This window comes from Eubalaena glacialis, chromosome X, assembly GCF_028564815.1.
Source record: "Eubalaena glacialis isolate mEubGla1 chromosome X, mEubGla1.1.hap2.+ XY, whole genome shotgun sequence".
In the NCBI taxonomy this organism is placed as follows: domain Eukaryota; kingdom Metazoa; phylum Chordata; class Mammalia; order Artiodactyla; family Balaenidae; genus Eubalaena; species Eubalaena glacialis.
In genome coordinates this window covers 2,265,659-2,409,837 of record NC_083736.1, presented here as the reverse complement: position 1 = coordinate 2,409,837, position 144,179 = coordinate 2,265,659, and the positions used below count along the sequence as shown (strand labels likewise).

At 45.5% G+C, this 144,179-nt stretch overlaps 1 protein-coding gene across 1 annotated transcript; it reads left to right on the top strand.

Moving 5' to 3' along the window:
• Positions 1 to 39,223: 39,223 nt before the first annotated feature.
• LOC133082206 (cAMP-dependent protein kinase catalytic subunit PRKX) lies at positions 39,224 to 121,369 on the top strand. The gene is made up of 9 exons (XM_061178698.1): positions 39,224 to 39,470; positions 74,138 to 74,306; positions 91,135 to 91,398; positions 98,218 to 98,337; positions 105,623 to 105,718; positions 111,291 to 111,348; positions 114,788 to 114,865; positions 119,036 to 119,183; positions 121,237 to 121,369. The coding sequence occupies exons 1-8, from the start codon at positions 39,305 to 39,307 to the stop codon at positions 119,159 to 119,161; spliced, it is 1,077 nt and encodes a 358-aa protein (XP_061034681.1). The 5' UTR covers positions 39,224 to 39,304; the 3' UTR covers positions 119,162 to 119,183; positions 121,237 to 121,369.
• Positions 121,370 to 144,179: the final 22,810 nt, after the last annotated feature.

The following is a 144,179-nucleotide window of genomic DNA, read 5'->3' as shown; positions in this document are numbered from 1 at the left end:
AGTGGAAGACCCCAAGTACAGTGACATCTTACTTTCTCAGATCCAGAAGTCAGGCACTCAACTGCCCAGAATCTGTACTGTCCTGTAAGGCTTATACCTTTCTCTCCAAGCAAACATGTTTCCTCTCTAGTTTTGAGCGCAAATATTCGTATTGAAGTACAGATATCCATACGAATACCTCCGTGGTTATTCTTGACACCCTGTGCTGCCGGCATCAGTAAAGGAACGTGAGCCAGAACCTGCCCAGTCATCCCTTCTTGGGACTCAGGCAATGATCTCCCCAATGGTGGGAACCACCAAATCAGCTCCAGGGAAGCACGTGACTTTTATCAGCTGACTCGATCAAAATGATCGATTCTTCCAGTCTATCCCTGGCCCCGTGACTCTCGGGGCTGTGGGTGTACCCCTTAAATTTGTAATTTCAACCAAGTCACCCCAAGGATGGGTGCTTATCTATAGTAAGTGTGTCTACATGCTGATCTCAATCATACTATGCTTGTGCACTAATAAGTTATAGAAAAAACTTGTTTGAAGGAATTCCCTGGCGGTCCAATGGTTAGGACTCGGTGCTTTCACTGCCAGGGGCCCGGGTTCAATCCCTGCTCGGGGAACTAAGATCCCACAAGCCTCGCGGCACGACCAAACAAACAAACAAAAAAACAAACTTGTTTGATTCTATCTGAGCTTGAATATCTTCGTGTGAGCTGAAAACATGACCAAAAGACTGTGAGATTCAAGTGTTGGTAAGATTAGCTAATCCACATCGAGACCCCAGCAAATAACCCCATCTGACAATTTCGCTATCCCTATAAGCCAGTTTCTAATGCAAATATGTATCAGGTATATGATATCCATTTTTGCCATCTATACAGTGAGTACCAGATAGAGAAACGGTCATCATCTTGTAACTCGTCGATGGTTAATGGTTCCAAAAAGAAATTGAATTCTGTTGTTACATCCATCAAGACAGAAAGCAGATCAGTGGTTGCCATGGGCTGCAGGAAGGGGGATGGGGAGTGAGTGGTCCATGGGTGTGATGGATGTCTTCTTTGGGGGGATGAAATTGCTTTCGCACTCCATAGAGGGGACAGTGGTACCGTGTCATGAGCTTACTAAATGCCAGTGAACTGTACCCTTTACAGTGGTTAATTACATATAATGTGAAAGTCTCTTCGATTTAAAAAAAGAAAAAGGAGTGGCACACTACATGCCTGCCTTGTCCGGAACCGTGGTCAAAAGAAGCGGGTATGAAACACAAATCCATCAACCATTTGCTTCAGCATATTTATCCTGACTGCGTTCATGAATCACATATAATTTCCATATATCGTAGGCAGGTGGCAGCCCCACCCACAGACCCTGAAACAGCAGGGCTTGTGCATTAGCCAGTATTTCCATCTGCCACGTTGGCAAAGATGCCCGTAGTGGGCTGAGAGCCCATGGTCTGGCTCAGTGAGACGGACTGTCCCATCCCTACAAATGCAGGGAAATGAATGAAAATGGGCTGTGGTAGGCACTGTGTATTTTATAGTCTCCTTTGTTGGAGAGTTATGGGAAAATAGTCATTGGGGTATAGATACGCCACCGATGTACCACGCTGGAACCAAGTAATTCCAATTGACTTTCCAATTGGTATAGATTAAAAATGTAAAACCATCAAAACACAAAGTCACAGAGCAAGTCAAAGATCAGGGGTGGCCAGGGGTCTTGGGGACGGAGGGATTTTAGGACACTGAAATGATTCGGTATGATGCCGTGATGGTAGATGATGTCATCATCCATTTGTCAGAACCTCCAGCATATGCGCTACAAAGAGTGAGCCTTAATGTAAACTCAGATTTCAGTTAATAATAATGTAGCAGTATTGGTTCATCAGTTATAACAAATGAACCACACGAATGCAAGATGTTAAAGGTATGAAATGTTATAGGGAACACACTTGTGGTTGCCAAGCAGGGGTTGGGGGAGGGATGGATTGGGAGTTTGGGATTATCAGATGCAAATTATTATATGTAAGATGGATAAACAACAAGGTCCTGTGGTACAGGACAGGGAACTATAGTCAATATCCTGTGATAAACCATCACGGAAAAAAATATGGAAAAGAATATGTGTATATATATTTATATATATCTGTATAACCGAATCACTTTGCTGTGCAGCAGACATGAACACAATATTGTAAATCAACTCTATCTCAACAAACGAAATTTTAAAAATATGAGATATTGTGCGTGAGTGGGAAGAAAGAGGGTGTATAGGAACTCTCTCTACTTCCTGCTCCCTTTTTCTGTAAACCTGAAACTCCTCTAAAAAATAAACTCTATTAGTTTTTAAAAATAGAATAAAGCTTAAAAATAAAGATGAAAAGAAATAAAATAAACCTCTTGCTCTGCAAATTTAAGTTACGAGTTGCCCCCTCCATTTGCCCCTCATAACTCCTTCAGTGTTGAAATCAACATATTGGCTTATCCCACTATGGAGAACAGTATGGCGGTTCCCCAAAAAACTAAAAGAAGAGCTACCATATGATCCAGCAATCCCACTCCTGGGCATATATCCAGAGAAAACTCTGATTCGAAAAGATGCATGCACCCCAGTGTTCATAGCAGCACTATTTACAATAGCCAGGATGTGGAAGCAACCTAAGTGTCAATTGACAGATGAATGGATAAAGAAGATGTGGTAGAAATACACAATAGGATACTTCTCAGCCATCAAAAAGAATGAAATAATGCCATTTGCAGCAACATGGATGGACCTAGAGATGATCATACTAAGTGAAGTCAGCCAGACAGAGAAAGACAAATACCATATGATATCACTTATATGTGGAATCTAAAATATGACACAAATGCACTTATATACAAAACAGAAACAGACTCACAGAGAGAACAGACTTGTGGTTGCCAAGGGGGAGGGGGTGGGGGAGGGATGGAGTGGGAGTTTGGGGTTAGCAGATGCAAACTATTATATATAGGATGGATAAACAATAAGGACCTACTGTAGAGCACGGGGAACTACAGTCAATATCCTGTAATAAACCATCATGGGCAAGAATATAAAAAGAATGTATATATATATGTATAACTGAATCACTTTGCTGTACAGCAGAAATTAGTACAACATTGTAAATCAACTATACTTCAATAAAAAAGGACATATTGGATTATGACAAGAAAAGAATTGTAGCTCTGTGTAGTGATGACAGAAGTTACCTACAGTTATTGTGGTGCCATTTCTCAGGATATACATATACCAAGTCATTATGCTGGACACCTGAAACTAACATAATGTTACATGTCAATTATACCTCAGTAAAGGGAAAAAAAATATTGGATGCTCAGAAGTTTGACAGCAATGTCGAAATGAACTGACATCCTAAAAGGAGACATCTCATAGCAAATACATTATTTAGGGTTCTGCAAATGTTGGTGTTTCTCAATATCATCCACTTTTTAAAATATTAAAGTCTCTATGAACTTTAAAAGAAAATGTGCTTAGCACACAATGTCCTTCCATTTCATTAGGGCATATTGCACGCTGTTTTCTATATATGTTTTTAGAGATCTGTTTATAAAATTATTTTTTTCTAAGAATGACAAAATCTTTTGATAAACCAGAGTATTTATCTAAAATTATTGGAAACTCCTTAGCCAGTGTTCTTTATTTCCACAAACAAGCCAAATATGGGTTTTAGTGATATGAAAGGGACATAAATATTGGGAAAACAGATGACAGCTTAATTACAAATAACATCCAGAGTTGCGTAACACAAAGTAGATTTACTTACTTAGATGCTGAAATTTTTTAAAAACAGAAAATCACCAAGCAGCTCACAGGATCTGAGTAATGGTGTACTCAGTCAGCTGGGGCATGATCACGGATGGTAAAATTTAACATTTTCATGACTCTTCATGCAAATGGAGAAATCATTTTTTTTCAATATTCTTTTCCCATACCTACCAAAACTGATGCCATATTCTGCAACACCCAGCAAAACAGGATTGGTTTATGTTAGGCACATAGAACTATTACAAATATATAAAATAGTAATAAATGTTATCATTAAATTTATTTATAAATCTGAATTAAACTACTGTTATTTACTAATGACCAAACATAAGAAGTTTTCCTTATTATTATTAAGCAGTGTACCAAACATTAAATTTATTATTATTATTCAGTATACAAAAGATAAGACGATCTATTATCATTGTTATTGTTAAGCAATGCTTATTATTGGTTCCTCACTAAATGCCAAACATTATAATAAGCTCTTTACATGAAATATCTTGTGCTGGTTTCACAACAATCACATGAGTTTGTTATGTAGGCATAGCCAGAATCCAACTCCAGGGTGGTTGGATTTGAAGGCCAGTTTTCCTAACCTTGACAGTCTGATGAAAACATAAACATTCAATTTTTTAAAATGCTGCTATTTATAACCACAGCCACCTTTGAAGAAGAGGGACGCTCCTTAAATAGAAATCTTGGCGTTCTTCTGGGTCTGAGGAGGGCCTGGACATGTGCCTTGTGGAGAGCAGGATGGATTTTCAGAATCAGTGAAGGAGAAGAACTTCAGGGGGCCAAAGGCTATTTACAAATGGATGCTTCAGCTGAGAGAAAAAGTGTTTGCATTTCTCCATTGTAAACTATCTCCACCTTCCCTGGAAGGCAGAAGAAAAGGAGTATTAAATTCAATTTTGGCCTCAAAATACACAAAGAGAAACAGAGAATAAAAGATGGATGGATGGATGGATGGATGGATTGACGGTAGATGAATGGATGGATGGACGGATGGTTGGGTAGATGGATGGGTGGATGGATGGTGTGTGTGTGTGTGTGTGTGTGTGTAAAACAATGTGAGTTTGTAGGAACAAAATTTATAGGAAATCTAAAAATCCCACTCTATTCCCTTATTTCTATTTCCCTTCTATTCCTCACCATGTGCTGGAGCTATTACAAAACCAGATACATTTGGCTGAATCTCTTTTCACTGAGCCTTGTCTCTAAGTCATAAAAAGTAATCAACGGGAACCAGATCAAAACACAGAACATTAGCAGGAAGGCCCAGAAGATGAAGCGAACACATCAGCCTTCAAATGACAGGCCCCAGGGAATCCAGAGCTGAGGCTACACAGGCTTGATCCAAACTTCACATCAGACTCTCTTCCTGCTTTGCAGCCTTTAACCGACAAGCGGAGATGATTCCATGCCATCTCTTAGCGACACGAGCCCAGACTGGCTTAGCTACGAACTGAGGGAGGTGGCATTCGTGTCCAAAACAGGCGCAGATTGTCTCTCTCGGGAAAAACGTCCAGAGGGAATAGAGGGGGCGGGGGGGGTCCCTGCGGGCTGGATGTACCTGCACGCAGTAGCTGTGCAGAGCCCGGGAGCAGAGGACCGCCTCCTGGGCAGGTCTGGGTGCTCGGCTGGCGGGCATCTGGGCTGTGCCCAGGATGAGCTCGGGGATGGGCCCTCCTGCACGGGGCACCTGCGGGGAAAGTCTGTATCTCCCTGTCTTGCAACCTGCCCTTCCAGGGGGGCGTCCACCACACGGGGACAGATGCAGTCACTGGAACACGATTCTTTGAACGGGAAACTGGCGTTTAAGATCATCCAGTTGGACTTCCACCTACAATCCTTAACTCACCCCAAAGAAGGGAAATGTCTAAGCCTGGATGACTGCTCCATACATCTGGCCACGCTCAGTAAGGCAGGGAATCGTGGCTACCTTCCTGAGGCTTGGGGCTGTCCCATTTTTGTGCTCATTACCTTGAAATATTTCATTCCCCCACCCCTTCTGGGGATATAGGAAAAATGAACAGTATGTAGGCCTTGCTCTGTTTTCTCAGGGTCTCCCTCAGACTCCCAGGCAAAGGCCCCCAGTGACCTTCACTCAAAAGCAAGGAATAAAATCATCTGATTGTTCCATACGTTCCTAGCCTATTTATCCCTGAGAAAAATGAAGTGAGACATTTAGAACCATTGACCACGAGAAGCATGAAAATCACGTGCATCACAAATTCACAAGCCAAGACCAATTCGTTGTGTTTGGCAACAAGAGGAGAAGAAAATAAGTGACTTACTAGTTATCTTTATAGAGTTGTGGTAATTTTCTCCCATAGGGTCCATTATTAGTAATAATGAGTGATGTAATATATATTTGAATTTTTCTTCAGGAAGGAAGGAAGGAGGGAAGGAAGGGAGGGAGGGATGGAGGAAGGAAGGAAGGAAAGAAGGAAGGAAGGAAGGAAAGAAGGAAGGAAGGAAAGAAGGAAGGAACTGTTAGGTCCCATGGAATCAGCATGCAATTCTGAGTAAGGCTGTTATGAACAGAACTGTGTCTTCCTGTAACCCCTCTGAGGACATATTTGGAGACAGGAACTTTAGGGAAGTAATTAAGGTTCAATGAGGGCATCAGGGTGGCACCCTAACCTCACAGGGCTGTGCCTTTGTAAGGAGAGGAAGAGACACCACAGTTCTCTGTCTCTCTCTGTATGTCTCTCTCCCTCTCTGTCTACTGGCATGTGCAGAGAATTGGCAAGCTGAGGACACAGGGAGAAGACGGCTGTCCACACGCCACGGCAAGGGGCCCCAGGAGAAACCAGCCCTGCCCACACCTTGATTTGGGATGTCCAGCCTCCAGGGCTGGGAAACAGTAATTTCTGTTACTGGAGCCCCCAACCCATGGTATTCTGTTATTGCAGCCCTACCTGACAAATACAAAGCACCTCACCTGTTTGCATCTTTAAGACCAACCCAGACCCTTATACCCCCCACACATCATAAGCCCTTAGTAACGTTTTACCGAATTAAGATTAAAAAAAAAAAAAAAAATCCGTTCTCTGAAGTGCCCACAAATCACTTGACGAAAAAAATAATAGGTTTAGAAAAAGTGAGAAAAAGACAAAACTCAGGGACTTCCCTGGGGGTGCAGTGGTTAAGAATCCACCTGCCAATGCAGGCGACACGAGTTCGAGCCGTGGTCCAGGAAGATCCCACATGCCGCAGAGCAGCTAAGCCTGTGCGCCACAACTACTGAGCCTGCTGTCTGGAGCCCGTGAGCCGCAACTACTGAGCCCGCACACCTAGAGCCCGTGCTCCACAAGAGAAGCCACTGCAATGAGAAGCCCACGCACCGCAATGAAGAGTAGCCCCCGCTCGCTGCAACCAGAGAAAGCCCACGTGCAGCAACAAAGACCCAACGCAGCCAAAAAATAAATAAATTAATTAAAAGAAAAAAAAAAAGACAAAACTCCAAGCGGTGGTATTCAAGGGGGAATGAACGATTGGGATCACGTATCGGAGTTCTTTGTGGTGTCTGAAATGCGTGGTGCATTTATTCATTCCAGGGTTGTTGAGTGGCTGAGGTGCCATCCACCACATCCTGTGTCAGATTTCATTCCAGAAGTTCTCTGAATGCAACATTATTACTCTGCTCTGCCCTCACCCTAGTAGGTCTCACAATAGGTTATAAGCATGCGTTCATCTCTCTCCATCCTCACGTGGCGACCCCTCTGAGGACAAGAACGGGGTTTGTCCACACCGAGGGTTGACACACTCCTCCTGTGAAGGGCCAGATGGTAAATATGGGCCGCCACGGCATGGGGGAGCATGTACCTTGGTCTGGAAGGGTCTAGAAATGGATGCCCCGTGGACGGGTTTCCTCCCGCAGAACAAGAAAATTTGTGTGAGTTGTTGCATGAGCATATCATACTATCTAAGAAAAATAATTCCGTCTGCCACAGTCAGGGCGTGTGACGGTCCAAACAGAAACCCAGAGGAAGGCTGTGGTGAGCACACAGGTACAAGCCCCGCGCAGTCCTGGATGGGAGATTGATGAGACAGATAAGGAGAGAAAGGTTCCAGTTTGAAGGACCTGATAAGAGCACAGTCAACAGGATGTGGTGACAGACCGCATTTGGAAAAAAAGAAAAGAAAGGCAGAGATAACGTCCGAATTAGGGCCCAGCAGGATTGAACAGAAATGTGTATATATATATTTTTTAATATTGAGAAAGGGAACCACCAGCTTGGGTGATGGGGGCAAAATGTGGTAGCAATGAATTCACTTGTTACTATTTTTACTCTTGAAAATCAATTTTCGACCCTGAGCCTTTACAAGGAAGTAATAAGAATTAACAAATCTTTCAATTATCACTTTAAAATCATGTTCATATTCATATTCAAAGCATATGTACTTGCTTTAATAGTCAAGATGCTCACATCTCACCAAAACCAGATAAGATGCCTTCTGTTGGTGATTGGTTCAATTGGGGGTTATTTTATAAATACATAAAAAGAATGAGAACATATACTTCTAAAATGAACAAATCATTATTTTCATTTTAAAAAGGGCAAGATACTTCTAGACTAGCTTTGCATACATGAAGTCTAGTTGACGTCTTTCCTAGAGAAAGATTAAGGTCAACATATTGGAAATATGTCCTGTCATATATGGGATATATTGCTTAGTAAAACGAGAGAGAAGGAGAGAAAAAAAGCTGGTTCTTAACCTATTCTACCACTAATTGTGACTTTGAGGTTTTTTTCCTCCATGCATATTTCTCTATTTCTGGTCTCTCCTGGGTCTGAAATTCTGATTGACTTGCTGCAGTTACAAAATCACCGATAAATTCTCACCACAGAGTGTAAATAAACCAGTCGATAGAATTATTTTCTTTTCCTTTCACGCATGCATGAGTATATAATATTTTGCAGAGTTAAAAAATAATAATATGAATATGCATGTACAATGCAGCATAAAGCAAGACACACATCCCATATGTTATAAGCTTCTTGTGTGTCCCTCCAAAGCCCTCACAGTTAAAATACCCTGAATGTATGTTCCTCATTAATTTGTTTTTGTTTGTTTGTTTTTGTTTTTGGCCATACCACGAGGTTTGGGAGATCTTAGTTCCCCAACCAGGGATTGAACCCAGGCCCTCAACAGTGAAAGCACCAAGTCCTAACTGCTGGACAGCCAGGAAATTCCCCGTTATTTTGTTTTATGAGTAGTTTTGTTATGGGTCTCATCTATAAACTGTAAATTATGTTGTTTGCTTGTTTTTGATCTTTATATAAATGGCATTGGGTTACATGTCTTCTCCTCCAACATGCCTATTTCCTTCAACACTGTTTCTGAGAATTATGTTGTTGATGTACTTAGCTGTGTTTTATTCATTTTCTTTGCTGTATATTATTCCACCATCTGAATATCACGTGGTTTACTTACTTTTTTTTTCCCTCCGATAACCATTTGGAGGGCTTCCCGTCTTTTTTTCCTAGTACACATTTGTAAAAGTCTTTCCAGGGTAAGTAATTTGTGGAATTACTGAGTCATATGCATTTCCTCATCTTTACTTAGTCATGCCACATGGTATTTCCAAGTAGCCATAGCACATCTACAGGCAGAGTATGAGTGTTCCCATGTTTCCATGTCTGTGCTCAGCTTTTGCTACTATTGTTACCAAACCACACTTGGGTCCCCTCACCCACGTGAAGTAAAACCAATCTACTGACACTGGATTGTGGTGAAGGAAAGTGCAGTGTTTATTGCAGACACCAAGCAAGGAGTCCAGGCAGTTAGTACTCAAAAGACCCAAACTCCCTGATGGCTTTCAGGGGAGGGTTTTTAAAGACAGAGTGAGGGAGGGGGTCTGTGGGTGTGTGGTCAGCTCGTGGACCTTCTGATTGGTTGGTGGTGAGGTCATTGGCAGTCCACATCTTCAACCTTCTGGTTCCAACCGGTCTGGGGTGTCCATGCTGGTGGGCAGCATGCAGTTAACTTCTCCCACCTGGTGGGGTTTCAGTATCTGCAAAACAGCTCAAAGGACATGGCTCAGAATATGATCTATAGCCCTTGAGGAGGAACTAAAGGTCCTTGACTTTGTTTAATGGCCTAAATATTATTATTTTGTCTTGCTTGACTGTTTCCTTTTCTTTCTGCATTTTCTCACTTCTCTGATTAAATGTAATCTTTGACTAAAATTTTTCTACAGACAAAAGGCAGGTGGAGGACATGGGGCAGGAGGAGGCGGGGGAGACCTGTCTGGGAAGGCCCCATAGGGTCCCGCTTGGTTACACTACGAGATACCAGTTCTGGTTTTAATTTTATATCCCTGATGACCGCTGAGTGAGCTGCTTCCCTTTGTTTAATTTGTAACTTAGACTTCCTTTTCTTTGAAATGCCTGTTGGAGTCTTTCACCCGTTTTTCTATAATCATGTGGTCTTCTCAAGTGGACGTGTAGGAGTTCTTTATGTATTATGAATACTAATCTTCTGCAGATTATTTATAGCAAATATGTTCCCCCAATCTGTGTCTTGCCTGGTCACTCCTTTATAGGAGTCGTGAGGCAAAGAAGTCCTTCGTTTTCATGTCATTGAATGCATCAGTCTTTTCCTTTCAGAGTTTCTGCTGATTGTCTCTTGGTTAAAAAATTCTTTCTTCTGCAAGGTCATAAATATATTTGCTTGTATTTTCTTCTAAAGAGTTTTAAGGTTTCACCTTTTAAACCTAACTGCTTAATCTTGAATCCTTTGATTTTTTTTTTTTTTGAAGCATTGTTGATTTACTTGAAACTTTTGATTTTGAAGTATGGCTTGGTCCTTATGGAGAACGAGTGGTCCCAGCGCCATATTGATTAGGTCATGGTTTACCCATGGATTTGTCACACACCACCATGCCTTCCATTGACTGTTTTCAATCCCAGCACCCAGGCACCACTGCATTCCTACTATTGCATCCTTAAAGATAACTTGTCATCTGCAAGAATAATCTCCCCCCTTGTTTTTCTTCTTCAAATTTATTTTAGCAATATTGGCTATTTGTATATCAGTTTTAAAGTCAGGTAGTCAAGCTTTTGAAAAAAATTTTGCTGTAACTATGAGAGAGAGAGAGAGACTGCTTGCATCTTTATGCTACCAAATTTTTCAGACTTTCAATATGATACGTTTCTTAAATTATATTCTTCAGCTATGTCTGTCAACAGGACATTAAATCTCTGCAATTTTCTTCATTTGTTCTTGTGTTTCTTTTGGTAGACCAATCCAAAAGACTTTATTTTTTCTTGTTATTATAGATGGTTTATTTTTTTCATATTATGAAGTATTCTTGTTCCACTGTATTGAAAGGAAATTGACTTTGCTTCAATATTTTATAAATGGCAATTTGCTAAACTCATTACTTCTATGTTTTATCTAGAAACTTGTTTGTTTGTTTTCTTCTGTATACATGTAGAAAATACCATCTGCAAATGATATGATTCTCCTTCTTTCCAGTTCTTTTACTTTATTTTTTTCTTGTTCTGGTCTGATTGTACTGGCTAGAACCTGCAAGACAGTGTTGAATAGAAATGATGTTATCCCTGAATTGTTCTTGATTTTGAGGAGACCACTTTCAAAGTTTTACTATTTAGTATTGTGTGCAATCAGTTTTGTAGAAAGCCTTTATTCGATTAAGGAAGTTTTTATTTATTCCTGTTTTGTTAAATCAGGAATGGATGCTCAATTTTATCCAAGTTATTTTCTGCATCAGTTGATATAAGAAGGGCTTGTTTTTACTTCATTTTGTTCTTTCCTTTCATCTGTTCACATTTAATGTGCAATATAAAACAAACTCACCTAATGGCTTACCTAACTTGTTTTGCCAACACTTTGCTTTGAGATTTGCAATTTTTACTCACAAAGAGTGAGATTGATCTGTGATTTTCTTTCCCATGCTTTCTTAAGTTTTGGCATAGAAATATTACTGGTTTCATAAAATACATTGAAGATGTTGCTTGTTTTTCTATTGTCTGGAGTAGTTTAGATAATACTGGAATTTTCGACTACTTGATAAAACTACCTGAGCCGAGTATTTTCTCAGTGGGAAGCTTTTTAACTACTGATTCGATTTATTAAATTTCTATAATACTTTTCAGCTCTTACATAGGTACTTGAGTCAGTTTTGGTAAAAAAAAATACCAAATTCATAGAACAGTGTGAATGCCTCTATTGTGTCCAAGTTTTTAAATGTACAGGGAAAAAACGTTATTAAAAATGTTATCTTCTTGGATTTTTTTGTTGTTGTTATTGTTATAAACACTGCTGCATCTTAAGTTACATCTGCTTTTTATTATTCATTGGCACATTCTATTTTCTTTTTATGTTCAGTCTTACCAGAATTTTGCTGATTCTACTATTTCTATTTCAGTGTACTTTTAGCTATATTACAAATTAAAATTTAAATTAAAATAATTGAATGTGTTCAATGTAAATTTTTATTTTGAATTGGGAGATGGGGATTGACATAGATACACTAATATGTATAAGATAGATAACCAATAAGAACCTGTTGTATAAAAAATAAAATAAAATTTAAAAAAAAAATTTTTTTTTTTTAGCCATGTGGCCCAGCTTGCGGGATCTTAGATTCCCGACCACAGATGGAACCTGTGCCTCCTGCAGTGGAAGCACGGGTGCTAATCCCTGGACCGCCAGGGAATTCCAAATGTAAATTTTTAAATAAAACTAATTTTACCAAAATTCAATTTTAACTTAAAATGGATTTTATTAAAAAGTTTTAAATGCTTTTAATTTTGACTATGTGGATCTTCTGTTTCTTTTCTTTCTTTCTTTTTTTTTTTTTTAATGTAATGAGCCCTGCTGTTTTCCTTTTCTTTCCTTCCTCTTTCCTTTGTGGTGTTCTGCTGTACTCTTTCTAACCTCCCAGGTCGGCCACTGTGCTCTTTTAATCTGGTGCAGTCTCTCCTTTCCTGGCACAAACACTGTACCTTTCAATGTAACCTCTGTGCATCCCACAGCATCTAAACTGTTGACGAGAGTACCAAGTAGCCCCAAATGGAACTTGCCAATGTTCTCTCAGGAAATGGAGATTGTCTGTGTAAATATAAGGGCGCAGTCGAGTTTCAAAAATAAACATTTGCCCCATGTGAAGGTCACTCTGTTCTACCTTCTCCGCAGTGAATTTGGAAAGAACGGACACTTTGTTAACGCTTTTAGCAAAGCATCCCTGTCCGGGGGCTGGAAGCAGCGACAAGATTCCCTGAGCCCCTTATGGGAGACTTCTGTCCTTGGAACAAAAGAAGTAGGCAGATGGATTCCCCGTGCCTTTAGCCTGTGCTAAAAGCATCTGTGACCGCATGACTGGGTGACCCAAAATAGCACAAACGAGACCGTGTGGGAAAGCACAAAAGGGAATTAGCCTTCGTGCCTGTGTCTTTGCACGTAGATTACATGATTCATGGAAGATGCTTCATGCACCCCACCTGATCTTCTGGGTGGAGGAGATGGGTACTTGCTTTGTGCTGGTTTTGAAGAGGGAGGGTCACGTAGGTGACCCCTCCCAAGCTCCCTTGCATCTTTTCTTTTCTTTAAAAAAATTTTTTAAAATTGAGGTATATTTGATGTACCATATTATGTTTCAGGTGTACAATATAATGATTCACAATTTTTACAGATTATGCTTCATTTATTGTTATTATAAAATATTGACTGTATTCTCTGTGCTGTACAACATACCCTTTTACCTTATTTATTTTATTTTTGGCTGTGCCGCGCAGCATGTGGGATCTTAGTTCCCTCACCAGGGATAGAACCTGCGCCCCCTGAAGTGGAAGCGCAGAGTCTTAACCACTGGCCCGCCAGGGAAGTCCCAGGGCTTATTTATTTTATACACAGTAGTTTGTATCTCTTACTCCCCTCCCCCTATCTTGCCCCTCCCCCTTCCCTCTCCCCACTGGGAAGTTCTCTAGATCTGTGAGTCTGCTTCTGTTTTTGTTAGAGTCACTACTTTGTTGTATTTTGTAAGTTCGACATGTAAGTGATATCATACAGTATTTGTGTCTCTCTGGCTTATTTCATTAAGCATCATACCCTCCATGTCCATCCCTGGTGCTGTATCCCTTGCATCTTTTCGATGATGCTGGGGGAAGGGGGTCCTCTTACCTGGTGTGCTTCCCCAGGCAGGACACAGGGGGAGGATTAACTGGCCTGGCTGAGTATCATCTTTGTGTGCTGATCACCGTCTTCCTTGAAAATGTTGTTCATCATGCATTTCTTTTCTGCATTCGCCTTGATCTTTTTAAGCATCGCATTAAAATAGCACGGCTCCTGAGGTGGCCATGGGGACTGACTGCTACTGCATCACGTAGAAGCGTGCCAGGAATCGGGTTTTCTTTTCGTTTAGGATGCGCACCATGTGTTGTATTTTTCATGACCCTTGAACCCAGCCCCTTGCATCCCTAATTGCCACTTGGCCAACACTGGTTGAAGTCTTGCTAACGCTAATATCACATTTACAAACGCATTCCCAGGCCTGATTCATGACATAGCATATACACGTCAATCTGTACTTTCTTCTCAGGTATTTTCTTTAAGCTTCTGGTCCCTTTTTTTAAAAATTATAATTATCTTTTTTATCTTTTGACCCCTCCGCACGGCACGTGGGATCTTAATTCCCCCACCAGGGATCGAACCCTCACCCCCTGCCTTGGCAGTGTGGAGTCTTAACCACCGGACCACCAGGGAAGTCCCTTCTTGTCCCTTTTAGTTCGGTTAAAACAAAAGAAACCATCTGTAAATGCCGTGAACTGTAAACCGTAAAATGTTCTGACCTGCTGGAAGAGTTTAATTTCAATAAGTACACAAAATATAAATAAAAGTTTAGTATTATTTCCCTTTTAAAAAATACATGGATTGTCATTACTGAGTTTTGAGCACTCTTGCGGGCTCAATTATACCCCCAACCTCCCCCAAAGATACCCTGAAATCCTAACCCCAGTATCTCAGAACGGGACCTTACTTGGAAATAGGGTCTTGGCAGGTAGAATCAAGTTAACATGAGGTCCTAGTGGAGTGGGAGGGGGCCCTCTCTTAATAGAGCCGGTGTTTTGATGACCAGATGGTCCAGTGGAGACACAGAGACACAGGGAAAAAACCATGGGATGATGGACGCAGAGAGAGAAATGATGCAGCCACAAGCCAAGGATCTCCCAGGAGTGCTGGTAAACCACCAGAAGCCGGGAGCAGACAAGAAAGGAACCCTACCCCCCGCCAAGAGCATTCAGAGAGCACCTGCCAGGCCAGACTTCTGGCCTCCAGAACTGTGAAAGAATTACGTTTTTTTCCCCTTTAAGCCACCCCAGTGGGTGATGCGTTCTCCCTGCAGCCCTAGGAAACTCACTGAAAGAAGCCAGACACCAAAAGTCACAGCGCACGTGATGGCGTTTGTATGGAATGTCCAGAACAAAGGAAGCCGTAGAGACTGAAATCGCGTTGATGGTCCCCGGGAGCTGCAGGAGGGGAACGGAGAGTGACCGCGTGATGGGCACGAGGTCTCCTTTTGGGGTGGTGAGACGGGGGGTGCACAACATTGTGTACTAACTGCCCCTGAACTGTATGCTTTACGATGGTTAAAACAGCAAGTGGGAAAACCTGTGGGTGCTGTCAGAATCTCTCTCCGTGTCTCTCTCTCCGTCTCCCTCTTTCTCCCCCTCCACAAACTGTGACAACCAAATGTGTCTCCGGACACGTTGCCAAGTGTCCCCTGGGGGTGGAGGGAAAAGGTCAGCCCCAGGTGACAATCACTGGTCTAAAGTCTAGTAATCATGACAAGGAATTCTCCCCTCTCAACAGCTGCACTCACCCACCTGTCTGCCTCATCCATCATTTCACTGATTTTTCACATCGATCGCGTTGTAACGGCCGGCTTTTTCTTTTCTGTCTATTCTGTTATTCTTTCCCTGCTGCCCGAGCACTGCATCTTTCAAGCTTCAACTGTTCACGCACTCGTCTAGTTTCTGCAACGTAACGTCTTTTTTCTATTCACCCAAAACACACGTGCAAGAGACCAAAACGCAGCCCCTGCCGTGGCACAAGCTGTCTGGGGGCGCTTGCAGTATTCACTCCACTCTTTTTCCACCACGAAGAGTCTGGAAGCCGGCACAAGGCCTCTCGGATGCAGGACAGCGACCCCAGGCTTCCTTGCAGCTGGAGTGGCGTAGGATGGCACTTGGTTGGGCATAAGGAAAGCAAGAAGCACCCGGGGGCAGCTCCCATGAGCCTCTGCGAAGAGCTGGGTGTCTGTCACATTCTTCTTTGACATCTCCAGCTTCCCTCTGAGAAGCCAGATTCCGTCCTGGGCTGTCAGGATAAAGAACAGCCTCCAAGGGGGCAGAGCACCTCACGGGCATTGGGCTGCCTCCCGGTGGACTTTCTCTTTCCTAGGAAGAGAAAAGATCCATCTCTTCTGCATCACTGTGCCCTGGGGTTTCTGTTCCTTGCAGAGGAAATGAATCCTACCCAAGGTGGAACCCACATCTATTTTACACTTGCTGGCATTGCTGAGACTGCGTGGCCCTGTTCAGGGTCAGGTGGTGAAAAAGCAGGTGACCATGAAGACACCATCATATCTATAAAGGCGAGAATGGTGACGGGTGGATAATAAATGTCCCTGCTCTTTGGTAAGTCACCTGATGCCCCAGGCTGACCCCCCCAGCCCACCCTGCTGCCCTCAGACGTTATCTGGACCACTGTGGGTCTCAGCGTTGGATACACTTAAAACCACTCGGGGAGGTTTAAATTGCTCTAATGCTCAGGGTGCCCTCCAGAGACCTGGGGTTCATTGATCCAGGAGTGTAGACGGGGTTGAGAGCACAAATTTGCTGTGTCCTTCCTTGTTCCTTCCTCCTCATTCACGCCTGCCAGCGCTGTGCCGAAAGAGGGAGAGCCTCTATACATGTGGCACCATCTGTTTTGAAAGATGCTCACATGCATTTGCTTAACGTAAGCGGCAGGGTGAGAAATGAAAACATCTGTACACACGCGTTCAGAGCACTATTCACAACGACCAGAAGGTGGAAAGCACCCAAGTGTCCACGGATGCTTGGATGGATGGATGGAGGGAGGGAGGGAGGGAGGGAGGGAGGGAGGGAGGGAGGGAGGGAGGGATAAACAGAATGGGATCCATCCACGCAGTGGAATATCACACAGCCATGAAAAGGAGTGAAGCTCTGACCCAGGCTACAGCACGCATGAACCTTGAACATATTATGCTCAGTGAAAGAAGCCAGACGCAGAAGGACACACAGTGTGATTCCATTGATAGGAAACGTCCAGAACAGGTAAATCCAGAGAGACAGAAAGTGCGTTAATGTTTACCAGGGAGGAGGTGAGGACTGACTGTTAATGGGGACGGGCTTTCTATTTGGGGTGATGAAGAAGTTCTGGAATTAAGTAGGGGTGTTGGTTGCACAACTCTGTGAATGTACTGAAAGGCATCACATTGTACACTTTGGGTGAATTGAAAGCTATGTGAATAGTATCTCCAAAAGCTGTTAAAAATGCAAAGCGCTAGAAATTTTTTTTCTTCCCATCTGCAGACCATAACTAAAATTAAAATGATACAAAATAATAAAATACAGATAGTGAATTCTGGTGGTTTCACCTATCTCCTTTCTCAGTTTTGTTTGTATTTCAACTGGGACCTTCTGGAAGATGTTGGAATCCCAAGAGTCTCCACAAAGAAGGTCATTTCAGGCACCATGCAAGGGCAATATTTTTTTTTCCTAACACCTCAGCCCAATTCAAGCCTGACACCATCATGAGACATTTGCCCAGCTGGATTAGATCTCCTGGTTTTTACTTATTGCAACACTTCATACCCCAATAATAATTCCATTTGATCATTGGTTGACAAAATGTTTTCACATATATTGTTTAAGCCTCAAAACATTTCTGCGAAAGATGTCTCGTTCCTAATGTTTCCAAGGAATAAACAATTTAAAGCCTTGAACTTGGAAAATGTAATTATGTTCCAATTTAGTATTCTCATCATACAACTTGGCTCACAGCAAATAATATTCATTTAATCATAAAAAAAAAGTTGGGATGACTCTTCACTTCTCTTTGTGACAAACACACCTCAGACTTTATTTAATAAAGGGTAACTAGAGTAAAACAAAGCAAAACAAAAGCCACCTTTTTTTTTTTTTCAAAGTATGGCAACAGCACTATAATTACTAATGCAAATACACACACACACACACACACACACACACACGCTCCTTTCCTTGCAAAGAATGTGCTCCTATTAGCTGGAAAACTTCTGATTATATATAATTATATAGTAATTAGGCTTGTAATGGCACTTTTATCATGCATTGGATTAGATGGTTAGCATAATTATGGCAACCGTTTCGATCTGTATTAAAACCATGTAATTGTTTGGCGGGGCTGGGTGACACGGAACAGAGCTGATGCTCCCTGGAAAACATAGATGCTAAATAAATCCTCCCCCGTGTCCATTGAAAGTTCACTTCAAACATGGTTGTTTCAGAAAAAGCAACTGTTTAAAAAGCATTGAAATGTAGCTCAGAGGCGCCTTTCCTGGTAAAGCATAGAATGAGAAAGAACCAAATCGGCAGATGCAAAAGAGGTTTGCGTGAGTATTTTTAATGTTTGGTTGGTTGGAAAAAGGCAAACTGTCAATATTTCAGAGGTTTGACTTGATTGAAGGCTATTTGAAGAAAGTATTCGTGTATTTTATTCTTTAACAGAAAGGGAATGTTTCAGATACACTTTTGTGTTTCCTTGTTAGGAAATATATTGAAAATCGTGAGTATGGTGGGTAGAATCCTAAGATGGGCCCAGTTGTGGGTTCAGTGGGTCCAAAATGTATGTCTACCCAGAACCTGCAAATAGGAATTCATTTGGAAACAGGGGCTCTCTGCAGATGTGATGAAGTGAAGGGTCTGAGATGAGGTCCTCCTGGATGAGGGTGGCCCTACATCCAATGACAGGGTCCTTCTAAGAGACAGAAGAGGAGAGACACAGACACATAGGAGAAGCCTCGTGAAGATGAAGGCAGAGATGGGAGGGATGCGGCCACAAGCCCAGGGACGCCTGGAGCCCCCAGAAGCTGGAAGAGGCGGGAAGGACCCTTCCCTGGAGCCTCTGGAGGGAACGCGGCCCTGGGACACCTTGACCTCTGACGTCTGGTCCCCAGGACTGACAGAGGATAAATTTCTGTTGTTTTAAGGCATCTGGTTTTGGTCATTTGTGAAAGCAGCCCTAGGACATCTCATACCGTGGCACCCCTGGCCTCTAATTATAACAATCAAAAACACCTGCAGGCATTGCCAATGGTCCCCCCAGGAGGCAGGATCACCCCTGGTTGAGAAGCCCGACTCTAACCCTACAACAGTCCAGGTTTGAGTCCAACAGAAATGAGCTCCACCTTTTCTGCCAAGAAGCAGAAGCCTCACTGAGTCCCACTGGCCTGGACAGCGTCCCCTGCCCTCACGCGAGCTGACCCGAGGAAGGAATGAGGCTCTGCATGACCCCAGGACTTGGTGTCCAGCCCACGGCCATCACCGGGGAGGGGTGGGTGCGCTCCAGCGTCTTCCAGACTGTCAGGTGTTTCGCCCTTCCTATATCCAACCCCAGGATGCTGCTCCAGAAGAAGGGCCCCATCCTCCGCAGGGATTCAGGCGGTGAAGCTTGGGGGTCTCTGTGAAGAAGCAGCCTTCTCCTCTTAGCCTGGTGCGTGCTTGGAAATCTCCCAGAAGGCTCGTTCAACACAGCCGCACCCCCAGAGCTTTCCATTCATCCCATCTGGGATGGACCCCAGATTCTGCAGGTCCAAAAAATCCCCAGGTGATGCAGCGTTGCTGGTCCTGGCTGGCTTTGAGGACCATTGATTATCGGAAGAGGGAAGTTCTGTGTGGGATTCATCACTGAAAGGAATGTGCAGTCTTTCAGCGAGAAACCAAAGCTGAAGGCAGGACATGGAAGCAACCTAAGTGTCCATCGAGAGATGAATGGATAAAGATGTGGCACATATATACCATGGAACACTACTCAGCCATAAAAAAGAAACGAAACTGAGTTATTTGTAGTGAGGTGGATGGACCTAGAGTCTGTCATACAGAGTGAAGTAAGTCAGAAAGAGAAAAACAAATAATGTATGCTAACACATATATATGGAATCTAAATAAAGAAATGGGTCTGAAGAACCTAGGGGCAGGACAGGAATAAAGATGCAGATGTTGAGAATGGACTTGAGGACACGGGGAGGGGGAAGGGTAAGCTGAGATGAAGTCCCAGCCCCCTGATTTCCTGGGAGAGGAGAGGGGCTGGAGGTTGAATCAGTCATCAATGGCCAATGAGTTCATCAGCCGTGCTTAAGTAGTGAAGCCTCCCTAAAGACCCAGAAGGATGGGATTCAGAGAGCTTCCAAGTTGGGAAGCAAGATCACTTCCACGTGACATGATGCCAGACCCCAAACTCCACAGGGACAGAAGCTCCTTTGTTTGGGACCTCTCCATGTGGCTGTGAATGTGTACCTTTTAATATCCTTTGTCACAAACCGGTACTCTAGAGAATAAACGGGTTTCCTGAATTCTGTGAACCACTCTAGCAAATTAATAGAATCCCAGAAGGAGGTGGTGGGGAACTTCCATTTATAGGTGGTCACTCAGAAACACAGGTGACACCCGGGATTTGGCATTGGCATCTGAAGTGGAGGAAGTCTTGCGGGACTTGAGCCCTTCACCTGTGGGGTCCGACCTTTTCTCCAGGTAGATGTGTCAGAATTGAGTTGAATTGTAGGACACCCAACTGGTGTGCAAGCACTGATGTGGAAAACCCTCCCCACACACACACGTACACCTTGGAATTGGTACTAGAATCATTTTTACAGCACAGGAACTATTCCTGCACCATTGTATTGGGTTCAAACGTGTTACTGGCCAATGCATCAGTAGCAGGTGACCAAAGTGTGGACTATAAATGCGGCAGCCTCGTTTGTTTAATCTTCTTAGCTCCCATTCTCTGCCAGAAGAGTAGGACACCCCAAGTATCTGCTGCCCCTTGGCCTGCACCCCAGCATGAAGACACGTGGGGAAGATAGTCACCCAACCAGAAACTTGGGATCCAGCCGAGTAGAACCCAAGTCAGTCCCGCTAAGATCAGTGTTTACGATTTCCAGTTCGTTTGTGTATCGTCCTCATGTCTCTTGAGTCGTGATTCACACCCCGGGGGTTATTTTGCCTCCCCAGGGACACTTGGCAATGTCTGGAGACATTTTGGCTGTGACAGCTATAGGGGAGGGGGAGCTCCTGGCACGTGGTGGGTGGAGACCAGGGAAGCTGCTCCACACCCCACAGGGCACAGGACGCCCCTCATCACAGAGTCACGCAGCCCCAAACGTCAGTGGCACTGAGGCTAGAAGACAGTGATTTCCCACACAGTAAAATGAGTGTCCTTTGTGGGGAAGTGAACCACATGCAATTGCTCTGTGCTCACGTCTCGTCTCTTGAGTAACTGCTGTGTTTTAGATCTTCTTGTCCAGAGATAAAATGTTTGTGCAATTTTGTCGATCACTTGCCAGAGGACAAAGACAACATTTGAATCATAAAACGCCTTTCAAATGGACCGTACAAAAAAATACTTAAAATTTTATTTCTTAAGGATGTACAATTTAGACTTTTTTTTTTTTTTTTTTGGCTTGATTCGTTTGAAGCATTTTATTCCACTCCAATATCCAAACCGTATTTTAGGAAGTGCATTTGGGTTTGCATATGTGTTTTTGTAATACGGATAAGTGCCTCTAGAATAGAGCTCACGATGGTATTTCTCTAGGTAAAAAAACCCAGAAGATCAGACCTCTTATTAGAATCAGAGGGTATTTCAGAAGCGATTGAAGGAACACGGCAGTCCCAGAAATCTCGGGAAAATTGAAAGGATGAAAGCTAAACTCAGCATTAAAACTACAACGTGTTTCAATTCCATCTTAAATCAAGGAAGGAGTATTCATTCTAGCTGCTGATTCTATGCTTAGGAAAACACACCTCACCCGTGTCTTCATAAAAGTCTACTTAAATATTACACACGTAACGATAGATTGTTTTATATTTTTTAAATCCTTTATTACAATAATCAACATAACTTATGTCTGAGTCTTCTTCCTTTTAAAAGCTATGTTTAAACAAAACGTTAAATGAATATAGGCGGTGACATCTCTTTGTTCATAGAAGTTGGGGGTGCTTTTTTCATTTGGGTTTTGTTTTTTGTTTTTTGTTTGGTCCGGGTGTTAAAAGGACCTCCAGGTCAATAAAAGACAGATGAGTGAGATTCCTGACCCCAGATTTTCCCGTCTGAGTCACTGAGATAAGCAATAACGTTTGGAAGAGTGAGGTCTGCTGACGTAAACCCTCTCAACCCCCAGGAACTGGACAGACTCTCCCAGTGAAGTCTGATTAGACAGACAAGATCAAAATTCCGTGGGATGAACACAGTTTTTCCCCTCTAAGCCCAAATTGCTCAATTTAAAACAAACACACACGAGCAAAAGAATATGGATGTGTCCAAAGATGCCTTAGGGGTGATCAGCTCAAACATTTAAAAATACCTAAAATTTCAGCATCAGCATCTAAATATTTTCTTAAGAGTAATCATTACCTGGCTTCAACCTAATTTTAAGCTGTTCTTTTTTTTTTTAATGGTATTTTAGGCTTTATTTATTTATTTATTTTTTGATGTGGACCATTTTTTAAGTCTTTATTGAATTTGTTACACCATTGCTGCTGCTTTATGTTTTGTTTTTTTGGCCCCGAGGCATGTGGGATCTTAGCTCCCTGACCAGGGATTGAACCTGCACCCCCTGCATTGGAAGGCGAAGTCTTAACCACTGGACCGCCAGGGAAGTCCCTAAGCTGTTCTTTTATACAAAGTAATTTCACCACTGAGGCAAGATTTGTTTGGAAGGAGTTGTTACGTCGGAAAGAGGACTTTTTAGATTTTGAAGCTGCAATTTCCAGAGAAAAGCTGCATTTGGTGCTGCTTTCTCAAAGATGCGTTCTAGTTTTTGCACTAGCCCGGTGACATTTTAGGGAATTAAGGAAATGAGCTTGAGAGAGCTTTAGAAGTATCAAGCTAATGTTTCTTCAACTTCTCTGAGAAAGCTTTGCAAATGCGAGTAATTCCCACATATGCGATGTTGGGATTATGCTACCCAGGTAGGTGCAAACAAAAACAGGCCTCAAAAAAAAAAGCTCCTTATGCTCATAGAGCCTTTACAACTTAAAAAAATACAAACGCAACAATTTGTTTGTTGTTTTGGTCACTGTGATTTCCGCATTGGATTTCTTGCTGCACTGTTTTCTTTTTTTTTTTTTTAAACATCTTTATTGAAGTATAATTGCTTTACAATGGTGTGTTAGTTTCTGCTTTATAACAAAGTGAATCAGCTATACATATACATATATCCCCATATCTCCTCCCTCTTGCCTCTCCCTCCCACCCTCCCTATCCCACCCCTCTAGGTGGTCACAAAGCACCGAGCTGATCTCCCTGTGCTATGCGGCTGCTTCCCACTAGCTATCTATTTTACGTTTGGTAGTGTATATATGTCCATGCCACTCTCTCACCCTGTCACATCTCACCCCTCCCCCTCCCCATATTCTCAAGTCCATTCTCTAGTAGGTCTGTGTCTTTATTCCCATCTTGCCACTAGGTTCTTCATGACCTTTTTTTTTCTTTTCCCTTAGATTCCATATATATGTGTTAGCATACTGTATTTGTTTTTCTCTTTCTGACTTACTTCACTCTGTATGACAGACTCTAACTCCATCCACCTCATTACAAATACCTCCATTTCATTTCTTTTTATGGCTGAGTAATATTCCATTGTATATATGTGCCACATCTTCTTCATCCATTCATCCAATGATGGACACTTAGGTTGCTTCCATGTCCTGGCTATTGTAAATAGAGCTGCAATGAACATTTTGGTACATGACTCTTTTTGAACTATGGTTTTCTCAGGGTATATGCCCAGTAGTGGGATTGCTGGGTCATATGGTAGTTCTATTTGTAGTTTTTTAAGGAACCTCCATACTGTTCTCCATAGTGGCTGTATCAATTTACATTGCCACCAACAGTGCAAGAGGGTTCCCTTTTCTCCACACCCTCTCCAGCATTTATTGTTTCTAGATTTTTCGATGATGGCCATTCTGACCGGTGTGAGATGATACCTCATTGTAGTTTTGATTTGCATTTCTCTAATGATTAATGATGTTGAGCATTCTTTCATGTGTCTGTTGGCAATCTGTATATCTTCTTTGGAGAAATGTCTATTTAGGTCTTCTGCCCATTTTTGGATTGGGTTGTTTGTTTTTTTGTTATTGAGCTGCATGAGCTGCTTGTAGATCTTGGAGATGAATCCTCTTTGTCAGTTGCTTCATTTGCAAATACTTTCTCCCATTCTGAGGGTTGTCTTTTGGTCTTGTTTATGGTTTCCTTTGCTGTGCTGCACTGTTTTCTATACAAATATCATTTCAGCTTCCCTGAATGGAGTTTCTTTCAAACTGGAGAGTTTCACAAAGCATGTGAAACTTGCTTCCCCCAACGCTGTCATGATAAATTGCTTGAGTATTATTGTCATGGAACAGATACCAGGAAAGTAGCTAAGTTTGTAGAATTATTATTTAAGATTAAATGGAGACTGGGCTTCCCTGGTGGTGCAGTGGTTAAGAGTCCACCTGCCAATGCAGGGGACACGGGTTCGAGCCCTGGTCCGGGAAGATCCCACATGCCGCGGAGCAGCTAAGCCCGTGCGCCACAGCTACTGAGCCTGCGCTCTAGAGCCCATGTGCCACAACTACTGAAGCCTGCGCGCCTAGAGCCCATGCTCCACAACAAGAGAAGCCACTGCAATGAGAAGCCGCACACCACAACGAAGACCCAACACAACCAAAAATAAGAACAAATAAATTAATTAATTAAAAAAAAAAGATTAAATGGAGACAAATCAATTTTAGGGGTGTTTTCTTTAAGTGAAAATTGTAGCCAAATGAAAAAAGACAAATTTGGGCCTATCTATCTATCTATCTATCTATCTATCTATCTAATTTGTCTATTATATAATAAATGTCTGATACATAATTTCTTTTTTTTTTGAAATGATATATTTATGTTTATTAATTAAGACATTGATTGCAATAGTTAAAATTAGAGACAAAGTATACATAAATGGGTGATAAATTAATATATTTATGGTACATCAATACAATGGAATATTATTCTCTTTAAAAAGCAGGACAGGGCTTCCCTGGTGGCGCAGTGGTTGAGAATCCGCCTGCTAATGCAGGGAACACGGGTTCGAGCCCTGGTCTGGGAAGATCCCACATGCCGCAGAGCAACTAGGCCCGTGAGCCACAACTACTGAGCCTGCGCGTCTGGAGCCTGTGCTCCGCAACAAGAGAGGCCGCGACAGCGAGAGGCCCGCGCACCGCGATGAAGAGTGGCCCCCTCTTGCCACAACTAGAGAAAGCCCTCGCACAGAAACGAAGCAACACGGCCAAAAATAAATAAATAAATAAAGAATAATAATAATAAATAAATAAATCCTTTAAAAAAAAAAAAAAAAAAAGCAGGACAATCAAAAGGAATGAGGAGACTCTTTATGGACTAATACGGAATGATACTAAGTAAAAAGTGGTTGTTCAGCTATGCTGTCATTGATGTAAATAAGGTTCATAATCCTTCAACTGAAATTCTAAAATTTATAAGTTTCTGAAAACAGAACTTTTTTTCATAAATAATTGCGTTGCAAAACTTGAACTGAACTTGCAAGGGGATACTTATAACTTAAATAGTCATATGTTTCAGTAAAAAATATTAATGTCTGATACATAATTTCTATCTATCTGTCCACCTATCCATCTAGCATCTATCTATCTACCTACCTATCTACCTAAACCTATATATACACACCCACATACAAAAATTGTATTTGTCGTCTGTGTTGAATAGCAACTCTACGTTGTGCTAAGACAGTGATTCCCAACCACAGACAATGCCCTCCTTCTCCGGAGAGGCAACGTCTGCAGACATTTTTGGTTGTCACCACTGGGGACGAGGACATGGTCCTGGCATGGGGTGAGTGGAGACCAGGGAAGCTGCTCCACACCCCACAGTGCCCAGGGCAGCTCCACTACAGCAGAGAATTGTCTGGTCCAAATATCCACAGTGCCAGGGAAGAAAAACCCTGGGCTGTAGATGAGGAAATATTCAGCGGGGCCCGTTAAATGTGCACACCAGGGAAGGGTACCCACAGAGTGATGGACAGAACAACACAAACGCTGTAGAAGGATCTGATTAGTGTCTATCTCACCTGGCATCTCTGGTCCTTGTACCCAGTGGCATGCCCTATACATGGAGTTGAACATAATAACTCCAGGTACCACCTATTCTAGAAGAGGGATAAAATAGAAAGTCCCTAAACAGTCTTTAATGAATTTTCCAATAAATTATGTATTTTCTTTTACAGTGTCTTTTTTTTTGGGGGGGGTGGATGAGCCAGGGCTTTTTGGGGTTTGTTTTTAAATTGAAATATAGTTGATATACGTACACAATATTATATGTCTCAGGGGTACAACATGGTGATTCACAATTTTTCCAGATTAAACTCCATTATAGGTTATTACAAGATAATGGCTCTATTCCCTGTGCTGTACAGTATACCCTTGTATCTTATTTATTTTATACGTAATACTTTGTGTCTTTTAATCCCCTCCCCCCTCCCCACTGGTAACTGCTAGTTTCTTCTCTGTATCTGTGAGTCCGCTTCTTTTTTTTGCTATATTCACTAGTTTGCTTTGTTTTTTAGATTCCACATATAAGTGAGATCCTACAGTATCTGTCTTTCTCTGCCTGACTTGTTTCGCTGAGCGTAATATCTTCCAGGTCCATCCACGTTGTTGCAAATGGCAAAAGTTTGTTGTTTTTTTATGGCAGCATAAAAATGTTAAAGAACCTCTCCGGAACCCCTCCAACCTCAGAGCATGCCTTGTTTACACACCAAGGTTTAGTAAAACACTCAGATGGCTTTTGACTGCAAACTGAAGCAGGAAGTGTTAGAGGTGGGGCTGGGGCTTGGTGGCCAGAGTGGTTTGAGAAGTCAAGAAGATGGTATCAAGAAAAGGGTATTAAAAAAAAGAAAAAGGGGGTGTCAGAGGAAGATTCTTGCTTCACTGCTCTGTGGCAGCCGATCCGGTGCGTGTCAGAGTGCAGTCACAGTATTTCAAACGAATGACATCACCTTTTCCCACTGTCCCCGCAAAACAAGCACCTTAAAGATGGCGCAGCCGATTGCATTCTCCAGAGGTGACCTGACATCTCCCATCCACAGGTTCTTATCTTGCCTCTCCCCCAAGAAGTGGAGCCTAAATTCCTTCCCCTTGCATCCGAGATAAACTTACTATGTCTCACATGTCTTAGTTCCCTAGAGCTGCCAAAACAATGCACCACTGATTGGGTGATGCATTGGGGCTTCACCCAATCGTCATGCGATTGGGGCTTAAACATCAGACATGTATCTCTCCCAGTCCTGGAGGCTGGAATCTGAGATCCAGGTGTGGGCAGGGCTGGTTCCTCCTGAGGCCTCTCTCCTGGGAGTGTAGACGCCTGTCTCCTCCCTGTGTCCTCACAGGGTCGTCCCTCTCTGCGCGTCTGTGTCCTGATCTCCACTTCTTATAAGGACACGAGTCCTATGGGATCAGGACCCACCCTAATGACTACATTTTACCTTCATCCCCTCCTTAAAGACCCCATCTCCAAATACAGCCACATTCTGAGGTCCTGGGGGTCAGGGCTTCAACATATGGATTTTGAAGGCACGCACTTCAGTCCCTGTCACCACAGAATGGGGGTGGAAGGGACACTTCGAAGACGAGGTTAGGAAAGCCCTTGTAGCTTCCTCCCATTTCTCCAGGGATGCTCCCTGGTGGAAACCAGCCCCAGGGCTGGGAGGAAACCCAAGCCCCATGGACGTGGTCCTGCGGACAGCCCCAGCAGAACCCAGCTTCAAGTCACCCCTCTTCAGCTCTCGATTTGATGACCTCTGCGTGCTCATTCCAAAATAGCACCCCATCCACCTAAATATGCAACTGACCTCATCCCATTTAACGAAAACCGTGAAGTAAACCTGAAAATTGGGAAGAGAGAGGGCAGAAGTTGTACTATTTCATTCATATTCATTATGGAGGAGGGGGCCAGAAATCCAGTTTGTCTCTGAGATAACTGCATTCAGCTCTTTCCGAGATTGCATTTCCCGGCAGCCTTTATTTTACTTTTGACAAGCTGGTGTCGCACCAGGTGTAGCCTTGAGAGAAATGGCTCCCTCCGGTCCCACAAAGCTCTGATGCGTAGGCTCTACCTGCAAGCATCCCGGCTTACACGGCAGGAACTCAGAAGAACAAACACCCAGCCTGCAACCACAAAAGCCTGCAGCCATCTCACACCCCTGACTCAGGAAATAATAACATGCCCCTCTTAGGAACACTGGCAACTAGTATGAAGGATACTGTTTCTGCCCTCTGTGTCTTGTTCTCACTGCTTCTTGCAAAATTCTGGGAAGATCTTTGAGAGCAAGAAAATCGGTAGCAATAGCTCCAAAAGGAGGTCAGAGTTTTGAAGCTGTCATTCTTTTTTTTTTTAATTTAAATTTTAATTTTTTTATTGAAGTATAGTTGCTGAAGTTACAGGTGTACAATATAGTGATTCACAATTTTTATAGGTTGTACTCCATTTACAGGTATTGTAAGATACTGGCTATGTTCCCTGTGCTGTATAATGTATCCTTGTAGCTTTTTTTTTTTTAAACATCTTCATTGGAGTATAATTGCTTTACAATGGTGTGTTAGTTTCTGCTGTATAACAAAGTGAATCAGCTATACATATACATATATCCCCATATCTCTTCCCTCTTGTGTCTCCCTCCCACCCTCCCTATCCCACCCCGCTAGGTGGTCACAAAGCACCGAGCTGATCTCCCTGTGCTATGCGGCTGCTTCCCACTAGCTATCTATTTTCTTGTAGCTTATTTTATACCTAATACTTTGTACCTCTTACTCCCCTCCCCCTATACTGCCCCTCCTCCCCTCCCCACTGGTAACCACTAATGCATTCTCTATATCTGTGAGTCTGCTTCGTTTTTGTTATATTCACTAGTTTGTTATGTTTTTTAGATTCCACATATAAGTGATAACATACAGTATTTCTCTTTCTCTGTCTAACTTATTTCACTTAGTATGATCATCTCTAGGTCCATCCATGTTGTTACAAATAACATTATTTTATTCTTTTTTATGGCTGAGTCATATTGCATTGTATATATGTACTACATCTTCTTTATCCATTCCTCTGTTTGATGGACATTTAGGTTGCTTGTCCTGGCTATTGTAGATAGTGTACAATAGTGTAATAGCCATGTCCTGGCTATTGTAGATAGTGCTGCTATGAACATTGGGGTGCATGTATCTTTTCCAATTAGTTTTCGTCTTTTCTGGATATATGCCCAGGAGTGGGATTGCTGGATCACATGGTAGCTCTATTTTCAGTTTTTTAAGGAACCTCCATACTGTTCTCCATAGTAGCTGCACCAATTTACAACCCCACCAACAGTGCACGAGGGTTCCCTTTTCTCCACATCCTCACCAATTGAAGCCATCATTCTGTGGCAAGTGCACAGTTTATCTTGGGTGGGCTGGACTGTGGAACATTCCTGCACCATCAGTCTGGGATGTGACACATTGACAGATCCCCCGCCGGTACAACCTTGTCATTTGGCAAAGAGGAAGGCAACCTGCCAACTGGCTAAAGGTAGACAGATATATACATATTTTTAAGAGTTTTTCTGCAAAAGGTTTATCCCATGCCCTTGGGGCGACAAATGGGAGTGTCTACAGAAACAGACCCTCCACAGTACGATCTCCAGTTCATCAAATTCTCACGGGGATCTAAAATAAGACAAGCTGATGTGTTGGTTTTCTGGGGTTGCTGTAACAAATTACCCCAAACTGGGGGGGACTTAGGACAACAGAAATGTATCCTCTCACAGTTCTGGAGACCAGAAGTCTGAGTTGAAGGTGTGGGCAGGGCTGGTTCCTTCTGGAGGCTCTGAGGGAGAAGCTGTCCCATCCCCTCTTCCAGCTTCTGGTGGTCCTGGGCTTGTAGATGCATTACCCCAATCTCTACCTCCTTCTAAGCAATGCTTTCTCCTCTTTGTGTTTCCTTTTCATGTAGGGACATGTGTCCATGCATCACTGGATTTAAGGCTCACCTGGTTCACCCAGGCTGATCTCATTTCAAGATCCTTAGTCACATCCACAAAGACTCTTCTTCCAAATAACGTCCCATTGATGGATTGTAAGAGGACATATCTTTTTTGGGGGGAGGGGGGAGGGGGAAGGGGGCCACCATTGAACCCAGTACCTGGTCCATGAAAGACAACCTCTAAGCTTCTTGGCCATTGGCTTTTTAAAAATATGGTGGAATCTCAACATTTTGGCCAAAGATTGTGGAATCCCCTACCAGGAATTCACATTTATCCAGATACCTTCAGATTCCTTAATGATCACACGGTAGAAATATTAGACTAATTGACATTTTCAAATCCTAAAATTTAGACCCAGACTCCAGCCTAAATGGCTTCACGGTCTGTATTAAAATGCCCCACAGAAGGCTGGGCCCATTGAGGGATCAATTTTCCCCAAAACTATACAGTTTCATCCATTGAACACTCTGTTGTGAATCTTTTGGAAATTTAAAAAAATTTTTTTTTATTGAACTATAGTTGATTTACAATGCTGTGTTAATTTCTGCTATACAGCAAAGCGACTCAGTTATACATATATATACATTATTTTTTATATTCTTTTCCATTATGGTTTATCCCAGGATATTGAATATAGTTTCTTCTGGAAATCTGAAACTCTTTGTACTGTCTCTAGACAAGCCCACACCTACTCCCCCGCTTTTAAAAGCTAAAGCGCTATGTCTGATATTCAGTGAACTCCAGTTCTGTGTGTGTCTACACAGCAGATTAAATTTGTTTCTAAATTGTTCTTAGTTCTGTGTCCCTCAAAGATTTCACACCACAGAACATTCCTATCCCATGAAGGTCTTTTTGTATTTAACCTCAAGCTTATCTGTCACACTTGTATCATCTTTCTTTTTGCCCGAGAGGGCAGCCACGAATTCAGCAAAATTCAAAACAAGTGATACCAAACCCTCGTTTTCTTATAAAGTTCCACTGTTCATTATACAAACACATGGTTGTGCTGTTGTTCTTGGTGGTGGTAACTCCACATATACCCCATGTATGCGTGATGGATACTACCTGTTGTGCCTTTTATCCTGTGGACAGGTGTTTGATGTTAAGTCCAGGCATGAGGTGTTGGTGGCATCCTTGCTTTCTGGAGATGGGTGGAATCTCTCTGCTCTTTCAAGGTTATGGGATGGGATGTTTTAGGGCTCCTTTTGGATTTGTCCAGTATTGCCTGTTTCTATTCAAGTCTATCCACATTTTCTAAGACTGTTCTGAACAGCACTTCTTTTTTTCCCCTTTACTTATGTACTTTTAAATTGAAGTATTGTTGATTTACAATGTTTTAGTTTCAGATGGACAGCAAAGTGGTTCAATTATATATATATGTGTGTGTGTATATATATATATATATATATTCTTTTTCAGATTCTTTTCCATTATAGATTATTACAAGATATTGAGTACAGAGCCCTGTGTTGTACAGTAGGTCCTTGTTGCTTATCTATTTTATATATCTGCTAATCCCAAACTCCTAATTTATCCCTCCCACCCCCTTTTCCCTAATTCGAAAAGATACGTGCAGCCAAGTAAATAAAAATAAATTAATTAATTTTTTAAAAAAAGATCTTAGGGAAAAACCTGAACAAACTTTCTGGCCAACCCAATATAAATTATATATACACTATGTAAAACATACATTATGCAGATTATACAAATGTATTTATTATGACTATCGTATTTTAAAATCCATATTCTCATCTAATGCTCCAGGGCTTTATTGTTGCACATGCCTTTTGACACGTGAAGAATTTATTTCCGCGTCAAGAGTAGACAAAGAGGCCTGATTTATTTACATTTAAGTCACCCTGCGGTTTTCTGAATAACGTTTACTGGGTGACCCACGTTCTTTGCCCTGTTAAAAGGGCATGTGCATTCTGGAGTCCTGTGAAATGCATTTCTCAATCTCTTTCTTTCCTCTGCAATAGGAAACCATTTTTTAAAATCCTGGCTTTATCATGAGAAAAGCTAGTTGCCACCTCATTCCCAGTCTTATTTTTCAGGATTTTAGAGCCCCGTCTGTCACATGCGTCCTTCCAGATAAAGTTCACTTTGCCCAGTTCCCACCACGCCTCGGAGGGGATGATGCTGTGATGCTTTGTGATGCTGGCCTGAATCCTCCATTAAGGAAGAATTCCAGCCACACATGCCTTCCTCCAAGATCAGGGGGTGTGTTTCTACTTATAGTCACATCCTCCTTACGTCCTTCACGAGTTTTCAACTTTCCTCTTCCTACTGATAAGTACTGATGACCAGCTACAGCAATCTGTCTCTCCGATAAGAATTAATAAATGTTTTCTTACGTCCCTCCTGGAAGTTAAGATAAACTACAGAACCACAGTTTCTAGGCGAGCCCTAAGATAACTCTCAATCTGTATCTCCTGTGAAATCTTGTGTGTTCTGAGGTCTCTGTCCTTATGAAAAAAAAATTGCAACACAACATTAGAAAAATCTTGGTAAAGATTCTCCTAATCCAGACACAACCTTTTGGGACATTTTCCTCCCTTTATGGGGCGAGGGAGGCATCATCTTGTTATATAATGAAGATCAGAGTGTGTTACAAAATTTGGATGACTGCCTATGATGCTTAAAATTTGGTCATAATGCTCCCATTCTGAAGAGTTTTAAAATCCCCTTACATAAACAGACCAGTATACATTCCCATATTTCTGGGTGTTGAAAGTATGTCTATTTATTTCTCTATAATAAAAACTGCCTTGAATCATTGGTGTCATTGTCAGATCGTGTCACTAAAACAGAATATCACTGACTGGGCGGCTTAAACAGCAGAAATTTATGGTCTCCAGTCCTGGAGGCTGGAATCTGAGATCCAGGTGTGGGCAGGGCTGGTTCCTCCTGAGGCCTCTCTCCTGGGCGTGGAGACAGCTGTCTTCTCCCTGTGTCCTCACAGGGTCGTACCTGTGTGTGTGTGTGTGTCTGTGTCCTGATCTCTTCTTATAAGGACACCAGTCCTATGGGATCAAGACCCACCCTTGTGACCTTATTGTACCCTCATCCCCTCTTTAAAGACCCCATCTCCAAATCCAGCCACATTTTCTGAGGTCCTGGGGGTTGGGACTTCAACATTTGAATTTGTGTGAGATTGCGGAGCACATTTCATCCCATAATCATGGGTAACTCTGATCATGAGGCTTTTGATATTCTCCAAAATTTAATTCTGAAAAGTACATTTCTAGACATAGAATGACTGCACCAAAACATATGATCATTTCGTAACATTACAACTAAAAATGTATAAGAATTCCCTCATTAGCACGGAACATTTCACCTATACGATGTCAGGTGGATTTAAAAAAAAAAAGAAAGAAAGAAAAAAGCCATCAGATTTGTTCTCAGTCCAGTCTCTTTGATTATTCGTTATTTTAAAGATTTTTTGTTTCCTCTCTGTGTGAATGACCTGTAGCTATGCCCTTTTTTGGGTTAATTGTCTGTTAATGCCCATTGAACATATATCAGTTTCGCTCATGTACTTTTCTTAGGCACGTTGCATTCTTGTTGTAAATGTGTTTTTATTTTGTTTATAATTCCTTAATGTTCTTACATTTTTAGGTTGTCAGATCTGTTTATCTGTTTACCCCTGTGATTCCGTCTCTATCAAGTTGAGGAGGTCCTCCTATGACCATCCCGGGATTGGAAAACTGGCTCCACTATCATCTTCTAATCTTGTTGTTTTATTTTATTTGGCCATGCCACACGGCTTGGGGGATCTTAGTTCCCTGACCAGGGATTGAACCTGCGCCCCCTGCAGTGGAAGCGTGGACTCCTAACCACTGGACCACCAGGGAAGTCCCTAGTCTTGTTGTTTTAAGTTTGTTTTCCCGCTTCTTTATTTTAAAATTTATTTTATTTAATTAAAATTTTTTAATTGTTCATACAATTTTTAAAGGTTACTTTCCATTTGCAGTTATTATAAAATATTAGCTATATTCCCTGTGTTGTACGACACAGCTTTGAGCCTGTCTTATACTTTTCCCCCGTCTTTAAATCTAGTCCTTCTGAAATGGATTTTAGTTTTCCTTCGTGGTAATGTCTTTGTGGTACCTTTTTTTTTTTTTTTAATTTTATTTATTTATTTATGGCTGTGTTGGGTCTTCGTTTCTGTGCGAGGGCTTTCTCTAGTTGTGGCAAGCGGGGGCCACCCTTCATCGCGGTGCGCTGGCCTCTCATTATCACGGCCTCTCTTGTTGCGGAGCACAGGCTCCAGACGCGCAGGCTCAGTAGTTGTGGCGCATGGGCTTAGTTGCTCCGCGGCATGTGGGATCTTCCCAGACCAGGGCTCGAACCCGTGTCCCCTGCATTGCCAGGCAGATTCTCAACCACTGCGCCACCAGGGAAGCCCTTTGTGGTACTTTTTAATAGCATACAAGGTGAGAATCTAAAGAAGCTTTTAATCCCAAGTAGATAACAGTTGGTACTAGAATATTATTTATAATGTCTAGAGACAGGTACGACTTGATTTGATATAATTTTTCTCATGTTACTTTGTGGTACTTGGAGTTCGTGGAAAGCTCCGGACACTAGCACATGAGCTTAAAAGGACAGAGATTACCGCCTGACCCCAGTGATAGGTCTGGTTTGTGGATTCTAGGATGCAGGTCACCGTGGCTGATGGGGTCCACCCCACTCATTCGTTTTCACAACTTGAGATTTTAGGTAGGGAAAGGAAACCGCGTTAACATATGATGGAACAGAATGATGGATGCCCTTGGTGAAATCTCTCTTAAGTCACCATATTTACTTCCTAATCATCCTTACTTTCTAACCATCACTATGATTCCTTGGGTAAAACATGACTTTTGAAGTTCAAGTTCAGAAATCCAGCTAAACAGCAGCCACAGGGGCATAGAATGTTAACTTCTCTTTCGGATGAAGGATGCTTCCTTCCACCATATGTATTCACGTTTCGGGAAGCATGACCCACCTGTGTTCCTCCAGCATCACAGCTTAGATTTTCCATGAATCTCTTCAGCATCTGACAAGTAAAAACTTTCCTGCATATCTTTGGTGATGAGTAAATGCACCATCTTCTAATTACAGGCTGGTCTATCCCAGGCAATGTGTCTATTCTCAACACGTTCCTCTACAGTTCCCTTTGAAATCTCTCAAGAAAAGCCTCCGAGTAAATAGACACGTATAAAAACATTATTCATAGACGTTGGAGCTCCATACCTGAATAAGAGCAGTGTGACAGTCAAATGTCCTTGTACTTTTTCAGATTTTTAAACTTCAGTTTGTAGAGAGGGTGGCTTAGGGTTTTGTTTTATTTTAGTGATGGTGGACTGCTTGATTTTACCCAAATGTGCATATATTTAACCATCCAAGATTCTACCTTGGATGAGTTCAATGCTCTCAGTCCATTTGGGGTTCATGACCTCCCTAACCAGGGCAGTGTGTGTGACATCTCCATGGTGAAAACTTCATTTCCATCAGCAGGAAGGCCACTGCTAGGTCAAAATTTATCCACGTATGTTGGGTCAAACACTTATTCAACAAGTGAAGTTGAAGCTGTTTGAAAAGGGGGGCCGCTTTGCATAAAATATCTCTAGAGAGCCAGGCGCCAAAATACAGCCCTTGGGGTGCGTGGAGACACTTTGTGAGTGGTGGGGATTCAGCTGGGCTCCCACCGGGGCAGGCCTCTGATGACTGTGGGTGTACTGATCATAATGATAAAATAAGTACCATCATCTGTGACCCGTCATGACAGCAGAGGTCCATCCGTGGAGGCAGAAGTGCCCAGGATTCTAATAGAACGTAGCCAACTAACTAGGTTATCATGAATTCCTAGCGCGTTAAACCAACGCAAACCCACCACAGGGCCGTCCGGACAAGGGAAAACGAAGAAGCAGAGGATTGCAAACCTACTAAAAGTGAGCGCTTATAAACACTTGCATCACTCCTTGCCAGGAAAACATTCACTGGTGACGAATGAAAGCACAAAACCCCCCTACGTGGCTATGCAACAGATCACCTGAGAAATAGGAGCAAAATCACTGAGCATGAGAAATGACCTAGGCTATTCCTACTAAACCACGGCCTCGTCTGAGTGACAGTAAAGTCTAACCATGGAAATCGGAAACCGTATTCATGTAACTGAACACTTCTCTGAATCAGAATATATAATAAAATATATTAGAATGTATATTCCAGAATATATTAGAATGTAGTAATATCACATAAATAATACCTAATATTATATATAAATTGTAGCGTCTGAAGGCAGCTGAAAACTTCTTTTGGAATATATATATTAGAACATATAATAAAACATATTAGAATATATATTCAGAATAGATTAGAATATATGTGATATAAATAATATCTAATATTATATATATATAAAGTCTGTGAGGGCAGCTGAACACTTCTTTTGGAATATATATATATTAGAACATAACCAAAGAGATTAGAATATATACTGTAAAACATATGTATCACAGAATAGATTAGAATATAATACGTGATATTTAATATCTATTATACACATAAATTGTAAAGTCTGTGAAGGCTGGTAAACACTTATTTTAGAATATATATCAGAACATATTGGAATGTAATATATATAATAATATAGAGAGATTGTAAACTTTGTGAAGGCAACTGTACACTTTTTATTTTAACTCAGTATACACACGCACACATATATACATATCTACTCATAGACATACATATTTACAAATATATGCAATTCCAAAAAAAGTGTCCAGCTGCCCTCATGGACCACTCTTTTTATCTCTCCCTTATTCAACACCGCCTACACCTGTTTCGGCGTTGACTTTAGAGGTCATTCTGCGTCCGGGGAGCATTTAGTCCGCTGGGTTACAGAGTTCGGTATTTGCCTGCCCCGTCACCACCGAATGCTCATCATAAAGGCGGTACAAATGACCCTGTAATGCCTCGCCTGCAGGGCTTCTTTTCTTTTTTGCCTTTCAAGAAATATGCTGTGGTTTCTGAAGAATTTTTATGAGCCTTCCAGGTGAAACCCGCCGGGATATTTATAGGAACAGGTGGGCATGCGGTCAAGCCCCGTGCGGGCGAGGAAGGGTCAGATCCGCTCCGCCACCCAGAGTTTAACTCTGCCAGCGTCTCTGTTACTTTTTCCTCCCCGGCTGCCATTAGAAGGGCAAGGCGTGCCTTTCACTGGGTGTGAAACCCTAGCCTTGACCGTCGACCTTAATTAGCCAGCCCGACCGCAGTCACAAGGTCGCATCCGCGGGGAGCGAGCGCGCGCTCCGCGTGGAGACGCGCCCTTGCCCGGCGTGGACCGTCCCGGTCGCCCCTCCGCGGGGCACGGCCTGGTGGCCTGAGCGCAGGGGACCAGCCCTTGTCTAAGCAGCCGCTGGGGCGCACGCGGCCCGCTCCTGGAGCGCATTTTTCGCATTCCAGCTCAAGCAAGATCTAGCAACCAGCAGAGAGCAGGCGTCTCGCCCGGGGAAAAAGCCACCCACAATGTGCAGAGGAGGGCTGGGGCGCGGCTGGCAGCCGGGGGCCAGAACACCACACCCAGAGCCGGTTCTGATTTCCTGTCACCCCCTCCCAGCTGGCCAAGCGAGGCAGGCCTGGCCTGGTTCCCCGTAAAACGCCTCCTTTCTTAAGTTCTGGCCTCTGCGACAGACCGTCCCCACGCCGACCCGAGGACTCAGGGGCAGGACCCTCCCTTTCAAGGGCGGAATCGCTGGAATTCCGCCAAACAATAGGGCAGGCACGGTGCCCTCTCGCTGCTCAAACTGTGGTCCGCGGACCTGCGGCCCGGATAGCCCTGGGGGCTGCTCAGAAAGACCGATTCCAGGCGTTCCTTGCCCGGCCCGCTGTGGTCCAAGGAGCACTTTAACCAGATCCCCGGAAAAACAGTGGCCGGATCCGTGTAGGTACATTTGCATTTCAGATACAGCCCCGACATTTTGGGGTATAACTGTAACCAAAGATGGCCTGGGACACACTTCCCATTAGGAAAAGCCAAACGCTATCGTTGTGTGTCTGTGACCGTCCTGCGTTTCTTTTCCGAAATCGTCCCTGGTGTGTTTACACCAGCGGCCCGTCAAGTTGCATGCGCTGCATTTGGTAGTTCTCTGATTGTTACCTGCCTCTTAGTATTTTTAAAAATAGTTCTTTTGAAATAATTAAAAGATTTATCAGAGGCTGTCAAGAAACGCTCCGGGAGCGCAGCTGCGCGCCTCCCCCATGGTGCGTATCTTACATGACTGCAGTCCAACAAGCCAGGGCTGGAAGCGGCCTTGGTCCCGGTGGTTATTCGCCAGACGTGGCGACCGCCCGCCGGGACTCGCGGGCACCGCGCGGTCGGCGGAGCGCGCCCCATCCGCATCCAACTCCAGCTTTATTTTTTAACTTTACTTTTCTTTGAACCACGCCCTCCCGCTCCCCAGCCGGTCCCGCCTCCCCCCAGCCTTCCGGGCTGGAGCGCAGCGGGCGCGGGGACAGGCCCGCGCGTCTCCAGGGGGAGCTCGGCCGAGACCCCATCCCTGGGGCGCCCCGGGGCGCGGAGGCCGCGCGGGAACCTCCCCGACCGCGCCCGCCCCAGAATGGCGGGCGAGGCCCCTGGCGCCCGGGCCCTGAGGTCCCGGGGCGGGGGCGCGGAGGGGGCGGGGCGCGGCCGCGCGGGCCACACCCCCAGCCCGGCGGGCAGAGTCGGGGCCGGCGCCCGGGCGGGCGGAGGGAGCGCGCGGCCCCGCCCAGGCCGCTTCCGCCCGGCCCCCCAGCAGCGCGCACGCAGCGCCCGCGCGGCGGCGGCGGGCGCGGGACGAGAGGGATGAACAGGCAGCCGGGCGCCCGCGGCCAGGACCCCGCCTCGCGCCCGCCCGCCCTGGCCGCGCCCCTCGCCCAGGCCGCGCCGCGCCCGCCCCCAGAGGCCGCTGGCTACTCCCACCGGCTGCCGCCGCCGCTCCTGCCCTGAGCGCCGCCCCGCGCCCCGCCATTGTCCCCGCCGCGCCGCCAGCTGCGCCCGGCCGCCGACCGGGAGGCGGGGGCCGCGCATGGGTGGGCGCCGCTGATGCCGCCACCGCCGCCGCGCCGCCCTCCGAGGCTGCGTCCCGGGAAGCCCGGCCCCCCGCGCCCCCCGGCCCGGCCCGGCGCCCCGGACCTGAGCGCGCCCCCATGGAGGCGCCCGGGCTGGCCAAGGCGGCCGCGGCGGACGCCGACTCCCGAGAGAGCTCGGGGGAGACCCCCGACGGCGCGCCCGCGCACTTCCCCGGCCCCGGGGCGCCCTCGCCGGAGCCGCCCGCCTACCGCTCGCAGGACTTCGACACGCTGGCCACCGTGGGTGAGTGCGACGCGCGGGGACCCGGCCCGCTGGGGGCTCGGCGCCGCCCGGGAAGCCGGCGTCAGACAAAAGGCTTGTGTGCGGTCGCCCGGCCGCCGCCCGGGGAGGGCCCTGCCTGGTCCCGCCTGCTCGGGGTCTCCGCGCGGGGCTCCCCCTGCGCCCTGGGTCCCCCGAACGCCCCGAGACTTGGAGGGCTTCCTTCCGGCCCCCGAGAGCCTCCCCGCCTGCGGGCGCTCTGCCCCGCACCTCCAAAGTCTCCTGATTTGGACCTTCCCGCCCGCCCCCCAACAACCTCCCCGGTGTCTGGGCTCCCCCGACGTCACAGGACTTGCTGGGGTCACGTCACATTGAGGACGTCGCGCGCCCTCCCAGGCAGGGGCCCCCGGGGACGGAGGCGGCGGCGGCCGCGGAGACCCTTGCAGACCTCACCTTGGCCAGGCTCCCCCTCTGCCCCGCGTCGGGATGCTCCCGCCTGGACTTGAGAGCGTATCTGGAACTGGGGGGTCCGGTGTCCCGTGGCGTTTTAGGGGCGCGGGGCGGCATTGGGGGTGAATTACGCATTTCCTTACCCTGCCGTATTTTCCGTCTGTGTATCCGGAACTGGGCATTTCTTTTATGCGGCACTGATTTCCTTTTTGTCGTCCTCCTTTGAGCCTGACCATTCCTGGGCAGCTGGAAACGTGAAGTCTCCAGTTCCCTGAGTGCTTGGATCCCAAAACGTGTTGGTGTATGGAGCCCGCCCTGAGTGGGTCAGAATATCCCAACTCCACAAGGGCGCTGCCTTCAAGCTATGGGCTCAAGCCAGCCTGTGGCTTTTTAGCAACTCTTTGTTGCTAAGGGAGTTGTCCCAACCTGTCAGGAAAGAATCAATGGGGAAGGGGGCACATACCTTAAATGACCCTGGAGCAGGGGTACCCAGGTAGTTTTTCTGGCCCTTATCCACCTTCTCTTGGAAGGGAGGAAGCATTGGCCTCAAGGGCATGGCTTGGGGCTTCATATGACCAAGGGGCACAGCCAGAGTGGCATTAAAACTACTCAGAGTGGCCTTGAAACCTTCCCTTTTCCGTCAGTAGCCTTTTGCCCGTGTGTAGTTGGCTGTGAGGAAGGGGTGCCCAGGAAGCCTGGTTTGGGACTAGGAAACCCGACTTGGGACGGAGGGGACAGAAGGCACCCTCCCTCTCTCCTGCTTCTCTCCTCCTCTCTCTAAGCCTTCTCGCCCATCTCCTCCTTCGTTTTCTCTCTCTCTCTCTCTCTCTCTGTCCATCTCTCTCTCCCTTTCCTGTTTTTCTCTCTCTCTCTGTGTCTCTCTGTCTCATCTTCTCCATCTTCTGTCTCTCTCCCTTTCTTTTTCTTTGTCTCTCCCTCCCTCCCTCCCTCTGGGGCGCTCTGCAGGGCTGCTTTAAAAGCTCGCTGTGTTTTGCAGGGTAGGACACGAGGATAGAAACCTACACCAGTGCAGTCACACCGGTAGGTGGAAACACAATTCAACAATGGAAAGTTGGTGGAGGACCTGCCGGCCCTTGGCACACAGCGCTGGCAACTGGATCTGTTTTGGGCACTTAAGCAAGTCTATTGTGAAAGGTGCCAGGGCACCAGGCGGGGCATGGGCTGGTGGGTGGGCTGCGGACGTGACATAGCCTGGTGTCTGCAGCTGCCTGGGGGCCCTTTGGGTGCTGCCTAGTGGGCATAGGGTGCCCAGTGAGCCATCTTGTCCTTAAAAATAGAATGTCACTGCCTCTGGGGACTGAGCAGGGCCGGGTGGGGGGGAAATGAGCTCTCCAGTTGTCTTTCCCTTTCTTAATGAAGAAGATACTTACTCTTCAAGGATAACTTCCTGTGGGTTCCAAGGGTGTGAAGGGAGAGCCAGGTCACACATGTTCAGGATGTTGGACCGGCAGGGGCCTGGGACCCAGGGTGTGTGTGTGTGTGTGTGTGTGGCTTTGCAGCTTTGGTGGCTTTTTTAAATCACCTTTTGCCAGCACTTTCTTTAATATTCCGTATTTATCTGTGCATGGTTAATCTAAGAAACTAAGAATAAGCTTTTAAAAAATCCCAAACCCATCAGAGGTGTTACAGTTTCCAGTAACTTTAGACCATAAAGTGTCATGGACAAAAGTGAGGGGCTATGTTGGGCTCTTTACCCACAGTTAGAACGCAGTTGGGACCAGCATGGTGCCTCTTCATCCTAAGCTTCGGGCCCAGGAAACTTAAGTTCCCTTTGACTGCTCCTGGACCCATTCCTAACTGTCCCCCATCGCAAACAGGCACCCACAGTGGCTCTGAATCGTCTGAGGCCATCTGTGTGCATTTCTCCAGCTGAGCAAGGCTGTTTTCCACAACTTGAAACGAACCCACACACAAAACAAAACAAAACAACCACCCCGACAAACCTCTCAGCCTTTCTTAACATACCACAATCCCCACCCCCTTGGAGCCTTCCAGAATGAGTCAGGGTGGAAGGACCAGGCTGGCTGGGCTTGTCCTCCACCCTGAAGTTCTGAAGTTCTGGCCTCACACAGTTGTGCATTTTCACCTGGTCTGATCTCCACTCCGGTGTGTGAGCTCTTCTTTTTCTCACCAACAGGCATTTTTTTCATCCTTTTCTTTTGCCTGTGAGCTGGGCCCCGGGGAAGGCGCCCGTGGGACAGAATTGCTGACTCACAATCCCCCAAGAACGGTTGTGATGATGAGCGCAGGTGGAACGCTGCAGGTGGGCACAGATGTGCGTCTGCATGATTTAGCAAAACTGGCAGTGGCTGTTCAGATGGCAGGACCCCCAGGAGGATTGGCACCAGGATACCAAGACCCAGCTGGAAGCAGACGGCCCAGTTCACGGGGCGGCCATGACACCTTGGAGATAAAATAAGGAGGAAAGTCAGTGACCAGTAAGGTCTCAGATGCCCTTATTCTGTGCTCCTGGATAAACTGTCTATGGGAAGTTGTCCGTGTTTTAGGTTGATTAGCTCTCCACAAATTCAGACAGCTTGGAAGAAAGCTCAGCTTGTGTTGGTGAAAAATCTCATGGGCATTTTTTAAAGAGCGTGGAAGGGACCTTGGGTCCTGTCTCGGCCAAACTGAATTCATAGATTGAAAAACAGGCTCAGTTACAGAAGGAATGGTGTGCAGCCCCCTGGTCCACATTCCTGGTCCCGGTAACCAAGCTTGATTTCTTGCTATGAGCACGAACAATGGTGCTATTAAAGATAAATGTTTTGAAGTAATGATAGGCGCACGGGGGATTCCAAAACCTGCACCTAGGCCCATGCACCCTTCATGAAGTTTTCCCCTGTGACGTCTTCTGTAGGTGTCACACAATATCAAAACCAGGACGCGCGCCGGCGTGGGGTCCATCTTGCTGAGAGATCACAGACCTTAATCAGTGCTCCCACTTTTCATGGGAACTCTTTTGAGTTTGTGAGGAGGGGGCATCGTGTAGTTTTGTGCAGTTTTATCCTGTACATCCATCTGGGCAGCCACCAGCACTGAGATCAAGGCACAAAGCTCATTCCCTGACCACAGAAACGCGTTCACGCCTGACTCTTTGTATTTTTTTACTATCACATCACGCTGTCAGAAAGTTGTTTTTTCTTAAGACGGAGGAGACCTTCCGTAGTGAGTAATTAAACCTGCACTGTTGTCTCTTACATTCATTTTCCTCCCTGCTGATAAGATTCTCTCGTGCACTCTTGGTTCCCCAGAACCGGCCCTAATTTTTCTCCCTCCCACCTGGACTCCCAAACCATCACCGGAGCAGCACACCTCCGCACTGGGGAGATTTCCCACTGCATGTGAATGACTTCTCCCGGGGGCGATGTTGACAGAAGCCATTAGGAGGGAACGTTGCTTATTGTGTAGCGATACCCAGAAAATTGTGTTCACCTTTTAATCTGATTCACCTTGAGTGGGTGTGAATGGTCGTGTCAACTTAAGAGCGTCACAGGAACTTCGAAAGTTAGATAAAATACGAGAAAAGAATATTTCTTTTTATAAAATTACGGAAAATTCTAGAAAAGAGTATTTCGTCTTACAGAAGTCCTGCAGGCTGTTCCTCCTCATTTTAAAAAAAACTTTTACTTGTTTTTTGGTCACTTCAGGTGGCATGTGGGATCTTAGTTCCCTGACCAGGGATCGAACCCGAGCCGCCTGCAGTGGAAGCGCGGAGTCTTAACCACTGGACCGCCAGGGAAGTCCCTGTTCCTTCTCATTTTTTAAAAATTGCGGTGAAGTTCACATAACACAAAAGGAACCATTTCAAAGGGAACCACGCCGTGGTGCTTTACACATTCACAAAGTTGCACGACCCTCATCTCTTTGAGGTTCCAGAACGTTTTCGTCTGCTGCCCCCTCAGGGTGACCCCAAACCTATGAGCAGTCACCCCCTGTTTCCTGCTCCTCCGGCTGCTGGGAACCCACATCTGCTCTCTGTCTCCATGGATCTGCTTGTTCCATGTCCTCTTCATCTTACGCACTCTGCTTTCTTACTTTCCATCTCCAAGGGGATGGCGGGGGTGGGAGGAGGGGTGGGACTTTGGGAAGAGAAGCTTAGGAGATGCAGTAGTTCCTGCACAGGAGAAAAGGGAAATGGGCCAGAGGAGAGAAAGTACAGGACGGTAAGGCTCAGCTGAGGCCCAGCCAGGAGGAGAAAGGTGCAGTCAGTGAGAGAGACAGGGTCACAGACACGTGCACACAGAACCTGCTCTCCTGGGTCGGATAGAGTCCCCCTCTTCCCCCCAAATCCATGTCCTCTCAGAACCTGGCAACGGGACCTTGTTTGGAAACAGGGTCTCTGCAGATGTCATGAAGTGAAGGGTCTGAGACGAGGTCCTCCTGGAGGAGGGTGGCCCTACATCCAATGACGGGGTCCTTCTAAGGCACAGAAGAGGAGAGACCCAGACACAGAGCAGAAGCCCAGGGAAGACAGAGGCAGAGACGGGAGGGATGCAGCCGCAAGCCCAGGGACGCCTGGAGCCCCCAGAAGCTGGAAGAGGTGGAAAGGACCCTCCCCTGGAGTCTCTGGAGGGAGCGCGGCCCTGGGACACCTTGACCTCAGACGTCTGGTCCCCAGGATGGGGGAGGATGGATGTCTGTGGCTTTAAGCTCACAGTTGGTGGGAGCCCCAGGAAACTAATACACCTGCCAGAGAGGATTGCAGAGTTGATTTCTACGTGGCTTTACAGCTTGGTCCATGAAGCGGTTTCCCCAAATCCTTGGAGGTGGAGGACACCAGGTTACATGTATTTTCCGAGGGCGTCCTCATCCCACACAGCATGTGGGTGCGGCTAAAGCAGAACTCACTGTTTGACAGAGGTCATCCCCCGAGCTGGATGGGGCAGAGTTAGTTCCCATGTGGTCAGGCCAAGGGGCGCCATCTTGAATCCATCCAGACCTTGTTGTCTTGATTGGCACCAGCTGCCATAACAGAATACCGTCCACTGGGTGTCTTATCAACAACGCAGATTGATTTCTCCCAGTTCTGGAGGCTGGAAGTTCGAGATCAAGGTGCCAGCGTGGTTGGATTTTGGTGAGAGTCTCCTGGGTTGCACTGGCTGTCTTCTTGCTGTGTGCTCAGATGGTAGAGAGTAGAAAGCTCTTATAAGGACACTAATCCCATTCTGGGAACCCCACTCTCATGACCTCATCTCATCCTAATTACTTCGCAAAGACCCACCTCCGGATACCGTCACGTTGGTGGGGGAGGGGGGGATAGGGCTTCAACATGGGTATTTGGGGGGACACAGACATCCATTCCATAACACTGGGTTGACTTCTCTTTACATGTCGCCCTGCCTTCTTCCTCTTGAGCTTCTGCCTTTGGGGTGCAGGTGGCTGCCCGAGCACCAGCCTCACCTCGTCACATCCTGGATTCCTTACAGGAGGACACCTCTCTCCCTGGATCTGGGGACGACCCTCCTTGTCCCGACTTGGCTCACCCATGGGGATGAGGGCATGGCGCCATGATGCTGGTCTCAGACCTGCTTCTGGGATGGCTCTCTCCACAGTTGGGGACCACCAAGGAGGCCATGTCTGTCACTGGAAGAAAAGGGCAGAAACGCCACGTGACACAGACACAAGCTTCCCCTTTCCGGGGTCACTTAAAGCTTGTAAGCATGATGTTCTTCCTGAGAAACACGTGTTCACGATTCTCAGTGCATCTCCTTCAGTCTCAGGAACAACTTCTTGGGGATTTCTTGGTATTTTCCCCCAAGTTTGTTTGTTTGTTTCAAACACCCACATGTCACCACCTTCACACCATTTTAAAATGTTTCCCTTTTTCCTCTCTCCTTTGAAAACTACAAATGCTCTTTCTTGCCGGGAAGACCAGTAAAGAACTGAGAAAGGAAGGTTCACTTTTTCAAGATCATACCTAGTGTTCTGGTCGGAGCACAAACATCTCCCTTGATTTTTCACAGGGACCTCCGGGAGGAGTGAGGCAGGGCGGGGCATTTGGGGGTTTTCTCCCCAAATGGTCAGGGTGCTGGCTGATTGGGTTTCTGGTGAGAGCAGAGGGTTCCTGGTTGGCAGATGGCTGTCTTCTTGCCATGTCCTCACACGTCCTTTCCTGGGTGCCTGTGCAGAGAGAAGGAAGTGCCCTCTTGGATCAGGACTCCACCCATACGACCTCATTACTTCCTTAGAGGTTACATGTCCAAATACGGTCCCACCAGGAGTTAGGGCTTCACCGTATGAATTTGGGGGAGACACAGACATGCAGTCCCTAACAGTGGCTGAGACAAGAATCAGGGGTAACTCCAAGGTTTGGGGGTTACCTGATTGGAAAGCTGTGCCACCCCTTGGAGACATTGAGGGGGTTAGGGATGGAGCAGTGTTTTGGGGGAAAAGGCCAGGAGTACTGTTCGGGACATGGTTAGTTTGATCTGCCTGGGAGACGTCTTTGTCGTTATCTACATCATCACCATCACCTTCTGCCACCTGCTGCCACATCCTGCCACCCTCCACCAGTATCATCAGCGTCAGTTCTGACACTCGGGGAACTTTCGTGTAATTGAAATTCACAGAAGGTTGTTTTAAAGTGAACAATTGAGTGGTGCAGTGTTGTGCAACCACCACCTCTATCTGGTTCCAAAAGATGTTCATCATCCCCCAAAGGACACTCTCTGCCCATTAAGCAATCACTCCCCAGCCCCTGGCAAACACTAACCCATGTCTCTGTGGCTTTGCGTGTTCTGGACATTTCACGTCTATGGAATCATACACCGTCTGGCCTTTTGTGTCTGGCTTCTCTCGCTGAGCTTCACATTCTTGAATTTTATCCTGGTAGCCTGTGTGAGTGCTTCATTCCTTTTTATGGCTGAGTCATATTTCACTGTGTGGATGGACCCCATTTTGTTTCTCCTGTTGCTTAGAGAAACAATGTACCACAGACTGGGCGGCTTGAACAATAGGAATTTATTTTCACACAGCCCGGGAGGCTGGAAACTGAGATCCAGGTGTGGGCAGGGCTGGTCCCTCCCAAGGCCTCTCTCCTGGGCGTGTAGACGGCCCTCTCCTCCCTGTGTCCTCACGTGGTCGTCCCTCTGTGTGTGTCTGTGTCCTGATCTCCTCTTCTTGTAAGGACACCAGTCCTATGGGATCAGGACCCACCCTTGTGACCTCATTGTACCTTCATCCCCTCTGTAAAGACCCCATCTCCAAATACAGCCGTATCCTGAGGTGCTGCGGGTTAGGACTTCAAGATGAAATTGTTTGGGTGGGGGGACACAATTCAGCCCATAACACCATGAACCTTTTAATGCATCATATGGTACCTCAGCCTCTTTGGAGTTCCCATGATGCACTAGTTGAGCCTCACCCCAGGTGGATTTGGCTGATTGGAACCAAGGTAAGCACCATAATATCATCACCTTCATCATCACCATCACCACCATCATCATCACCATCATCACCAACGTATCACCACCATCATCACCACCATCACCATCACCATCATCACCACCATCACCATCATCACCACCATCACCATCATCACCACCATCACCATCACCATCATCACCACCATCATTACCACCACCATCACCATCACCATCACCACCACCATCACCATCATCACCACCATCACCATCACCACCATCATTACCACCACCATCACCATCACCATCACCACCACCATCACCATCATCACCACCATCACCATCACCATCATCACCACCATCATTACCACCACCATCACCATCATCACCATCATCACCATCACCACCACCATCATCACTACCATCACCATCATCACCACCATCACCACCATCACCATCACCATCATCACCATCATCACCACCATCACCATCATCACCACCATCACCATCACCATCATCACCACCATCACCATCATCACCATCATCACCATCATCACCATCATCACCACCATCATTACCACCACCATCACCATCATCACCATCACCACCATCATTACCACCACCATCACCATCACCATCACCACCACCATCACCATCATCACCACCATCACCATCACCATCATCACCACCATCATTACCACCACCATCACCATCACCACCACCATCATCACCACCACCACCATCATCACCACCATCACCATCATCACCACCATCACCATCATCACCATCATCACCACCATCACCATCATCACCACCATCACCATCATCACCACCATCACCATCACCATCATCACCACCATCACCATCATCACCATCACCATCATCACCACCATCACCATCACCATCATCACCACCATCATTACCACCACCATCACCATCACCATCACCACCACCATCACCATCACCATCATCACCACCATCACCATCATCACCACCATCACCATCATCACCACCATCACCATCACCATCATCACCACCATCATTACCACCACCATCACCATCACCATCACCACCACCATCACCATCATCACCACCATCACCATCACCACCATCATTACCACCACCATCACCATCACCATCACCACCACCATCACCATCATCACCACCATCACCATCACCATCATCACCACCATCATTACCACCACCATCACCATCATCACCATCATCACCATCACCACCACCATCATCACTACCATCACCATCATCACCACCATCACCACCATCACCATCACCATCATCACCATCATCACCACCATCACCATCATCACCACCATCACCATCACCATCATCACCACCATCACCATCATCACCATCATCACCATCACCATCACCATCATCACCATCATCACCATCACCATCATCACCACCATCATTACCACCACCATCACCATCATCACCATCACCACCATCATTACCACCACCATCACCATCACCATCACCACCACCATCACCATCATCACCACCATCACCATCACCATCATCACCACCATCATTACCACCACCATCACCATCACCACCACCATCATCACCACCACCACCATCATCACCACCATCACCATCATCACCACCATCACCATCATCACCACCATCACCATCATCACCATCATCACCACCATCACCATCATCACCACCATCACCATCATCACCACCATCACCATCACCATCATCACCACCATCACCATCATCACCACCATCACCATCATCACCACCATCACCATCACCATCATCACCACCATCATTACCACCACCATCACCATCACCATCACCACCACCATCACCATCACCATCATCACCACCATCACCATCACCATCATCACCATCATCACCACCATCACCATCATCACCACCATCACCATCATCACCACCATCACCATCACCATCATCACCACCATCATTACCACCACCATCACCATCACCATCACCACCACCATCACCATCATCACCACCATCACCATCACCATCATCACCACCATCATTACCATCACCATCACCATCATCACCATCACCACCACCATCATCACCACCATCACCATCATCACCACCATCACCATCATCACCACCATCACCATCACCATCATCACCACCATCACCATCATCACCACCATCACCATCACCATCATCACCACCATCATTACCATCACCACCATCACCATCATCACCATCATCACCATCACCATCATCACCATCATCACCACCATCATTACCACCATCATCACCATCATCACCATCACCATCATCACCACCATCATTACCACCACCATCACCATCATCACCACCATCACCATCATCACCATCATCACCATCACCACCATCACCATCATCACCACCATCATTACCACCACCATCACCATCATCACCATCATCACCATCACCATCATCACCACCATCATTACCACCACCATCACCATCATCACCACCATCACCATCACCATCATCACCACCATCACCATCATCACCACCATCATCACCATCATCATCACCATCACCATCATCACCATCATCACCATCATCATCATCACCTTCATCATCTTTTCCAAACACAGCCTCATCTCGTTTTCCAGGACATACGATAGCGTCTTTGCACGGATTTGGCACTCGCTCCTTTCGGCGTACCTGTCGTGCATCCCCCCCTCCGATGCTCAGAGCACCTCCTTGTTCTGACTCTGGAGTCAGGGAGCCGGGGGGGGGGGCAGGGCTGGGCCCGCACAGGAAGCCCAGTGCCAGCTCCCCTTCCCTTGGTCTCCTGTTGTGATCTCTCTCGTGGCCTTCCCCACCTTTTGGCTACTGTAACAAATTACCTCAAACTCAGTGGCTTAAAACAACATGCATTGATTAACCTGCCGTTCCAAGGGTTAGGCGTCTGGAAATGGTATTACTGGTTTTTTTTTTTTTTCTTTGTTTCTTTTTGGGCCGTGCTGTGCAGCTCGCAGGATCTTAGTTCTCCCACCAGGGACTGAACCGTGCTCTCAGGAGTGAAAGCTCCCAGCCCTAACCACTGGATCGCCAGGGAATTCCCAGTATGGCTGGGTTAAAACCAAGGTGTGGGCAGGGCTGTGTGCCTTTGGGAGGCTCCAGGGGAGAATTCGTTTCCTTGCCTTTTCCAGCTTCTAGAAGCCGCCCGCATTCCTTTGTTTATGATAATCTTCCTTCGTCATTGAAGACGGCGTTGTCGGGTCAAACCCTTCTCATGCTGTTTCTCTCCTGTTTCTCTCGGATACTTCTAAGGACCCTGGTGATTCCACTGGATTCACCCAACTAACCCAGGGGCATCTCACTATTAAGGCTCTGCTGATTCACCTCTGTGGTTAGCACCTTGAAACTCAATTCCCCTTTGCCACGTAAACGAACATGTCCCCAGGTTCTGGGGATTAGGACAAGGACATCTTATTCTGTGTATCGTGCACCGATTCTTCTAATCTACTGTGTACGCCTCACCTGAGACACGGCACTGCTTTGGAGAACGTGACGGGTGGATGGCTGCACCCAACCTGGCCTCAGCCCTGGTCTGGCGGCATTGACTTCCACAAATGGAGGGACCACAGTAATAATAAAAAGCTCTTCCGTTACTACCTGGGAGGAGAAATGGGAGATCCACTGACCAACAGATGGGGCTGGAAATTGTGTGTGTGTGTGCCCGTGCGTGTGCACGCTGGGGAAGGGATTAATGAGTTACCTGAGGCTGTCACATCTGTGCCCTCTTTGGAGGGGCTGGAATGGTGTCACCACTAACTGCCACCTCCCCGGGCAAGCAGCACCAGTTCTCGTGTTGCAAGAGAAACCCCAGTGACGGGACTGCTCCAAGATGAGATGACAAAGCCTTATACCTTCGAGGAGCTTCTGGCCCCAGGATGGACCTTTAGACACAGGGCTGTGACCCACATGCAGGCAGGTGTCGTTAGCCACGTGGAATCCCAGAAACAAAGCTTGTGTCCACGTGGAGGCGGGAGGTAAAGGTGGCGGCGGGCGGATTGTTCTCCAGGAGGCTTGAGCATGTGGGTTGATTGGACAACACGGGTACGTTTACTTATCTTTTTTTTTGAGGAACTCGGCAGTCTCCCCCCACCGCCGAGGTTACCCTTGGAAGAATAATAAAAGCAACACTACGAATGCGTCTAAGCAGCCCCTAATTCCAGGAGCGTCATTCCCACCCTGCGTTTCACGGGGTGGAGAGATCTCCAATGCTACGCTGGGTTGGGTGCAAAGGATGCTGCGTCTCTTGCTACATCCTTACGGCGCTTCGGTAAACGTCCGCTTGGCATCTGGGTTGCGTCCAAATAGGAGCATATGTTACAAATAGCTCTTCAGTGCCTTTGAAGTTATCCATCGAGAACTCCAGTCAAGCATCCTGAGTGCCCCTGAGGCTCGTCCCATTGGAATGCCCTGTATCAGCCAAGGCCGCGGATGGAGTGAGGGCGTGTGTTCTAGGATGCAGGTCCTTTCCTCCTCCGGCACGGACGGGTCCTGCTACCCTGGGGCGTAGGAACATGAAGGGGACATTCTTCACGTGGGTGGCTGTCACCCATCCTGGGAGTCACCTTGTCCCCATGGGGGGGCTCCCGTCGGACCCCTCTGGGCCGTCCTTCCAGCCTTTATTTCGTGCCAGGTGCTGCCGTGGCCTCCCCAACACCTGCTTGGCCCATTGCCTCCCGCTTAGTTGAGGACGACTGTCAAGACTAGACTCTGGGCGTCCGAGGTCCCCTCCCACTGGGTGATTCCATGCTTGAAAAAAAGACCCACCTTCGGCACCTTGCACGTCTGTTCACCCCACTTACCATTTGGAAATTCACGCTGGCTTTCCCTCCAGTTACAGGAAAAACAAACCGTCTCCCAGAGCCCCTGCTCAAACGCATGAGTTCCTGAAAATCATTGCACCCAGCTCGCTCCCATGTCGTGAGCTGGTTTCTATATGCATTCTCTCGACGTGGCTCCTTTGGACACGTTTTTGATCAGGCGGCTCATGGAAGGCGTTTGGAGGGCAACCTCCCCAGGGTTCCTGTAAAACAGTTGACAGTTAATTCGGTTGATGATTTCACCCTGCTGGATCATTATCTCGGGAGCCACTTCACTGAACAAAAGACCAGACCGGGCAGATCTGAGGGTTGGGTGGGGCCGGCAGGGCTCTGCTGCTCAGAGGACGGCCTTTGTAATGCTGAGGGCACCTGGGGTCTGAGGTTGGAGGGGCAGACAGAGGCAGGGCTTTTGTGTGCCCACGCCTGCATGTGCCTGGGTGTGTGCGGTCGCGGGGCAGGGGGCTAGCAGGGAGCGGGGAGAGGTGGGTAGTTAGCCAGCTTACGTTTGGGGACGATTCCAAAAAAAATCAGCACAGATTGAAAACTCTAGCTTGGAGTGTCCCCCCACCCCCACCCCCAAATCGAATGGGCATCCAGAAGGCCAACTATCTAGAGTTTCCTCTTTTGGAAATTCTGCGTGGGTGCTAGTTTCCATTTGTCCTTACACCTTAAGGGAAAAAAACATTTACCCAGAAAAAAACAAAGCACCAGTGAGTCAGAGTATTGGATCCTTGAATATAAATAGTTCTTGTTGGCAGTGATTTTACTCGTGAAGACATTTAGTTGATCCTGCAAAAGATTGGTTAGCGTGTTCTTTTGGTGATGGATTCTGAGGCGTCCATTGTATTGATTTGGGTCAAAGCAGCAGCTTCTTGTTGCCTTGATTATTTTATTCTCTATGGCTTTCTTGTTTTCTTTTATTATTATTATTTATTTCACTGCGCTGCATCTTAGTCGTGGCATGGGGGATCTAGTTCTCTGACCAGGGATCAGATCCAGGCCCCCTGAAGTGGAAGCGTAGAGTCTTAACCACTGGACCACCAGGGAAGTCTCTTTTGTTTTCAGTTTCATGTTTTCTGCTTGTAAAGTTAGTAAAGACCTAACACAAAGACCCGGGTTAGGTCTTTATTTCTGCTTGCTTTTGGTTTATGTTACTCTTCTTTCTGTAGTTTTTTTTTTTTCTTTTTTTCTTTTTTTGGTCTTTATTTACTTTCCCTGGTAGTAAAGTGTTGTATTTTGATTGAGATTCTGGGCTGCTCCTCTGAGCATCCCAGAGGGCCGTGGAAGAAACGGAATCGTGACCCAGGGGAACTGCTAAGCCAGCGTCATCTTTTCCCACCACCCCAGGGCAGCCCAAAGGCTCACCGCCTCATCTTGGTCGTTGGGGGGGGTCTTGCGCTCTATGCACTGTGGCTGGTTGACCCTCTCGCAGGTTTGCTTCCCTCTTCCAGCTGCTGCTGCCTTCGTGACAGTTCCCCATCCATGATTGAAAACCCCCAGCTGCTTCCCTGGGGAACAAGCCACAGAAATAAGCATGGAGAAAAACGAGTCAGCGGCCACCTGCTCCAGAAGCCTGTTTCTAAGTGCAGCGCCTTTCAGGACAGCTGCTCGGCTTCCTTAAAAGCAAACGTAAAACGAGGGCGCCGTCAGCTTCAGACCTCAGCTTTAGAGTCCCTGTCTAGAACTTGGGATGCCATTGGCAAAACCGTCCGTGGGAAGGGTGGTGGGTGGGTGGGTGTGTGGACTGAGCTCTTTCCCTCCTGGGTTATCGGTGGGAGATCTCCTACCTTTGTAAAAGGGAAACCGACGTCTTTCTGTAGTTGTCCAGTGATTTTCTGTGCTTCTGTTTCTCCCTGCACTAGTGCATACACAGGTGTGCACACACCCATGCGCACTGGAAAATTTTTGGCTGAGGGGGTGAGAACCCTTCTGGCTGTTGAAAACACTCCGATTCTTCGGACGTTGACAAATACTCTGATGAAACCTGAGACCGGCCACCTCTTTGGATGGGAAAAGCCATCTCGTGTTGGCAGGCCCGCTGCCTGGCCTTCCTGTTAAGTCAGCAGGGCAGGTAGTTCCTAGGTAGACGGTCCCGAGTCTGCCCCAGAAGGTGGTTTGTGAATTGTCCCTTTAGAATGTTTTTGTTCTGGAAACAGTGCAACCTCTGACGGTCCGGGTTCCAGGCTGCTTCCTTTGCAGCCCAGAAAAGAGTAATGAATCGTGACAAACATCACACAGTGATAGGAAAGTAGAAGGCAGGATTCGTATAAAATGAGGACGCCAGCCCAGCCCAGGAATCACTCAGTAGCACAGACAGCAGGAGTCTTGCATGTGGATTCTTGAAGGACCACAGATTTGCAGGAGGGCCATCAAGACGGAGTGGGCAGCTTTTATCAAGGCTCTTGAGGAATGGAACCATTGTCTTTCTATCGATTTTATTTGTTGCCAGCATTAAACTTGACTTCCCAAGTGGCTGGCATGGCATTGCCCTTTGAAACAGGTCTCTGGCTGTCCTGACTTCACCTGGACTGGCCATGCCCGGGTTTGTAGAACAGTGTACTTTGGGTTATGAACATGTTCTCTGGCTCTAGTTGGGCAAGACTCAGGCACGGGCATTGGGAGACACACTCGTTTTTGTCTTCTTAGTAGATGTTTGGATTCCATGTGCTTTCCCAGGACGTGGTTCGCCTGTATCGCGCAAAGATGAAGGGTGGATGCTTACCCCAACCTGGGGCCATGGGGGACTTTTAAGATGACTCCTGGGGACCCTTAGGTCGCTCCCTCCCAGACCCCCTGGCCTCCATCCTTAGTCTTTGGGGAATGAGGGTTATGCTGTGGGAATTGGATATCCTTGACAGGTAGGAAATCCTGGAGGAAGATTGTTGAGGGAAAGTGGGTCTTTGTCACATTCTCAAATGACACCTTTGACCTTGGTGACAAGGTTCTGGTTTGAAGTGAGAATCATCAGAAAGACTCTGAATGGGAGACAGTTATATTTGATTATGTGTCACTTGTTCAGGTTTTCAGAATGCCTGTATTTAGTGCCGTGAGCTCTTAAATGATCACAAAATAGATACTAAATGAGCATGAAAAGGGCGGATTGTAATACCTAACATAGTCATTCAAAATATGTCTCCTTTGCAGAGCCTAAACTAAAAAGACTGTAAAAATATTTCTTTATCCTGTTTGGAAAATGCTGGCTCTTGCGAAATAGTCTATTTAAGAGGCAGAACGAAATGCCTTTTGAAAGACCGCATCGGTTATGCGATGGGTTGCTAAGGTCGGTCCATAGCTGAGATGAAAGTGGTTCTCAAAGTGGGGTCCTGGGGCCCATGGGAGTTCCTTATGGGACTCTATGAGGTCACTACGACTTTTGTAAGAATACAAAAGCATTATTTGCTTTTTTTTTTCCTCTCTCCTTCTCGCATGAGTGTTGGGTGGATTTTCCAGTGGCCACCTGACGTGTGATGATGGTTGTCTCTTTGACCACCAGTGAAATGCATCCTTGAGGGCTCTTGTGTTTTCTGTATTGTTGTTTTACTTGTCACCGTGGCTGCTATCGAGAGGCACCCCCAAGCCCCACACCAACAAACGTTCCTCAGGGGTCTTGATAGATTTTCAGTGCATCCAGAAATCCTGAGATCGGAGAGTTTGAGAGGTGCTGCTTTGAGCGTGGGGGGCTCTGAAGTGGACACTGAGGGGCTTGAAGGTGGCCTGGGTCTATGTCTACCACACTCTGTATCACTCTGTACCCTGGGGCACAGTAGGGACCCCAGAATATTTGTCCAGCCAGACCCTGGAAGAATGGATGTGTTGCTGGCTGTCGGTTACCCTGGCGAGAGTTCAAAGCGTGAGGTCAGTTTGAAGAATGGGAGGGTCACCTCTCAGGGATGTGATCAGCTAGAGAGAGATGAGACAAGGATCGGGGTCAGGGGCTTTAGAAGAAGAGAGATTCTTGTGCTCCGAGAGCCCAGCGGTTGGTCAGCTGGGGGATATTTCAGCAGGATCCATGCTTTCCATTAACCATCACGTGAATGGTCTAAACATTGTGAAGACTATTATGCAACTTTAGTACTGTTTTCTGTTACCAAGAATAAGTTTAGGGCCGAGTCCTGATTCTCCCGTATCATGAAATAAGGATGATTCACGTCGTTTGGGAGCAATATGGCGGCCTCAGCCCTATTATGCACATGAGCCAGGCTCCCGAGTAGACTCAACAGGACTAGTTTCAGCGTGTTCGTATGCCTAGTTCTTGACTCATCTGCCTCTCCTGGATTCTCTCATAGCAAACTTCTTCTCTTGTTCTTGGATTCTCTAGAGCAGCATGGTCCAACAGAACTTGGGTGCCATGAGGACCACATCCTATAATCTCTGTTGCTATGGTGACCAGCTGATGCATCAGCTTCTTTTTTTTAAATTTATTTTACTGAAGTATAGTTGATGTACAATATTGTGTTAGTTTCAGGTGTACAGCAAAGTGATTCAGATATACACATATATATATATATATTCTTTTCCATTATGGTTTGTCACAGGATACTGAATATAGTTCCCGGTGTTCTACAGTAGGACCTTGTTGTTTATCCATCCTATATATGATAGTTTCCATCTGCTAACTCCAAACTCCCAATCCATCCCTCCCCCACCTCCCCTCCTCCTTGGCAACCACAAGTCTGTTTTCTATTTCTGTGAGCCTATTTCTGTTTTGTAAATAAGTTCATCTGTGTTGTATTTTAGATTCCACATATAAGTGGTATCGTATGATATTTGTCTTTCTCTGTCTGACTTGCTTCACTTAGTATGATCATCTCTGGGTCCATCCATGTTGCTGCAAATGGCATGATTTCATTCTTTTTGATGGCTGAGTAATATTCCATTGTATATATGTACCACATCTTCTTTATCTATTTCTCTGTCGATGGGCATTTAGGTTGCTTCCATGTCTTGGCTGTTGTGAATAGTGCTGCTATGAACATAGGGGTGCATGTGTCTTTTTGGATTACAGTTTTGTCTGGATATATGCCCAGGAGTGGGATTGCTGGGTCATCACCAACTTCCTTATTGGATTCAATCTCACTTCATTGGACTTTAAATAAGCCCCATGTGTCTGGTAACTGCTGCATTGGACAGCATAGCTTACACACTTAAGAATCTCAGCAGTCGTGTAGGTAAACAAAATCAGACATCAGAATTCCTTCCTTCTGGGGTGCCACTACCTCAGGATCGTTTTTAAGTGATTTCTCAGACACTGTTAGTGATACCGATGGAAACAGCTCTTTAATAAAATTCTCGGCTGTCCCCTGATTCATCGTGACACCTGAGATAAATTACACGTCAAAAAGACCTCCTTTCCCTAATATAAGTAAATGTCCAGAGGCATACGTATATTTTCCAAAAGTGATTGAATATCAGCTGCTATTTTCTAAACATCTCTGGTGGCACGTTCCACACGGACCCCTTATAGCATCTCTTCTGTTTCTATATGAACCATATTCTCATGGGTACTTGAGGATTTCATAACAAAACACTTTCAAACGGACAAAACATCTTCACTGATGGGAAGATTGAGCTTGTCAGCAGAAGACAAACTACATCTTCCTTGAGAAGATGTAGTGAAAGTTATAGTTTTAAATATATTTACACACAGGCATAGCTTGCTTTATTGCACTTCACAGATGCTGCGTTTTTTACACATGGACGGTTTGTGGCAGCCCCGCCTCGAGCAAGCCTGTCGGGGCCATTTTTCCAACAGCATTTGCTCCCTTTGTGTCTCTGGGTCACATTTTGGTCATTCTCGCCATATTTCAAACGTTTTCATTGTGATTATATGTGTGATGGTATCTGTGACCAGGGAACTTTGATGTTACTACGACGGGTCCCTGAAGGCTCGGAGGATGGTTTGCAGTTTTTGGCAAGAAACTATTTTAAAACGAAGGTCTGTACATTGTTTTTTAGACATAACGCTATTGCACACTTCACAGACTACAGGGGAGTCTGTCAACTGGGAAAGATCACTTTTATATGCCCTGGAAAACCAAAAAATTCCTGTGACTCGATTTATTGCCATATTTGCTATATTGTGTTGGTCTGGAACCCAACCTGTGTCTCTGAGGTCTGTGTGTGTGTGTGTGTGTGTGTGTGTGTGTGTGTGTGTGTGTAATTTATTTCCAGCCTCTCCCCATTGTAAATATTGCCAGAGACTTTTTTATTAATTAATTTTTATTGGAGTAGAGTTGCTTTACAACGTTGTGTTAGTTTCTGCTGTACAGCAAAGTGAATCGGCTCTACGTATACATACATCCCCTTTTTTTTTGGATTCCCTTCCCATTTAGGTCACCACAGAGCACTGAGTAGAGTTCCCTGTGCTATACAGTAGCTTCGCATTAGTTGTTTATTGTATACATAGTATCAATAGTGCAGAGACTTCTGATGTCATGTGGCAACCTGACTGCACACAGATGCCACCTGCTTGCTGGTATGTGCACACACACACACACACACACACACACACACCCCTCTCAGTCTCCCTCTCCCAAGTTTCCATTAAACTGATAAAACAGTTTATTTTCAGGAACACAGGAATAACGTAGATACAGACAGACATCACGAAGGAGCCGCAGGTGTCACGCACAGGGTAGAAGTCGCATCAGACTTCCGGACAACCAGGAGCCGACGGCAGTGTGTAGGATAGTGTGGATGAAGCAGCTTGGGGAGGGCTGGACACGCCAGACCCCAGACGAGCTCTAACGAGTGAGGATTGAGTGGGACTTCCCTGGCGGTCCAGTGGTTAGGACTTGGCGTTTTCACTGCCGAGGGCCCAGGTCTGATCCCTGGTCGGGGAACTGGGATCCCCGCAAGCCGCATGGTGTGGCCAAAAAAAAAAAAAAAAAGTAAGGATTGAGTAACGAAGCATGGGGATCCCTGGAGAACTCCACAGCTCCTGTGATGAGCACGGCGCCCAGAAAACCATCGGCACTGTGGGAACAGTTTTATTTAATAAAGAGACGGAAGGCAGTGGTTGGTCTCTAAGGGTAACGTTCTCCTAATTCTCTCATGCCGAGGGTCCCAGCCTCGCTCACACGTGGAAACTTGAGTGGTCCTCTGTAGACCCTCATTCCTAACAGGAAACAACCACCAAACTCGCCTCGTTCGATAGGTTTACACAGTCTGAGACATCAAGATAGCAAAAGACTTGAGATCCCAGAGAAAGCCAATAATTCAGGGAACATAAGAGACGGTGAAAACAAACAAGGGAACATAAGAGGAATTTTTTTTAAAGTCTCACTTCGAGTCATATTTTCAGAGAAGTTTGACAAGATACTGTATCCATCAACAATAATAGGAAGTTCCAATAAAAGAGAAACAAAAGAGTTTTCAACAGGATGGCTGGATATTACAAAGGAGAATTTTCTAAAGTCCAAAGGGTGATCTGATCCATCCTTGTGACTTCAGTTATCCTCGTGGAGCTGGTGGCTGCCAAAGGCACAGCTGTCACCTGCATCTTTCTCTTGCGAGCTGCAGGGTGGTCTCCAAGGCAGTGCCTGTTGGGTGGGTTTGTCTCTCTCTCCCCAACATCCAGGGGGCCCCTTATATTAATTTCCCGAGGCTCTTGTTACAAATCGTTACAAACCAGGTGACTTACAGGAATCCATCCTCCCCCATCCTGGAGACCAGACGTGTGAGATCAAGGTGTCCCAGGGCTGCGCCCCCTCCAGAGGCTCCAGGGGAGGGTCCTTCCTGCCTCTTCCAGCTTCTGAGGGGCTCCAGGCGTCCCTGGGCTTGTGGCCGCCTCCCTCCCGTCTCTGCCTTCATCTTCTAGGGGCTTCTCCTCTGTGTCTGTGTCTCTCCTCTTCCTTGTCTTAGAAGGACCCTGTCATTGGATGTAGGGCCACCCTCATCCAGGAAGACCTCATCTCAGACCCTTCACTTCATCACATCTGCAAAGACCCTGTTTCCAAATAACGTCCCATCCTAAGGTTCTTTGGGGGCTCGATTGAACCCAGTACATCCCTGCTCCTCCAGGCATCCGCAGGGTCCAGCATGGAACTTGTCACCACCCTCCCCAAAACAGAACAACTCAGTGGACCCTTTGGACACCTGCCAGGGTTGCCTGTTTCCTGTCTTTTTTTTTTTTCTTTCGTAGACCATACACTGTATACTTTTAGAGTGAGTTATGCATAAAAGTCTGTGCAAACAATAACATATTACAATAGCATTCTCAAAAAATCCTACTATATTTTAGTGTTGTTAAGCTATATAAAATACATCTTTATAAAAGTACAGGATCTTTTTTCAAGTTTTAAATCACGACCTTCTCAGATGCCTCAGCGCTACCCTGTGGACATCTCCTCCCTCCCTCTCCCAGCCCATCCCCTCCCTCCCTCTCCCAGCCCATCCCCTCCAGCCTCATGCAGGATTTGTTCTTTCACTCCACGCTAGTCTTTTGTCCTTCCTACTGGCTTCTGCAACCGCAGGGAAATCTCTGAAACAAAACGGAAAGCACACCGAACTCAGATCAGCCGGGCACTTCCCCCTGCCCGCCGCGTGATTTCCTGTAACCCGTTGCCTAAAGAACGCGATGGAAGGATTTCAGAATCTCTGCCTTCTCTTGCCCTGTTTCCTCCATACTCATGAATCTCGATTCTCTCTGTGGCCTTTGCAATCCTTAATTTCTTTTTTTTAAAAATTTTTAAATTATTTTATTTTATTCTTTTGGCTACATTGGGTCTTTGTCACTGCATGGGGCTTTCTCTAGTTGCAGCGAGCGGGGGCTGCTCTTTGTTGCGGTGCGTGGGCTTCTCATTGCGGTGGCTTCTCTTGTTGCGGAGCACGGGCTCTAGGTGCGCGGGCTTCAGTAGTTGTGGCGCGCGGGCTCAGTAGTTGTGGCTCGCGGACTCTAGAGCGCAGGCTCAGTAGTTGTGGCACATGGGCTTAGTTGCTCTGCGGCATGTGGGATCTTCCCGGACCAGGGCTGGAACCCGTGTCCCCTGCATTGGCAGGCAGATTCTTAACCACTGCGCCACCAGGAAAAGTCCCACCCGTCCTTAATTTCAATGAGCCTCTACTTTCCAGTCTGCCCCACCCTCCAATTTCCACTGGAAACTTCCCTTCCTCAAAAATGAACGTCTTTCCCGACCTTCACCCCAAGGTGAGGTCCATCCGTATGTTCCTCAGCACACCTGTGTTCTGAAGTCCTGCAGCCTAAGAAGCCCATGAAACACAGATGAGCGCGTCAGAGTCAGGATGGCTGTTGTCATTAACGTTTACTGTCAGCCTTTCCCGCACGATGGTAACAAAACAAAATAAGATATCGGGGACCAGCCTTGTGTGGATTGTGGCTGTTTCTGAATCGTGCAGAGCGTCCAACACACAGCAATATATCAGTAGTGGTGGGACGGATGCCTCGCTTCATTAGATTGACCCAGTTGGTTTTTTTTTTTTTTAATATTTATTTATCTGGTTGCACTGGGTCTTAGTTGCAGCTCACGGGCTCCTTGGTTGCAGCATGCGAACTCTTAGTTGTGGCATGCATGTGGCATCTAGTTCCCTGACCAGATATCGAACCCGGGCCCCCTGCACTGGGAGTGTGGAGTCTTAAGCACTGCACCACCAGGGAAGCCCCTGACCCCGTTTTTGCTTAGAGAGCTAGGTGGTCTTCACAGCGTGGACCACATAAGCCATCTGTTGTCAGAGGTACAGCATTCTCTACATTTCCAGAGGGGCAAATTGACACCTGACGCAAGAATTGAGCATGAGCTGAGTTGCAGCATCTTGAAGGCTGTCCAGTATGACGGCTGCTGGCCACGTGAAAGACGATCAAAGCCAGTCACCCAGTCTCCGGAGCCGCTGTGAGCTTGTGGCCACGGGTTGGACGGCACGGATGTAGACTGTTTCTGTCACCAAAGAAAGTTCGACTGGGCTGTCTGGCTCCAAGCTGGTGCTTCTGAACTGGGGGCGATGCTGCCCCCAGTGGACACTTGGCAGTGTCTGGAGGACATTATTGATTGTTACACCTGGGGGGATGGACACCAGGGAAGCTGCTCCACACCCCACAGGGCCCAGCACGCCCCACATCCGAGACTCATCCAGCCCCAATGTCAGTAGTGCTGAGGCAGAGAAACTCTGCGTTGACATGAGAGACCCTGTCTGTCTGTCTATCAATCATCTATCCATCCACCTATCATTAATCTATTATATCTATGTACCATCTATCAAATCTATAAATCTTTCATCTATCCATATCTATCTATCCATCTATCATATACCAGTCTACCTATTATCTATTTATCCATTATCTGTCTGTATTTCTCTATCATCTATCTACCATCTCTGTATTTCTCTATTATGTATGTATGTATCCATCTATACCTATCTCAATCTATCCATCCATCCATTTATCATCTATCTTCTATATCCATGTATCCATCCATCCATCCATTTATCACCTTTTTCTATCTAGCTGTCATCTGTCATCACTCTTATTTATCATCTACCACCTACCTGTTATCTATCTTCTATCTATCGTCCATGCATCATCCATCTGTCTATACCAGTGGTCTTCAACCAAGGGGATTCTGCTTCTCGTGGGAACACTTGACAACGTCTGGAGGCATTTGGGGTGTCACAAATGCAGGAGGGGGGGTACTACTGACACGTGGTGGGTGGAGACCAGGGATCCTGGTCCACACCCCACAGTGCCCAGCACACGCCCTCCCCCCGACCCCCGAATTATCTAACCCAGAGTGTCAATTATGCTGAGGTCAAGAAACATCTCCGTGCATTGTTGGTAACTTTGGGGGGTGCTATGACATCATCACATCCCACCCTGGATGCAGTACAGGGCTGTGACTTTTAACCTGCCTGCCTTGTGTTGTCAAAGTACAAAGACCAACCTTTGTGCTCCTGGGTAGAGAGTCACCAAGCGCGGTTCAAAGTCCCTCATATCTGCTCTTAGGGAGCCCAATGCAGGGCCAGGAATTCCAGGCGTTTCCTTGCGTTACATTCGTTAGTGTTGGGGTTGCTGTGAGGGACTTCCTGTGTTTCTTGTGTCTTTCGTGATTATACATTTTGTATCTTTCTTAGGAGAGAGTGTAACTTAGTAATTAATCTGTAAATAGAAGAATTGTGGTTCTGAAATATCTGTTCTGCCCCAGGGACTGTGAAATGGAATGTGGCTTGACTAAGCAACATTTTGAGGGCATTGCTTGTTTTTGTTTTTTAAAAATCTGTCTAGACTAGTGAACTCACAACTCTAACCCCTCCCACCCAGGACTCAGCTGAATTGTGTCTAGTTTATTCAGCTGATCTTTGAAGTTAAAGATTCCAAGTTTAAAAAAAAAATCCTCATAACTTTATCCAAAGCACACATTTTTTGGGGTGAATTTTGCTTATTAAGAGAGAATTCACAAACCATAAAATTCACCCTTTCAAAGTGTACAGTTCCACAATTCTAATTTTTTTTTTGTTTGTTTTGTTTTTTTTTAAAAGGTTTTATTTATTTATTTATTTATTTATTTATGGCTGTGTTGGGTCTTCGTTTCTGTGTGAGGGCTTTCTCTAGTTGCGGCAAGTGGGGGCCACTCTTCATCGCGGTGCGCGGGCCTCTCATTATCGCGGCCTCTCGTTGCAGAGCACAGGCTCCAGACGCGCAGGCTCAGTAATTGTGGCTCACGGGCCCAGCCGCTCCGCGACATGTGGGATCTTCCCAGACCAGGGCTCAAACCCGTGTCCCCTGCATTAGCAGGCAGACTCTCAACCACTGCGCCACCAGGGAAGCCCCACAATTCTAATTTTAATCAGAGTTAGCACACATTCTTTAAAAAACACCTTCTAAAGGTTTTTTTTTCCCCTGTAAAACAGAAGTTTGTACTAGTTTGCAGCCGTAATTTCCAAAAGCCAACTTTGAAAAGGAGAACTGCAGGCTTGGGACACATGATGTCATGTACTGTAGTTTATCAGCTTTTCTGATGTTACCTTAAGGGGGGAAACCTCAAGGAAAAGAACTGGGTTTTACAATGATACATTCTTTCATTGTGGCGTAGTAATTATCTTGCAATAATTATATAATGTATGTTTATTGAAATGATCAATTTAGCATAGATTTAACTATCATGTACCTAAAACATTTCTACAGCTCACAGGTTTAAAAAATGAAGAAAATTATACATGGAAATGCATCCCTGTTTTTGGCCCCCATCTGCCTCCACCACCCCATCCCCTGCCAACTCCAGGTACCCAGCTTAGTATCTTGTATCTTTCTGCAGAAGTCCATTCAGGGACTTCCCTGGTGGTGCAGTGTTTGGGAGTCCACCTGCCAATGCAGGGGACGCGGGTTTGAGCTCTGGTCCGGGACGATCCCACATGCCGCGGAGCAGCTAAGCCCGTGCGCCGCAACTACTGAGCCCGCGGGCCACAACTACTGAAGCCCGCGCGCCTAGAGCCCATGCTCCACAAGAGAAGCCACCTCAGTGAGAAGCCCGCGCACCGCAACAAAGCATAGCCCCCGCTTGCCGCAACTAGAGAAAGTCCGTGCACAGCAACGAAGACCCAACGCAGCCATAAATAAATAAATAAATATTTTTTAAAAAAGTCTTTTCAACATAGAGAAGCACATATCACTATCAAGAGTGGACTGATATTTTCTTCACATACTGCCTTCTTTCAGCCTCCTTAGAAATTATAGATCCTTTTTTCGATTGGTTTAAACATCTCCAAACTAATTTCACTTGTCTAAACAGTTAAGGAGATAAAACCTTTGCTCCCGTTGGATGGAGGAGACAAGTGATTTCTGGCACCTTGCAGGCGGGGTTCCAGGCAAAGGGGGTGACTGTTGATGACACTTGGGGTCCACTGGTGGTGGAAGGGTGTTAGTAGGGACCCCCGGATCCCCCCGGGTGGCCAGGTGACACTGCTGATGCTGAGGCTGCCTGCCGTGTCCCAGCCTCACCTACGGGTCCGCTGAATTCTTCCCACCTCTGGGAATGCTAGCGAACTGGGGGTATGTCACCCTCTGTCCGGCCCCCATCTTGCAGAATTGCTGCGTCAGAGGCCACGGCACGCCGAGGCCGGGGGTGTGTGATCCTCAGGCAGACTCGGCTCTGAAGCGTGGTCCAGACCCCTCTGTAGCCCCTTGAGGGTCACTGGGTCGCTCAGAAGTCTCCCAGTTGCCACCCTTAATATTATATACGTCCCATGTTAACCTCTGTACCTTAACCTACTTCGACCATATAGCAGTGTGAGGAAGAAGAGTGTTCCCTCGAAACCCAACGCAGAGCTCAGCCCACTGGCCCAGCAGGTGACACACGTGATACACAGGGTGTGGGGATTCTGCTCCCGCTGGGGGGACCTGGGTTGAAGCACATTTTCCGCCGCACCCTCTTTCCCGGTGCCACAGGGAAGAGATGCCGTCCTTTCTTGGAAGCTCTGCTCCTGTGGAAGTTTTCCACCCAACACTGGCCTGTCGGCTGTCTTTTCTCCTGCATTTCAGGGAAGGTTGGGGCTCCTCCACCCGCACTCTCTCTCCCCTTGGCCGTGCCTGGTTCTGTGTTGTTAGCATCTGGGATACCCCAGTGGAAGGCACACTGAGCATCGTAGCTTCAAGAGAGATGGCAGGTTACAAAGAAGTGGAGGATGCAGGGGGTGGGATGGCCAGTAAGGCAGGTCTTTCATGAGAGGTGGTTGGGTCAGCTCTTTCTCAGCCCACCTCCCTTCCTACCAGTGTAAACAGGTATTGAAAAATCGTCGTTATCGTTGGGGTATGATCATGCTCAATATACGAGGGGCGGGTGCAGACTGTTTCAGGATGGGGTGGATACATACTAAGAACTCTTGCAGTTGGTTTCTTTGTGATCATGAGATGCTCCCCTGAAAAAGCTTTACCTCTAACAAACTTATGGTTACCGAAGGGGAGAGTGGGTCTTGGGAGGGAGAGATAAATTAGGAGTTTGGGATTAACGGGTACACACTACTATATATAAAACAGATAAACAACAAGGACCTACTGTAGAGCACAGGGAACTGTACTCAATATCTTGTAATAACCTATAATGGAAAAGAATCTGAAAAAAAAAAAAAAAAATATATATATATATATATATATATATATATATATATATATATATAAAGAACTGAATCACTTGCTGTAAACTGGAACTAACAGCATTGTAAATTATCTATAGTTCCATTAAAAAAAATAGTTTTCTCTGGACTTCCCTGGTGGTCCAGTGGTTAAGAATCCGCCTTCCAATCCAGGGGACGTGGGTTCGACCCTGGTTGGGGAACTAAGATCCCCCATGCCGCGGAGCAACTTAAGCCTGGCACCACAACTACTGAGCCCTCGTGCCACAACTAGAGAGAGGCCCGCACGCCGCAGCGAAGGAGCCCGCCACATGCCACAACTAAGACCCGACGCAGCCAAAAATAAAATAACTAAAATAAATATTAAACAAAAAAAGGTTTCTCTCTATCAGACAGCTGTGGGAAGTGAGTTGAAATTAGTTGGCATCCAGATCCCAGGAGTCTTCGGGAGTGAGGTTTCTTGACGTCAGAAGCCGGTTGACGGGTGTATTTAATCCTCTTCCCAGCTCTCTGTGCTTTAAGGTTTGACGGAGTGGTTTGGACTGTCCTAAAGTTGCGTCGGCTGTTAACTAAATGAAGATGGAGATTACAGGTAATTGTCAGGCGGATCGTGATGAAGTTTTATCTCCTCTTTGGGAAATAGGCTTACAAAGCCCATATCTATCTGTCATCTGTCTATCCTTCATCCATCTCTCCATTCTTTCTATCCGTCCACGTATCTGTGTATCCGTTCCTTCCTGTTTTTGACAGGGGTGGGGGGGATACAGTCAGGTTAAGAAAAAGAAGGCAGGTGAGCTGGTACAATCGGTCCTTCTCTACCGATGCCTTTAGCAAAGTGTCTCTGGTCAAATCTGGAATCTATGGATTTCGGACACAGGGCTTCTTGAAGATGGTCACGTGGGGCATAGGATCCTCTAGGGTGTACGACAGACGCGATTTTTTAAAAGAACTTTTTATTATGAAATAGTTTAAGATGATTAATTCAGTAGTTGAAGACGCAGGAGAAGTTGTAGAATAGTCCACAGAGGGGAGTCCCCACGTGCCCTCCTCTGGGACCCCCAGTGATAACATCCTCCGTAAACAAAGGACGAAGTTAAAACCAAGAACTGGCTTTATAGGATCTCCCGAGTGGGCCTTCTTTGGGTAACAGTGGAGGTAATTGAAAGGCTTTCTGCACGAAATCTGAGCTTTGATTTTGGGTCCAAAAGGTGCTTATCCGTTGTAAGAAGGTAACACCCGGGAGGCCACCCTGGGATCTTCGGGTAAAGAATGGATTAGAAGGATGAAGCTGATGCGTTTCATTGCTGGATTCGGCCCACAAATGTGAAAGACAGGTCTTGACATCTCAGACCCCCGAATCCATCCCCGCAGCCGTGGCACCTCCTGTTCAGAATTGTTTCATCCCCAGCATGGACCCAGCATGGAAAGTGTGTGTGTGTGTTTAAGAATTGTTTGCATAATCGAATAACTGCCCCTCCCTTGCTGTGTGGACGAGACTTCATCCTGTTTATTGATTTATTGTTTGACATTTTTATGGGAGTAGAGTTGATTTACAATGTTGTGTTAGTTTCAGGTGTATAGCAAAGTGATTCAGTAATACATATACATATATCTTTTTTAGATTCTTTTCCCATATAGGCCATTACAGAGTATTGAGTAGAGCTCCCTGTGCTATACAGTAGGACTTTTTTAGTTATCTATTTTATATATAGTAGTGTGTATATGTCAATCCCAATCTCCCAATTTATCCCTCCCCCCAGACTTCATCCTATTTAGAGCAGACCCTTCAAAGCATGAACTCAGTCATTTTTAGGGAACCAGTACTATTTCTGAATCTCTGAAACAGGAAGAAAAGAAAAAGTGATTTCTCGTCAGATTAAAAAATGGTTCAGTTCCCTAATTTTCAACAGAACACAGGAAATACGGTTTTTATGTACAGGACTCCCTTTGCACATTTAACCAATCTTTGCTAATTTCTACCTTGGTGGAATTTCTATCTTGATTCTGCTCTGCGGGTTGTTATAATGGTCCTGTTATTTCAAGTTGTCTTTTCCTTTATTTGTGAAATAAATGTTCTCCTTAAACATGTCCTCAAAGGGTTTGTTTCTACCCCTTTCATCATCAAAGAGTGGATACGTCCTTTCTTGTGGAGTCTTTTTTCCTTAAAGCACAAGACGGAAGTGTGTAAGATAACGTCACTGCCGATGGTCTCCACGATGTAAAGTAATAAAAAAGCAGGGTGTTTCTTCAAGGTTAAATTTTGTCAGAGGTATCTAGAAAAAGATAGAAGGGTATTGCATATTTCATTTGATTGCTGCAGTCTCAAGGATAAAAAAAATAGTCATTGGGAAGCCAGACTTCTGTGTCATAACAGTAAGCTTAATTATGTCCATTTTTCGCAGGAGACACTATGCATATACACTTTTACAAAATCCTTTGTAAGAGGAGGAATCTTCTCACTTCCAGTAATTAAAACATGAGATACAAATGCAATTCATAAAAGGGAATGTGGAATTTGGCTGTCTTTCTGGTGAAACTTCCTGTTTCAGAGTCTCCAAGAGAAATTCCCCTTTCTGGCAGGGGCGTGTGCCTGGTGAGGACACCCAAGGGGCTTACCCCACCGGAGCAGAAACCCAGCAATGTTTCCTTTGCCCAGAAAATGTTGCTATTATTAGCTATCTTCCTGTTCTCTCTTGGAGCAGGCTCATGGTTTGCATGCTTCTTTTGATAAGCTTTTGGAAAGTTCATCACTTTTCCAGAACAGACTGGCTTTTCTTTTTATGAATTCTAATTGTTTCCCTGGAGTGTCTCCTCATCAACTATCTGGACAAAGACAATTGAGTGTGGTGTCCTCAGTGTTGGCCTTTAAATTTCCCCAGATTTCCCAAACCACATCAGTGTATCAAAAGACTTGAGCAGATCCCTGTTGGGGTATTTGAAAAATGTAAGTTTTCATTTCCAAACGTGTTCTCAGACAGGAAGATAAGTAAAAATCCTGTTGGGTTCTGTATGCAAAAACATGAACACATAGTATTAGGTGATTAAATAATAAGGATGCTAGAAGAATCCTTGCATTGCTTGGTTGAATTTGTACCCCTGGAGCTGCCATAACAAATTACCGCCAAACTGGGAAGCTTAAAACCATAGGCATTCATCCTCTCTGAATCCTGGAGACCAGACGTCTGACATGAAGGTGTCTCAGGGCCAAGCTCCCTCCAGAGGCTCCAGGGAGGGTCCTTCCTGCCTCTTCGAGCTTCTGGGGGCTCCAGGCGTCCCTGGGCTCATGGCCCCATTCCTCCCATCTCTGCCTTCACTTTCACGTGGCTTCTCCTCTGTGTCTGTGTCTCTCCTCTTCTGTCTCTTGGAAGGACCTGTCATTGGATTTAGGGCTCACCCTCATCCAGGAGGACCTCATCTCAGACCTTTCACTTCATCACCTCTGCAAAGACCCTGTTTCCAAATAAGCTCCTGTTCCCAGGTTCCAGGGTTAGGAATTGAATCTATCTCTTGGGGGACACAATTCAACCCTCAACTGGTGGGAGGAGAGTTAGAAAGACTGTGTGTAGGTGACCCAAACAGGACCAGGCCCACTGTGGGTCCCCTCCCAGCACAGAGGTTGAGTAGGGGTCCAGATGAGCGGTGTCAGCTTTCTGGCGTGTTGGTCCATTAGTGGATTTTTTCTGTAGGACATGCTGCGGGAAAAGGGGGGAGACCAGAGGGGGATGGAGGGTGAAGTCAGAGGGAGTGGCCCCCCTATCATTTCTGTCATTACCCCTCTGACCCCCCAGACCCCGAAATAAAACCCAGAGTGGTTTACATTTTCTCCTTTTGTAATTACCTGGCACTCCACGTTACTCTTTTTATTTATCTATCTATCTATTTATTTATTTATTTATGGCTGTGCTGGGTCTTCGTTTCTGTGCGAGGGCTTTCTCTAGTTGTGGCAAGCGGGGACCACCCTTCATCGCGGTGCGCGGGCCTCTCATTATCGCGGCCTCTCTTGTTGCGGAGCACAGGCTCCAGACGCGCAGGCTCAGTAGTTGTGGCTCACGGGCCCAGTTGCTCTGCGGCATGTGGGATCTTCCCAGACCAGGGCTCGAACCCGTGTCCCCTGCATTGGCAGGCAGACTCTCGCCACCAGGGAAGCCCCCACGTTACTCTTACTGTCCTCATTCTGTATGGATTTTCCCCAGGTGTTTTCAGTTCCAGGAAACTTAAAATGACCCACACAAACTTAAATCCTAGTTTCTTTGATTTTCCATCTGCTTCATTTACATTATGGGTTTTCAAAGACAAAATAAGGCCGTCGCTTTTTTTACCTGGAGTCTGCAGGGCAAAGGCTTTCCCGTGGTCCCTCTGTGACCTCCCTCCTCTCGGGACAGTCTGTGGGTTTGGGGCTGAGGAAGAGGGCAGGTCAGTCCCTTCTGACCACGCGAAATGCATTTTCTGCACTTCCCCACACCGCACTCTGCAGTTCTTTCCCCCCCCCCCCCGTTGTGACTTCACAGTAAAGAGATACCTTGTGTTCAAGGTGACCCCTTTATTTTTTAAATTTTTATTGGAGTGTCGTTGAGAAATAGTTTTTTTTTCCACCCCCGTTTTATTGAGATGTGTTTGACGTATAACATTGTATTAGTGTTGGGTGTGCAGCACAAAGATGGGATATTCGTATATGTTGCAAAGTGATCGCCACACTTTGTCTAGGTAACATCCATCACCTTACATAGTTACACATTTTTTTCTTGTGATGAGAACTTTTAAGATCTACTCTCTTAGCGGCTTTCAGGTAAACAATACAGTGTTAAAAAACAAAACAAAACAATACAGTGTTACTAACTGTAGTCACCTTGCCGTACTTGACATCCCCAGGACTTACTTATTTTGTAACTGTAACCTTGTACCTTTTAACCCCCTTCATCCATTCCCCCCATCGCTCACCCCTCACCTCTGGCGACCACGGTCGACTCTGTTTCTATGAGTTTGCCTTTTTTTAGATTCCTCATATATGTGAGATCATACAGTGTGTGTTTTTCTCTGTTGGCCTTATTTCACTTAGCGTAATGCTCTCAAGGCTCATCCGTGATGTCCCAAGTGGCAGAATTTCCTTCGTTTTTTCATTTTATTGGAGTGTAGTTGATTATCACACTGAGTGAAGTAAGTTAGACAAAGATCCTATGCTGTCACTCATCTGTGGCATCTAGTTAAAAATGATATAAATGAACTTACTTACAAAACGGAAACAGACTCACAGATTTCGAAAACAAACTTACGGTTACCAAAGGGGAAACGTGAGGGGGAGGGATAAATCAGGAGCTTGGAATTAACATACACACACTACTATATATAAAATAGAGAATCAACAAGGATTTCCTTCATTTTTACGCTGAAGAATATTCCATTTCGTCTCTTATTGGGCAGAGGTGGGTCATGTAACCATCCTTACCTGCAACAAAGCTAAAAGACGGACTTTTCTACTGTCTAATGGGAGATATTGAGAGCTGGGGATGTATATTGGAGAGCCTGCCAGCACCAAGCAGGAAAAGCTGTTTGTCCTTTTTCTTTCTACTGCAATAACAACTTCATACCAGCACCATTGAATGTTGTTTTTGTCTTCAGTGCTTTAAAGCCGATCAACTTAAAAATTACAGCGTGCTGGTTTCATCTACCTTTGACAAGGTGGTGTCTCTATATCCTCCTGTAATCTGACTGCGGTGCTGAGGGACTTCCCCCGTCTCTGAACTGCAGGCACTCTGCTTTGATTCTCAGTGTTTACGGCACACACAGCTCAGAGCAAGCTTAAAAGATGTTGCGGGCAGAAATGTAAAAAAAAAAAAATCTGTTGAGTCATAGCTGTGTTGTCTTTCTTTTCATCATTAGAATTTTAGCGTGTGGCGAGACAATTGATACGTTTATATAGTAATCTACCTGTTCTATCAGAGAGATGAAAACAATATGAGTCCAAATGGGTTAATTTGTTTGCCTTGAGTTCATAGATCAAATCAAAGGCAAAACTTGCACTAGATGCCATGCGCACGTCCTCGGTTCCCACTCATGCGCCCTTTACCAAACGGAAACACCAGCGTTCTCATGAAAACACCTAAACTGTATCAGTTCACTCTCCTCAGAGCCCTTTCCCTACATGCCTCTCTGTGTTGATCTGATTCCACAGAACTTTGTCAACACGGCACTGCCTAACTGTGATACAGTTCTGTTTTTACTCCTGAATTATCTTTTGATGAGGATGTACTTTTAAAAAATGTATTGGGGCTCATCATTTGCTTCTTCTGGCACAGTTTCTTTCCTTCATGTTTGTACATCACTTTCTACTTCCGCAATAATAAAATATTCACAATTGGGAACTTCCTTTAAAAGCCAAGGTGACTTATCAATGTCTCTCACCCCAGCTGCGTAAGCCAGTAGATGTACTTACTTATTTTGCAGCTTGAGAATTTTAATTTGTAGAAAATGCCCTCCCCGCAAATGTATTGCTTAGGTGTAACTTTGTTTTCCTCTCCATGTTACCATGTGCCATAAATGGCATTCCCAATTCTATGAAAGAGGAGAAGGTGGCCGTATGGTTGTGTTGAAGGTCTTCTTCCTCTTCGAGCCATCCTTGAATTCCTTTTGTCCTGCTTTCTCATCATGTTGATTACCATTTTTCCAGCCAGGGAGCCCCAATTCGTTGGCCGTTTTCCACACCTTCTTCCCCTGGGAGAGCCCTTCCTCTGCGTTATTTCTTCGATAAACAGGGGCAGAAAGGACAGCCGTCTTGGATAAGCTTTCAGAGGCTCACACGTACAGATGTCATTTTTCTGCTCCCAACTTTACCTTTTCTCTGGCCGTAGATAAAATTCCTTTGGATCTTTAGTCTCAGAGGTCCCTTAAGTGATTGCAGGCCTGGGGGAGGGGTAGCAGCTGGACCCCACCCCACAGTGAGGCTCAGGGGATGAGGAGGGTTTGATTTCCTTTTATATTTATACTGTTGATTTCCTTTCATGTTTGTAGTGGTTGCACTTTTTAAATTTTTCTGTTAGTATCTGCATCACTTGATTCTAACCCTTGGCAAGTTTTAACAGAAACACTAAGTGCGTTTAGCTGGCATTAATGGGTTAAAGGAAGAAGCTTGTGAGGAGGGCTGTATTACAATTAGCCTTTTTTTTTTTTTTTTTAACAGGACGGTGGCAATCACCAACATGTGTACTACAGTTTTGAGTTTATTAGCCTCTCATACAGGGCTTCGTGGGTTAAATAGGAACCTGGCAGGGATACTCACAAGTTTTTCATGGAAAGAGTTATCTTCTGATTTATTTTTTAATCCAATTTTTTAAATTGAAGTAGAGTTAATTCACAATGTTGTGTTAGCTTCAGGTGTACAGCAAAGTGATTCGGTTATATATATGCACATCTATTCTTTTTCAGATTCTTTCCTATTATAGGTTATTATAAGATGTTGAGTAGAGTTCCCCGTGCTATACAGTAGGTCCTTGTTGTTCACCTGTTTTATATATAGTAGTGTGTATTTGCTAACCCCGAACTCCTAATTTATCTCTCCCCACCCCCTGCTATCCCCTCTGGTAACCGTAAGTTTATTTTCTATGTCTTGTCTTGATTTAGAAAACCTAAAGAAAAAGACACATTGAAGGAGTGTATTTAGCATCCTTTTCCGTTCTGCCTTTCCCTGTGTGTGTTTGTGTGTGTGTTTTCTCTGGGATGACTCATTTGCAGAAAGGATGGCCAGTCGCCCCTATTAAAGAACAGTTTGGGGGCAAGTGATCCTGTGTGTGTATCAATTCAACTGACCGTTCCAGACAGGTGCCTGTCACCCAGCCCTCGCACCAGGTGTATCGCCCGGTACTGAGTTGTCCGAGCCGCCGGGATGCTGGTCTCCCGTCCCGGGGGCCGTGGGTGCTGACACCGCCTCTCCCCACTGCAGGTACAGGGACGTTCGGCCGCGTGCAGCTGGTCCGCGAGAAGAAGAGCACGCATTTCTTCGCCCTGAAGGTGATGAGCATCCCGGATGTCATCCGCCTGAAGCAGGAGCAGCACGTCCACAACGAGAAATCCGTGCTGAAGGAAGTCAGCCACCCCTTCCTGGTCAAGCTGTGAGTGCCCTTCTCCCGGACCCCGGGTGGATTTTCCTGCGCGAGGCGGGATGGAGTGCGGTCACGGCGGGTCACACTTTCCTGAGACATCTCAGCTCCCGATCTCGCGGGGAAAGGCGCCGTTCCCACAAGTGCCTGCCCAGGGTGGGACGCCTGGCTCCGCCCCCCTGCACCAGCCGCGCGTCCCCGGGGGCACCTGGGGCCCCGCCAGAGGCTCTGTCCCCTCCTCCCAGCCCCAGCTCCCTGGGCAGCCTGACCAGTCGGTTTTCCTGGGACCTCAGTCACCGGCTCGCCTCTACTCACTCACATCCTTTCTTGGGTTTCTAGTTGACCGTTCAGTGTCACCATGTAGATGCCTCATAGAACCTTCCAGTTGAAGGTGCCCAATATGGACCGAATGGATCCCTCTTTCTGCCACGCTCTTTGCTGGCGGAGGGTAAGGCCGTTTCCCACTCAGGGGCCACAGGTGTGGGCGTCCACAGAGGGCTCTCCGTCCCCATCCCCGGGGGCCTTCCACCGCTTCCCACCTCCTCCCCCACCTTCCTCACGCCCCTTCTCAGCCCCCGACCCCTCCCAGCCCAGCCTGGTGCGGGCCCCCCTCTCTGGCCTGAGTGCCCAGCTGTTCTTGGCCTCCCAGACTTGCCTCTTTCAAGGCGTTCTTTGCTTTAACTACAGCCGTAGTGATCCCTCCACCCGCAGGACCCTCCGATGATCTGCGTCTCTGCTGACAAATCCGCAGGGAATGACCCCAGGGGCTCAGTGTCCTAGAAATGGCTCTGGCTTTGCCCCTGGCTCTGGCTTTGCCTCTGGCTCTGCCTCTGGCTCCGTCTCTTTTCAGACGCTCTTCCCTCCATCATCCCAGGAAAGTGACCTGCAGTAGAAGGTGGGAGTTGCCATCCATGTTGTCACCCCAGGGCCACCCGCCCCCCTGTGGTGCCTCCTTCACCTGCCTTTCTTCTGCAATACACCTGCCTGTACACAGAGACAGGCGCCTCCACCCTGCTCCTGGAGCATCTTGCGTGTGCCCCAGGGCAGGGCGATAACACCTGTCAACTGACAGCCACCTGGAGCAGTGTCCCCAGGGCCCGAAACAGCGTGTCACCCGGAGCAGGGACGGGTGGCATGTTTGGTGGGTGACAGAAGGGAAGCAGCTGACTTCTTGTCTTACTTTCCTTTTATGAAGCCCAGCCCAAAGGCCGTGTTGGGCCCGTGTGGACGGGTCAGTAGAGTCTCATGCTGTTGAGTCATTAAAATCGAAACAAAAAAAAGCTAGCGGGCGCAGCGGCGCCCCCTCGCCTCCCTGTTCAGTCTGAGTCTCCTCTTCGCTGGGAAGTGGTGGGAAGATGGGTGGAAATCTCATGCGTGTAGATCTTCTTCTGGAGAGAGGAAAAGCTTCTACTTCTGGTGTCTCTTCTAGAAACTGAAATAGTGATTCTGGGTGAAGACTTCAGTTTGCTAGGGTTTTCAGTACACATTTTATGAAGGAGATGTGGATTCCTTTATCTGTTGCCAAGTCATTCTCACGTGATTTAGGAGAATGGTCTTGGGCTTTTACCAAATACAGGAAGTCTCCAGCCGGAACCCCAGGGTGTGTCCCCGAGGGTGCTTTGTGTCTGAGTTTTCCCAGGAAGACGGGGCACCTGGCCGCTGGGTTCCGGTTCGCTCTGGAAACCAAGTGGCGTGATCTGTTATGTGTCTGCGGTGAAATTAGGAGAACATGGAAGAAAAGCAGATGGAATTGATGGTGAAAACGAAAAGTCTGAGACATGGGTGTTGAGAAGACACAAGTTTGGAGAATAGGGAAGAAGCCAGTGGGAGAAGCGCTTTCCGGGGCTGTGCGTGGGCGGTGGGCGTGCCGCCGAGCGCCTGGCGGGGCTGCCGCCGAGCGCCCGGCGGGGATGCTGAGTTCACCTCATCGCGTATTTTCTGGGATCAGGCACGTCCCCCTGGAAACATTAGTGTGATGCTATAGGGAATCTTGGGGGATGGCTTCCATTCTGGGAACTCCACCCTGTTGTAGGTTGAGTTATGTGTCGTCCCCCCCCGCCCCCCCCCACCCCGCAAAAGATACGTTGATGTCCTGACCCCCAGTACCTGTGAATGTGACCTTATTTGGAAGTTGGGTCTTTCTTTGTAGGTGTAATCAAGATGTAGGTCGAGGTCTAATAGGAGTAAGGTGGGTTCTTCATCCGATGTGATGGGTGTCCTTGTAACAAGCGGAGAAGACGCACAAAGGCACACAGAGAGGAGAAGGCCACGTGAAGACAGAGGTGGAGATTGGGGGTGATGCGGCCACAAGCTAAGGAACCCCAACGATTGCTGGCAACCACCAGAAGCTATAGAAGAAACTCGGATGGATCCTTCCCTGGAGATTCTAGAAGGAACCACCCCCAAACACCCTGATCTTGGACTTCTAGCCTCCAGAACTACGAGAGGATGCATTTCTGTTGTTTAAGCCACGCAGTTTGTGGTCTTTTGTTACGGCAGCCCCAGCAAAGTAACACACACCCCGTCGTCTCCTGGAGTGGGGACCAGCCTAGGTGATGGGCTCTGGGGATGCTTTCTAAGTATGTCAGAGGAGTCCCCAGGATAGAATCCTTGAGCTTTGGGAAGTTAAAAGGGAATAGGGAAAAGAAGGAGCATGAAAAACAGAGCTTTAGTCAGATAACTCTGCTTCCTTTACTCCTGGACAGCTAATCAGGCGGTTTCCTCATCAGGTAGAGTAGATTGCCGAGTCCAGAGGGACACAGATTCTGTATTCCGATGTTCCTTGCTTTTGGATAAGTACCTAAATTGTTTCCATCACCAAGGCTGTAAGCCCTAGTTTCAGTGGGATGGAATTTGACCCCAGGTTATCTAAATCGGGTTTTCTCTTTTCAAGAGTGTGATCTCTCTGCACTGCGGTAGCCCCATATTCTGACAGGCTCTTTGCTACCTTGATATTCCTGTTGCCATACAGCCCACTGGGTGCAGGCACACCTGAATGTGGTCTTTTTATATGTCAGGTCCAGCTGTGCTGTGGCCAAGAGGCAGGAATTTTTCCTGGTCCTTTAGTCCACAAGGCTGTCCCTCTGCGTGTCTGTGTCCTGGCCTCGTCTTCCTATAAGGACCCCAGTCCTACGGGATCAGGACCCACCCTAGTGACCTCATTTCACCTTCATCCCCTTTTTAAAGATGCCATCTCTAAATCCAGCCACATGCTGAGGTCCTGGGGGTTAGGACTTCAGCATATAGATTTTGGGGTGGACACTACTACTTAGTGACTTGCTAAGTGCAGGTCTTTCAGTGCACGGGGGTCTTATTATAAAGTACTTGTAGCCTTTGGAAGTTTTCTGTGCGTTGTCACTTGAGGGACCCGGCGGTGTTTGAAAACTGGGATTAAATTGATCCAGGGTCAGCAGGCTCTAGAGGTGCCCCACACGTAACAGGGGGAGAGCGCTGTATCTGACCAGCCCCGTGAACGGGGGGGAGTAGGGTGCCCAGGGCCACTGGATAGAGCACCAGATTTAGTGGGGAGAGACCACGAGGGAAGCAGGTATCGAATCCCCCCAGCTGTGCAGTTTCTCTTGGAAATGAGTTGCTTCTCCCAACATCTGCCTTTCATACTATCCAGAAGCGTTGAGTGAGCCTTACTTGCGTTCACATGAAGCCACATGGAATACTGATGATCCCGGGTATCACGCCGAACAGAGACTCAAGTTTCAACTCCCACTTGAACGATTTGGCAAGTTCGCCCACGGTGTTATCAGCGTTCGGTATTTGAAGTGCTACCGGTTGCGTTTTTGAAAGTCGGCCAGGACGTTCATTACATACACATCAGAGAATGCATTCTGTTCTGGGATAAAGCCATCCTGAAGGCCAGTTCAACCAGCGTAGAGATAATTTTAGAAGAGCTGACAAACTCAGTGTAGAAGGATTGTGACACAGTCAAGATTTCCCGGGGAGGAAGGCTTGTGTCCTGCTCCTAGACCATGACCCTGTGTCTGCTCCCCGCCCTTTGTGCGTATAGAAATTGCTGGCATCTTAGAGTTGATGGGATCCAGGACAGGGGTTCTCACCTGGGCACCACTGACATTGGGGACAGGAAATTCTTTGTGGTGGCGGCTCTTCTGTGTAGTAGAGGAGGTTTAACAGCATCCGTGGTGTCTACCCACTCAATGCCAGGAGCACTCCCTCCCTGGTGTGATTACAAAAAATGTCTTTAGACATTGACAAAAAATGTCCCAGGGAGTGAAATAGTCCTGATTACAGACCACTGCCTAGATAGACAGATAGATAGATAGATAGATAGATAGATAGATAGATAGATAGATAGATAGATAGATAGATAGATAGATAGAATGCGTGGATGGATGGAAGGAAGAAAGGAAGACAGGATGAATAGGCAGGTGATATAGAAAGAGATAGTGTGATAAATAGATTGATAGGTAGATATGGATGGATGGATGGGTGGGTGGATGGATGGATGGATGGATACACAGATGGTAGACGAATAGATAGGTTGACGGATGGATGGATGGGTGGAATGATGGATGGCTTGTTGGTTGATAACGCCTATGACAGAGGCACACAGAGAGATTAGGTGGGTGTGGGTCCATTCTCACTTTCCCGTCCCAGCCCCTGCACGTGGAGTTCCATCATTTAGCCTTGGTGATGAGCCTTTGGACTCAGTGACAGTCCCAGTGCCATGTCACTCATCGTGCAGTAGAAGACCCAGCTAGCCAGCCGTGTTTCATTGGCTTTCCCCTACAGGTCTGGGTATGAAAGAACTCAAGAGGTCCATCACCCATGGGACACATCCTTCTCATTATTGGCGAAATGACAGCTTGGGTCTCCACGTAGAGGAACTTGGGTCTTAGTCTGGAGAGGACAAGCCCATAGCCTAAAGGCAAGGTCTTTCTTCCTGCCCACAGACTTGAGTCTGGTGTGCATCTCCATTGGCACAGGGACGGGTAGTTAGTAAAACTGTTCCTTGGCTTTTCTGATAGTTCAGGAGGAAAGAACACCCTGTTCTGAGTTCCCTTGACCCCTCTGCACTTGAGTTTCAGAAGCAAAAGTCCAGAAATAGCTCTCCTTCCTCTTTCAGCATCGCCTGCAAGGGACAGCTGTGACAGAAGGAACACAGCCACTTCCCAATTCCTTGTTCTGTTGTTTGTTCAAACATAATGACATGTCCATTTTGCATTTTGGGGGGTGGGGCAAGGTGGATGCTTATAACAGGGAGGTTTGAATTCTCCTGATGGAGGGAAACTGAAGTTCCCGATGAGGCTCTGGTAGATCCCAGCGTGGTTGGCAAGGACGGAATCGTCAGCCCTTCGGGGCGGGAGATCCTAAGCCGCGGAGGATGCTGCAGCAGAATCTCGCAGAAGGAGAAGGCACTTGTTGGCTGACAGGTGGGGGGAATTCTTGGTGCAGGGGCCACGGGTCAGCCAAGAGGCTGGGACATGGGGAGGAATCTGAGTCCAGCTTGGACGCAAGGCTGGACTTGGGTGGGAGCTCCAGCATTGATGCTGGTGTGTAAGTCAGAGGAGGAGGAGGAGGAGATGGGAACGGGCCCCCAGGGCACCTCTGGGGAGGTTAGATGGACACACTGTGCGCCCGGGTACCTCGGAGGGTGCGCTTCCCTGTGCGTTCAGCTGGGGACTGGGGTGCGAGGGCAGAGCACGAGGTCACCCCCTCCCCGCCTTCCACAGCGGTGTACTGGCCTGGCACACACCTGAGAAGTTGGACGGGAGAGAGCGTTTCAGGTGGGGCAATTTCCAGGGAGCCGTCTCGGAAGAGAGAGTGAGCGAGCGGTCGTCCTTGGGAAGACATCAGATGGAGCCACCGAGTGTTGGGACCCCTGGGGACCACAACAGGGGGACCCTGGGGTGGGGGACAGCGAAACAAGTTCAGGTCACCTCGGCGGGGCGGGGTGGGGGCTGCTGGTTACCATGGAGCCGGTTCGGAAAGTGGAAGGGATGTTCCAGAACCTCAGATTGAGCCGGGCGATGGGGCTCAAGAAAGGGTGACATGAGTGGCTTTCCATTTTCTCCTTTTCATGGCAGAAGTCCAGCTTTACGGCAGCATCTGGAGAAATTGTGACCAACTTTAAAGTTAGGTGTCTCCAGCTAAATGAGGCTGACTTTTAAGTTAATTAAAATGCCATAGGGGAGGTGCTCACTGCAGACTTTGCAAATAAAAGACGATAATCAAAGGTGGAAAGTGCCTCTCTGAGCTCAGAGCTGACGTCTCTGCAGCTGTGTTCCTAGTCATTGACAACGATGGCCACTTTTTTTTTTTTTGGCTGTTTATGGAATAATTGATTAATATGTTCTCTTGAATACATTTTTTCAATTTTAATTTTTTAATCGTGGTAAAATGTACCTCACATAAAATTTACCATCTTGACCTTTTTTTTTTAAACATCTTTATTGGAGTATAATTGCTTTACAATGCTCTGTTAGTTTCTGCTTTATAACAAAGTGAATCAGCTATACATATACATACGTCCCCATATCTCCTCCCTCTTGCATCTCCCTCCCTCCCACCCTCCCTATCCCACCCCTCTAGGTGGACACAAAGCACCGAGCTGATCTCCCTGTGCTATGCGGCTGCTTCCCACTAGCTAGCCTTTTTACATTTGGTAGTGTATATAAGTCCATGCCACTCTCTCACTTCATCCCAGCTTACCCTTCCCCCTCCCCGTGTCCTCAAGTCCATTCTCTAGTAGGTCTGTGTCTTTATTCCCATCTTGCCCCTAGGTTCTTGATGACCTTTTTTTTTTTTTAGATTCCATATATATGTGTTAGCATACGGTATTTGTTTTTCTCTTTCTGACTTACTTCACTCTGTATGACAGACTCTAGGTCCATCCACCTCACTACAAGTAACTCAACTTCGTTTCTTTTTATGGCTGAGTAATATTCCATTGTATACATGTGCCGCATCTTCTTTATCCATTCATCTGCCATCTTGACCATTTTTAAGTGTATAATGCAGTGACATTAAGTCCATCCACATCGTGCAGCCATCCCAGCCATCATCTCCAGAACCTTTTCATCTTGCAAAATTGGAACTCATGGTGCCCATGAAACACTGCGTCCCCCTCCCCCTCCCCCAGCCCCACCATCTACTTTTTGATGCGTGTGACAACTCTAGGGACCTCCTCTGAGTGGAATCACACACTGTGTGTCCTTTTGGGTCTGGCTTCTCTCACTGAGCATCACGTTCTCAAGGTTCATCCACATTGTAGCCTGTATCACAATTTCCTTCCTTTTTCATGGCTGAGTAATATTCCATTGTGTGACTGGAACACATTTGTTTATATCCATCATCCATCCATGGACACTTGGGTTGCTTCCACCTCTTGGCTGTTGTAATGCTGCTGTGAACACAGGTGTACAGACGTCTGAGTCCCTGCTTCAACTCCTTGAGTGCATTTTCGACATCTCATTCTCTTTCCTGCCCATGGAGAGTGCTTAAGCATTTTCTCTTCTCTGCTCTTCTTTTTTCTTTTTTTTTCTCAGCTTGCCTCATTCCCTTTTCTTTCTTCCTTTGTCCCTCCATCATCACCAGGTCACCATGTTGACAGTTCGGTATGATGCCTTCTGTCCTTCTCCCTGTGCTTAAAGAGCTCTGTGCGGATGCGCACACACACACACAGAGTGTGGCATCCTTACAGCATATTGTACACATTTTTTTTTGCCTCTCACTGTTTTTAACTCTGCTTCATAGAGATCCCTCCTGGGCATTTTGGGTGGACGCGTTCCAGGAGGCAGGGCAGGGGTGAGGGCGTACAGAAAGGGAGGGAGGTCTCTTAGCTTTTCCTTGGAGAGAAGCTGGGCCATGCAAGGTAGAGGTGGGGAGGACCAGGGAGCGGACGTGGTACAGGGGACGGACGTGCGTGATTGTGTGCACGTGCTCCCAAAATCATGCACTGTGGTCACGCTTGCTGCACACTAGACACTCTAGACTCCTAGGCTCAGCTTCTCACTCACACCTGCTCCTTCCGAGCTAGACTCATCCACCCAACTGGCGCCTGGTCCCTTCTGCCCAGATGTCTCTGCAGGCAGTTCAGGGTCCTCATGCTGGAAAGGAATTCTTGAGCTTCCTCTTTGCCCCACACCTCCAATCAGTTCCTCCTTTGGACTCCCCCCAAATGGCCCTTCCAGCTCCTGGGTCCCCCCCCCAGCCCTGGGCACTGTTTTTGATTTCCTTTTCTTTGCTTCTGTGTTCACTCTAACCAGGGCTTCTACCCTTTCCTCTTCCTTTTTTTTTTTTTTTAATTCTTTGACCTATAGTTGATTTACAATATTGTGCTCGTTTCATGTGTACAGCAAAGTGATTCAGTTTTATATATTTATATAAAACTTTTTTCCTATTCTTTTCCATTATAGATTATTATAAGATACTGAGTACAGTTCCCTGTGCTGTACAGTAGGTCCTTGTTGGTTATTTTGTATATAGTAGTGTGTATCTGTTAATCCCAAACCCCTAGTTTTTAATCCCTCCCCCCGCTTCCCCTTTGGTAACCATAAGTTTGTTTCCTGTGTCTGTGAGTCTATTTCTGTTGTGTAAGTGAGTTCGTTTGTATCATATTTTAGATTCCGCATGTAAGTGACATCATGTGGTATTTGTCTTTCTCTTTCTGGCTTACTTCACTCAGTATGATGATCTCTAGGTCCATCCATGCTTCTGTGTCTGTGAGTCTGTTTCTGTTTTGTATATAGATTCATTTCTATTACTTTTTAGATTTCACATATGAGTGATATTGTATAACGTTTTTCTTTCTCTGTCTGACTGACTTCACGTAGTATGATCATCTCCAGGTCCATCCATGCTGCTGCAGGTGACATTGTTTCATTCTTTTTCATGGCCCAGTGGTATTCCATTGTGTATATGTACCACATCTTCTTTGTCCATCCTCTGTCGATGGACACTTCGGTTGCTTCCATGTCTTGGCTGTAGTGAATAGTGCTGCTGTGCACACAGGGGTGCATGTATCTTTTCGAGTTAGAGTTTTCATCTTTTCCAGGCCTGCCCTTTCCTCTTCCAAATCACATCTCCCAAGTCCGTCCGCCTTGGTTCATCTGGGTCCCCTGTTCATCTGGGTCCCCTCTCTTTCATCTCCGTCACCTCCCCAGGGCTCACCCACTCTTGATTGGAGACTGGGGCTTCTTTCTGACATGAAAACCCAACTGTCATCCTTTGTTTTCCAGTCCCATCAATGACTTTCCTTCCTGCCCTCGACAAAATGCAGACTCTCTACGGTGCGTCCACAGCTCCAGGGTTTGGTGCCTCAGTTTCCAACTTCCCTGTGTGTCTGTCCCCAGCCTCCTTTGACCACAGATACACCTGGCCAACCCTTCCCATCTTGCTGGGACACACCCCCCTTCTGTGTTCGGTGTTTAGAGGCGGTTCCCCTGCTTCCCACAAGGCTCATGACAGGCCAAACGGGAGATGCCCTTTCCAGTGTGTCCAAGACAGGACATTGCAGGGTATAAAGTGGGTCCCTTTTTGTTTTTAAGATTTTTTTTTTTTTTCTTGTGGACCATTTTTTAAGTCTTTATTGAATTTGTGACAATATTGCTTCTGCTTTATGTGTTTTGGTGTTTTGGCTGCGAGGCATGTGGGATCTTAGTTCCCCGACCAGGGCTTGAACCCGCACCCCCTGCATTGGAAGGCGAAGTCTCAACCACCGGACCGCCAGGGAAGTCCCCGAAGTGGGTCCTTGTCCAGATGTATCCACTAAACAAAGAGAAAACCAGTGGGCGGTGAGGTCAATAAAGACGGGTGATCATGAGTTATTGGAGATGTTGCTCGGTGATGCTAACCGTGGGTCCCATGCCTTTTAGGTCCACTACATGCGTGCTTTTCTCGTAGCGATGTGATAAACCTTGCGTTCTGCCCTCAAACTTTTATTATTTTTATAGACTCGGTGCAAAAGACAGTGTCCTGCAGCTGATGAGAATGGCGGGATGAACAGATTGGCTGATGCAGTTTATCCTGTTTCTGATTTTCTGAACTCAAGAGTTTAATTCCTCTGTGGTCACGTGGACTCCCTCCTATCAGCCACAGACACCAAGCGATGGCTGTAACTGTTTTTGGAATCGTGGTGTCAGGAACCGTTTGAATATTTGTTTAGTTCTGATCATTAATAATACCCAGCTCTTTACAAATTCTTTCCATATAAGAAACCTCTTAACTGGTGGAGCTTTGAAGCAAAGATGTATCGGAGGAATTTTTTTCTTCCTTTCGATATTTATTTGATTTTGGTGATTTGGAGAAGGAAAGTGGCATCAGGGCTCTCAGGATTTGTGTTTGTTTTATAGCCATAATTTCTATTTGTTATGGGTGCCTTTATTTGAAAACTATTGCTTCTTAAGCACGCTGATGACGGATCACTTTTGCGTGTGATCTACATAGGTAAAAATGACTTATCCGCTTAATATACAGTGGCTTTCTTAGGTATGATGGTTTGTTGAAGTTTTGTTTGATTTCATTAGATATTTGTGGAACAAACATCTTCATCCATCTTTATCGGTCGGTATAGTTCTCCCCACTCTGTCCCTTGTTTGTGATATTTGAGATTGTGGTACTGTGATTTATCATAAGAAATATTTATTTGGTCTTCTTCCCAGTTCTTGGCACAGAGTTCCTAAAACGCTTGAAATTTCCTAAGTGTTGAGAGCCATAAAGGGGTCTTTTGTTAGGTTAAAGGGGTGGCTCTTGGAAAGCCCCCGGTCACCTGTGGCTGGGGGCTGGTTACCAGGGGAACCAACCATTAGAGGGTGGAACTGTCAGTCCCACCCTGACCTTGGGAAGCGGAGGGGGGCTGGAGGTTGAGTTCACTTCCCAATGGCCAGTGAGTGAATCAGACCTATGTAATGAAGCCTCTGTAAAACCCCAAAAAGATAGGGTTCAGAGAGCTTCCGTGTTGGTGAACATGTAGAGATTTGGGGAGAGTGCAGCCTGGAGAGGGTGTCGGGGTCCCCTGCCCCCTCCCCAAATCTCACCCTCTGCATCGGTCCCATCTGACTGTTCCTGAGTTAGGTCCTCTTATAATAAACCGGTGATCTAGTGCGTAAATGTTCCTCTGACTTCTGTGAGCCATTCTAGCAGATGAAACCCAAGGAGAGGTCATGGCAACCTTCCGCCTGCAGCCGGTCGGTCAGAAGCACAGGTGGCCACCTGCACTTGCCGTTGGGGTCTTGTGGGACTGAGCCCTTACCCCGTGGGGTCTGGTGCTAACTCTGGGTGCACAGTACCAGAACTGAGTTGAGTTGCAGGACACCCAGCTGGTATCCGAGAATGGCTTGACGTGTGAGGAATTGGGAGCCGGATAATAGACACTTCACCCTCAGTTGCTTCCTATATCGGTCGACCTACCCGTGGGTGAAATTGCAGTTCCCCTGGAGCCCAGGTGACGGAAAGAGAGACTGTGACCCTGGCCTCCTTCCCGACTCACCTGGTGTCCAGCCACGCTGTTTTCCGGGACTGACGCACTCCGCTCACTTGCTCCACCCTGAAAGTTACCTCATTCCCCCCTCCTAACCCCATCTGGGTCCTGTCCTCATCTCCTCGCGTTGTTCATTATCTGATGCTCCTGAGGCTTGCGGTGAGCTTGCCTTGGAACCTTGTGATGCATTGTTCTCCAGAGTTGAGAATACGTCAGGGCAGGCTTATCCTGATGGTGGGTGTGTGGGAGCAGTTACAGAAGATACGCAAAGAAGGAGTTGCCTAGCAGCTCACTGATGACTTCCAGGTGTGTGTGTGTACGCATGTGTGTGTGCATTGGAGCAGAGGAGAGAGAGGCTTATGTATATTTCTCCTGCCTTTTCAACCCAATTCACAGCTGTAGAAAATGGTAGTGCCCTTGCTTAGATACGATTGACCGTTTCACGTCTTCTTAAGGGCTCAGTTCGGCCCCGAAATCCCAGAATACCAGGCCTTTCCGGATGAGTTCTAGCTAGGCTGGCCATCCACCCTGCCCCAGAGAAACTCAGCAAGTCACCAGTTTACGTAGAGGTTCCGTGTACAAGTTCACCAGTCAGGTGTCAGGATCCTAGAACAGCGGTTCCCAACCTTTTTGGCCCCGAGGACCGGTTTTGTGGAAGACAGTTTTTCCACGGACGGTGTGTGTGTATGGTGGGCTTCAGGTGGTAATGCGAGCGATGGCGAGTGATGGGGGGCGGCAGATGAAGTCATGGGGAGCAGCTTATCTCCTGCTATGCGGCCCGGTTCCTAACAGGACGCGGACCAGTACCGTGGCCTGGGGGTTGGGGACCCCTGCCCTAGAACGCATTTCCCCGTCAGAACCGCAAAGCCCTGGCTGGGTTCTAAGCTCGCCCACAAAACACAGCGAGGCTGTCGTGCGTTTGGGGTACCGTGCGCTTCTATTCAAGCATCACGGCACGGAACGTCCTTGCCATACACATCGGTACGTGGACCAGAGAAGGAGGGCGGGCGGCCCAAAGATAACGACCCATCTTGATTTTAAATGATGGAAGGAAGATGGGCGTCTGGTCAGACGATTTCTCCAGAAAGCCATGTCAGGGAGGAAGACATTTTCCTTACCCTTCTAGGCTCTTCTGGCTGGTCTAAGAATGAAATGGACGTGAGACAGATGAACAGGAGAAAGTCACAGAAAAGTTGAATCCCCTGGACACACGGGAGAGACCCAGGAAAACGGAGTCACTCACAAAAATGGTCCAAACCCTCATCTTAAATGCTATCATCTTCAGCTAAAGACAAAAGAGCCTGTTGGGGTAGTGGCTTGGGACTTCTGAGGGGAGGAAGGCCGTTGACCTGGAGATGGAAAAGAAAAAGGTTGGTAAACAAGTGTTTGCTGAGCCTGCAGAGACAATGGGACATAGGGTGGCCCCTGATCTCCAGGCCCTGCTGTTTCCCCACCACGGGTGGCCCGTATCACTGGCAGACACCTCTGGTGAGGATAGAGATTCCAGGAACAGCTTCTCCATCTAAATTCTTTTAGGCTCTTAGCGAGAAGGTCAGAGTTTCTTTTTTGGGTCTTTGAGCCCTGATTGTTTACAGCTCGAAATAATCCGCGTGCCAAAGAGATACTTTGGGGGGGGCAAAGTTGTCTTCCACGCCAGTAGCAATAGCCACAACCCGCAACCCCAAAGCTGTCTGCCTGCGTCCTGTGTTCCCTCAAGTCTCAACACTGCAAATCTTGAGCCTTTGAGCTGTAAGATGTGAGAAGGGGAACAGGACAGAGACGCACGGCTGTCAGGAACTGGGAGAAAAGCAACGCCCAGACGTGGCCGCCACTGTGCTTCTCACAGACAGGATCCCGGGCCGTCTCTAACTCCGAGAGACAGAAATCAACGAGGAACACCGAGAAAGAATGGCATGTGTAGCAACCCTATCGGAGGGTAGCCGTCATCCCCCAACTGCACCCGTCGTGCAAAGAGTCTGCACGTGTAAACGCGCATGTAGAGAAAGCCTTTTGTAACGCGTGGCCCATATTGTGCGAAGACATAGAAACCATAGTGCTTAACAAAACAACCATTCATTTGAACATAAGAATAGTGTGTTGTCCTTTTTTAAAAGGCTTCCCTTCGGCAAAGAAAAGTTTTTCACATCTACGATGGGGGGCATTTTTCCTCTCTGCAGCCCATCTTTTTTTTTTCTTTTTTTTTTTTTTCATATTTGACCGCACGCACCGCAAGGCTTAGGGGGATCTTAGTTCCCCAACCAGGAATTGAATCCGTGCCCTCGGCAGTGAAAGCGCCAAGTCCTGACCACTGGACCGCCCGGGAAGTGTCCCCCATCTTTTTATTTATTGCATAAACTTATACCTTCCTGACCACTGCCACACTTGGTTATTGCTTTGTGATTTTCCTTCCAGCTAGTTTTTGGGTCATTGCAGACTGTCTCCTCCAATGCTTTGTGTATATATTGATACGGTTTATTACAGGCAGATCTCAGAGATAACGGTGGGTTCTGTTCCAGAGCACCACAGTAAAGCAAATAGCGCCATAAGGCGAGTCACACAAAGTTTTTGGTTTCCCAGCGCATCTCAAAGTTACGTTTACGCTGGACTGTAGTCTGTTAAGTGTGCAGTACCGTTATGTCTAAAGAAAGCAATGTGGGTGCCTTAGTGAAAAACACTTTACTGGTAAAAATGGCTCACCATCCTGTGAGCCTTCCGTGACTTGCTTTTTTGCGATAGAAACACCCAAAATCACAGATCGCCACACTAACGAAAAGGTTTGAGGTATCGCGAGAATTACCAAAACGGGACCCAGACACACAAAGTGAGCAAATGGTGTTGGAAAAATGGTGCCCATAGAGTTGCTCGCGGAACAGCATTGTCACAGACCTTCCACTTGTTAAAAATGCGGTGTGTGCAAAGCACACTGAAACGAGGTGTGCCTGTACTTTTCTTTATTTTATTGGAAGCAGGCAAGACCATCTGGTGGATGGTGCCCTGAGCATCAACCCCCCCCCCCCCCCCCCAAGGATGCTGGGTCCTCCGAGCATCCTTTGTGTTCACGGAAGCCCAGATGGACGCAGCTCTTTGGGACCAGCCTGGGAGGGCAGCACAGTGTCCTGAGCGGAGAAGATGCCCGGGCTGGGGGGTCGGGGATCAGGTACCATTGGCACGGTAGCCTGACGTTGGTTCACATCATCCTCTGTGTGTCCCGATCCTGCAGGGGGACCTTTATATGCTTGTGCATCAGTCACGCTTCTGTGTCCTAAATCCGCTCAAAAACAGAGCCCTTACTTCCAAAGAGCGTTTCTCTTTTTTTCTACATCTTTTTTTTTTTTTTTTTAACATCTTTGTTGGAGTATAATTGCTTTACAATGGTGCGTGAGTTTCTGCTGTATCACAAAGTGAATCAGCCATACATATCTACATCTCCTTTACAGGCAAACTTTCTTCCCCATCAGTGCGTATCTCCCCAGGATGTAGTTGTTGCTTTTCCTCTTTGCCATGACCTCTAAAATTCATTCAGGACTCTGTCTTCTTCTCGCATCCATATTCTTCTTTTCTCCTCAGTTTCTCGCTGCGGCCTTTTCTTCCATGAATAGAGCCAATCGACGCCTTTCTAAGGATGATGCGTCTCTTCTGACTCTCTGGGGACATCTCCTACCCGTCGTTGTTTAGAAATCTCTTACTTTGGGGTTTTGTGAATGGCCACCTTTCCCAGCAGGCGTCTGGGAGGCCATCGTGAATGGACTGGAGGTTTGCAGTCTTGATGACGGCCCTGGGGCCACTGAACCAGGTGTGATCCCTGAGGTGTGCCCACCCCCTGTGAGTGTGCTCGGCTGTGAGGCAAGCACCCCACATGGCGCGGCTGGAGCCGCAGATTTATTAGCGCATGTTTGGGGAGGTTGGAAGTCTGAGGTCAGGATGTCGGGCTTGTGGGTGCCCTTTGAGACCGTGGAGACGGCCCTCTCCTCCTTGTGTCCTCCCAGGGTCGTCCCTCTGTGTGTGTCTGTGTCCTGATCTCCTCTTCTTATAGGGACACCCGTCCTATGGGATCAGGGCCCACCCTAGTGACCTCATTGTACCTTCATCCCCTCTTTAAAGACCGTATTTCCTAATAGAATCACCTCCTGAGGTCCTGGGGTGAGGACTTAACATATGAATTTGGGGGTTGGGGACACAATTCAGCCCATAACAAGCTGTTCACCAGTTTATTATCAAAAGTTGGTATTTACTCTTGGCCATTCTGAGACCTTTGCACATCGACAGGATAGCCATCCCTCAGCATTGTGTCTCCCTGTATCCTAACATCTGCGTGTACCTGAATCTTAACGTCTACCTATACGTGTCTAAACGTGTGTCTGTACACGTAACATAACATCATCTGTGCCACATCTTAGCACATGGAATGGGTACCTGTACCCATAACATGGATCTCTGCCAAACCTTAACATGTGTCCACACACATATCTCGACATCTGTTCACCTATACGAGTATCTTAACATCCACCTAGAGATCGGTCTTAACGTGTATTTATACACATAACGTGACATCTGTCTGTGCCATGTCTTAACATGTATCTGTACCAATAACATCGCTCTCTACCAAGTCTTAACATCGCCCCACACACAGATGTGGGCATCGGTCCGTCTGTATGAGTATCTTAACATCTACCTAGGGATGTATCTTTTTTTACAAAATAATCATCTGTTTATGTGTTGGTTTTTCTGTTCTAATACCTATAGACATATCTTAACATCGATCTCTACCAAATCTTAACATCTGTCCACACACGTGTCTTGCGTCTGTCCATGTATATGAGTATCCTAACATGGACCTAGAGATACATCTTTTTTTTAAAAGATTTAATTGAAGTAGAGTTGATTTACAGTGTCATGTTAATTTCTGCTGCACAGCAAAGTGACTCCGTTATACGTATATGTGCATTCTTCATCATATTCTTTTCCGTTATGGTTTATCGCAGGAGATTGAATAGAGTTCCCTGTGCTACACAGTAGGACCTTGTTGTTTATCCATTCTCTATATACTAGTTTGCATCTACTAACCCCAAACTCCCACTCCATCCCTCCCCCACCACCCTCCCCCTTGGCAACCACCAGTCTGTTCTCTGTGTCTGTGAGTCTGTTTCTGTTTTGTAGATAAGTTCATTTGTGTCTCATTTTAGATTCCACATGTAGGTGATATCATATGGTATTTGTCGTTCTCTGTCTTACTTCACGTAGTATGATCATCTCTTACCTAGAGATATATCTTAACATGACCTGTTCATGTAACACGACCTCCATCTAAGTGCCATCTCAGCATCCGTCCGTCCCTGTCCCTTTCTGTCCATCCGAGGCGCAGCCCTCACTCCCGCTCTGGTCCCGCAGGTTCTGGACGGGGCACGATGACCGCTTCCTGTACATGCTGATGGAGTTCGTGCCGGGTGGTGAGCTCTTCAGCTACCTGCGCAACCAGGGCCGCTTCTCCAGCTCCACCGGGCTCTTCTACTCCGCGGAGATCGTCTGTGCCATCGAGTACCTGCACTCCAAGGAGATCGTCTACAGGGACCTGAAGCCGGAGAACATCCTGCTGGATAGAGACGGTCACATCAAGCTCACTGACTTCGGGTTCGCCAAGAAACTGGTGGACAAGTAAGTGAACATTTCCCCCGTTTTCCCATCTTCCCGTCCCCTGCCTCTGGCAGCGTCCTCTGTGTCCTCTGTGCTGTGACTTCCTTTTTCTTTAGATTCCACATAGAAGTGACATCGTATGGTATTTGTCTTTCTCTGACTCCCTTCACTCAGTATGACAATCTCCAGGTCCATCCACGGTGCTGCAGACGGCATGATTTCATTCTTTTTCCTGGCTGCGTAATATTCCATTGTGTGTATATGTATGTGTGTGTGTGTGTGTGTATATATATATATATATATATATATATATATATATATATATATACACCACATCTTTATCCATTCATCTGTCGATGGACATTGAGGTTGCTTCCATGTCCTGGCTATCGTAAACAGTGCTGCAATGAACACTGGGGTGCATGTATCTTTTCAAATTAGAGTTTTCTCCAGATATATACCCAGGAGTGGGATTGCTGGATCACATGGTAGCTCTATTTTTAGTTTTTTGAGGAACCTCCATCCTGTTCTCCATAGTGGCTGCACCAATTTACATTCCCACCAACAGTGCACGTGCGTTCCCTTTTCTCCACACCCTCACCAACTCATGTTACGGCTTGTCTTTCTGATAACAGCCATTCCGACAGGTGTGAGGGGATAGCTCTCAAGTTAGCTTTGCTTTTTATCGAATGTTCCATGCACATATGTGGAGTCCAGGAGCTTTCTCCCCGCACACTCCCTTCCATTTTCCACTCAGCTCTGCTCAGACAGAGCTTCATCTCCTGGGCACCTTCCAAAATTCTGCTGCTATTGTCACCTGGTTCCTTCTTAGTCCTGGTGGATCCCATGTTGTACAGTTTCCTTCCATCATTCTTCATTGTCTTTTTTGGGAGGGGGCAGAGCTGAATTCCTTTAATCCACCACCTTTGAGCAGGAAGGATTATGCCTTTAAACATTTTGACATCGTCTTTATGTCAGGTTTTTTTTTTAAACATATCTTTTCATTTCTTATAACAACAAAACAGTAAAAGAGTCCTTTGGCTGAGCAAATGCATGATGAGTTTGACTGTTCTCCTATGTCAATACAGGTGCAGTACATGCGCTATTTATAAATACGTGTTTGAGATGAATTCCACAATATAGATTTCCAAAAGTGGGATTACTGGGACAAATATTCTGAGAAACATTGTTAGCACCGAAAAGTTGATGTCATGAAGAATAATAAAATAAAATCTTATTACATAATTCAATATAAAATACCTTTTGGATTAATTTGCCCCAAGGATCCTGAATGCTCTGTTTACCTGGGGAGAAGTGTTTATAATGAATATGTATCATCCTATAATTTAGAGCTTAGAAAAGGACAGCATGCGGGATAAGTAAGGCTGAGGTACTTGCAAAGTTGTATGTGTTGCGTTTTCACGACTTTCAGTTTATAAACAACACGCTCTTTCTACTGGGAGCAACGCTGCCCGTGATGTAGAGAATAAAAGCGTTAACTGTTAGTATTTTCAATCCCATGCAGTTAAGCGAGGAGGACCCCTTACATCAAGCACTGGGGGCTTCTCTCGGGGTCTAAAGGTATGGTTTTGAGTTCAATTCTAGATTTTTATTCCAAAGAAAGGAGTCAGACCCGAAGTGGCTAAAGCTGGGGCCAGGGGCAGGGTTGGTGGGGGAAACAGAACTTTCTTATTTTCCATGATGGCAGTCTCTCATCCTTTACATCACACATTTGTTTTCTAGGTTTTTGGTTTGTTTTGGTTTTGGGTGATTTTACTGTGGTTTTTGTTTTATTGTTGTTTTTTAATCCTCTAAGAAAATGTAAGCTTTTTTCCCTGTATCCCTAGCTGCCCACCCCATCAGCTGATACAATTAGGCGTTGAGTAGAGACACCCAGACAGAGGGAGAGACACAATGGACTCTACTTTTTCTTTCTTTTTTCAAAAATTTGTTTTATAGAAGTAGAGTTGATTTACAATGTTGTGTTTATTTCTGCTGTGCAGCGAAGTGATTATGGTTCTGCATATATATGCATTCTTTTTCATATTCTTTTCCATGATGGTTTATCCCAGGAGATTGAATAGAGTTCCCTGGGCTCTGCAGTAGGACCTTGTTGTTTATCCATCCTATATATACTAGTTTGCATCTGCTGACCCCAGACCCCCACTCCATTCCTCCTCCAGCCCTCTCCCGCTTGGCAACCACCAGTCTGTTCTTTATGCCTGTGTGGACTCTACTTTTTCTGATACCGTCACAGCTGCTGATAATACCTGCTGTCATACAGCACTTCATTTCGACGGACCAAAGATGTATGTTTTGTTCCTCCGGACAATTTTAGCAATTTAAGTTCCTAAAATTTCTGTCTAGAGTAGTGCTGTCCAATACAAGTCCAACGCAGACCTCGTGTATTACTTCACATTTTTGAGTAGCCATGTTTTTAAAGGTTAAAACAGGTATAGATTATTTTGTTCATAAAGTCGATTTAATTCAATATATCCCAAATAGGATCGCTTCAACGTATCATCAGTATCAGCACTGAGAGACTTTACGTGAAGTTTTGCTACTGAGGTTTTGAAATTCCATGTGCCTTTTGTCGTTTGGTGCATGCGTCTCAAGGAGGGTGCTAAATGTTCATCAGAAACACTTGATCTGTATTTAGCGTCCGTAACACTTACAGCTGGAAAAAAAGTAGATTCACGTGCCCAAGCTCTCCAGAAATAGTTAAAAGTTTTTCAGTCGCTGCATCGAGTATGGGTTGTTAAATTGAATGTTCAAATTAATTAAAATTAGATTAGAATTTCAGTACCTCTGTACTTTTAAAAGTGCTCAGATGCCACATGCAGCCAGTAGCTCCCATCTTGGGAAGTAGACCTGGAAAATACACCCGTAGCGTCCTATTCTGTGACGAGATGGGGTTGGTTCACGTGATAACCTGTGTCCCTCACGTCGTAGAAACAGCCCCATTTGTGGGAAACGATTTGGGAGCTGTTTTACACTAAATGATTCATCTCCGATGGTTTTTAGAGAGGGGCTATCCTAGGATCGCTTTTATGATGCAGTTATTTATTTTTAATTAATTTTTATGGGAGGATAGTTGCTTTACAGTGTTGTGTTGGTTTCTGCTGTACAGCAGAATGAATCAGCTCTACATAAACCTATATCCCCTCATTTTTGGATTTCCTTCCCATTTAGGTCACCACAGCAGTGAGTAGAGTTCCCTGTGCTATACAGTAGGTTCTCATTAGTTATCTATTTTATACCTAGTATCAATAGTGTATATATGTCAATCCCAGTCTCCCAATTCCTCCCCACCCCACCCCTTTCCCCCTTGGTATCCATACATTTGTTCTCTATGTCTGTGTCTCTATTTCTGCTTTGCAGGTAAGTTCATCTGTACCATTTTTCTAGATTCCACATATATGCATTAATATGCAGTGTTTGTTTTTCTGACTTACTTCACTCTGTATGACAGTCTCTAGGTCCATCCATGTCTCTACAAATGACCCAATTTCGTTCTAGGATGCTGTTAAATGCAATCTGATTTTTCCCTATAGAATTTCATCTATTGCATGGCTAAGAATAAAATGGGATGGTTTTACGTAGAAGAGTGTGAAGACTTTATATAGTTTTAAAAATTGGTTTTATGGCATTGGTGCTGCCCCCTATTGGTAACATGTGGTATATAGTCCACCTGGTAGGGTTTTTTTTTTTTTTTTTTTAATCGTTTTATTTGGAAGCCCTGATTCAAACAAACCACCAATAAAATGTTTCACAAATTCAGTCGGTGTTAAGTTTGGCCAACCATCATCATTTTACAGCTGAGAAATCTGAGGCCCTGAGAGGTAAGGTGGTTTGCGTGCATCCGCACAATTGCCAAGTGGTGGTACCTTATGGCTTCCAGGTTAAATTTATTTCCCTTACCAAGAGGCTCTGTTATCAGAAGCACCTCAGAGGGGCAGTTAGGAATGAAGAGTGGATATGAGGACCACTTGCCTCTGCTGGACCCTTGTGTCTGCCACTCTCTAGCTGACGAGATTGAGTACGTTGTATGTTGTTACCACCCCGTGTGCCTTGGTTTTGCTCATCTGCGTAATGAGAATTGTTCCTACCCTGTAGGGTGATTGGTAACAATGGATGGGTCTGCTCATTGGAAAGTATTTCCTAAGAACGGTTCCTATCATGTAGTAAGCATTGAGTAGACAGTAGGTGCTTCTGACTTTATCATGCCCACCCTCACATCATCATCATCACCAACATCGCCACCACTGTCATCACCATCGTCATCTCCATAGTTATCACCTTCATCACCATCACCACCGTCATCATCACCATCATTATCATTATCATCACCATCATCATCATCATCATCACCATCATTATCGCCATTATCACAATCGCCATCATCAACATCAAACACACACGAAAAACACAAAACAGGCAGATGACATTGATTGCCTTGGACTTTTACCCAATGTAAGAACATGGGATGGAACCAAGCAATTTCCAAATCTTCTTTGTGGTTTAACAGCCTAGCTGTCTAAATTGCACTTTTGGAAAGAGAAAGTCACCTTTCAGACTTTTGCTAAAGGCTCTGATGGAGCTCATAGCTCATGTGTCACAGCAGCATTTTCCCTGGCATCTCCTTTGGTTGCCCTTTTTTTTTTTTAAGATTTTTTTGATGTGGACCCTTTTTGAAGTCTTCATTGAAATTTGTTACAATATTGCTTCTGTTTTATGTTTTGGTTTTTTTGGCCACCAGGCGTGTGGGATCTTAGCTCCCCAACCAGGGATGGAACCTGCACCCCCTGCATTGGAAGGCAAAGTCTTAACCAGTGGACCGCCAGGGAAGTCCCTGGTTGCCATTTGGGATGTTAATCACTATCACTGATCTGTCATATAAAACGTGAGCGTGACCTTAGCGTGTTATTTTCCTATGCTTTTGGACACAGGGTTTTTAAAAATTGAATTTTCCCTCTTTCTTGCCAAGGGGCTGGAGCACGCAGGGACCTGAGAGGTTGCAGACCTCAAGCAGAGTCTGTTGAACGGGGTCCTGAGGTGTTCAGAGCTGCCTTAAATGCAGCGGGAGGTGTAAGGGACCAGGTTACCCAATATGTGATCCTTGGGGTGTGGCAGAGAGAAACTATGTGGCTTTAAAAAAATTCTGTTAGGATTCGTATAACATAAAATCCACTGTGTTAGCCGTTTTAAAGTGAAGAATGCAGTGGTGTTTAGCACATTCACAAGGTTGTACAACCATCACACCTGTTTAGTTCCAGAACATTCTTATCCCCCCCCCCAAAAGCAACCCCATACTCATTACCAGTCACTCCCCCTGCCCCTGACAACTGCTAATCTGCTTTCTTTCTCAGTGGATTTGCCTCTTCTGGATATTTCATATAAATAGAATTACAAAATACCTGTCCTCCTGGGTCTGGCTTCTCTCACTGAGCATCGTGGGTTCAAGGTCCATCCACGTGGTAGCCTGTGTCAGAGCTTCGCTCCTTTTCATGGCTGAGTCATTCCACTGTGTGCGTGGACCCCATGCTGTGTATCCATCATCCACTGATGGCTCTTTATCTTTTTTTTCTAAATTGAGGTATAATTGGCGTATAACATTGTATTAGTTTCAGGTGTACGACACAGTGGTTGGATATATGTATCTATTATAAAATGATCTTCCCCAATAACTCTATAATCAACATCCAACACCACACAGCTACAACTTTTTACTCTTGATGAGAACTTTTAACATCTATTCTCTTAGCAACTTTCAAATGTACAATACAGTATTATTAACTGTATAGTCACCATGCCGTATGTTACAACCCCAGGACTTAATCTTTCAACTGGAAGTTTGTACCTTTTTTATCTTTTCACGGGTGAATTTTTGTTAGCAAAATCCTCCATACTGAGATATACAAATAAAGAGAAAATTAGAAAAAATCAGTCTTTATTTTCCATAGGGCATAAAAATTTAGATATTTCAGCAGAAATGTTACAAATTATAAGTTTTAATTAAACATTGGGGCTTTTTAAAGTATAAATAGAATTCTCTTAAAAGGAGAAGGAGACTGCTTCTCCTATCTGTTGTGAAAAAGACAGATCTAAGGCAGCACAGGGAAGGGACGACCCAAAGAAAAAACAGCCACCCAGACACTCAGAAATCTCCGCTTTCTATGCTGGGTCCGGCTTGGCTGGTTGGAATCTCTTGCTTTCAGCCAGCTGTCCTCTAGGTGGGGCTAAAAGCTAAATTTTTTGCAGGTCTCAACTCCTGGGGAGAAAATCCTTTCCAAAGGTGTCCGCCCCGTTTAAACCCCAGACATCCCAGAGCCCCTTAACCTGAGGATTTCCAAAAGCCACCACGGATACTAAAATGACCGCGAACCCACAAAAACAGTTCAGACCTTTTGCAGAGCAGGTGGAAAAGACACTTAGCTGTCGCTTTGTGTTTCCTCTGGGGGGACAGAACCAGCTCATTTATTCATAAAGCAGACGTGTGGGCTCCTGAGGGTCACTCCCTTGAGTCAGTCCTTGAATCCTTTTTCCCATCATGTTATGGGAAATCAGGGACTGGGGGTTTTGCTTTTTCTGAGCAGCGAAGGTAAGCACCGAGAACAAGACACAGCCGTGATAACAGGGCCGTGACTCAGATTCTTTCTTGGTTGCGGAGTGTTGATAAAGGACGAAAGTCAGGGAAGACAAGGTTGCTGTCTTTATCCATGGGGTGAGGGTTTAAGGCATCTTGTTGATCGATTCAGTGACTGTAACGTTCAGTGCTTCTGAGACGCATGCATTGGCCAAGCACAGCTGAGTTTTGTGGACCCCCTTCTCTGCCCACAGGACGTGGACCCTTTGCGGGACCCCCGAGTACCTGGCCCCCGAAGTCATCCAGAGCAAGGGCCACGGGAGAGCTGTGGATTGGTGGGCACTCGGCATCCTGATATTTGAGATGCTCTCGGGGTGAGTCGCGTTTCCGTGGAGACGTCTCCAGCGAGTCGCTGCCCCACTCGCTGGCCCTGGGGTGTTCAGCCCGCCCCTAGGATGGGGCACTGGGGGTCGGGGGCAGATTCTCGGGGTCGGGTCGCACGGCAGTTTCCCGCTGCTGGTGACGGTGATACGAACTGACCGTTCGGCTTGATTTCCCAAGAGTAAAAGCGCAGGCTTGAAGGACCAGCAGGGCACAGCTGTTGCGGTCTTTTATCCTGTCTCTTAAGTGTCCCTGTCTCCCAAGAAAATACTGTTCATCTCCCGCACGGACACTCTGGAGTGATTCCCAGAGCTGGGTAACGTACGTGTTGGATAACACAATAGATGACGTTACGAACCGAGAGTGTGCCAGAAAGGAAAGAGGGTGTTCTTCCCTGAAATCCCAAACGTGCCTCGGGGGAGGTTAGGAATCACGTTGCCCCTGGTCCAGATAGCCAGGAGTTGGGCTGTTTCTCAAGGGGTCGGCCTGATTAAATATTGAAGTGTGGCTTCCGCGTGAGACGCGCGGGATGGACACACAAAGCAGGCATCCCCCTCGTAGAAACTGTGGACCTGGGGATTCTTCCTCGTCCTGTGAACGCGAGGTTCTTCTGCCTGATGTGCTGCCTTCCGTCCACGCTCCCGCCCCTTCCCTTTGTCCTGCTTTCTTTGGCGGCTGTGCTTTTTGCTGGTAAGTTTTGAAGACACTGAGTTTACTCTGGTTTTAATAAAACCTGGAGTCTGTTCCATGCCTGTCTGATTCCCTGCAGGGCTGGTCCACAGCTTTCAGTTGGAAAGAAAGATGGAAAGAGGCCTTCTCCTGCATTGAGTGTGTGACCAGCCAGGGGGGAATCTGTGCAAACCTGTCCGTATTCGTCTGTCAGTCATCCATCTCTTCATCATCTATCTATGATCTATCTGTCGTTTGTATCTAGTTATCGTCTGTTTATCTATCATCTGTATCTGTCTGTCGTCTTTGTATATCTTTATTGTATCTGTTGTCAGCTCTGTCATCTATTTACATAATATACCTATCTACCCACTCTTGTCACCTGTTTATCATATCATATTTACCTATCATCTAGTTTGTCATTTATATCCATCATCTATCTACCTATTTGTCTGTCTTACTATCTGTACCTATTTATCTCTAACTGTATATCTGTTATCTACCATCTATATGTCATCTATTCTATGTATCTATCATCTGTCATCTATCCTATCATCTACCTATATCGATCTCTAACTCTATATATTTATTTTTATCTACCTATCATCTATTTATATCTATCTCTAACTGTATATCTATTAATTTTTAGCTATCTGCCTTTCTATCAATCATAGATCAATATCTATCAATCATAGATCAATATCTGTCAATCATAGATCAATATCTATCAATCATAGATCAATATCTGTCAGTCATAGATCAATATCTATCAATCATAGATCAATATCCATCAATCATAGATCAATATCTGTCAGTCATAGATCAATATCTGTCTATCAATCATAGATCAATGTCTATCAATCTATCTAATCTTTTCAATTTTCCATTGCTCTTTAGTCAAACACCTCTAGCAAATCCCATAGACCCAAATTTCTTCATATGCACCCTAGCCCAGGAAGTCCTAATCAAAGCAGAACGCTGAAATAAATGGCAGTTATGGTCAGTCCACCAAGAAGGTATAGAAATTGTACGTCTTTCTGCACCTGTATTCGATCAGCTTCCACACTCAAGCCAGCAGCATGTTTTCCTTCCTGTGCATTACTGACCACGAGAGGGCAGCCTTGCCCGAGGAGAATTGAATCCCGGCGCCCAGTGATGTTCAGTAGAATGGGGTTCATGTGTCCTCTGTTTTGTCTTTATTGTTAGGATAGACTATAATAGTACAGAACATAATAATGCGGAATACCATTAGGAAAGACAATGTTGGAATATAATATACTATTAGAACGTAGTATTGATAGACTATAATAGAAAATTATTAAAATAGACTAGGATAAAGTAGGATATGGTAGAATTAGAACATAATATTAGGATATATTAGAATTATTATTAGGGTTATTATATAAACATAATTATTAGACTTCTAATAATTTAATATGCTGTTTTAATAGTAACTAAGATACTATTAGGATATAATATATTAAAATAATATTCTGATTACTATTGGGATGTAATATATTAAAATATTAGAATATTAGAAAATATTCTATTCCAGTAGAATGTTAGCCATACGGTATTTCTAGTATTCTCAGAGTATTATGAATTCAGTAGGAAATAATGTAATTAGAATCTAATATATTACTAGGTCCTATTATTAGAATAATTGGAGATTAATAACTCAAACCCTCTCCTAACCCAGAACACCATAAGCTGAACGTTGCATTTCATAAAAGGGAACTGTTTGTTCACAGTCAGCATAGGTTTGTTTTCCACATTTCCGGTTAGAGTCAGGCTTGTCTGGGTGGTATTTTCAGAGCCATCCGTCCCACCCACACTGCACGCCCGGCTGACCCTGGGCTGTCCCTGAAGTCTGGCCAGCCTCTGCTCTCGCCTGGACCAGCCCCGAGTGTCCTCATGTCTCCTCCAGCTGCCCCTGCCCCTGCCTGTGACACCTTCCCCTGGCAGCCACTGCAGGGGTCCCTCCCCAGCACCAGCCAGCCACGTCCTTCTCCCTAGCAGCCCTCGAGGGGAAAGACCCGGAGCTCCTCATTATACGAGGCTCTGAGTCGGTCTGTACAAGGTCTGCCCACCTTAGACGGAGGCCTGGCCCCTCTCCTGGGATCGCAGGCCTTCCCGCTGTCCCTCCAGCACCCCATGAGGCATTGCTGTCCCTCTCTCTGCCAGCCTCCTGAGGGCATCCCCCCCCGGCTGGTCCCTTCTTTTCTGGTGCTCACGATTCAGGCTCACCTGTAACCTGCCCTCAGAGCTCCTCCGCTGCCCGCACCCACGCTCTGCCCCAGCACCCCTCTCCGTTCTCTCTGGAGCGCCCGGTGGGTCTGAAACCCTCTGGTTCCGTGTGTGAATTGCCCACGAGATCACTGTATGGTGCAAGCTGCTCTTCTCACCCCCTTGAACCCAGACGCCTTTGGTCGCCAGTGGGAGGGCGTTATTATGTAGACGGTGGAGATGGCCTTTTCTTCCAAGTCCCCGTCTCCCGCCTGCTTGTTGGATTTCCATTGTCTGTTTTGGCACCTTTGGCAAGATCAGGCTAGACTCTGTCTTGTCTGTTTGCTTACTGCTTTCGTTGGTGGTTGAACTGTTTCATGAAGTACAAGAAGTACATTTGTTGGGTCCAACCAGCCACGTGATTAGGTATGAGAGCATGTCATAACTGGGGTTTTATTTTCATCGAGTAAGAAATGTTTCGGTTGGATTGAAAAGAGGTGGCCCATTCATGGGCTTTCCCAGGAGCACCCAGCTCAGCCCTGATGTCTTCCATCATCTGCTCCTTTCATATCCACCCATGTGGAGAGTTCAGTCCCACGCCTGTTTTTCAGGAAGATGGAACTTGTTTGCATTTGGAGCTGCACCCATGTGGAACGTTAGCTGTGGTGCAGTGGTTCTCAAAACATTTCTGCCGCAGGACCCTAAAAGTTTTCAATAACCATCTATCCTAAAAGTTACTCCTTTCCTAAAAGTTATGAAAACACTCCTAAATGTTAGTATCGACCCCAAAGAGCTCTCATTGATGCAGGTTATATCTGTCAACGTTTACCACATTTGAAAATTAAACTGAGATTATATATATAAGTTTATACATAAAAGCATATCTTATACATAAGGTGATAAACTAATGGTTAACATAAATCAAATTTTTAATGAAAAAAATACCTATTTCCTAGTATGAAAAATATTTAGAGAAAAGAGTGACGTTGTTTCACGTGTTCATTAGTCTCTTTTATGTCTAGCTTAATTCCGGTACACTGCGTTCTTCCCTTCTCTCACACTCTGTCTGGTGTGATTCGTTGTTTTGGTTGAGGTATATGACGAAAATGCAGCCATATTCAGATTTATAGTTAGAAAAAGGATGTCACAAAGCTCCTGAAAAGGCCTCTAGGAACCCGAGGATTCCCTGGGACCCCACTTTGAGAATCACAGCTGCCATGCCAAAGGAAGGGTGCCCCAGGACTCTCTCACGCTACAGTCTGCACCAGTGTTTCTTGGCCCAATACTTTGTTCTTGCCCCTTTTTCTGAGGAATCAGCACGGGCTCTAGGCGCGTGGGCTCAGTAGTTGTGGCACGCGGGCTCAGTAGTTGTGGTGCACGGGCTTCAGTAGTTGTGGCACGCAGGCTCAGTAGTTGTGGCTCGCGGGCTCAGTAGTTGTGGCTTGCAGGCTCAGTAGTTGTGGTGCACGGGCTTCAGTAGTTGTGGCACTCAGGCTCAGTAGTTGTGGCTTGCGGGCTCTAGAGCGCAGGCTCAGTAGTTGTGGCGCACGGGCTTCGTTGCTCCGCGGCATGAGGGATCTTCCCGGACCAGGGCTCGAACCCGTGTCCCCTACATTGGCAGGTGGATTCTTAACCACTGCGCCACCAGGGAAGTCCAAAGCATGGAGTCTTAAGCGCTGGACCACTGGGGACGTCCCAGGACCATCATTTTGTAACAGGGGTCTCTGGGGGTATGATGAAGAACACGAGGTAGCAACAACGATGGCGCCTGTTTCTGGACAATCCACTTTTTTTACTGGAAGATATAGGTAGGTCGAAGGTATCTATAAAAAGGATCACAGGTAGATGATGGAGAAAATGGCAAAATTGGCATGAATTTTTCAGACGAAATTCTTGAGCCTGCCTTCATGGGGGAGAGCAGGCTGTCCTTCGGACTACATCTCACCATGGACAACGTCAAGGTGCATATAACGCCCACTTCTGTATGATGGGCACCCGTGTATTAAGAATTGGAAGGATTCTGTTGGATTAAAGACAGAGATTTGAGGGCACTTTCTTTGGCTACTTTGCACACGCCGACTTCTCCGATACGCCTTCTCCGTGCTTTTTCCTCCAGGCAAGATCTGTCAGTGCTCACTTATTATTGTTTTTTCCACTCGTTAAACTACTACTAACATACCTTTCCCATGATAGTGTCGTGTAATGCCAGCTACTCCAGAGTACTGCGTGTCATGTTCTCCATGAACGTGGGTAGGTATGTATGACACATTTTCCCCTGGTCCCATTTCTGAACGTGTATCTGTTTTCCCCAGTGAAATCATACAGCTGCATGTACTCAGACAGGGCCGCCACCCAAGACAGGAATATGACTCCCCCAACCATCGTTAGAGGAAACTCCTGACGCACGCGAAGGGCTAGCTTGGGATTTATGAGCTTCAAGGCGTTCACGGTTGGCGAGGGTTGGGTGTCTCCCGGCCTGGCTAGATTCTCAATCCATGGAAGCTGGTAACTCTGGAAGCACAACTGGCCAGAGTAGTTGTAGTTATGAGACCGTAACAGCCAGTGACCCCAAGAGGTACAGCTGTGGTCTTACGGACTCTGTGCTCCTATTCACGCCCAAGTGTAAAGCTGAGGAACGAAGGTATCACATAAGGAAAAAAAGGCTATTTTATGCTACACGCAGCTGCATTTCTACATTTATTTAGAATCTTCCATTTTTCTGAGGAACCTACCTCTTTTCCTTCCACTTTCCCATTCATTTCTATTTTTGTACTTCATATTTCTGTTCTTTATTTTTTTAATATTTTTCGACTCTCTCTTCTCTGTAATATATTTGTGTATTGGTTTCCTGGGGCGGCCGTAACAAATTTCCACAAACTGGGGCGTTTAAAACAGGAATTCATCCTCCTCCAGTCCTGGAGACCAGACGTCTGAGGTCGAGGTGTCCCAGGGCTGCGCTCCCTCCAGAGGCTCCAGGAGAGGGTCCTTCCTGCCTCTTCCAGCTTCTGGGGGCTCCAGGCGTCCCTGGGCTTGTGGCCGCCTCCCTCCCGTCTCTGCCTCCGTCTTCCCGGGGCTTCTCCTCTGTGTCTGGGTCTCTCCTCTTCTGTGTCTTAGAAGGACCCTGTCATTGGATGTAGGGTCACCCTCATCCAGGAGGACCTCATCTCAGACACTTCACTTCATCACATCTGCAAAAACTCTGTTTCCGTATAAGGTCCCATTTGAGGTCGTCGGGTTGGGGACGTGGATGTAACTTTGGAGGCCACCGTTCCACCCATGATACACTGTTTCTCTTTTAAAAAAACATGAGGAGTTGATTTGGAATCAACGTGAGAATTATTTTTGATCATTGAGATTTGCCATCATCAATCAGACCATCATTTGAAAACTCCCCTTTATATTTCCATTGCTTATTCTACTGAATTAGAAGACCTCCTTCTAAAGAAACTAAATAGAGGTTATGCTTTCGAGTTGAAGGTCTTTGCCTTGAGCACTCTGAGGAAATATCAAAAGTATACCTTGTGCCCAGGGACATGTGGCCATCTAGTATATATTTAGTGGTTTACTTCTAGAGTTTCTTGGATTTTTCTTGGTCTTGGCAGTTGTAAGTATATTTCTTCTTTAGCTTATGTCATGTTTTTTTGTTTTTCTATTTCCGGATATTAGAAAGGATAGGTCTGTTAGTTTCTGTAACTGGACTGTAGTCTTTAATCGTGGTAACAGTGCTGCAGATGATACATAAGTGTATGGCATGGCCGTGTGCCAGTACAACTTCATTGACAAAAAGAGGCTGTGGGCCATCATTGGCCAACCCCTAGTGTAGATCTTTGTGCCTAAAATCGCAAACTGGAAACCAGCCTTGCTGTCACTCACCTCCCAAAGTAGGATGGAGGTGAATTCATCGACTATGGAGATTCACATATTGGCTTCTATAAAGTTATGAAGTACTTGAGCCAAAAAAATATGATACAGTGTAACCTATCCTCTTACATTTGGCCTGTGTACACTTATTGAGCACCTACTGTGTGCTACACACTCCCGTATGCAGGAAGGATACAAAGAGGTCCACTCATGGTCCAGTTGGGGAGACATTTTTAATGGCACCCTAGTGACCTCATAGTTGGTCAGATGGCCTCACGGTCATTGCCTTTTCTTTGCTGGCCCATCCTCTGTACTTGGGCTGCAGTGCTTCACGCTTGGCCTCTTGGAACCATCTCTTCGAAGCTGGTCTCGAGCCATCCATGGATTCCAGGGTGCGAGGAAAGAGCTGCCTTGAAATAAATTCTGTTCTGCCCGGGTCAGGCAGAAAGAGTCATCCTTACAAAGCAGGGATGTTTTCCACACTTGCTCGCCACTAAAAATAGATGTTTATGTTTCTAACAGGTTTCCTCCGTTTTTTGATGACAACGCATTTGGCATTTACCAAAAAATTCTTGCAGGCAAGATAGATTTCCCCAGACATTTGGACTTCAGTGTCAAGTAAGTAAACCGTTTCCCCCCTCATCGGGTGTGTTTATTTTTAAAGCATCTAAGAAACCCCCAGTTATGGCATCTGCCGAGCGGGGTACCATCCTGTGTTTTTCTCTATGCTGGGCTGAAGCTGTTTTGACCGGTCATTTTTTCCACCAAAAGGGAAAAGGTTTTCATGACTCTGCTGGGATGAGACTTCACCTTTTAATGACTCTCAGCCCTATTTTATACCGTTTGAAATAAATGACACTTATAATTAGCGAATAAAGGCATTTGTTATCATATTTAATAAGAGAGTCGTTCTGTTATTTGACAAGAAGGGTGTCCTTCCTCCCAGCTAGTGTTGCGGTTGGCACAAGTGTTGATGGCTTTAGCAGTTTTATCTTTTCTCTCCTGCTTAAATTATTTTCATTCTTAAAGTCCTTTTTCCTGCTAGAATTTTGAGTTACGCCCTCGTTGTTTCAAGAACTTTTGCATTGCTTCAGTGTTGAACTTTGGGTGTGCATTTTTATGGCAATGGGGGAAAAAACTAAATTTTTTAAAAGATAAGAATGCTTTAGGTTTTCCAACGACCTTGCTCTGTGTGTCAGCTTTTAGCCATTTGCACCATTGTGAGTCCTAATTTCTAGTTGTTTTACTGTATTTCCCAGATACATTGACAGGTGCTCCAAACCCCTCCTGATCCCCAAATGGGGTTAATTGTGTTTCGTTGAGAACTAAACTCCTCTCTTTTTTGCTACATATTTTTAAAGTAACCTGTGGAAATTAAGTTCAGAGAAAACTTATTTCATGACAGTGATCGGCTCCTGGGGCCACTGGCTGCATCTAGTTTTGTTTCTTAGTGATCAATGTACTTACCTTAAATAGAGATTCTCAGTATGAATCAAGGATGGTGTTCCTCTTGGTTCGTGTGGGCTGGAGCTTGTGTGGTGTTTGACCCTCCAGCTAGGTTTTAAATGATTTTATCAAGAAAAGGAGGCTCCAGTTAGACATAAATTTATCCGGAAGGGAGACTTCTGTGTCATGAATGGTCCGACAGTAAGGTGACAAGGGGAATGCAGCACTCAAAAGTCTATTGCTCTAGAAAGAAATGAAGAAATACGGTCTAGGATTTCTCTCCCAGGCTCCAAATCCCATCAGTGTTGCGTGACATTGTTTCGAATGGATGGCAAAACACTTTAAAAATTGAGTTATAGGGGAGGGGTGGGGAGGGATGAGGAAGGACAGGGGGAGGGTATTAAGAGAAGACAAAATAAAGAGAAAAAAATAAAGTTGAGTTATAGATGTATCAACGATTGACCAATGATTTGATCAGATTAGCGCCTACTCACACCCATGGGCACTGCTAGTTGTTGGCCCCTATAGACTCCCTGCAATTCTCCTGGGTACACCTGGGGCTTGTAAACACCGGCTGCATGTTGGCGGGACCTGCCCGCGATGGGTATGACTTCGCTGTTGCCGTGGGTGCACGTGCTGCAAGCAAGATAAATATGAACTACCTCCTGCGTCCTCATAGTCTGCTTCTTTCTTTTGTAAACTTGTGATGGCAACACAGAAGATCATCAGACTGGATCCCCTTCCTCTTTCAAGGAAGGACTTAAATTCTTCCAGGAGATGTTTCCCCAAGAGAAGGGAAGATCCATAAATCTTAGGTCATTTATTTGCTTTTGTTAATATATGTATTTTTAATGGTTAAAATAGTAAATTTTATTTCTATTTACCACAATTTTTTTTATCCATTTTGTTTTATTGAAGTATAGTTGATTCACAATATTGTGTTAGTTTCAAGTGTACAGCAAAGTGGTTTGGTTATACATATACACATGTATTTGTATACATATAAATTCTTTTTCAGATTCTTTTCCATTATAGGTTATTACAAGATATTGAATATAATTCCCTATGCTATATAGTAGGTCCTCGGTGTTTATTTTATATATAGTCCTGTGTATTTGCTAATCCCAAACTCCTACTTTATCCCTCCCCCCACCCCCTTTCCCAATAAGTTTGATTTCTGTGTCTGTGAGTGCACAGCATGTAGGATCTTAGTTCCCCGACCAAGGATTGAACCCATGCCCCCTGCATTGGAAGTGCAGAGCCCTCACCACTGGAAGGGAAGTCCCTGTATCATTTTTTAGATTCCACATATAAGTGCTATCATATGGTATTTGTCTTTCTCTTCTGACTGACTTCACTTAGTATGATCATCTCTAGGTCCATCCATGTTACTGCAGATGGCACAATTTCACTCTTTTTTACGCTCATGTTCATATATTGAGTACGTTTCCAACGTTTTGTGAACAAGAAGATGTCATAGAAAGAGAACAAGCCTGTCTTCTTCTCATACTTTATACTTTCAAGAGAGAAGCAGCAGAGGCTGTTCTGGAATCCTTAGGGTTAGGGTTAGGGTTAGGGTTAGGGTTGAGTTTGGGGTTAGGGTTAGGGTTAGGGTTAGGGCTAGAGGGTTAGGCTTAGGCTTAGGCTTAGGGTTAGGGTTAAGTTTGGGGTTAGGGTTAGGGGTTAGGGGTTAGGGTTAGGGTTAGTTAGGGTTAGGGTTAGTTAGGGTTAGGGGTTAGGGTTAGGGTTAGGGGTTAGGGGTTAGGGTTAGGGTTAAGTTTGGGGTTAGGGGTTAGGGATTAGGGGTTAGAGTTAGGGTTAGGGCTCACGCAGGCAGCTCCAGGCACTTGCTCTCACATCCCCAATGAGGGTAAGGATTAGGGTTAGGGTTAGGGTTAGGGGTTAGGGTTAGTTAGGGTTAGGGTTAAGGTTAAGGTTAGGGGTTAGGGTTAGGGTTAAGTTTGGGGTTAGGGTTAGGGTTAGTTAGGGTTAGGTTTAGTTAGGGTTAGGGTTAGGGTTAGTTAAGGTTAGGGTTAGGGTTAGGGGTTAGGGTTAGGGGTTAGGGTTAAGTTTGGGGTTAGGGGTTAGCGGTTAGGGTTAGGGTTAGTTAGGGTTAGGGTTAGGGGTTAGGGTTAGGGTTAAGTTTGGGTTTAGGGGTTAGCGGTTAGGGTTAGTTAGGGTTAGGGTTAGTTAGGGTTAGGGTTAGGGTTAGGGGTTAGGGTTAGGGTTAAGTTTGGGGTTAGGGGTTAGGGGTTAGGGTTAGGGTTAGGGCTCACGCAGGCAGCTCCAGGCACTTGCTCTCACATCCCCAATGAGGGGGCTCAGCAAGGGCAGGAACGTGGGACCCTTTGCTGTCCTTGATGATGGCAGATCGTAGTTGAGGAAAACTCTATTTCTTCTCGTTTTTGCCTAGATCTTCATGAGTTGGCTGACAAGCAGACCCCTCAGGAGTCATTTTTTACCCAAATGACTGTCATCAGGTGACCCTGAGGGTAGAATTTTGACTGAAGTTTTTCAGGTCCTTTGTGGGTTCCTACAACCTCAGCATTGGACCGTGTCAGCGTGTTGATCTAGGCAAATGCCCCTTTGGATGAAGCTTAAGATTCCTTGTAGGAATATATATCATTAAAAAGGAAGTAAAAGCTTTGGGGCTTGGTGCCAACTTGGTATAGAACTCATTTATTTACAAGTGTTTCTCTGTGTCTGAAAGTGGTCAAGGAGAAGCCAGCTGGCACCCGGGGCGTCAGTAGGATTCAGAATTTCAGCCTCGGTGAATCAAGGGCTTGCCAGTGGACTCACAACCGTACCAGGATGGAGGTGCCCACCTGTCACGTCTTGGATGCTTGCAGAGTTCCTACGTGGCTTTGCCATATCGGGTGGCCCCTATTCCTTTGCACCTTTTGCCTTCAGGATCGAGCTGTTTTGCAAAGATCTAATTTTATATGTTAAATAAGTCTTTGATTTTCTTGTAATCCTGGGACAGGCAGCTTTAAGGATATGCACTCATAGGGCTGAGGATGCTGTAAGTAATAGGGAAAAAGAAGAAAAAACACATGGATTTGGGGATGTTTTGGGAGTGTGGTGTTTGGTGACCTTGTTTTTTTTGGTTTGTTTCTTTGGTATGTCAAAATAATGAAGGGGAAACTCACTAGGTATGAGAAAGTTACCTTAATTTCTCAGCGCTCTTGTATCCCTTTGCCTTGTGCAAGAGTAAATTTCCCCTGTTTTCGATGGACACATCAAAATCCTAGCCTTAAGGTTAAATCCTAGCCTTAGGTGAGCCAGTGTTCTTGGGTATTCTCTTTGAGATGGATTTGGGAAAACGTCTAGAAGGACTCCAGTTCTACTTAAGGATACACAGTGTTGGGAAACTCTGTGTTACAGTTATGCCTTGACAGAGTTTGACATCAGTAGGAACCTGGGAGATTTCACAGTCCAGATGTGAGGAACCCTGCGTCCCTGGCCCCTCATATTTATCACCTGACGCATCTGAGCCTCCTTAGCTGGTCACAGCGCCCAGGGCGTAGCTGGAGCCTGGGTTGGTGCCGCTCACCCCGGGGCATCATTGGATTCAGGAAAGCTGAGATGCTTAAAGCTGAGTCGGGGGTTTTTGATTGTCCTGGAAAACAGCCTTATATGCTTGAAGTCCCTGGATATTATTATACACAGCATACTCAGCGTATTAGATGCTTAAACACACACATTATACTTTTTACTTCCTTAACTGTTACTCTGAGAACTAGCCCATCTTCTGGAAGTCTTGAAAACCATCTCCAGTTTCCCATCTTAATTGACCGTCCTACTGTATTCTGATACTGTCTGCTATTTATTTATTTATTTTTAAACAAGATTTTATTTATTTATTTAATTTATTTTTGGCTGTGTCGGGTCTTAGTTGCGTCACGCGGGATCTTTGTCGAGGCATGCGGGATCTTTTGTTGCAGTGCGCGGGGTCTTCGTTGCAGCGTGCAGGCTTCTCTCTAGTTGTGGCGTGCGGGTTTTCTCTTCTCTAGTTGTGGCGTGCAGGCTCCAGGGCGCGTGGGCTCTGTAGCTGTAGCGTGCGGCTTCCAAAGGGCGTAGGCTCTCTAGTTGAGGCGTGTGAGCTCAGTAGTTCTGGCACGCAGGCTTAGTTGCTCCGCGGCATGTGGGATCTTAGTTCCCTGACCAGCGATCAAACCCGTGTCCCCTGCATTGGAAGGTGGATTCTTTACTACTGGACCACCAGGGAAGTCCCCCCCGTCTGCTATTTAGAAGGAGGATCTAAGTGAACCAGCACACACGAAAGGGATCCAATAAGTTTATGTGCTTACGGGAAGGCAAGGATGGCCAGACAAGAATCCCACAGATAAGCTGACCCACAGGGCAAAGCCAGACCATCGATTTTGGTAAAAGCACATGTTGTGCAGTTGGCGGGGATAGCCCGACTCGTATATTTGAAATGAAGCCTCACCATCCCCAGGGCAGGCACATTTTCTCTTGCTGCTGGTCACGTTCAAAGGCTATTCTTCTGTACAGTATTTAATCAACCTCTTCCCCTCAGCTAGGTCCCTCTCGCAACTTTGCGTCGCAGAAATCATTTAGGAACGCATAATGGTTAGAAAGAAGCGTTAGAAAGCATTCAGCCAGTGTGAACCATTGCTCCAGTGTCCACGTTGTACGGTCTGGATTTTATTGCTGTTGACCTGCTGTGTTTGCATGGGTCCGTATCAACATGTCTGTGTTTTTGTCTCCTTCTCCCAAACAGAGACCTCATTAAGAAACTGCTTGTTGTCGACAGAACAAGGAGATTGGGAAACATGAAGGTGAGTGTTTCCGTCCGTGTATATTAAGTGGTATTCGTTATAAGTGCCTGTCATTTGACTTCACCCACTTCAACAAAGGCAGAACGTTCATATTCAGTCATTGGTCAAATTCCAAATCTGGGTTTCTGGGGCATGCAGAGTCAAACTGGGTCTACACCCCATCTCCTTGTCTCTCCACAGGAGCCAGTGACTCAACAGTGATCTATAGGTTACGAATCATGACTTTATTTACTTTTATATTTTTAAACAACATTATCGAGGTCTAATTCACATACCATCCAGTTTACCCGTTTAAAGTGGACAGTCCGATGGCTTGTAATGTATTTGCAAAATTGTGCAACCATCACCACAGTTTTAAAGACCATGCTCATCCCTTCCAAAAGAAACCCATATCCTGTAGCTATCACCTCTCTATCCTTCTATCCCTCCTGGTGGTAGGCAACCACTAGGCTACTTTCTGTCTTTATTAGATTGTCCTATTCTGAGCTTTCATGAAAATGGAATCATACAAAACATGACCTTTTGTGTCTGGCTTCTCTCACTGAGCATTATGTGTTCAGGGTCCATCCACATTGTAGCCTGGGTCAGAGCTTCACTCCTTTTCATGGCTGAGTCATATTTCACTGTGTGGATGGACCCCATGCTGTGTATCCATCCATCCATCCACCCATCCATCCATCCACCCATCCATCCATCCACCCATCCATCCATCCATCCATCCATGGACACTTGGGCTGTTTCCACTTTTTGGCTGTTATGAATAGTGCTGCTATAAACATGCATGTGCAGGTTTGTGTGTGAATTAATCATCATTTTAGAAGTTGTACACCATGTGTGATTTTGTCAAACTTTTCATCTGGAGGGAAATATGTGTAAGGAACTGACTTGTATAAACTATGATATTGTATATGCCTGTTTTGGTTCTGTTTTGGCACTGTTGAGTTTGAGACAAACCAGGGACATCTTCTTAGCTGTTTCTAGCTCTGGACGTCCATGGATGAACTTAGACGTGGACCAGTGCATTGACCCTGTCAGTTGCAGTCTTGAGGGACAAAGTAGACCTGTGTGTGAGACTTGAACCTCGCAGATCTATTGGGGCCCTCTGTTTATGTGGGTGTGTTCATTTCCTGGGGCGGCTGTAACAAAGGACCACAAACCGTGAGCTTAAAACCACAGGAATCCATCCTCCCCAATCCTGGAGACCAGACGTCTGAGGTCAAGGTGTCCCCGGGCCGCACTCCCTCCAGAGGTGCCAGGGGAGGGTCCTTCCTGCCTCTTCCAGCTTCCGGGGGCTCCAGGCATCCCTGGGCTTGTGGCCGCCTCCCTCCCGTCTCTGCCTCTGTCTTCCCGGGGCCTCTCCTCTGTATCTGGGTCTCTCCTCTTCTGTCTCTTGTAAGGATACTGTCATTGCATTTAGGGTCCACCCCAATGACTTCATCTTGACTTGTTTACATCTACAGAAACATTGTTTCCAAATAAAGTTACATTCACAGGTGCTGAGGATTAGGACCTCAACATGTCCTTTCGTGGGGAGCACAGTTCAATCCATAACTAGTTAAATTGGTTGGCTAGTTAAGGCTACTCATGGACATTGGCTCAAGTGTTCAGGTCCTTAAGGAGGGGAGTAAACGCTAAGTGGTTGGATATCACTGGTGAAAGGAACAAATCTGTGAAACAGGGTAGTTGTTCATCCAATAGCTGGCTGTTTTTCTCCTCCTGGTGTTCCTTCATTTGGAGTGTTTCTCTTTTTTCTTCCAAAACAGACCATTGTGTTTAACTCCTTCATCCTCTATGGACACTGCTCTGTCCTCCACACTTGGAAAGTTTCTAGCACTTACTTTCTCTTTCACTTCTTTGTCTATTTGTTGTATCTATCTACCTATCATCTATCTATCATCTATGTCTGTCTATATGTCTATCAATCATATTCCATCATCTATCTACCTATATATCCATCATCTATGAATCATCTATCTAGATATCTATCTATCCATTATCTATTAATTTATCTATCATCTATCTACCTATGTATCTATCACCTATCATCTGTCTGTCTGTTATCTTCCATCATCTGTCTATCATCTATCTGTCTGTTATCTATTGAACACCTATCTACCTAACTTTCATCTATCATCTATAAATGTATCTATCAATGATCTATCTAAATAGCTCATCATCTGTCATATACCATCATCTATATCTATCTCTCTGTCATCTATCTAGATATCATAATACCTTAGTATCCATACCGAGTTTGAACTTTTAGGGAGTAAACCTTCAGTCTTATTTACCTTCTCTCAGCATCCCTCAAGGTAACACTCATCAGATGTCATTATTTGACTTACATATGGATGGAAAGAAATAGGAAAAGAAAAAGAGTTTTCAAAATAATAGGACTGGAAAAAAGTAGAAAACACTGACATCCCCGTCTCCTTCCTTTTGGAGATATGGTTACAGAGAATTTTCTTTTTTGAGGATAAATCATTTAAAACTTTAAAAAATATGAACTGGTACACGTTTTAAAAAGTTAACTTCAGATGCACTGGCTCCTGTGTCACAGACTTCACATGTTTCTGTCTTATAACGTCACACATTTAATTGATTAAAAAGTTGCTACAAGTGTCGTAAAAAGGGAGAAGAAGGGTGGAGCTGAAGGCTGAGTACTTGGAAGGGATTTTCAGAGGTCCTGGTGCTGGTGGTGTCCAGCTATTGACACCACAGCTGAGGATGAACTAGGCAGACCTTAGTACACATTGGTTTTTGTGTTGTTGTTTTTTTAAAAATTTTTTTTGGAACAGAGTTGATTTACAGTGTTGTGTTAGTTTCAGTTGTACGGCAAAGTGAGTACATATGCATGTATCCACTCTTTTTTAGATTCTATTCCCATATAGGTTATTACGGAGTATAGAGTAGCGTTCCCTGTGCTGTACACGTTGTTAATTGAGAGGCAACATTGGGTAGTTGTTAAAATCTCTGAAGTTTGACATCCTCAGTTTGAGTTATAGACTTACTCGCTGGGCAATACAGAGCAAATGACATCATTTAACGAATCTCAGTTTATAACATTTCTAAAATGAGCGTAATTTCACCTGAGGAAATTGTCAAGATGAAAACAGGTGTCAAACTCAGACCTGACCGTGTGTCAGTCTAATTTTATGTCAAGAGGCTGAACCATAATTCTACTTCGGTCTTTGTGGTCCAGAGCAGTATACACGTGAACCTCGTGACTGGATTTCTTTCTACAATGAAGGAAAGCAAATGAAACTCAAATGCCTTCATCTGTAGTTTTCCCTAATAGCTCACACTCTGGGGAAAGTGATTCAAAACATAGCAAACTCTTGTTTTTCTCTGTAGGGACTCGTGTAGAGATTCTTTTGGAATATTTTCTTTGCTATCCTGTCAACCTTCTGTTCACTGATGATGCATGTTTCTTTTGAAGAATGGAGCAGAAGATGTGAAACGGCATCGGTGGTTCCGGACCACAGACTGGGAGGCTGTCCCAGAAAGGAAACTGAAGGTACAACATATGTAAATGGGCAGTTCGTACCTGGGCAGCCTGGAGCTCTCCTGAACACTCATTTACTTAGGATGGACACATAATGAATTGATTCGACACAAGCAACCATCCCAAATCGTTAATAAGCCAAGTTCCCTATTCAGGGGAGAGCTCAGCTAAAGAGTCACCTAATGGGGGGTTAAGACCCCGGCTTTTGCAGTTGGATTTTTGGAGAACTGGTTCCATCCCTCCCTAGCTCTGAGACTATGATGAATTTCATCTGTTCCCTTTGTAAGGGGGAATAACACAGGTAGGACATATGTCTCATACTTATGGACGGATATGGCACAGTGATGGTGGTAGATGAGATGAAAAGTATTCTGAGGCTCATCTTTCTTTGAACTGAATATGTTATTGACGGGTATCCTCAATAGCAATGTTTTCAACATTGCACTTGGGTGCCAGTGGAGAGACTTAAAAAATGCTAATGCCTGGCCCCCAGCCCAGACTCTAGGAGTGGAGCTGATATTCATTTTGTTCAAGGTTTTAACTTTTATGTATTTTATTCTATTACACTGACTTACAAAATTGCCTAGGTAATATATTCGCATTTATCAAAAACCAAGTCAATATTAATATGCATACATGGCCAGGCTGTCCCCTCCCAGCTGGCTATAGGTAACCACTTTTATTAGATTTTTCTGTGTATCCTTTAAAAGTTTCTTTAGGTTAATGTGAACCCAGGTGGATATACATATTCTTGTTTTCTCCCTTTTTAAAAAGTATTTGTTTTTATTTATTTATTTATTTGGCTGCGTCAGGTCTTTAGTTGTGGCACGCAGGCTCTCTAGTTGTGGTGCGAGGGCTCCAGAGCACTCAGTCTCAGTAGTTGTGGCACACGGGCTCTCTAGTTGTGGTACGCAGGCTCTAGAGCACGCAGGCTTAGTTGCCCCGCGGCATGTGGGATCTTAGTTCCCTGACCAGGGCTCGAACCCGTGTCCCCTGCATTGGAAGGCAGATTCTTAGCCACTGGACCACCAGGGAAGTCCTTCTCCCTTTTTTTTTTTTTTTAAAAATAAATTTATTTATTTATTTATTTATTTTTGGCTGTGTTGGGTCTTCGTTTCTGTGCGAGGGCTTTCTCTAGTTGCGGCGAGCAGGGGCCACTCTTCATCGCGGTGCGCGGGCCTCTCACTGTCGCGGCCTCTCTTGTTGCGGAGCACAGGCTCCAGACGCGCAGGCTCAGTAGTTGTGGCTCACGGGCCTAGTTGCTCCGCGGCATGTGGGATCTTCCCAGATCAGGGCTCGAACCCGTGTCCCCTGCATTGGCAGGCAGATTCTCAACCACTGCGCCACCAGGGAAGCCCCCTTCTCCCTTTTTTAGAAACACAAAACCTACAGTTATACATGTACTATTCTAATTTTGCTTTTTTCATTTAACAGTACAACCTCGAGATCTTCCCATATGCCTGAATAGCTTTCTCATTCTTTTTAAACCGCATGGAACTGCTTTACATGTCTCTACCATCGTTTACTTAACCAGACCTCAACTGACAGACACTTATGCCAATTCCAGTCTCCTACAAGGAATAATTTCATACATTTCTTTTGTGTTGAAGATGAATTTCCAGACGTGAGATCCTTGGGTCAGAGGGTAAATGCGTTTGAAATCTTGGTACTTTTGCAACATACTTCTCTGTAGAAATGGCATCCTTTTGTGCTCCCAGAGGACTTGTTTTGAAAAATGCCTCTTTCCCCCCAGCTCAAGAGTGGTGAGTTATACAACTTTTGCAGTTTTGCCTAACTGATGGTTAAAAAGAGGTATCTCTGTGTAACTTTATTTTTATAACTTTTTAAAAGTTCATCAAGTGATTCCAAACATGCCACCCAGATAGAGATGCTCCTCTGGAGCCATTGACTGGGCTGGAAGGTTTCTGAAAGCCAGAATCATGCACCTTCTGTCCACATGGTGCCTGGTCTATAGAAATAGCTCATTTATTGAATGCAATGAGAACGAATGAAGGAAAAGTCACCCTTAAACTTACTCTGTGACTTTTAAAATCTTTGTAAATCCTTAAGCTCTTTTATGGAGCCAACCTAAGATCTGTTCATGCGTGGGTTGGCCCATTTGGGGATGGGGGTTGTCTGCTGTGCGTATAAAGCGTGAACCTCACTAATTAGGCTTTCTGGCATGGAACTTCTGAGTCAGATGAGGAACGTGGCACCTTCACCTGAAGTTCCTTGATGTTTCTGAGATGCTGACCACTCAATACTCTTTGTATTTTGATACAGTCACCGAAATATACAAGTAACAAGAGGGTTTTCTTTTTTTTTTTTTTTTACATGAATAATTTTTAATTTACTTGACTCATTTCTGTGTCCACATAGCAGTTAAAATGTTCCCCCTGGGATCCACATATGAGCCCATGCTCTGTCAGGATTCTCCAGCTGCATCTGCTTTGCTGTGGTCTATTAGGAAGCACGGAGCTTTGGGACAGAGACAAATCTAGGTCCTTGTCCTGGACTTGACTTGAGGATTCTAGCATCACTGAGCCTCAAGTGTCTTGTGAAACATCCAGGTTAGGATGCATCCTGCAGAGGAAGGGAGGGAGGGGTGGTGCTCACCACGTGTGTTAAAGGCTCTGGACAAAGCATAACAGTTTCATAGGATTAGAGAAAACTAGTTGGTGTCTGTGTCCGTTACAGAATCTTGGAGTTGGATGTATGCAGGAATCAGCAAAGTACAACCTGTGGGCCAAATCTGGCCCCTTGCTTGTTTTTATAAATAAAGTTTTATTGGCACATAGCCACATCCATTTGTTTACAGATTGTCGATGGCTGCTTTCCCACTGCAATGGCAGCACTGAGTAGTTGCAACAGAAGTTGTATGGCCTGAAAAACAAAATGTTTTACTAACTGGCCCTTTATGGGAAAAGTTTGCTGACCCTCTTCTCAATCCCAATGCCTTCATTTTTATCAACGCAGGATTGAGGTTTGGCCTCTGAGATAATAAAACCCAAGTCTGGAGCTCTTTCCGTCTTTCTGGAATTTTCCAAAGTGTGGCCACAGGACCAGCTACATCAGAATGTCCCCGACCTGGGAATCTGAATTTAACAAGCAGTCCAGGTGGTCCTCAATTCTAAAATTTAAGAAGCAAGTGCTGGGTACCTTCCTTCCTCCCTAAATTCTTCAAACTGCGTAAGCATTCATCAGTCTGATAGTTGACACCTCACTTGCAATATCTTAATTCCAAGCTTTTCCTGTTCATAAACAAAGAGAAGCAGCTATGTAGTTTTCCAGTTCTTTTTACATTTTCACATAAAGCTGTAGACATAGAGGGATGTTTGGGTAGACCTCGGAGATACTGTAAGCTTGGTTCCAGAGCACCGCAATAAAGCGAGTCACACTAATTTTTTGGTTTCGCAGCACATATAAAAGTTATGTATAGGGAATTCCCTGGTGGTCCAGTGGTTAGGACTCTGTGCTTTCACTACCAAGGGTAAGGGTTCTATCCCTGGTCCGGGAACTAAGATTCCCGCAAACCAAGGCGTGGCCAAAAATTTAGAAAAAGAAAAAAATTATGGAGCTTCTCTGGTGGCGCAGTGGTTGAGAATCTGCCTGCCAATGCAGGGGACACGGGTTCGAGCCCTGATCTGGGAAGATCCCACGTGCCGCGGAGCAACTAGGCCCGTGAGCCACAACTACTGAGCCTGCGCGTCTGGAGCCTGTGCTCCGCAACAAGAGAGGCCACGACAGTGAGAGGCCTGCGCACCGCGATGAAGAGTGGCCCCCGCTTGCCGCAACTGGAGAAAGCCCTCGTGCAGAAACAAAGACCCAACACAGCCAAAAATAAATAATAAATAAATTTTTAAAAAAAAATTCAAAACAAAACCAAAAAAACACAATTTCAGTAGTAACATCAAAGGTCACTGGTCACAGATCAACATAACAAATATCATCATAGTGGAAAAGTTTGAACTGTGAGAACTGTGAAAATGTGACACAGAGACGAAGTGAGCCAGTGCGGTTGGAAAAAGGATCCCAGTAGACTTGCTCGCGTAGGGTTGCTGCAGAGCTTCCATTTGTGAAAAACACAGTCTGTGCAAAGTGCGCTAATGTGCACTGAGCGTAGTAGCATCCTGGCGCGCGCTGTTCCTCTGTAACACGGTGTTGTGTCCTGTTGTTCCCCAGCCTCCCATCGTGCCCAAAGTGTGCAGCGAGGGCGACACCTCCAACTTCGAAGCTTATCCCGAAAACGACTGGAACGTGGCCCCTCCGGTGTCACAGAAAGATCTGGAAGTCTTCAAGAATTTCTGAGCGTGGGCTCCCCACCTGGAAGGTATAGCTTTTTTTTTTTTTTTTTTAATATCAAGGCATCTCTTATTTCATTCATTAATTCTATCAGTTGAATTCTGTTTCTTTCTTTCTTTTTTTTTTTTACATATACACGTATCTATTCTTTTTCAAATTCTTTGCCCATTTAGGTTGTTACATAATATTGTGCCCACTTCCCTGTGCTCTACAGTAGGTCCTTGTTGGTTGAACTTATTTACAAAACAGAAACAGACTCAGAGAACGAACTTATGGTTACGAGGGGGAGAGAGGGGAGGGATACACTGGGAATTCAGGATTGATACGTACACACTGCTGTATTTAAAATGGATAACCAACAAGGTGTATCTTTATTTTTAGTAGTTAAAAATCAGCGAGGTTGACAGAACCTCACGTGCAGGAGGTCTTGCCTAGACCGAGTGGGGCTTCTCTCCCCCCTTCGGGCACGAGCGATAGAGCAGAACCAGCCAGAGGCCTTTCCAGGGCAGCAGAAGACACAGCCGGTGTGTATGGGCCGCACAGCCAGAGCACCAGCCTCACCACCAGCATCTCACGCCCCGGACCCACCTGCCAGGGCGGAGTCCGTACCAATAAATAAGACTCCTAGGAGACGGGTGCGCCTGCACATTGGAGAAGCCTAGCTCTTGTGCCTCCTTCCTGGAGTCCCCGAGATCCAGACCACAATACTTCCCAAGTATTTTCAGAAGGACTCTTGGGTCTCTTTTTGTTAAAAAGGAATCATCTGAGAACACCTGGTAGGAAATTTGCTAAAGTTAATTTGAGATTTAAAAGAAATGATTTTGAGTCTCTTATTTCCACGAACCTTTGAAGGTCTATGACTCTGACTTTGAAGGTCTAGTTTATTTAGTTAGTTATTGAGTTAGTTTAATTGCCTTTTATTTTTCTCCCCGGTATCTAGGAGTTGGTTTTTATTTTTTTAATTTTTATTTTTTATTGAAGTTTAGTTGATTTGCAATATTGTGTTAGTTTCAGGTGTAGCAAAGTGATTCCGTTGTATATGTGTATATGTTTTTTTCAGATTGTTTTCCATTGTAGGCTTTTACAATATATTGAGTATAGTTCCCTGTGCTATACGGTAGGTCCTTGTTGTTTATCTATTTTATACATAGTAATGTGAATCTGTTCATCCCAAACTCCTAATATATTCCCTCCCCATTTTTCCCCTTTGGTAACCATAAGTTTGTTTTCTGTGTCTGTGAGTCTGTTTCTGTTTTGTAAATAAGTTCATTTGTATCATTTTTTTCCTAGATTTATAGTGGAATTATTTTTAATGTACTTTGGCCAATGGCAGGGGCAGTATTTGATGACATTCTTGATGAACCTTTGGAAGTCAGGGGATTATTTCATGATCACATTGCTTTCTATTTATTCAACCAGTTTGCATTTTGCTCTTCTAAAAGCCAGACACATTCATATTTGAATCTGTCTCAGTAATTTTACCGGCTGGTATTTTCCGCTGAGCGATTAGGTGTGATGATTCTATGCGAGAAGATACTCTTTCATGAAGCGAAATCTAATCCCATAGGTGAGACCCAAGTTCAGCTTCATTACAGGATTCCGGAGCTATGTTCTGGAGCTGTGTGACTTAATCATGCATCTTTGTGTGGATTACTGCTTTTCAGCAGGTGGAGATGGATGTTAAGACAGCTGGCAGGGGACCTCTCACCTCCCTGTGCCTTGTAGTTTTCTTCATCATAAAATGTTTTGTCTGGTTGTATAATCCTACAGCAAAGCACGTTGAAACGAGGATCTGTTTTTGCTTGAGTGATGAATCTCCTTTCTCAGCGTGGATGAGGAGGGGCTAGTTCTGTGGATGTCAACACCATAGAACATTAAAAACCCACCTTTAAAATACTGTTCCATTTCTCTTATTAGGCATCTTCTCTCCTTAGAATTCAGGCTTGTGGGTCTTTGCAGTAAGAATTCCAAAGGAAAGTTTGGTTTCTTTCGTGCTATTATTGTTGTTGTTGTTCGTAGGATGACAAACTTTACCCAGGTGTTTAAAAACTAACAAAATCCTTTGTCTAATTTCATGCCAGAAACAGGGTGATTTGAGCCTGCCCGGGACAGATGGCTGCCCCCAGGCAGACCTGAAGAAGCATCTTCTTAATGGGATAAGGACTTTTCCACGTTTATATACACCCGGATGTATATAAAGAGATTGCAGAGCCATTGACGTTTGTGGACCTAGCATTATTTAAGCAACTGGAAATCGACTGCACAGTAGGACATTTTGAAAAATTGTTTGGTTGTAGATTTTATCTTCTTTTTAGGCTTGTGTTCCTACTGGGATATCCTGGGGGTTTTTTTCTCGTAGACTTTATAAGTTTGAGCTGAACTTGTTCAGATACAACCACAGATTGTGTGTTTGTGCCTGTGCGTGTGTGTGTGTGTGTGTATAAAAAGGACGGTGTGCCTGGAGCAGGGAAATTGTGCAGTGAAGTAAATGTTCCTACTTTCCAGAGCCTATGTTGTTTATGTTTCAGATTTTTTTTTCAAGAATCTATTCTCTTGGGGACAAATTTTAAAAGTATGATATGTGCATTTTTTATCATCTTATATGCATTTTATGGTTATATGTGAAGAAAATATCATACGACGGTCTATATCCAGTATCTTCAATGCTTTGTGTCTGGTAGCCTTGGGTCATGAATCCAGGATGACAGGGAAGGAGATGTGGGTTTGAACTTTAGTGCAAGACTAGCCATTGACCATGAACGTTATTCAAGGAATTTTCTCTATTGCATTAAAAAATTTCATACTCTGTAGGGGGATGGCTATCTATTAATATTCCAGGTTAAATCCGTGGACCAAAACGCATCTCCCGAAGCAAACTAGTAGCTTTCTGTATTGGCTCAATGAACTTAGGCAAATGTTTTCTTTTCCCTTTGGTTTTAGGACAAGTAAGAAACAAAACGGATACGATGGAAGTGTTTGAACCTCCCTCGTTTCTGCTTAGTTTCACTTCTTCTTGTCAGTGTTCAGTCCGTCTGGTTTCATAGACCTGGTCGGCTTGTGCAGAATAACCACTGGATGAGATTCGTTTCTCTTTGGACGTGATGGTGGGGGTCCCCTGAGGCGTGCTCTGCTGTGCCTTCCCCTTAGCACTGATCATGAAAGCCAGGTGTTGAGTGGGTCGCCATGAGTGTTGCTGTTTAAATATGGGTCTTCCCAGAAGCACTGCCTGGGCAGAGGTCCTTGGTGTCTGTCTCGTCCCTCATGCATTTCCTTCTCTACTCTCTGCTCTTGCTTTCTGATTCTAAACTTTGCCGTGAAAATCTAAAGGCGCCGCCCATATTCTGTTGGCTGTGACGCAGCTGGAAGCACAGCATTGCTCAAACCTGTTACGTATCCAATCATAGGGCCCAACCATGGCCTTCTCCATGGAGGTCTGTGCATTTAAGTAGGTTCCAGAGCCTTCCGTGGCTGCAGGGATGCACCCAATAGATCTCCGAGATCTCCTCTCCTGCATCCTCCCTTTTCCTGCCAAGAAAGGTCCAGCTCCTTGGGCAGCCGGCATGGGGCAGCGTATGCCCCATAGGTGTGTTGGTGTCAAGCGTTGGGTGCCCCCCGAGCTCTCAGCCCCCTCCCAGGCCTCTGCAGCTTATGTGTTCCTGGGTTACCTGGCAGGTTCTTTGCCATCAACACAGTTTTTCCTGTGCTGGGCCAGGAAGGCTTTTCTTCCTATAGCCCTTGCCTACCTCTCTTCTGCAGGCACATCTGGGGGTGTGGAGAGCTGCCATTTGCAAAAAATCATACTTTTTTTTACTGTAGCAAAAATGTCAAAGGAGATGCAGTCACTTATCAGATTTGGCCAGTTTCCACTCACGAATCCAAAGACAAGGGCTGTGTGTATTTGAAGGTGACATGAAGGCAACTTACGCCTATAAAAGCTTTAAATTGAAGGCACTAAATCACCCCCTTCTCATAAATGACCTCATCTTCAAATAGAAACCAACTCCATAGGTGAGAGTGAGTCCAAAATTTAGTAAAATAAACCCTTGACAAGGAGTAGCTCTATAAAAATTTATTTTCCAAGGGTGCGCTTGGATAAATGTTCCCACAGAACTGTATTTTCAGTCTGTACTTTGCAGGCACCGTGCTCTTTGGATGAAGCCATGGGCCAACAGGGGCTAAAATTTTACCATGTAATTCCTGCACCATTTCATCGTTGAATGTCAGAAGGTTAAATCAGCAAAGCAAACCTGCACGGAGATGTAGACCCACGAGGAAAAACATGTCTCGTGTCTTCTGACTATAAAAATAAACAATTATTATTTGGAGCCTTATGCTTAAAAAAAATACAAAATAAATGAAACACCTTTCTGGAACACAGTGCAAAATTGTACATACACACGATCCCTGCACATATTTTTTTGGGTTCTCTCTTCCTGTCCAGGATTTAATTTATGAGATGAAAATAGTACAAGAATGCATGAGAACACATTGCCTTAATTTTGAACAAATATGCAGGGAAAACAAAAGTTCAAATGCATTGATGATTTGGTTCTTTAAAAACGTTGTCATTGACCATCAGCCGTGCAAAACCTTGAAAATGAAGAGGAATTCCAGGAGTACCAGATGGTGTTTGTCTCACCTTCCAGACCCTCATGCCCATTTAATTATACAAAGCGCTACCTGCCGGTGGCCAGGGCATAAATTAAATGGTCTGACATAATGCAAAGATGGGTGTGATCAAAATGAGTCTTAAGCACATGGCACGCTCCCTATGTATGACCGAAAAATAGTTCACTCCCTGGAGGCCTTCTGCCGTGTTCACGTATCGGATCAAAAATAATCAGGGTGCAAAGTTTTGAAGGAAATTCATATCCATTAGCACAACCTTCAGAGCCGGAAAAGGACAGATTTTTGTTTTCTGCAATTTGACAAGTTGGTAAATGACAATGCTATTTAAAAAGTCTTCAGGAAACACATGTATTGCAAGCGGTGGATTGAGGTGGGTCTTGTTTTCCTAAGGGGATTGTCGCCAGCCTGCTTTGATAGGCATCTGTGAAGCTGAGAAGGAGATAAAATCACAGCTGATCATACAGCATAATGTTCATGGTCACAGAAGTTGGAATCCCAGTCAGCAGAAATGTATCGTTTGCCAGCAATGGAAAAGTCGTGATTTATGCTCTCCACATGTCAAAATATGCAAAAGAAACTCCAGTAACCAGGTAACAGGTGTCCATGTCACACCATCACGATGCTTTGAAACGCCACCTCCTGTTCCTTCTCCTGGGGCAGCTGCACCATCAGCTGTTTATAAATGTCTTGTGCAATGTTTGGTTTCCTTCTGTCCGTCTATACGTCGGGACTAACCTGCTGCCAGCCACGGCGTCACCAGTAGCGCTGAGCAGTTGAGTGACGTGACACACATTTGCCCTTTCTACGTACAACCTAAGTTGCCTCTCAATTTGGAACCACTGTAACTGTGAAATACAGCTCCATCATGTTCACGCGAGACCCCGACGCACCGCCCTGTAGGCACTGAGGGCCGCCCACCCAGGTGAACTCTGCAGGCTGCACCCAGTCCCATCAGAGCATCAAAATCCTCGCGTTAGCTGCAGGTGCAGGAAAGATTGGATTTTTTTTTCCAGCCCTTTGATTTTGCATCACGAAATTTACACCATCACAGAAGCTCTTGATGGCTCCCAATTAAGATTTGAAGTGAGATGCCTGCATTATTCTTTGTCCAGGGGTCCCTCTCCCTGGCATGTATTTTACACCTGTTGGGCACATCCTACGTACTGTATGTACCCTCTATCCCTGTTTCTGACTCATTAGTTCAACTTCCGTGGATGTTGTTGAGTTACCGAAAACAAAGAGAAAAACACATGCACAGTTGTCTTAATATATTTGAGTAGTGGGGTGTGTGTGTGTGTATCTGTCTGTCTGTCTGTCTTGTTGGAGGTGGAATGGGGGCGATGCTTTCACCAAGCATAATGTTCTCATATCAAGCTTGTTTTTGCAGACCCTGTGGGGTTGCATCCAAGGAGCAGTGCTTCATAATCAAAAGGAAATACTCTGTAACAGTTTACTCTAAATTATTGTGTCTTAAGATGTTCTGTTGATCTTCCACGGTGGACTCCTCTGTTATTTAAGTAAAAGTCATTACATGTTTGTTTTTGCAACTGGGATTTGAAGCCTTTCTGCTCGCGCAGGCCGTCTTTCCTGGTTCCCTGTGATGCTTTTCCAGCTCTGCAGGGCGGTCAGAGCTTCCTTCTTTCTTGTGGGGTGAAGCGCCTGGGCCAGTGTGGCATGTCCCCAGTGAGTCACACTGGGAGCCCCGCCGGGTCATCCCAGCTTCTCACGTGGATTAAAAAAAAAAAAAAAAAAAGTCACACTGGGAGCCCCGCCGGGTCATCGCAGCTTCTCATGTGGATTAAAAAACCCTGTCAATTCCTTGCACAATGAAAATCACTGTGATTTGTATATATACCCTAGGAAAATTTTACTGCTGTCTAATTTATGGAATAATACTATTGATTCTAGGTTTGTTTAATAAAACTTTGTATCTTTTAAGATAAAGTCTGTCTCTGGTCTGCTTCTTTGGTCACAGGGAAAGCTGTAGCTTTTCTGCTTTCATCTAGCCTGGGTGTCGGAAGTCTTTCTTTTTCTTTTTAATTTTTTATATTTTACTGAGATATAATTGACCAAAAAATTATGTTTGTTTCAGGTTTACAGCATAATGATTCTATATATGTATATGTAGCAGGAAAACACCCCAGTATGTCTATTTAACGTCCGTCCCCTTACATAGTTACAAAATGTTTTTCTTGTGCTGAGAACTTTCAAATTCTCCCTTAAAACAAGTTTCAAATATACGATACAGTATTATTGTATTTTCTTCTGCAGAGGGCCAGATGGTTAATATTTTTGGCATTGCAGGACAAGCAGTGTACAAAAGCAGCCCTAGACGGTATGTAAATGAAGGGGCGTGGCTGTGTTCCAATAAAGTTTTATTTATAAAAAGCGGCTGGGGGGGCTGGATTTGGCCATGCTTTTGCCAGCCTCTCATCTAGTACCCGAGGGTGTCTTTGCCAGTCGCCTTTACAGTTTGTTCAAAATGTGCCTCCATCATTGTCATCAAAAACTAAAATACTTTAAAATTTCATTCTCATCACTCACGTAGCTTGGCGCCCAGCTTTCCAAGTTACCTTTGCAATTTGCTAAAAGCAACCTCCCTTCCTCGCTGTAAGTCAACCCGTGAGTGATCTGTAACATTCATATCACACTGGTACAGCCAGGTACCAAGCATCACACCAGAACGAGGGTCACGTAAGAGCCTCTTTATTCCTTGGTGACCACACTTGTTCACCTCTGCTCATGGAATTCCTTTGGGAACGTCCCCACAGACAGGCTCGGCAACTTAGGGTCCGGCTGCAAACCTTCTGGCAGTGACGGTCTAGAATTTCTATAGAGTAGGTGCTTAGGGGGTGACATTCTGGTTTGGGAGAGGGAGAGGGAGAGAGAGAGAGAGAGAGAGAGAGAGAGAGAGAGAGAGAGAGAGAGAGTGTGTGTGTGTGTGTGTGTGTGTGTGTGTGTGTGTAGGTGCACGTGCATATCCATGCATATTTTGGGAGAAAATGAGAAAGAGGGTTTTTGAGATTGTTTTGGGTTTTGATGGAGATTGTCCACGGAGTCTGTGTTGTGAAGGAGCTTAATTCTTCTGTCTCCTCTGCCATTTTGGATGCCCTCATTGGTTTCTTTTTTTTCCCTTCTCCTTTTTTTTTTTTCCTTAACCATACTCTGGAAGTCTGGAAGCCAATCTCATTTTGCGTTCTTGTTAAAGAATCCAACAACCTTGACTCAAGAAGTTAAGGAAAAACAGGTGTGGTCTCAATCCGAGGCTGCCTCAGGTATTGCCTGCAGAAAAAAAATTTTTTTTCTGTTTTTTGGAGCTCCCCCTCCATACAGGACAGTAAGATACCTGCTTTACAGGGGTTTTTTTTTTTTTTTATTGTAATATATTTGGCATATAGCATTCTGATAGGTGTTCCACGTGTTGGTTTGATACATTTATATATCGCAGTATGAGTGCCCTTGTGGCAATAGCTATCATCTCTATCAGGTTACCTAATTATCATTTTTGTGTGTGTGTATGTGGTGGGAATAATTAAGAACTAGTCTCTTAGTGAGGGTGACGTTTATTATACAATATTATTGTCTATATCACTGTGCTCTGCATTAAATCTCCAGGACTTACTTACCTACTAGTTGCAACTTTATACTCTCTGATCAACATCTCTCCTATTACCCCTCCACCCCGCAGCCCCAGTAACCACCTTTTAACTCTGTGTCTATGAATTTGACTTTCTTAGATTCCGCAAATAAGTGATATCATACCCTATTTGTCTTTCTCTGTCTGGCTTATTTCACTTAGCATACTACCCTCTAGGTCCATCTATGTTGTCAAGAATGGCAGGATTTCCTCTTTTATGGCCAAGTAATATTCCATTGTATGTATCCGTACGCCACATCTCCTTTATTCATTCCTCTGTTGACAGACACTGAGGTTGTTTCCACGTCTTGACTGTTGTGAATAATGCTGCTGTGAATCTGGGGGTGCACATACCTCTTAAATGCAAATCAAAACCACAGTGAGATACGACTTCACACCTGTCAGAATGGCTATTATCAAAAAGATAACAAACAACGAATGCTGGAGAGGGTGTGGAGAAGAGAGAACCCTCCTACACTGTGGGTGGGAATATAAACTGGTGCAGCCACTATGGAGAACAGCATGGAGGTGAGGTTCCTCAGAAGTTAAAAGTAGAATTACCAAATGATCCAGCAGTCCCACTCCTGGGCGCGCGCTACCGTGTAACCTTTAAAAATAGGATATCCGCCCCCTCCTTTAAAGGTAACAAAATTGAGGCCAAGAAAGACGAAGTTATTCACACAGAGTCTCCTAGTTAATAAATCATGGAGCTGAGATTCAAACTCCATCTCTTTCCTGCTCATTCCAATGCACCACATGACGTTTCAATAATAAAAATACTAGGACGGTCATTGAAGAAACAAAGAACCAGATTCTCTATATTTGGAGGAAAACATTGGATGCCGGGCAAAACTGTCAAATGCTGGACACCTCCAGTCAGTGGATTGATAAGAGCATTGACAGTTGGATGCTTTGCTTTGTCTTCAGGCAGAAAACCATGATCTACTTGAACCCTTTTGAAAGTCAAAGTTATTAACAGGCAAATTACCTTCCAGAAATGCAGGCGAGAGACTGTTTTATAAACCTGTGAAGCTACGAGCACAGATAAACTTTTATTTTTAAATTGTGGTTAAAAAGTGCATCACGGGAGATCTACCCTCAATAAAATTTTAAGTACAAAGCACAGTACTGTCAAGTATAGATGTTACTGAACACAAGTTTGTGTGCTCGATGTACAGTGAGGCCAAACAAACCGAAACGTCGGAGTTTGGAGCAGAGAAAGGTTTATTGCAGGGCTTGCCAGGAGACCGGTGTCTTGTGCTCAGAAAATCCCAAACTCCCTGAAGGGTTTCAGCACAGCATTTTTAAAGGCAAGGGGAGGGAGGGGTGGGGTTGTGGCACCTTCTTTGTGCTTGCATCTGTCCAGGAAGGTCAGGTCACCATGTTCCTATAAACCTCCAACAAGACACATGTTATTCTCTGTTCTGCAACCTTTTATCTCTATATGAACCGAAAAGTGTTTTACTGGTAAAGGTCAGAGCCGTGAGAACGTGCCATCGTGTATGTTTCAGGCCACAGGCAACGTTCTTTTACAAAACGTGCAGAGCCAGCATCTCTGAGCCCAGGCAACAGAGCACAGAGGTCAAAGGAACAGGTAACTGGTTTTCCCTGTTACATAGGCACCGTCAAGTACAGCAGCTCCCTAGGCTGTATTGCTCTCACATAATCGAACTGTGTACCCGTTGAACAGTGAGTGACCGCCTCCCACCGCGCCCCTCTCCCCACTGCCCCTGGCCCCTGGCACCCACCTTTGGGGCTGGGGCTCGGATTTCACCCGAAATGTTTCCAGTTCTCAAGAACATCATGGAGAATAGACTGAGGCTTTGGTATCCGGTTATAAAGGTCTGGCTTGGAGCCCGCTGCACATTCAGCTTTTATAGTCCCCCGGGGAGGGCAATGTCTTGGAAAGCCACTGGCTGAACAATGGTTCTTTCTCGTGAATCAGAATTTGTGTGCAGGCTGTTTAAAACCAGTGCCTTAGAAAAAGCGGGGGAAAAAAAAAAAATCCACAGAAGGCAAAGTTTTTAAAGTGATGTCATTCCAGTAAGTGGGAAAGAACAAAGGTTAATTTGGCCCACGGAGAGCGGAATTTTGGCAGTTCTTATCCACGGTGCTTATTTTTGTCAAGCTGGAGAATCACGACCCAATGCCTAAAAGGCAAAGGGGGAGGATTGGCCTTGTGCAGAGGACATTCGAATACCCGAGAACGCTCCATTTCCCGGTGGCCAGATGCTTATTTATTTATTTTCTTAAACTGATATCCTTCTATTAAAAAAAAATTTATTTATTTATTATTTGTGTTTGGCTGCGTTGGGACTTTGTTGCTGCGTGCGGGCTTTCTCTAGTTGCGGCGAGCGGGGGCTACTCTTCGTTGCGGTGTGCGGGCTTCTCATTGCGGTGGCTTCTCTTGTTGTGGAGCACGGGCTCTAGGCACGTGGGCTTCAGTAGTTGTGGCTCGTGGGCTCAGCAGTTGTGGCTCATGGGCTCAGTAGTTGTGGCGCGCAGGCTCAGTAGTTGTGGCGCACGGGCTTCGTTGCTCCGCGGCATGTGGGATCTTCCCGGACCAGGGCTCGAACCCATGTCCCCTGCATTGGCAGGTGGATTCTTAACCACTGCGCCACCAGGGAAGTCCCTGGCCAGATGTTTAGATCCTTGGCTTTTTCTTGGGAATCTGTTGTCTTTTCCTTCCTAAGGGAAGGAGCCCCCGTAACCTATTTGGGGGAATTTATGCCGCTTTCAGAATGTCATCTTAAAGAATGGGGGCTTTAGCAGAGATCCCCAAATTCGTGCTTTTCAAGCCTTTACTGTGGTCATGGTGGGAAACCTATTTGGCATATTTAGCAGAACCATCCAGAATTGAAACCACATTTCAGGCTTGGGTCTTTTGTGGGAAACCCATTGGTGACTGCTCTGAATCCCCCTTTTTTTCCTCACATGAACTCCAAGCTCTGTGTTGCTGATTTCACAAGGGACCGAATACTAGGGAGGGGTTAGAAGAAAGCTGTAGCTCTCTTTCCCATCATGTCTGTGAATTTAAAACTTGATCCTCTTTTTTACCCCTTCATTTCCATTGTTCACCATGGCACACACCAGCCTTCTGGCTCATCTGTGCATTTTACAGTATACTTATCAATGCTCTGTCTTTCTGGACTCATATTTTGTTTTCTCCAGCCCTTATTCCCAGTCTCTGCACATTTGTACTTTGACAAAAAGTTGGTCCAGTGTTTTTTTCTTTTTTAGTTTGTTTTTTTGTTTGTTTGCTTGTTTTACAACTGTTGGGTCGCAATTGCCATGGACATTGCCTGTGGCCGTTACTGTTTTACAATCTGCTCCGGGATGCCGGTTGGACGGATTTTCCTTGCTAACGGTGGTGGAAGGTCTCTGTCAGCTCTTGGCAGCTGGTGAAGGGGCAGCCAGCCCTCCACAAGACGTTTCCAGCTCTCATTGAAGATCTGTTACCGACCGGGGTTCTTGGCCTCCTTAAGCAATAGAAATTGATCACAGGCCAGACAAGAAATTCAGGCGAGGCTTTACTGGGGTCCCTGCTGCAGCAGCGGGGAGAGAAAACAAGTAACAGGTTCCCTTGCCCCGCTCCCCGAGGAGGGGCGAGCTGGTTCCTTCTATGGGGTGAGGGTAGGGGTGTGTCCAGGGGTCGGGCCAGAGGGGCGGCTTAGGTGGTCTGCCCACCCCTTTGGTGGTGTCGAGTGCAGGGGGCGTGTGCAGTACCCCACTTTTGCTCCGGGCTCTTCAAAAGTGGCAGTTGCGTTTTTTGGTCTCTTTGTATCTTTTGTCCAGAATTTGCCCCAGCTGTGCCTGCACACGGTTATTTTTAGTCCCATACAGTCTGTTTATATTTTGTTGCCGGAAGAGAGGTGTGTCCAGGTTCAAGCACTGCGGCACCGCAGCAAAGGGTCCCAGGTCCCAGCCAGTCTCAGATCTGGATAGACGTTTGGGCTTCTGGATGCCTGGGAGGGTTCTCTTTTCAAAAGGGGAAGAGATGCTGGTGGAATTCCATGTGCCTTACTCTTAGCTCTCTCAAAGCAGAGGATGAGTTCTTGTGGCTCCAGAATTCAGCGTGTTCTTGTCAGGTATGGAAGACCCCGACATTTTTAACCATTTTCCTATGTGTCCATCCCACAGATTTCATTTTATTTCCTTCATCTCATTTGGCTCTTACCTTTGACATTTTCTATTGGTTTTCACTGAAAATCGGCTTCATTTTCTGCACTTATAAAAATATTCTTTCAGTCATGACAAATAATCCTCATTCTAAGCTCCCAATAGATGTCCTGTGTCCACCCAGGCAAGATAAATTTGATAACCCACTTTAAAAAGATGTTCACCATTTTTCGAGGCGTCTGGTTAACCCCTCAAATTGGTAATGTTACATATGTAAAGCAATTATTTAAAACAGTTTTGGAATTGTAGTATTTAAATCGTGCAACATTTCATTAACAGTATAAATGTAATAAAGAAAGGCGTGCTGATCTCTCAGGGCAGAGGGGTGCTCTCCACACGCCATGGGGCACGGGACGCTGCACATCAGAGTCATCCAGCCCCAAACGTCAGTAGCACTGAAGTTCAGAGACCCTGGACCTTAGCATAAGACTCTGTCCATCCACCTATCTATCTATATCTGTCTATCTGTCTGTCTGTCTGTCTATCTATGTCTGTCTATCTATCCATCGTTTGCACCGTTTCTTTAAAGACTTTGCTCAGCTATCTTCTCATGAAGGGGTCCCTCCTGCATCGTATTTAAAATTTCAACTCATTTCTCCTGCCACTACTCACCAACCCCTTCCTTCATTTATTTTTCTCCGTAGCACTGAGCACTTTCTAATGGGCTGTGTACACTTTTCTTACGTACCTTTATTGTCTGTCTCTCCCCATTATAATGCAAGCTCCATGGAGGCAGGGAAGTTGGCCTCTGGTTTTGTTCAGCGTTGTATGTCTGGTGCCTGGAACAGTTCTCAGTACATGCAAGGGCATCCTCATATAAAACTCTGTTATGTGTAGTTTCTCTGCCACTAAGTGTAGAGAAACTTACTGCACTTTCCTTTGCAATGAGGGGATGGTGTCCTACTATGGGCAAGGTGCCCTTATGTAATTTATGTATTTAATTGCTGAAAAGAAGAGAATTTTTTTGCATTTTGTACAAAGCAAACCATGCTTTATATAAAATAGTGTGCATGTATATACACATGTGGTTGCATCTTTGTGTGTGTGTGGTGTGAGGCAGGGGTCCCCATCCCCCGGGCCATGGACCGGTGCTGGTCTGTGGCCTGTTAGCAACCGGGCCACACAGCAGGAGGTGAGCGGCGGGCTAGCGAGCGAAGCGTCATCTGTATTTGCAGCCGCTCCCCATCGCTCGCATTACCGCCTGAGCTCCCCCTCCTGTCAGATCAGCCATGGCATTAGATTCTCATAGGAGCGCAAACCCTACTGTGAACTGCACATGCGAGGGATTTAGGTGGTGCGCTCCTTATGAGAATCTAATGCCTGATGGTCTGAGGTGGAGCTGGGGCGGTGTTGCTAGTGCTGGGGAGCGGCTGCAAATACAGATTATCATTAGCAGAGAGGTTTGACTGCACAGAGACCATAATAAATCAATGGCTCGCAGACTCATCTCAAAACCCTATCAGTGAGTGGCAAGTGACAATTAAGCTGCATCTTACGGAGTAGACTGGACATAAGCCACACACGTCGGGTGTCTCTGTCTCCCATCACCCCCAGGTGGGACCATCTAGTTGCAGGAAAACAAGCTCAGGGCTCCCACCGATTCTGCATTATGGTGAGTTGTATCATTATTTCATTATATATTACAACGTAATAATAATAGAAGTGAAGTGCACAATAAACGTAATGTACTTGAATCATCCTGAAACCATTGCCCCCCCCACCGACCCCTGGTCCATGGAGAAATTGTCTTCCACGAAACCGGTCCCTGGTGCCAAAAAGGTTGGGGACCACTGGTGTGGGGTGTGTATCTGGTGTGTGTATTTGTGTGTATATCTGGGGTCCGTGTGTGTGTATCTGGGGTGTGTGTGTGTGTGTGTGTGTGTGTGTGTGTAGCAGTCGTTTCTAGAAAAGGATCTAGAAACAAAATGCTGGATCCAAAGGATTTGCTCAATTAAATTATGATCAGATACTGCCCGTTGCAACCCAGAAACACTTTTATCACTTTACACCCATCAGCAGAGAATAGAAGTTTCTCATAGCCTTTTCCACAGCAAGTGGACAGGCCAGCTTTTATAGTGTTTGGTAACTGGATTGGTTTAAAGAAGTGATATCTCAATATTTTCAGTCCACATTTATGAGTGAGATTTTACACATAGTCACATGTTTTGGACTTCCACCTTTCTTTTTTTTTGAATCACCTGTCCTTTGCTTAACTTTTAGCACATCATTATAAATCACCCTTCACCATTTCTTCAGCTTCTGAACTTAGCAAATAATCCCATTGAAAGGGGCTTTCTTATTATTTTAGGTTAGTAAGACCACATGAAACTTGTATTAATTTTAATTTTTTATTAGCACCCACTGTATACTTTGTCTTACCATCCGTGTGTAGCGTTCGCGTATACATTAGCAGATGTCGATCTACAATGTTTCTGTAGTATCTGAAAGTAAATTAACGTGTTTTGAAGCATGTTATTGTTCTTCTAGCCAGTTGTTCTGAACATTAGGGGGTTGCGGCATATTCTGTTTCTATGCTGAGAATATTCCTATTCTCACATTTATTCTTCTGCTTTCTGTTTAACCGAAAAGCTACCAATGGAAGGAAGGCAGTTGCCTCCTAAATTTGCACATAGGCTCCTGGGTCTTTTAGTTTGCTTTAAGAACCGTTTAGTAGCTCAGAATATATCTTTCTGGATTTTCACTCCACCTTTATTTTTCCGTCAGTCCCCACCATCATCGGTATCTTGATCACACTTAGAAAACCGTTTAGCAGCTTGCCAGGCGTAATGAACCCCGTAAATAGCCTGCTGCTCTAATCCCTTGAGACCAAGAATACAGAACTCAGCTGTAGAGGTGTTACCGAACTCAGGTCTTGCTGTTCGCCACTCCAAAGCCGATACTCGAGAGGCAGGCGTTGGTAGAAAGGAAAGTTTGCCTTATTCCGGATGGTGGCAACTGGGGAAGAAGGTGGACTCATGTCTAAAAGCCACCTCTCCCCTGCTGATCAGTGGGCAGGAGCTTTTAAAGGGGAGTTTCAAGGCGGAGGGACGGGGCCACATGCAGAAACAGCATGGTCGGCTCGGATAGTCATCTCGAAATTGGTCATGTGGTGGTCTGTCAGTATCCTCTTGATTGTTTTCAGTACAGTTGGTCTTCAGTTCCGAGGTCAGTTTGTCCCCACCTCCTTGAGGCCAATTCTCGGAATGGTGGCAGCTTATGTCATGGCTACAGCCTGGTCATCGTGCAGTTCACTTCTTCCACCCGGCGGGGGTTTCAGTATCTGCAACACAGTTCACAGGACGTGGCTCAGAATACGATCTATAGTCCCTGAGGAGGGACTGAACGTCCTTGACTTGGTTTAATGGCTCAACTCTTATTATTTGGTTTTGTTTGACTGCTTTCCTTTGCTTGTGCATTTTTTCACTTCTCTGATTAAAGTTATTCTTTGGCTCAAGTTTTTCTACAGAAGAGAGGCAGGTGGAGGGCATTGGGTGGGGGAGTGTCTGTCCTGAGGAGGCCGCGTAGGGTCTTGCTCTGTTTCAGTGCTACAGAGGCGTAGAAGGTCTTAGGTGGTGGTGTGCTTTGTAAACCAGTTCTACCGGGGGAAAGAAGGCCCTGACGCGTAGCTTCTGCCGATGTCCATGGTGTCAGTACTTAATCCCGCCGTGACTGATTTCAAGCTGCGGACAGTTGAAGAGCTGGCTCACAAAGATCTTCAGAATTTAAGTCCCCTTCCCAGAGCTGGAAGAAGCCAGCTCTTACTGTCTCCAGCACAAGTGCTCCAAGGAGGAGGCGTCCTGGATTGGCTTAGAGTCTCTGGAGGGATGAGGGACCTCCCTCCACACTTGTCCTCCTCTGCTTGTCCTTCTCCTGGTGGGTCTAGGAGCTCCTGAGGCTTCACATAGGGTCTGCCTGCTCCCCCCATGGAAGACATGTCCCACCTGCTGGTAGGCAGAGCCAGTCTGCAGCTTTCCCCCAGGGCAGGAGCCCCAGGGCTGGGGCAGAACTGTGGCTTTCCCACCCTTTCTTTCTCTCTCTACCTCTAGGATTTTAACTCGAACCATGAACACACGAATGGGAAATAGAAAAATGCCCCACTCTTCATCTCTCCTCCTCCAAACTTCCTGCTGACCTACATGTTAAATTCTGATAAAGCTTGGCAAATTGGCCTTCAGAAAATATTTTTCCTGTTTCTACTCATTCAATCATTTAAAAAAAATACTTTTCTTCAGATCTTTACTGCCGTGTGTGTACTTTAAAGTTACTTTTAAGTTTTCTTTTGCTAACTACATAGGTAAAATCTATTTCACCTTGATATGCATCTAAAAATGTTTTTTGTTGGGTGAACTCTTTGGTTTTCTTTTTTCAGTGTTTATTTTTTATACCATTTTTAACGGTTACACCCCATTTACAGTTATTACAAAATATTGGCTGTATTCCCTGTGCTGTACAATATATCCTTGTGGCTTATTTATTTTATACCTACTAGTTTGTACCTCTTAATCCCCTCCTTGTATTTTGCCCCTCCCTACTTCCCTCTCCCTACTGGGAACCACTAGTTTGTTCTCTATATCTGTGAGTCTGTTTCTTTTTTGTTATATTCACTAGTTTCTTGTATTTTTTTAGATTCCACGTATAAGGGGTGTCATACAGAATTTGCCTTTGTCTGACTTATCTCACTAAGCACAGTGCCCTCCAAGTCATTGATGTGCATTTTTATTTTTATTTTTTATTATTATTATTTTTTAAATGCAACATAGAATCATTTTGCAATTTTTATTTTTATATATTTTTATTTTTTGGCTGTGTTGGGTCTTCGTTTCTGTGCAAGGGCTTTCTCTAGTTGTGGCAAGTGGGGGCCACTCTTCATCACGGTGCGCGGGCCTCTCACTATGGCGGCCTCTCTTGTTGCGGAGCACAGGCTTCAGACGCGCAGGCTCAGTAGTTGTGGCTCACGGGCCTAGTCGCTCCGCGGCATGTGGGATCTTCCCAGACCAGGGCTCGAACCCGTGTCCCCTGCATTGGCAGGCAGACTCCCAACCACTGCCCCACCAGGGAAGCCCTATGTGCATTTTTAAATGAACCAAGTTGACCATCTGTTATGTTATTTTCTTCATGTTGCTTTGAAATGGGTGAGATAACTCATACCATCTGCCCCTTCCATTGGTTATCTTTTCCTAATAATTTATATATGCAAAACATACGATAAAGTGGGAATTCCATATGGTTTGAGTTTTCTTGCCGTGGGCGTACATAACTTATTTTAGAGAATGGCAACAAACATTTCTGTGTGGTGGAATTACCAGCTAGTTTGGGTTCTTTGAGTCTTTTGTATTAAACGTACTAAGGAATAAACTAACAACCAGAACAAGAGAAAAGTGGCCTGAGAAAGAATCATAAAATTAGGGCGAGATTTGAAAATAAACCAGAGTACAGCCAATATACAGAATAAGCTTCAGGAGTTTAAAAAAAAAAGCTGTGGAAGGCCTGTATTTTGGGTCAAGGGAAGATTTCTAAGATATATCGGTATGTGGAAAAGTGAATTTAGAATTCGCTCAGGCGAATCCGTTGTGTTTCGTTTTGGGGGTGAAAATGATGCACCTCGGGAAACTACACATTTTCAGCATGTTCATATATTTATGGACCCAAATCCATAGAAAAGGTCTAGAAAGATACACATCAAACAGATAACAACTGAGGGAAATTGAGGGAGATTGTAAAGAGAAACTTTGGATTTATTCCCTTTTATTCCTCCGTGGTTTGAGTTTTGAAACCAAACCCCAAATTAAATATGACTGCCAGAATTGAAACGACCATAGCATTCGAAGTCCCTGAGATTTCACATCTCTGTTTTTATCTGGTGGCTTCCTTTGTCTTGGCGTGTAGGATTCCAACGTGCAGCTCTGCCCGTGCGTGGCCATCTGGGTAGGTAGCTTTCTTGGTAGCATTTTTCGATGAAGACTCTCTTTGCCTTGAAACCCCTCCCCTGCTTTCTGCCCCTCCCTTATCACCATCATGCCAGGCTGTCTCAAGTTGGGTCGAGGGATCTTTGTCTTGGATTGCAAACTTTTTACAGGAAGATATCACACATGCTCTTGAGCTGTGTGGCCCCCGCCTGGTGCTGTGAACCCCTTGTGCGTTCTAAAAATATCCTGTGCGTTCACTTTGATGATTTGTTTGTTTGATGTCAGCAGAGTTAGATGGAATACCTACTTTTTTACAGCCCTGTCTTCATCACTGGGCGAGAGGCACACGTGTTAAGCATTATAATCATGCACGCGCAAGGAAATTATTGAGGAAAAGGATAAATTAGAATCCTTAAAAATAGGCATAGGACTCCTCTTAAATCAGAATAATTGGAAAATGACTATTATTAAACATTTCAGTCCAAATAATTACAGGTTCCGAGCAAGAGTATAAAGTTTGTAACATTTTGCTCTGTAACCAGCTAATTACAGATTATCAGGGGTGATTCCATTCTGATTTTGGCTCATGAAAGGGAGAATGATTATTATTATTATAGGTTTTTAGGATTTCTTTTTTTTATAGGGCTATCAGATCTAAGGTCTGTTCATTGTTTCATAAATGCCTAGTGCCAGATCGTTGTAGGATCTATTTTGGGGTTATAATGTGGTGTCTGTGGCATCTGACATACTCATGTTTTAATTTATTTCAGAAACTTCTGGAACTTGAAGGCAATGTGTATTTCTAAAACACATTTTGATTCATCATAAGTGTTCACTCATGTGTTTAAAAGATGTGTTCTTTTCACAGTGGTTGGGCCAGCCAACGAGATTTGAGTTAAAAATTGACATGGGTTTGGGCTTGAGCGGATTCTAAATTCCATCCTTCCTGCAATAAGGAGAACGCACTGTTTAGGTGTAAAAAACCAAAAAATGTGAGATCACACTCTGAGCTACTATTGTCTGGAGAAATGGACTGAAATGTAAGACTCTCAGTATTTAATTGGGCCACAGTGTCTCTCGTTAGGGAAGTAGGTAGTAAAGCCTTTATTTTTAAGCCAAACCCAGCTGAGCAATTAACACTTTAAATAGACAATGAACACAACTTCTAAAGAGTATTTACCAGCGAAAGGAACGTGCAAGACCTTACACGATTGCATTTCTCATCTTTCATTAGGTAAAAAACCTTCCTAACTGAGATTCTCTTCTGCCCTATTCATTGAAAAACAATGGATACACAAGAATAAAGACCAAACATCAATCACAGAGACCAGAACCACAATTATTAAAACAACAAAACACTGTACTATATGTGTAGTTCACAGACAGGGCTGGTCCGAAGAGGTCTCTAGTTAATTTTAAAAGTATTAGCTATGACCAGGAATGGACTCCCAGGCTGCTAGGACGACTTGTAAATAAATAGTCTCAACATCACCAATACATCCTATAATTATTTATAATGGCGGCGGAATGTTGGTATTTCCGGTGCTTTTGGGATCCATAAAAGGCAAGAGTCATATTTCTCCCATTAGCGATTGTATGGTCAGCAAGTCACGCAGGGCACGCACGTACCCACCGCCTTGCCCGTGTTGTTATCCAAGAATGTAAAGCAGGAACTGAAGCCTCATTTCTCCTGTTTTATTCAAAACCTTGCTCTCTCTCATCGGATCCAGTTCTAGAAAGCTTGCCCTTCGAATGCCAAAACCAATTTTCACCGTTTTGGGGTGAGAACCTTATTAGAAGTATCGCTTCCATTTCATTGATCTGCCACAGAAGTAAACAAAGTAATTTAACGTGTCCGGACCCAAGAAGAGAAGTCAGAACGAATGATGTAACTCTGTTTTCTCTTGTCCCATGTCAAGCAGGCTTCGGGCCACTTTTTTTCCTCAAATACTCCTCCGCTGTGAATGGGTAGCCACGGCATCCGAGCTTGTGGGGCGGGGCGGGGGGGGGGGGGGACGGACAAGGCGTTTTCTAAATTCTTTATTGTTGCATCACAAGCCCCTGCCCCAGCCAGGAACCTCCCGGGTAGGGACTGTTCTCCGACTGGCGTTTATGTCTAGCTTAGGTCGCCAGGCTTGCTGGAATCCACAGCCTCAGCAATGCCCACATTCCCAACAAGGTTCTTTTCGCCTGTTTGCAGCATCCCTGGTAACCAGCGCCCGCTCTGGAAAGGGCACGAACCTTTATCCGGTCGCAGAGAATGAAGGTGACGCCCCCAGAGGGTGAGGATGGGACCCAGTCGGCTGTTAACCTTGGGTCTGAGTCCAGCACCAGTTCTTCTTTCCGCGGTAGAACACCTCGATGTCCTGAGCCTGCTGTTGTCTGGGACCCGCTTAGACAAGCTTGCGAAGAGGTTGCTGGTAGGTTGGGGGGGCGGGGGGCGGAGCAGTGGATGTCTTGGCAAGGAAGGTATCAGGAATGCGGGGCAGGATTTCCGTACGCATTGGGACAGCCCGTGGACGGCCTCGAAAGATTTATTGTTGCCCATCGTCTCCCGTCTCAGGGAGTTTAAACGGCTGCAGGTTGTACTCCACAGTCAGATGGGCATTGGTTTAGTTACAGGTGATTGGCGTGGACATTCAAAGCTGCGGGTGACCCCCCATCCACGCCCCGAGCAAATTATCGCTGCTAGAAAGTAAAAGATAGTTAACGCAGCATCCTGGCTGACTTTCAGAAGCAGCTTCAGAAGGACCAGAATTAACTATTTCCTCAAGACCAAAATGGTATTATTATAGTACCATCTGCTATGCACATCCCACCCCCCCCAAGAAAGGGCTCATAAAGGCAGGGTAGCCAAATAAAATACAGGAAGCCCAGTTACATTTGAAGTTGGGGTAAATGCTGAGTAATTTTTTAAAGCATAATCATGTCCCCAATTAACGTACGTACTTAAAAAAACTATTCATTGTTTGCCCCAGCTTCAAATGTAACTGGTAAATAGACTAGTGGTAAGTGTAAGTGTGTCCAACGCAGTATCTGGGACATCCTTATACTTGTGGGCGTCCTGTAATTTGGTTTGCTAAAGCAGCAGCCGTCCATAAAGGGCACTGTTGCAAATTGTTTGTGACAGAGGGATAATCATCTAGCGATCCCCGGATGCTTTTACTCAGAAAGAAGTCTAAATAGGGTCGACTTAAAGAAAACAAACCTTAACAAATAAGAGAACAAGCCTCTCCTTCACGAAAGAGAGAAGATTGGCAGAAAAAGAAACGATCCTCTAAAATAGCTTGAAGAATGACACCATCCGTCAGTCCACCCAGGATGCCATCGTGGTTCTTTGCTAACAATGTCATACTCTTCTTCCGGTTGGCGTTTATCCCGGTTGGCAACGCTGTGAACCTCGGAGAGAAAAAATACATTGGGCTTGAGTTTGTGTCGGAGCTGGCCGTTCACCGACAGTCCTACCCATGAGAAACCCTAAGGGATGTCAGCATTATGCAAAATAACTACCAGATAATACGTCTGGGCAATTGTAACAGTTTTATAACTACTCCTATCAACTTAGATTCTCCCATCTCCTCTTGCCATTGCAGTGGCTTTAAATATTATTTCATGTTGAAAAATAAACACGACATTCTTCTTCCTGCTGCCTTTGAGGCTTTATAATAATAAGTAAACAGTTCTTTCCTGGCCACCTAATATTTATACAGGTGGAGCTTGTTTCTCTGGGCAAAGGAAAACATTTTGAAAGAATGCATGCAGTGGCTTTCTGTCTCCTGTGACATTTTATTTTCATGAAACAATGACCTAGAAAGCAAAAGTCTACATTTAATCCAAGTGTTTTAACGTTGTTTTTCCTTGAAACCAGCAGCTAGCACAGTGGCTGCCAACACAGTGAACACGCACTAGGCACTGGCTCCTAATTCATGTAGGACACCTGGGTGAAGTGTGCTTTGCAGACACAGTCGTTACAACAGATTAAAATGTATGTATCCACGGGACTTTGGGGACAACCAAATTTTCCTCGAGATTCTAGAAAAGAGAGACGGCAAGCCACAGTATGTGTCTTCCCACTGTCTGTTGCCTGCTTTCCCGCTCTTAAAAAAAGATGGAAAGGAGATGAATATTGGTGTGACGTATTCAGGGTCCAGCTGATGGGATGGTGATGGTTCACAGACTTCCAAAATTCATCGGATGGACGGACGAAGCATCAGGTGAATGGGCTAAGGGTGCGTGTGTGTCCCCACTTAGAGAACTTGCCTTTATGGGTTCGGGACATCAGAACCTTGCGTCCAGGGCATGGCTCCGTGTTCATACAAAGTCCTTCCAGCTGACCATCACCTGTGGCGGTTTTCTGTAGACACGTATGCCCTGAAAGGCCATGTCGGGGACTGCGGTGGATTGCGTGGCTCTTGCAGAGACCCCCTACCGCAGGGACATGTGGATCTCATGGCTGTAACACACACACGTGGTTTTAATTAATGGAAAGGAAGCTTGAACCAGTGGTAATGGGATCAGTCCTCCTTTTGGTTACCTTAGATTCTTGCTATTTCGGGACCAGAGGACACCGGGTTTTCGAGGATTTATGTTACGGTACTTTATTTGCAGCGGGAGCCGTGAGCCCCAGAAAAGAAGCACGTTTTTAGGAAGCCAAGGAGGAAGGACAGAGAAAGATGGGCAGAAGCCGTGAGTCCCACAGAGGAGGAGGTGTGAGCTGAGTAGGTGGGGAGGTTACCCCTGCCCTAGTTTAGTGAACCCCACCTTCTTTTTCTTTTCGTTCTTTTTCTGGTCTGAGACGATGCCATCTTGGCCATCGGTACCCACCATAGATGCCACCGAAAACCTCTATTGCAGGAGGAAGGTAATAATAATATTACATCTCTACCCTTTTTGGAAATACGTTGTGTAAGAGAGATGGCACAACGTAGGTTCATATATGGGTGGAAGAGATGGTATAGTTTCAAAATGATTTAAAAAACGAATGAAAGGTTTAATTACAATTTTAGCAACCGTGCGTATATTGTATATTTCATCGTGTGTGTGTGTGTGTGTGTGTGTGTGTGTGTGTGTATGATTCCACAGTACAGAATAGTATGAAACGCTCATCTGTGTGAGGCTACAACCATTGGGGTCCAGCAGGATACTGAGTTTCTTGTAGCTGCCCTTGTGAAGAGCGTCTGGCCAGACTTTAGATTTTCACTAAGTACGTGGGCATCTCATGACCCAGCCCTATCCGTTGTAGGTATAAATCCCAGAGGAATTCTTACAGAAGTGTGTGAGGTGACGCATCTCGGGTATTTCATGTGGTTTAGGGCATTCCAGGCTGTCCTAGGTGGTCATCACCCTGTGAAGCTCGTAAAACACAGTAGACGCGTGCTACAGACAGATATACCTTACCATAGTTGGAGTTTCAGCTACAGGATGAGGTCTTAAAAGCATTTTTTTTTTTTTTTTACATCTTCATTGGAGTATAATTGCTTTACAATGGTGTGTTAGTTTCTACTGTATAACAAAGCGAATCAGCTATACATATACATATATCCCCATATCCCCTCCCTCCTGCGTCTCCCTCCCACCCTCCCTATCCCACCCCTCTAGATGGTCACAAAGCACCGAGCTGATCTCCCTGTGCTCCGCGGCTGCTTCCCACTAGCTATCTATTTCACATTTGGGAGTATATATATGTCCATGCCACTCTCTCACTTTGTCCCAGCTTACCCTTCCCCCTCCCCGTGTCCTCAAGTCCATTCTCTACATCTGCGTTTTTATTCCTGTCCTGCCCCTAGGTTCTTCAGAACCATTTTTTTTTAAGATTCCATATATATGTGTTAGCATATGGTATTTGTTTTTTCTCTTTCTGACTTCATTCTGCTATTGTTAAGTTTATTCCACACTGTGCCCAAGATAAGGCAAGGCTTAATCATTGTTCGTCTCTTGAACTTATCTACAAAACAGAAATGGAGTCACAGACGTAGAAAACAAACTTATGGTTACCGGGGGCAAGGGCGGGGGAGGGATAAATGGGGAGATTGGGATTGACATATACACACTACTATATATAAAATAGATAACTAATAAGGACCTACTGTACAGCACAGGGAACTCTACTCAATACTCTGTAATGGCCTATATGGGAAAAGAATCTTAAAAAAAGTGGATATATCTGTATATGTATAACTGATTCACTTTGCTGTACAGCAGAAACTAACACAGCATTGTAAATCAACTGTACTGCAATAAAAAAATTTTTAAAAAGAGAAAAAAATAATTACTTGTCTCTTAATTTGGCTTAGAAAAGGCTAATTTTCTTGTTAACAGCAGGCAAAACATATTCCACTTCATCCTTGCACTCGAGCAAATGCAGCATGTTCTTGATGAGATCCTTGTGGGTGAAAAGTTGCTGATGTGAACAAAAGCAAGGGGGGCAGGGGAGGGTGGATTACCTCAACTAAGACAAATTTGCTAAAGAAAGAGTAAAATCAAAACTTTTTTTTTTTTTTTTTTTGTAAAGAGTATTCTTTTCTCCAAATTGATCCAATGTAAATGTAATTTTTCGTGTCCGACGGGGCAACCTTTGTGGGCTAGGACCTGAAACATAAAGGCTGGGTCCCTAAACTTGAGAAAATGAGCTGCAGGGATGGAGCCCGAGGAAAATGATGACACCCATGGAAAT

Coding starts and splice junctions, on each gene's coding strand:
- LOC133082206 (XM_061178698.1), top strand. CDS start 39,305: ATGGAGGCGCCCGGGCTGGCCAAGGCGGCCGCGGCGGACGCCGACTCC. Junction 105,719..111,290: donor CATTTGGACTTCAGTGTCAA/GTAAGTAAACCG, acceptor TCTCCCAAACAG/AGACCTCATTAAGAAACTGC. Junction 114,866..119,035: donor TCCCAGAAAGGAAACTGAAG/GTACAACATATG, acceptor GTTGTTCCCCAG/CCTCCCATCGTGCCCAAAGT.